The sequence below is a fragment of the Uloborus diversus genome, chromosome 1 (genome assembly GCF_026930045.1).
Source record: "Uloborus diversus isolate 005 chromosome 1, Udiv.v.3.1, whole genome shotgun sequence".
Lineage (NCBI taxonomy): Eukaryota > Metazoa > Arthropoda > Arachnida > Araneae > Uloboridae > Uloborus > Uloborus diversus.
The window spans coordinates 186484799-186628977 of NC_072731.1; the positions used below are offsets into that span (position 1 = coordinate 186484799).

At 33.5% G+C, this 144179-nt stretch overlaps 1 protein-coding gene across 1 annotated transcript; it reads right to left on the minus strand.

Moving 5' to 3' along the window:
* Positions 1 to 4268: 4268 nt before the first annotated feature.
* LOC129217716 (GATA zinc finger domain-containing protein 7-like) lies at positions 4269 to 60904 on the minus strand. Its single transcript, XM_054852055.1, has 6 exons — positions 59911 to 60904; positions 50117 to 51403; positions 20063 to 20250; positions 7197 to 7322; positions 5729 to 5837; positions 4269 to 4723 (listed from the first exon to the last, which is right to left on the minus strand). Exons 1-6 carry the CDS (start codon positions 60902 to 60904, stop codon positions 4269 to 4271), a joined length of 3159 nt encoding a protein of 1052 aa, XP_054708030.1.
* Between the last annotated feature and the right edge of the window lie 83275 nt (positions 60905 to 144179).

Here is a 144179-nt window from a genome sequence, read left to right on the forward strand (position 1 = left end):
CAAAAAACCACGAAACAGGGTTAAGTTTGAAAGGACACGCGTCACTGACGAATATAACGAGATTTTTCTGTACGATACGATGTTCTAATAAAGGTGAAACACACATACGTGACAAATGTCCTAAATCAATTGAAAGGTTGAGTGCGATTTAAATATAGAACGCAAAACAGCTGGGGTGAGGAGGTACGAACCGAAGCTCATGCACTAACCCTTCCATCACGAAGAAATGGGTCGGTGAGCATTGATGAACGAACAGATTTGCATGCCGACTAATGAGAGGTTCGTCGATAAAGGTTAAACCATGAAAATGAAGTTACAGTTACAGAAACGGTACAGAAAACATTGGTTGGCTCCGCAGTCATTGATTTCCTGCAGCAGTGCAATCCTGTCCTAGTTGTTGAACAAAGATAGGTTAAAAAGGAGGACAATGCATCGGGGAGATGTTTTTCAATAGTAATTGAGGTACGGATAGGTTAAGAATAGTTTGGTCACCGACAAGTAGGATCAACTTGCTAAAGCTGGATCACTGATGACACAACCAGATTCTGCGTAGCATTAAATAAATTGATTTTAGCAAACTGAAAAATAACTTGATTTCTTCATATAGTGACGCAGCTGCGGGTAAAAAGGGAAATTCCCTGCTCAATAAAAGTAATAGAATCCCCTAGTCATTGCCTCGGTCAGCAGGAGTTTCTTATTTTCGTGTAATCACCGGACAAGACTATTTGCAAAACCATCTGCATAAAATTGGAGTGAAGGAGTCGTCCTGTTGTCCTCTGTGTCGCCAGGGTGAAATCGACGGTGTTCATCTCAGGAACTGCCCCATTACATTAAAGTGTTTTTTAAAGTAGTGGAAGAAATGCCACAGACGGTTGTATCATTTAAAAGAAAAAAAAAAGTATAGAATTGTGACGTAAATGTGTATATTTTTAAAAGTATTCGATTACGAAATGATTTGTAGTACAGTTGATATGTATACAAACAAGTGAGCACATACTGATGGTAATTCGATTGTAATTCGAAGCTATTGAGCAATTTTCGAATGCAAAAAGGCATGATTTGGGGGAAGATCGGAGCTTAAATACACAAATACGACTTCAGACAACTTAATGATGTCCTAAGCAATGCCTAGTTTTTATGATTAAGATTAATCTTTGAAACTTGTGCTATCTGTTTTCCAGTTTTGATAAGAATTTCCAAAATATGCTAGCCCGTAGATTTCCAAACTTTTTCGATTCGTGGCACCCTTTATAGAATTCGCATTTTCTCATGGTAACCTATAGCTTATCTCTGTTACATTATACGCATTGATACCACGGACATTTCGCGGCAGCTCTCGTCTTTATCTGCGCCACACCAGGGTGCCACGGAACCCACTTTAGGAACCCTTTATTTTTCTGTGAAGTGACCCGAAATATTTCACTGAATTTTTAACAGTGCACAATGCTAAATGGTGCAAAATAGACCCCAAAATCACAAACATGCCATTTTTGAATGAATTTTGCATAGTTCTATCATCATTTGGGTTTGAGGAGCTTTCAACTAATGTTCGTTAATCTTCTCAAAGATTAATGTGTTTCAAAATAATGTTCACACTAAAACTTAAAATACTGTTCAAGAATTTTTTTTATTAAAATTAAAACAAATCTGAGCCCTGAGCTCATTTACATAGAATATTTAACAAGACAATAGTTTAGCTAATATGATACATTGCACAAAACGAAGTACTCACAAACTGTGCTCTACATTTATCATACACATAATATACGCATTTATGTACAAAAATTACACGGAAAATAAGGACAAGATCCATGCACGTGTCTCCCCATGATCTTTATACAAAGGATAGTATGGAATATGAATGGATGGGATGTGGAAAAAAAAATGATCATGAAGACCTAGAAATTTAATTATAGCAAATGGTAATACAGTTCATCTCCAGGTTTACGTATACATACATATACATAAATATGTGTATGTAGTATTTAAAAAAAATTCTTAACGAAATAGTATTTTTACTTTTTTCCAATATTAGTCACACTTATTAATTTTTTTGATAATAATAGCAATTGAAATAAAAACTACGAAAAAGAAAATGAAAAACATCCCACAACGTCATTTCAGTTTATTGCACTATTTAGTAAAAAATCGTTAATGATGATTAAAGAAGTTGTTGCCAATTTTATCAGGAGCAGTTATTATTCTTTTGATTGTTCGAATCTCAATTATATTCATTTTCATCTCGAGTTTCGACAGTAAAATGTACGTAATAAACCACACGTATGCGTAATAGTTCCACATTACCAAGGATTGAATATATATATATATATATATATATATATATATATATATATATATATATATATATATATATATATATCCTTGGTAATTTGTTCACCGAAGTATTGTCTATTTTTGAAGCTATTGTTTTTTTTTCTATGTTCAAGTCGTAGATGAGTCATTTGAGGCTTCCATTCCCGTAAACGTAACAATAAAATTGTATTTATTTATTTGTTTTCATCTTTGTTTAATTTTTATTTGACTAATTTGTAATGTTTTTTTTTAATTGTTATTATTATTTGTTTCGTTCTCATACTGAGGGGTTTTTCAATCATCTCACTATTATATTATCCTTTACGCCTGAAACTATATCTGAATAACCAATGACACCAATAGTTTAATCAAATGATCAACTTAAGTTAGTAACTGTTTTAGCAATTTCCTTTTCTTAGTGACGTTATTCGGATATATTCTTTGAAAAAAGTTAAAAGAATTTCATGACGTCGTTTCAACACAATTTGCTAGGGGAGATAAACCTGTATTTTTTTTTATCAAAGAATCACATGTAATTTTTGAATTTTCCTATAGCTTAAAAATTGAAAGCATTTTAGAGTGTTCAAAACTCAATGCCTGCCAGAGAAAGGGCAAGAATAATTGATGTATTAAAAAGCTGTATAATATGTGTTGCTTATAATGAAAAAATTAGAGAATTTGAGCAATAAATATGGCACGGGAAATTCATTTTCAGACCTCATATAACATATCCTCCAAATTGAAAATTCTCTTCTCTAACCAGTTTAGAAACTATGTACATGCAAGTATTATTTTAATTTCAAATGTCATAAATATTTTACTTCATAAGTTTAGGAAATAGAGTAACTTAAGTCAGCCTTTCTGATAACACCATTTCAAGTTTTATCCCTGATCCTTCATGGACATTACAATATGAAATGAGGCGTTAACTTCATTTAACTCACACATTTTTGCAATTGATATCAATAGCTAAATTAATTAAATTTTTTTAGTTACATAGGTTTGTCTACCCACTTAAGCTTATTCATTAAGGATATGATGCACAACAATAGTATGGTCTTTGCAAAATTCTTGAAAAAAATAAATAAATAACTTAATAAAAATTTACAAAATTTATAATTTTTTTAAAAATCAGTTTATAAAGAAAAAAAAAGACAAACATTTTAAGTTCTAATTCAAAAATTAATTTAACAATAGAAATAACATTTGTTTAAAAAATTAAACATTAAAATTTGAAAAAGAAAAAAAGGGAGGAGGGCAATTTTAGTAATGTGTAACAATTACTGAATAGTTTTACACTGACTGGTATTATATAATTGAAAGATGTTCAATTAATGACGCACAATGATTTAGTATTACTGCAAAAGTTCCAGTAATCGAAGTTAGCACTCGTTCCATATCATTTCATAAAAATATTTTAGATATTATTTTTTTAATTATTATTCTAACAGAATGGGAAAATATGTCTAGGATAGAACTAGTTCAACATAAACAAACACATACTATCCGTTTAAAATTGTAAAATGATAGCAACAAAAATTGATGAATCATTCATTCACTTTGATACAATAGAAAAACAGAGCACGTCCGCTGAACGTAATATTTTCTAATTTCTTCTTTGCAAGAAGAGGAACTTGAAAATAATATTTGAAGGAAAGCATTTTTTTTTTAATGAATCACATCGCATTGCAAGGAATAACCGTTTAGAAACCCTTTTTCTATCCGGCGGGTGAAGTTCTTCAAACAGAATTACATTCTGTTAATTCTTTTATGTGTCCCTCGTTGTGGTGTCTCACTTTCACTCACTTTCAAAAACGAATCTTAGCATTTCCAGGGCAGTTCCGCAAGGAATCAACCGATCAGAGAAGATATTCTACCAACGAATATCTAACAGTTAAATCTGTGAAACATAGGAAATAGATCTCGAGTAATATAAAGGTTTAGTTAACAAAGTTTTAAGGTTCGTGTTTGATGATTCCAAAAGGCGATGTCTGCATCCTGGATGACCCAGACGTGGTGTTGGAGGATGTCGTAGAAGCAATAACGGACGTTGTCCCATGATGTTGATGATGGTAAAAGGAATTCAATCCCTGAAGCGCATGCAGAGCAGACGACTGATGATGTTGCTGCCCTACATTGGTGTGGTCGGCAATACTGTGGTGATTGTTGTAGCTGTTGTGTTGGAGAGTGTGCCTTCCAGCTTCTTCAGTGACTGGATGCTGCTGAGAATGGTGATGGTGGCCACTACTGTTGTGCTGTTGGGGTTGCCTGTGGAGGGCAGATGTGTCACAGTTAGTTGGTGAACTAGCTGTAGTGGTTACGCTGTGGCTTGTTGAGTAGTTGCTTGAAGTGGTGGTTATTGCGTAATTTGTCGCACTGGTGGAACTGAGATCTCCAGGACTTTTTGTACCTAAAAACAATTGAATAACATTTAAAGTAAAGACAACAAAAAAATAAAAATATGTCTTTTTACAAAAATAATTTCGAGTGAGTTTTTTTTAGGTTGTTGAATTTATTGGAAAACTGAAAGAGTGAATTTCCACGTTGAGGTTTAGTTGAACGTATCGGACAAGATTCAATCTGTTTTTTAATTTTAAATATAGCTTGATTGTAAGAAGAAAAATCGGCGACGAAGTGCCATCTCACTCAAGTTCTTCAAATCGTATAAACTTATTCCGAGTTTCCACCTTCAAAAATCCTAACATTCGGGTGAAAGAAAAAAACCCTCAGCTTTATGACAGCATCATAAACAGTTTGGTCAGACAGCAGCTGTTCTGCTGTATTCTACCCCCTCCCCTCCCGCCGGCAGCCCCCATAACTTTTTCAGTCCAAGTAGTATCCTGTCATGTACGCGCACAGGAGAAGAACGACTTCTCGTAGAAATTCAGAAATAAAGACATAAACGCCCACGACTCATCGACAGAAACATTTTCGTCTGTATTCGAAAGACTAAACAAATGACATTTTCCTAAGACAAACTCTAAATACGAACTTACATCGGTCATCTTTCATAATTCCCGATCACAAGGCGAAAATTTTATAATAAACTAATTGTTACTTTTGACCAAATATATTTCCAGAAAAACTCTCTCTCTCTCTCTCTTTCTCATGCTGTTTTGTTACTTTTCCTCGAAAATTCGACACTTTTTGTTTGTTTTTTTATCTCAAAAGCGATCTGTTCAGGCGCTGCCTGCGCACAGTTTGATAGTAGTGAGTACTAGAGACCTATAACTGCTATGACTTCCACCTTAACCCCGAATATAATTTATTTACTTCTCTGCGCATTGTAAATCTTTCTTACAATGCGCTAGGTTCGCAGTCGACTAATGTATTTGAAACTGGTTAGCTCTTGTATATAGTTAGTATTTTACGTAACACATAAGAGTGACGATTGAGATTTATTTAAGATTTGTACCTGGTGTTGATGTTAAACTTTTTCTTTTTGAATCTGCTTGAGCTGCGTTTTTTGGCTTTCTTTTCCGCTTCTGAATTCCTTCTTTTTTCATTGCTGGGGGTCTGTTAACCTAATAAAACAGAAAAACGAAAGATTCATAAGCACATGCTTTCCATGTTGTTCGACTTCAGTAAAATTACATCATGGTCTGCTATGCTGTAAAAGGAGGGGCGTGGGGGGGGGGGGGGGTCTTAATATAAATAATGACAAGGATGTTTTTTTTTTAATAATAAATATAATCGTTCAAAAGTGTAACTTTGGTAAAAGACGTATAAAAGCATATTTAAGCTGTACTAACTGCAAGAGCTCTTTGCTAAATTTCAAAATACGGTGCACCTGCAAGTTAAAAAAAAAAAAAAAAATGCATTTCTTAAACACTTTGGCATTCTGAGTAGCAGAATATGTTTAAGTTTGATCATGAAAATTAAGGCTCAAGTACAAAACTTCATGAAAATAATCATTATATTTCTAGCAATTAAAGCATTTTTAATTTGAAGATCTTTTCTTTTCGATGAACCACGAAAACTCATTTTTTCAAGAAAATTTTTGCGCAAATATCAAACCAGAAATCTATCAAGTATTCAGCAATCAATGAGCTTAAAACAGAAATGAGTTTTCTCACGCACAAACAACCAACAATCATCAAATACTCAATAGTACTAAATCGGAAGACAAAGAGTAAGAAAACAGCTTCTCGTTTATCGTTTTTATTTCTATTTTTTAACTCTTCCACTCAACTGATGAATGAAGACAGGATGTTATGACCTGAAACTCAACTTATAGTTTGCGCAACGCATCAGCAACTACAACACTGTCCCGATGAAGAATATACACTATTGGTTATCAGATAACTGTATCAATGACTTGTATTCGTTAAACGATAACTGCACTTTGTTCGGTTAGAGATTTACTCATAAACATGCAGAATTCGAACATTTCTAAGATAAGAATGGAATTTCCTGTCTTAGAAGAGATCATTAGTTGAGCAGGTTGGAGCAATTAATTTTCTGTGTTTGATGAGATAGACCGATGGACGTTTTCCGTCTGTATGTTCACAAATCGAAGAGCAATTTAGAAATTCCGTCTGATGACGTTCTCCTCCAACAAGTTTTCTCAAAAAAAAAAAGAAAGAAAGAAAAAGAACGTGATTTTTCGAAGTTTTCTAAGAATACATCTTGACTGTTTGATATTCTCTACAATGCGCACTTGTATACATAAACAGTGAGGCAAGTGGTCAAATTTGAAATCATTCATGTCATGTGTAAAAGCAATTGCAACTTAACAAAGCTCAAAGACAATTATGAAAGACCTGTTCAATTTGAATTTATTTGTAAAAAAATTTTTTTTGTGCTCAAGGACAAAATGTCTGTCCTATTTTAAGAGCAAACTTTATTTGGAGAGAAAATTTGAATAAATAACGGGTACTTACCCCATGCAATTTGTAATAAAGACCACAAGCATTACAGACGGGTTCTCCGTGATTATTGCGCCGCCACAGGGTGGTTGTCGTGGTGCCACAATTCGTACAAATCTGTCCAGCCCGACGATTAGCAGTCTGGAAAAAAAAATACATTATTGTCAAGATTTGAAATTAAATATTGTCCGTTTTAGTTATCGCAAGGACATTATTAAAGAATTTGTAGTCACCTGATTGATTCTCATTATATTAATGGTATTATAACTACTATACCAATGCACTCATAAAAAAATTCTATCCGATAAGTTAAATACTTATGGATTTGCTAGAGTTCAGGTAAAATATTGTTTTTTTTTTCTCCTCTCACGATACTAACAGTAATTTGTTTCCGAAAAATGATGGTTCAGCCTCAACCTTCATAGAAATGTAATGAAAAATTGTTCCCTAACACAGCAATTAATTTAAGTATTTTTTAAAATGTTTTCTCTTAATAAAATAGTTTTTTATTTTTGAGCAATCACGATTGCTAATTGTTTTCACTTGACCGTCCTTGGCGTTGTGGTTCCTTTTTCCACCCCACCGACCTCTGCAGGCGCAGCTCCTCCGGTCCTAAACACTGTCCTTCGGTAGCCGCTTCTCTTGATCGGTGGCGTCTATGTCCTACACACACGCACGCCCATACACATACACACATGCGCCTTTACACACATACACACACGCCAATGTGCATACACACAGGTCTACGCACATATACAAGCCTACACATTCACAACTATACAGACGTAACCGCCCAAGAGGATGGGCAGGCTTGGAGGGACATAGCTGTTTTTAGAAACAAGCGAGTAGAATAGTAACCAACAAGACCCAATGAGTAGGGTCCTGTCGCAACTCGTGATTGCAAAAAACATAATTTGAATTAAAAATTTCAGAATTCAAATTATTATTATTATTATTATTATTATTTATGTAAAGGGATCAACGTTATGAAGTTCAGCGTCTAAAAATTTTCAAAAGCGACTATTAGCTCCTGTAAGTAGGACAACGAAGTTCAGCTATTCAATAAAGAGATGTCAGTTATAAAGACAGGTCAACGACGAAATACTGTTCATTAAAGGGGCGCGATGATTGTTTTGAAAAATGAGGGAAAATTGCTTTAAATAAAGAAGTTGAAGCAAACAGCCAAACTCCGGTTCAGTGTTTACTCCGATGACTGGAAATAATTCATTTCCTAAGGGTGATTTTGAATGAAGAGAAAGATTGCTGCCAGTTATCAGGGACTGACTACTGAAAAGGTTTGGAAAACGAGCTTCCCCTCAGAGCTTTCAAGGATCCCCAACCCAAAATTGACTGAAAAACTGGGATTAAAAAATCATTTTCCCCTTTTCAATTATATTTTTAAAAAGAATGCAAGCTTAATTCTGGTCCAATCAAAAAGTGTTTGAGAGAACTTTAAAAGGTGAAGACACATGATGACAAATTTTATAAAATGTAGTACACACAAGGTATTTTTAAGTGCGGAATTTATCTCAGCTTAGGGTTTGTTTTTTTCTTTTGTAGCATTTAATTAGTTATGGGAAGACTAACTAAAGGTTGCACTGCGAGACTAATAGAATTGCAATGCAACCATAAATAATGTATAAAATTATATGAAGGGCTAGAGGAATAAAATTGAATTTGAATTCTACAGAGCACCTTTTTGAAATTATATTGGAATAAATTTTGTTCCAATGTGTGTAAAATTTGGAAAAAAAAAAAAACTACCCACTCAAAAGGTTCTGAAATGAGACTAAGCTTCCCCTATTTTCAGAGGTTAATCGCGCCTTGCTAATTATAAAGACGAATCAACAACAAAGTAATGCTCAACCACGAAAGTTGTGAAAAATTAGCAACTATTAGTTCAAACAAATAGCCAAATTTCATGTCATTGTTTACTTGGCCATTGGAAATGATTCATTTCCTATGATAAAGGGTAATTTTTATTTTAATGGATTTCCAACCGTCGCAGCGAATAAAAGAATCGTAAAAGTGCATTGATTTCTTTCACTTTTTTTACGGTCATTTTACACGTGTCTCTGCGAGTGGGAAGACTTCAAGTCATTCCCCGAAGATTTATTGCCGACAAATACACTGCCATCGAAAATTCCCAGTCGTCTTTTCATGAACAACATCATTATAACACGCACAAGTCTCTCGGTGCGAAAATAAAAAAGCATAACTAAAAAATATAGGCACTTTTTTTGTTATTGTGTATTTTTTTAATGTTTGGCCATCAAACCAAGGCACCCAGTTGCCAGTCAAACCGGTTGCGGCGCATCACGTGACACACCCACCAGTCGTCTGCTGTGACATCTAATTTATGAGATTCATGGTGGTTGCACGCCTCAATCAATCGACCAGCAAAAGTTAAATAGAATGATGTGAGGGTAGAATACACAAAAGAAAGAGCCAGTCAGCGCTTTTCATCCGCAGACAGCTCAGTTGGCCGAAACAATTGAGTTATAACTTTATTTCTAACCTTTTTGGTCAAACCCTGAATGATTCATGATGTATATTAAAGATTTAAGAATGCCTTCTTTTTATCTTTAAAGTGATAACGGAAAGAAAGGCGTTCTGTTAATGACTAGGCTGGAGCAAATTCATCAAGATAGATTTTAGCTGTGCTTATCATATTACATTTCTTTTTTAAAAAAAAATAAAGAAAGAAAATACATGAATATGTTCATAATGCAAAATTAACCGTATGAAATGTTGTAAAAATGTACGACTAGATTGAAAACATAATGGAGATTCGTATAAAAGAAAAATTCTAATATAGAAGTATCCACGAATTTAGAAGTCGAAATTGATCCGAACTTTCAATGAAAAAGTTATAACAATATGCTCAGATTAAAAAATGTATGGATGCATTTTCTTTTAAAAGATTATCTCGGTGAATGCAAAAAGTTATTAGCAACGTTTCAAAAGTGTAACTTAAACAAGAATTACCATTAATATTACAGTCAATTGGTTTAAAGTACAGACTCTCACCAAACCTTTAGGCAGTAAAATCTAAAGCAGTGGTAGGTACCCGTCGATCGTGATCGACCGGTCGATCTCGAGCTTATTATGATTCGACCACGGCAATATTTTGAGTCCTGCTTTTTCTCTGACTAGAATTATTAAACATTAATTTACGGGGGGGAAAATTCTGTTTGACGTCTAAATCAAAAGTTATTTGAAAAATTTCCAGACATTTTATAGTCATTCGAACTTTTTTAGTCACAATTTTATTAATTTTAAAGCAAATATTATGCTTGTTTCTGAAAATATTCTGATATTGGTTAACAAAACATTATTTTTGCAATTTAAAACAACTGCTTAATAAGTATCAAAATATTTTTTTATAAGAGTTGACCGACAATTTGAACTCAGCATAGTCTCAACTTAATCCTGTATGCAAAACATTCGTTTTAGTCTCAAGTGTTTGCATCATGCCCCCCCCCCCTCACACAAGTCGATCTTGTGCTCACATTAAACTTGGAAAGTAGATCTTCAATCAATTTAGGTTGCAGACCGCTTATCTAGAGCTTTATTCTAAGTTTATATGTATAGTATTATTGTGTTTTTATTTACAAGATGATTTTTTGAGGAATTATGAAAGATAGAACTTAAACGCGATTAAAATATGGTATCTACAAACTTTCGCCGAAGATATTGATAACTGAATAAAATGTTATGGTCAAAATTTCGAAAAAAAAAAAAAAAAAAGGCTTTGAAATAGTAAAAATTATCAGTCTAAGTTTTGAAACTAAAAATCTACAGAAGAAGAAAATATGACACAAGCGTTTGGGAAGCCATGTTTTTTTAAAAGCTAAGACAAAAAATATCAAAACTAATGCAGAGATGATTACTATGCCAAGAACAAAAATGGATTTTATGTCTATTAAGGATGTCAGAATTTCCGCAATTGGCAAAATTGTTTTCATATTACCATAATTATTAAACTTCGTTTCAAGATCATTCTTCTTGAAGACTTATCTTTTGAAGACTAACACTAGTGCCACATACTTCTTTAAAACATTAAATCTTTCCCGCATCTTAAACACTATTTTCTAACACTGCTTTATTAAAACTTGATTTAAATAAAGATAAAGAAAACGCGCGAGAGGTAACCGAGCTTGCTTTCCCATGAAAACATTGATTTTCTGACGTCAACCCCCCCCCCCCCCCCCCCCCCCCTCTCTCGATTGTCTCGGGCTCCGAATTATTTAACACATTCATTTTTAATGGTTAAAATAATTTTTGAAAGCAAAATATGTTTCTAAACGTGAAAAGAAAACAATTAAGGTAGTATAAAATATAGGGTCACCCTGGGTAAAATGGGTATAAAAAACAGCATTTTTGATTTCAGTGACCCATAGCAGAAATATCATGATATATAATTGTGTTTTTGTTCAATATTCTATACATTGTGTATCTTAGGTCTAATTTGGACATTGTTTGTGTTAACTTTTTACTTTAAATTTAGTGTAAAGGGGTATACCTATTTTACCCCTGTGTATACCCATTTTACCCCGTGCTTCGGGGTAAAAATAGGTATACACCAGGGTAAAATGGGTATATGCTGTTTAAAGTTGAACTACACTAACTAATGGAGAATTTTTTTTTAAATTGAGTATAATTGCATTGGAGGATAAAAACTTTAATCCAAAACAACCACAAAAAATGTTTACAGATCCAGATTTATGAACAAAAAGCGCATTGGCAAAGACTTGTGGTTTGGCTAAGGTAGTATTTTTACAACTTTGTAATGCCTGCACAGCATCAATGTCTTCTCTCTTGGGGAGCAAGCACATAGGATAATTTGGCAGATGATTTTGTAGCAAACTTCTCAGTATATTCACCTTCAGCTGAGATTTCAGTGATTAAACCTTTGAATTCCACAAATTTAACAACGGCCCTGTCGCCAATTGCTGGGATGAACAACTAGGAGAACCACTAATTTTCACTCCTACTTCATTAGTTATTTTATCAATTATTGTTAATGTCTTTTTTTTAATTTATTTAATTTATGTGTATTTATTTATTTTTTCTGCTTTTGTTTGTCTCTTGCCTGTTTGTGTACAATCTTGCAGCCACCTGCTCTGTAATTAAAACTTCTCCCACCTTTGTTTGGACTATTACTTTTTTTTTTTTTTTGTAAATTTTTCATTTCCTTACCAGTGCTAAAGAATGGCTTTGAACCAAGAGGTATAGCAGGAGGATTTTGTTATTCAGTACAACTTTGCTATGAGACATAAGGATTCTGTTGTGATTGTGTGTGAGGTTGTACTTAGACTATGTTCTGAGCATGGGAGTTTGGTAGTTTTAAAAGGAAATTAAAAAGACAGCGTATTAGCTATCAATACTATGTTTTCTAATATGTAGCAATGAACCATATACATAATAAACTTACAGTAAATTACTAACGTACAGTAATCATGAACTATATCGATAATAATCGAAAAATGTAATACCTTTAAGTACTAATTGGCGTAAGTCATAGTAATTAAAATAAAACAAATAAATAGAGCAATTATTTAAAAAACTTTTTAAAAACATACTTTTAGTTTATAAGATGAATAATATCTAACATTTGTCTTGCAAAGATAATTTAAGTTTTTTAATCTTCATGCATTCAATGTCTTTAACTCAAAAATGTTGACTATACCCATTTTACCCCGTACAACTAAAAGTGCTATAAAGTTTTTGTAAATATTAAAATTTACTTATTTTTTGAGTTTTCTGTTAGAAAATTTCTTTTTCTATCAAATCCAAATAAAAAACTTCTAAAAATCTTCCTGTAAATTTTTTTAGAAAGCAGTTTATCACTCACTATAAAAGCATTGTTTTCTGTTCTGAAAATTAAAACTGTTGCTAAGCCTAGTAAATGAGTTGCAAGATTTTTTTTCCTCAAGTCAAAAAGTTGCCTGATATGTAAACATTTTCATCATATTTTTTTATTTTCAAAAAATGTTGTCCAGTAGAATAAAATTAAGAAAATTGCCACTATACCCATTTTACCCCGGCTACCCATTTTACCCCGGGTCCCCCTATTTCATATTCATTCTCTCAAATGGTAGGTACCACATTAAAGTAAATTTCAGTTAATCAAGTTTTTTTTTTCAACACATATTTTAAACTCAAGCCCTTTTATACCATTATGTAAGCGTATGAAAAAGCAGAAACTAATCATACAAATGAATTACAACAAAAAATTCCACCCAGAAAAATTTCAGATCTGAATAAATAAAACAATAATCAAATAAAGTAAGAACTTTTTTTTTTGCAATACTTGACAAATGCACCACCATATATTCAAAATTTTCTCGTAAAAATGTAATTTATTTTTTATCTAACGTGTACATAACGTTTATATTAGTGTACTGTCTCACGGAAGAACCACATTTCTCCTCGCTTCACCCACAGACAGCAATGGCAAAATGAAACTTAATACTATCTTTATCTGCAACTTATTTACAGTGAAATCATATGCAACATACGGTCGCTGAAATAGTTGAATGCAAAACAAAGTTTGCAATTTCCAAAGTCAAAGATTTCACATCATTTAAGATACATTTATTGTTCAATTCAACTCATTCGAAACTTTCTATTTCAACTGTGAAGGAATTTTGGGAAACATTGGTATTGAAAGCACATCTTTTTATTCTTCATAAATGTTTTAATCTGTGAATGCATGCTAGAGTGCTTTTGCATCTAAAATATAGCATCAATAACGATAAAAGCTTGTGAATTTTTACTTAGATCGAAGTTTTTTTTCGAAATGTTTAGACGGTTGTAGGAGGCGAAAACGAACCGTCCAGGTTAAGTTACACTTTGTTTTACAGATCAGTGTTTTTTTTTTTAATTAAAAAAAATCGTCTGCAGTTTTTCTTTTTTTTTTAATGGTTAAAGTGTTTTGAATTAATTTCACTTTGATTCTATCCATCAAATCACATACTATCGTCAAAGTTGAATCTACGTCTACGCAGAAATGCTTTTCAGTTTTCAATGAATAAATTTGTAGTTGGCTCAAAATTAGCCAACTTTTCCGACACCAAAATTGGTTTTCTAATTTACTCAATTGAATATAAAATGTATTTCCCTTTTACAAAAAAAAAAAAAAAAAAATATCTGAAAGCGGAACATGCTTAATTTATGTAAAAAGGGAAAACTATCAAACTTATTCCGTCAAACACTCAGACGTTATATTTCAGTATATTCCAAATATTGATGGATTTTTAAATAGAAATATGAACATTTTAAAAATTCAAGCACTTTTTTCACGGAATTTAAACATTCATGCACAGTAGAAACACATTATAGAATTGAATGCCAGCAAAAGTTTATCGCAACATAAAATTTCGGATCTGAATAAAGGGGGGGGGGGGATGAAAGAAATAATTAACAATGCAAAGACCGATTTGTTAGTCTACGAAGGCAACTGATTGTAAATTATTCAATGAGAAAATGTCTTACGTTTAACCGTTGCGAAATAATTATTTAAAAAAAAAAAAAAATACATACACACAGAGGACAGTTTGGAAAAATGAGACAGCTGCGTTTGTGCCAAAATAAAATATGAAAAGTCATTTCTAACTGGTCCAGTAGCTGTAGCAGATTAGAATCATACAAGATTTTCAAGCTGCTACATCTTTTGGACAAGCCAGAAATAATTTGTCGTATTTTATTTCAGCATAAATGCAGCTGTCTCTCCCGACGACGACGTTTCATTTCTCTCAGTTCTACCCTCCTCTATATACCTAAAGCATTTCAATAAACCTTCAACTAAAAGTAAAATCGTTTGCACCCCTTTTTTTGCATGAAAAGTAGAGCGCTTCGAGTGTTTGAATCAATCGATCAATCCTTTACCTACGTTTGAGTGTATAATCTGTAGTACTTTGGTTTCAATTATTTTCTTTCTTCCCGTTCACCAGAATAAAAAAGCAAAAACTATAACTTTGGTTAACAATAGTTTTTGGTATTGGTAATTTTTTAAATTAAAGAGGTTTGAATTTCTCACTGTAGGCCTAATTTTACGCATTAATAAATTTAAATACATAATATATATATATATATATATATATATATATATATATACATATATATATATATATATATATATATATATATATATATATATATATATATATATATATATATATATATATATATATATATATATATATATATATATATATATATATATATATATATATATATATATGACTTAATCTTTATTTTTACTAATAATAAAGCTGAAAGTCTGTGCGTCTGGATCTCTTGATCTTTATCTGGTACGCGCATAGCGCCTGCCTAGACCGTTCGACAGATTTTCATGAAATTTGGCACAAAATTAGTTCGTAGCATAAGGGTGGGCACCTCGAAGCGATTTTTCGAAAATTCGATTTTGTTCTTTCTCTATTCCACTTTTAAGAACATTTTACCGTGTAAATTATCATAACGTAGACGAACAAATTACCATAACGTGGAATAGCATATTACTATAACATGGAGGAGCAACCCACCATATGCGACCATGGGCGAGCAAATGAACATAACACATTGGCGAGAAATTCATCATCCATTATTTGCAAATATACAGGCGAACCAAATGACATTTTAATTTTCTACTACGGGCAAAGCTGTGCGGGTACCGCTGGTATATACATATGGGTAGTCTCAAACTTGTAAGTTTTGCAGTAATGACGGATGGGTCAACTTCGGAGGCTCGTTGATTTAGCGTGGAATGACCCTTACTTCTTTCTAAAATAATCGATTCAGTTTGTTAGAAGCAAATCTGCCTCTTAGTTCAGGATTTATGTGTGCGTCAAAGTTCCCCGTAAGAGCTGATGTTAATTTTTGAATTAATCAAAATTGAACAAAAAATGTTTCGGATCACAAATTTACACAAGGGAAAGAGGTGCTTTGTTCGAGATCTTACGTCAGCCAAAACCAAACTGTTTCCGCCCGCCACGCTGCGCCGTGGTCACACACAGTGGCTAAGGCATAGAAGTAGTGAAAATAATATTATTATTGAATGGGGAAAGGTTTTTCTTATGTTCAGTAAATTTCCCCATGAATTCCCCCCTCCTCAATTTTTCCTGGTGTTAAGTGCTCCGTTGTATTAGGTGCCTTTGATTGTAAGAATTATTAAAGAACTGCTCTTTTCTGTAGAACTGAAACGGTTTGCTATGAGAAGTAAGTAGTTTTATAAAATCAAAATATTGTAAAACGACAGTTTCTATTGGTAAAAATAAAATTAATGATTGTGCAGAGTTTTTCTTTTATATCATAGAAATTAAGAACTACGAAAAATCATATACTAGATTTTTTTTTAATTATTAACTGATACTTATATACTGTTTTGAAAGTATCTGATAAAATCAAACAACTTTAAGGATCAACATTTAACTGTCGCTTGCAAATATACAAAGTTAAAACCAAATTGTAACACAACGAGATTTGATGATGCTAAAATTTTTGAAAGACGAAAGATTTGAAGATTTCTTGTAACACTAAAACTAATTAAAAAAAAAAACGAAACTAAGGGCAACGGAAAACTTTTGTTAGTTAATGCTAGTTTAATTTAAGTTTATGGTTAGGAATACATAGTTCAAATAAAACCGAAACATCTTTACTGAGAGAAATCAAATTGAAATTACAAAATATGGTACACTGAATGAAAAGGGGAAGGGGGGGGGGGAGGAGGTGGACTAAAAAAATAACGACAGAAAATAAAAATGTTTTACTTTTAAATTTTAAAAAGGATTCTCACTATAAATAAGCAAACGAATTGAAGAATTTAACAGTGTATCGCACTAAAACCTGTAATAATTGTCAAACTAGCTTCTTTTCTATGCAACTTTGAGTGAAAAAGCGAGAAAAAAAACTTGAGTGAGAAATGTTATTATTATTTCGGAAAACTAGACTTTAAGATTTAAAATATGTCCCATTATAAGGAATTCCCCCCCCCCCCTCCCAAAAAAAAAAGGAACCAATCATCTTAATAGATTGGAGCAACAGAGAAAGAGAAAGAGGCAGGGCGAAAAGCTGTGAAAGACAATTTACCACCCAGTGGTGAAGAGTTTTGAAAACTAGTTGTAAAACTAACATTTATTTATAACTTTGTCTAGATAACAACTGAATCACACACACACACACACACGCACACACACTCACATCGGGCAGTAATATCATCCCCAAGAAATGCTCTAAATAAAAATTCGGAAATCATAACCGCAAGAGCTGTTACGTTTTTTCTTCCTCTTTTTTAAAATCTCTTTTTGAAATTATATCTAAGTTCTAGTAAACTGATAAGTTCTTGTGAAATTGACGATGCCAAAAACCTTTTGAGAAACAATTTAATAAACCAGCCAAACATTTCACTTGCATTCATACAGGAATGTGTTTTTAAATCTAACACAAAGTTACAAAAATGTCCTTTTAGTGATTCTCTTACAAAATTAAATTGTACGCGAACTATCATTCTTTTCACTTTTTTTTTTTTTTTAATTTCTTTCAATGAAAATACACCTTAGCTTTATTTTATTTTACCTCAAAGAAAAAACAAAAGTTGGAGCAAATCGAATTTGTCTTGGAATACTTGTCATGGAAGTAATAAAAATGTTTCCATACAAAATGCAATCGTATGTAGTACAGTAGCCCCTCGTTATATCGCGCCTCGTTATATCGCTCATTCGGATACATCGCTCTTTTCTTCTGTCTCCCGAAATATTAAAGCCTAAAATAAGAAAAAAAAACTTTGCTTTAAGTTTGAAACCATTTCTGAAAACATATGGTATTGCACAGAGAAGGTCTCTTTCTTCTCTGTTTTGTCAATGAACAAAAGGAAGCAATTCTTCTGAATTCGCTCGAAAAGCAGCAGCAATTCCTGTCATCGAAATGTACATACCCGCACAGTACATTTTAGTTTAAGATGGTCCGTAAACTACTTGACATCTTCTTTTGTATTGATACATTGCCTTTACAAGGAGTGAGAGACATCAAGCAAGTGTCATATAGTAGGCCATGTAAAAGAGAACATACGCCCTTCTTTTAGTACAGAAAAGTTTTGTACTTGGTTGCACAAACCAGGATTTGCATCAAAGAAGGGAATAATGATCTGGACGGGCGAAATAGTTTCCTGGAAACAATCTGGTTTCTTTTATACTTTTCACATCCATTCTACAGCAAGCAAAACGGATTAGAAAACCTACAGAAGGTAGCTCAAGAAGGATCGTCTTCATTCGCCATTTGATGATTTTAATTTTCTGACGGTGAAAATTTACTTAAATTTCAATCTTGTTTAAATTTCAATAGGTGTGATAGTACCCACATCGAAACCATTAGAAACTAATGTCAAAAAGAACGAATGCCAATTTACTTGTGTATAAGACATAACTATTTTTAATGCCCTCCGTTATATCGTGCTTTCGGATTTATCGCTCTTTTTCTTTGTCCCCCGAAAAGCGCGATATAACGAGGGGTTACTGTATCTATGTAATGTATAACGAGTCTTTTTGCGAACATAAAACAATATCTGAAACAAACATTGCCTATGCAACTGTAAAGTGTAGATGCAAAATAGTAACGCTCAAAACATTGCACAGGTGAGCGATATTTTTAAAACCAAGCTAAATGAAAATACAACTTGCAAACATTTTTCGGACATTGTCTACATAAAAAGAAACCTATTCTTTCCAAATTATTAGGGTTTTTCAAACTATAAAAAACGTTATCCAAGCACATGAAAGTTTTGCTTTATGCATACCTATTTATAGTGGTTAGATGTTAATCTTCTCCCTCAAAGCACTCAACATTGCGTACAATATACTTAAAAGATCACCCAAATCATATATACGACTAACTGAAAATCTTACTAATGTAACAAAATGAGTTAAACAAAAATAGAGCATTCATTTGAAAGTTTTGTTTAACGATATAAAGCGCGAGGCTATTACTAGTAAGCAAGAAAATGTGATCGAAAATACTAGTTCTCCTTTTCTGTGAAAAGGTTAAGTGGATAAACAAATGATACCATATGTTAATCAACTCTACATGCCGGGGATGCAAATCTTATTAATTAAAATTACCAAGATGAAAATGAGAAGTAACGCATTTTTGAAAATTTAGCGGCAACATTTTTATACATTTTCAATTAAACAAAAAACCTCTAGAAATCAGTAAAGAAGCATTAATATCCCTATTATCTACTCGTGTAACTCCGATTAAAATCCTATTTGCGATAGAATTGTAATATTTTAAAGTTGCCGAATGAACGGTCATTATATGTTAGAAGATAAACATGAAGCAACTTCTTAATTTTTTTTCTTTTCTTTTTTCAAGTTGCATTTTAAAACTTTTTTTTTAAAATTATTTTTATATGCAAGATATAATTTGACGGATGTTTTTATAATGTTGCATTTCAGCGTGATCTTAAAACCATTTTCACTCCTAATGATTTGAAGCTGGGATACCTACTCCTTCCCTTTCCAAAATGAAATATTTTTTAATGCTTTATAGATTACTTATGTTTCCGCCAGTGATACTTGATTATACAAAATTAAATGTAGAATATTTTTTTTTAAATGTTTAATTCGTGGTAGTCATCAAAATGGATTTAAAAAATGAAATTGAAGTGTCATACATGGTTTATGCTATTTTCGCAAGAATGACCCATATATATTGCTATATTTTTGCTGCTTTTATAACAATTATTTTTAAAAAATGATATTTAACTTTTTATTTTTCCTGTTACTTTTATATGGGCAAATGCAAAAATAGCTGAAGCAATCAAAGTTTTCTACTTTAAAAATAAATTCAAGTCACTGAGGGACATGGAAAAGCAAAGTACTGACCACTAGCGGGCCGACGAGTCGCTTTTGCGGTCGCATGAGGGGTCTGTTCATGCCGTTCATCTTGCTGTAGAGTCCGCAGGCGTTGCACAGATAGTGTCCCGTGCCGTCGCGTCGCCAGAGTGGGGTTGAGATGGCCCCGCAATTCACACACTCCCGCTCCTCTTGCAGGCCGAAATAGTCTCCACGGTCTGCAATAAAAAGAGAAACAATGAAGGGTTTGCCGATAAAGCGGTGTTCTTGTAAATACACATCACGGATATACGATAATGAGACGCAGCAGTGGTCTCGAACTAAACCTCAATTTTGAGATTTGGGGGAATGTGTGACAAAGGGCAAAGTGAAATAGTTAAGATAACTTACCTTTTCCAAAATGAACGAAACAGAAACTTGCTCTGAACATTACAGTGCACAAAGAAAGAATAATGCATTTTTATGTATTTTGTGATAAAACTTGCATTGACGCATTAATTTTCATTTTTGGCAGTGAATTTGTACTTTCAAAAAAAGGGGGGGGGGATTTTATTATTATTTTTTATGAGGCAAAATGAAAAAAAAAAACTGTTTTTCTAATGAACTATTTCCTATTCGATTAATAAAATATATTTTTGATGAAATGAATGGGTAAATAAAAGAACTTTTGAATAAATGAATCAATAAAAACAACAAACAAATACTAAATATATAAATGAGTAAATTAATATATGAGAATAAAATAAATGAGTGAATAAAATAGTGAATTAATAAATAAAGGAACGACTGAGTAATTAAGATAACTATATTAAACGGGGAGATGTAAAGGAATGAATTACTAAGTAAATGCGTAAATGATAGTAAATGATTGAAAGAGTAAACGATTTAAAATATTTTTCTTTGCTTTATCCATTAATTAATTGGTACAAAATATTTAAAATAGAAATAAGCTTCATATTAAATAAATAAATGTTGCTCCCCCCCCCCCCCCCCAAGTATTAGTAGATCTCTATCAATATTTAAAAAATTAATAACAAGAACTTTGTCATTTTACAACAACAAAAATAATTTTTTACATGTAACAAAGCATTACAATACGAGTATCAATTCTTGAAAATTCCTTGTATTATCATATGCTTTGGTAGTCAGAGTTAACTGTTTCCTGACTGGCATAGACGACGTGTGTAACTTCATAATTAAAATAATAATAAATAGATTGCGCTGACAACAGTGTAACTATTTCACCATTTTACTTTGCCCCGCATTCCCTTACTTTACAAAATGTAATACTATAGAGAGGATTACATGGGAAAGTTAGCATGAAACAATATAGAAAACTACCAATCTTCTCTCAGTAAAATTATGGGGAAAAAAAGTATTTTCTTCTGAATAAACTTCTTAAACAACTGAAATCTTTATCAAAATAAACTAATGAATTGTCAAGAATTTCATAAGATTCAGCAAAAAACTATAATTAAAAATTACTTCAAGTTAGAGTTGATCAAGAATTGTTTCACCGATATAAAGTTTTTATTTTTGAGGCAGCGACTAACTTCCTAATTTGGAGAAACTGCAACACAGTAATTGGTTGAAATAATTAAGAAGAGAAATTTTAAACTTTCTGATTTGGTTTTTTATATTTTTTATTTAATGTCGAGGAGAGTTGGAACAGCGTTGCATTTATGGCGAAATAAAATGTGAAAAATTATTTCTAGCTTGTCCAGTAAATGTAGCAGCAAGACTTTAAAATTACTACATCTACTGGACAAGCTGGAAATAATTTTTCATATTTTACTTCGTTATAAATGCTGATATGTCCCATTTCATTTTGTCCCATTCTTTCTATTGCGTTCATGTCAATGTCTCGAAGTCGATCACTCTCGATATTTGAGTATACTATTTTTCTTTTAAACTATTAAAATGTATTTTTATTTATAGTAGAAAATACTACATTTATGTAGTATTTTCTACACTAGGAATCAATTAATTACGTAATATCCTCATATATATAATAGCAAATGATCGAGTAATGCTGACGTCATCAACTATAAAACTCGCGCCACGGCATGATGATTTGATAATTGACATGCAGGGAAATGCTTTATTTTGACAGGGCTGGTCATTTTTGGAGAATGAAGAAACGTGAAAATGGTCCAACAATGAACGATATCTACTGGAGTTTAGGGTTAATCCACTGGAGTTAGGGTTTTCAACTATCAAAATATCATCAAACCTGCAATGACTTCGTTCAAATGTAAAAGCAATTTTCACCCGTCATACCTTGACGGGCGATTTTCTAGTTTTAAGATAAACAACAATGTTGAAACAAAGTAATAAATTATGCATTTAGAAGTTGAGTGAAAGATTTATAATGTTCAAGTATAAACCCATCCGCACCTTTTGAGTTTTGTTACAGTTGTGTCATTTTAAAATTCCTATTAAGTTATCCGATTTAGATAAATTTACTACAAAAAAAAACTGTCTTCTAGTCTCTAGGAAACTCTGATTCCAAAACTTTCTAGTAAGCGGTATCGGTTTCAAGAAAATTTAGCGGAATCCCAGTTTCCTAGGATTTTTGAATAGTTAATGAACTTTTTTTTACAGTGTAGAAACTAAAATTTGTAACAAATGCAATACAGTTTTTCTCATTTTGTTTTACACTAAAAAAATTGCAGTAACTACTAGAATGTCTCGAAAAAACTGGGATTCCATAAACATTTTTGGTAACATTACATCTCTTTAGTAACATTGTCAGGGTTACTTAAAAAGAAGCAGCCATGGGTAACTGACTGACATTTTTGAAGCAAAACAAAGCTTTAAAGCTTCTTCTTTAAATTAGCTTCTTTTTAAGCTAAATTTAAAGACGTAGTTAAATTTCCAAAACAACTTTTTCATTTAAAAAAATAATTAAAACATAGTAACTGACTGACATGCCGGTTATATTAATATCAGTCAGTTACCATGTTTTTAACTATTTTTCAAAAACCACGAAAAGAATATTTTGGGAATTCAATTACATCATTAATTTTAACTTAGAAAAAAAAAACAGGTGAAAAGATTTTGAAAATAATGAATATTTTGCTTGGAATGTGACCAAATGCATATGGTTTCGTTTCAAAAATGTCAGTCAGTTAACCGTGCTGTATTGTTACTTGTAAACTCTATGAACGTCCACTTTCCTAGAGAGTTCCCAGTAGTATTTCAATTGCGTGTTTTTTAGAGTGGACTAAAAAATATCAAGAAGTTTTGTGCTCATTTCTCACGTGATTAGTTCAGGTCATTAAACATAAAACTCTTTCGTTTCTTCAATTAGTTTCGGATTAATTATGTGCAAATATATTGATGCACATACATATTAGGAGGGTCAAAAACAACAAAAGCATTGAATAGATAAGAAACGTTATTAAATTCACAAAGAAGCAGTAAGTTGAACACGTGTTTCAGTATTGCATGGAATCCTTACATCAAAAAATCTGAAAATCATTTAATTTTACGTTCTAACATTTTTGGACAGAAGTACTTTTTACTTCACGCAAATACAGATTAAACACCAGTAATGTTGAGAATAAAGAAATCACTTGAAGCGTACAGGTTTTCTTGTGCATATAGTTTTTATATGGAAATTACTTTATAGAAGTATATCATTTTGTACGTAAAATGAGGTTCGTACTCGAAACATCTGAAAATCGCTGAGTGAATTTAATAACGTTGCTCTTCTATAGTTGCTGGGCTTGTATGTTTTTAATCCCTTATGCTTGAGCCGATTTAAGCATCAAAATTTCTTGTACAAAATAAATCAAAAGCTAATTTTGAGAACTAGCCTGAGCTGATCAGAAAAAAAAAGTGAGCGTTTAAAGTGAGCAGAATGTTGCTAATATATTTTAATAGAAAGCAGTGAGAAAATTGTATTACATTTGACATCGTTATCGATCGAAATATGTTTTCGATTCAACCCACTTTTCGACAATAACAAAGGAACAGAAAATGAGGATTCTTATGCATATTTATTGTTTTGCTACTTAGGAAGATTTTTTCTCTCTCTAAGTCGAACTTTTTCCATTGGAATTTTAAGTTTTGAATATAAAAAAAGGATTCGTAACCAAGGACATTCACGTCAGTTGAATAAAACATTTTCTGTTTAAGAATGAATATTTCGATTAGTTTTAAGCTTCTTTTAAATTATATTTTTAACATCTTACCTGTAAAATATCTCTTTCCGTTCTATAATTTTAGTAATTCTTAGAAGCATAACTTCCAAGAAGCATAGTTTTCTGCTCTCAATTAAAAAAGAAAAAATATTTATTATTATTATTATTATTATTATTTTTTACATTAACAGGGCAATGGAAATAAAATAATTGGGTTTCTTATCAAAATATGTAATACTTAATAAAAATTCAATAATAAACGTATTTTATAAAATGTTTAATCAAAAGACAGCTTAAAGCAAATTCGTTAACTTCTAAACTGTAATGAAATAAAAATCAAATAAAATAAATAATATAATATATGAGTTTTTATGATTTTTTTCACGAACCCTCTTTTTACGATTACTCGAATATAACGAGCAAATATTGCATACCATTCGCGTTCATTATAAGCGAATTCGACTATAGCTACAAAAGAGTTTGGTAATCTTACAAAGGGGGTGCAACTTGCAAATTGTGTTTGACAATGCTTAAGCTTAAAAACTACTTACTAGTTACTTTTTAATACGTTACGTGTCTAAAAGTCAACAAATTCCCTTTCAAATACTATGTACATCAAATAATTTCAACGTCAATTATGAACATCATCAGTTGTGTGCTTGATATCAGTAATAACCTTTTGCAAAAGGAAGTAAAGTATCAATCTTTCCTTCAAAAGTGTGGAAAATCAAAACTAATTATTTATATAAAAAGAAGAAGTTATAAATAGTAGTTTTCCTGAAATCTTTACTTGTCTTCCTCATATTTCTCTCAAAAGTTTTTCAAAAAAAAAAAAAAAAAAAAGAGTCATTTCATCGTGCTATAGCAGAAGTTAAAGTTGGATAATTCATCGTACGGGATCTTTATAACTTTTTTTGTTTTAATTCTAACAAAAAAAAAAGAAAAAAGAGCACAGTTATTTAAGGTAAACTTGGACAATGCCTGTTAATTTGCTCTTGCCAATGCCTCTTGACAAGGTCATGAAATAAGCTTTCAACTCTTTATTTTACCAAAAATAAATAACTAAATAAAAAAACTGGCAATATTGTGCACAGTTTATTGCATCTTCAATATGTCTAAAGTTACTATTTTGAAGCTAGTTTTGAAGTTGTTGAAATTTCTGTTCCTGTAACGTAATTTTCTATGTGATGTTTCAATGAATGACTTGCAATGCTGTGAAGCACAAAGGGAGAGTTTTTAAATATCTAGATAACAAAGGTGGTAAACCTTCTTGGGAAGTTTGCCACTTTCTGGAGAAAAGATGTTCTGCGTGCCACTTTCAATGTTTTAAACATACATTAAGAAAAAAAAAACCCATCGGGCCCGGGGGGGGGGGGTATATATGAGCTGATTGAGTAACTCTTACTCAAATAACATTTTTGTTCTATGCAAGTATGAGCAGTGGAGGAATTTAGCAATACAGGAAAAGTTCCCGGATTAAGAACTCTAACAAAATACGAGCTAGTTTCTTTTGTTAAGACAGCGTACTACAGGGTCAGCAACAGGAGACAAGTGCTTGGCACTAAGAATTTCTTGATGGATAATACAATTTTATTTAAAAACTTTTCTTCCCAAATAATTTTCAAGAAATGTAACAAAACCTTTTATGCTGCCAGCCACGCAAGGCGCTCACCTGTGTTCACAGTAATATATAATTTTGTCCACTCTAATAACATTCTTAAGCTCTTTGAAATGCTTTCTGTATTTGAAATTCTTCCCACCCCCTCCCAGAAGCTAACTTTTGGCAACACTAGTAATCGAAAGAATGCTACTAAAATACTATAAAATACACCTGAAACTTTCCAGATTACAAATAAAAACGCACGGAAATATACGAGTACCTATTCAGAATTAAAAGAAACCTAAAGATAAAGCATTCCATTTAAATACAAAAATGCTTCAAAATCGCAACTTATTATAACACGCTACTTATGCATGAATAATTAATGTATCTATCAAAGTAAAATTTTCGGACTACGGGAATATACCAAAAGCATAATAATTAAGAACCAGGTGTGCCAAAAAAGCATCTGCTTGTAAATAAACTATTAATTATTCATCAGATAACGAAATCAGTTGCAAAACTAATTATGGTGAAACAGAATGTGCCATAGCAATCTATGCTTGAATTTTCAAAAGCTTTGTGAAAATTCACAAACAAAAAAGTGGAGCGTTTTACAAAAAAAAAAAAAAAAATACCAAGCGAAAATTCTGGTTACGTTAATGGTGTTACTAAGGATGTGTGTCGCTTAGCTTCTCTTAAAAGAGAGAGAGAGAGTTTTTTAAGACAATTATGAGGTGAAAAAAAATCTTTTTAAAATAATTTTAAATTAGTGACTGATATCAAATAAAGTCTCTAAATCCTGTATTATTTGAAAATTTTCAAAATACCCCCATCCGCAATTCAGTGATTACAAAGTTCAGCATTGAAATTGTTTTCTTTTCGTTATTAACAGCTAACTTTCTAACTAGTATTAATCATTTTTGTTTTGACAACAATTAAAAAACTTGTCCCACCAACATAAGACAGTGCAAGAATGATAAAAGCTCATAAAAAGGAAAGACAAGAAAAAAAATTAGTAGTTTAATTACAATTAATTACTTTTTAATTTTAATTGTCACTGAGTTTGTTTTTTAATGAAGGCGAGACGCAACTGGCATAAAAAATACAAAAAAGGAAAACACTCTTTGGAAGCTCTTAGCAATTTCGTGCTCGGAGTTTTGAATTGTGGTTATGTTTTCAATAATAATTAATCCAGCTGTCATTGACAAGAGCTCATGTCAAACAGAGTTTCCCCCAACTGAATCGACATGCGACTGACAGGTTCCGTTTTTAAGTAATAGCTATAGATAGGAAAATGAATGATATAGAACCTTCTGATCCAAAGGAAGAAGAACTACGCTTTCCTATGTTCACGGCGAAATCCAAAGCAAAATGTCTATTTTAAAATAGATTTTGAAAAGTGCGCATGAATGTATTGGCGTTCCTAGAACGGATGTCACACATGGTGGTAGTTTATGGTGTCACTCCTTCCCCCTCTAAAAAAACTTTTAAAGTCTGTAAAGATGAAGTTTATACTATTCTCAGAATTTTTTTTTTTTAATTTATTTGGTGTGAAGAAAGTTTACATTCAAATATATGTATAAATTTTGAGGGTATTTTATGCAAAATTTGCCCTGGATGCATATGTAGACGCCTTCTTCCCATTATATTGTGCTCTATTTATATGTAATTTGATTGCTTAAATATAATTTAAGACTATTTTGGGGAACATTTTAAGAATTGAAGAATTTATTTATATTTTTCATTAGCTCAAAAATCCATTTTGGGATTGGCCACCGGGAGCATTACAGCTACTTACGGTAGTTTTGAGCCATAATTTCTTCAACTGCAACTGCCTTGCTCATATTTTAATAGTTTTATTGTATTTTTTGGTATAAAACAGATGAAGCACTCCGAAACTAAAGTTGGTGAAATTTTCAGTTTGAATATCTTTCATGACTTTTAATGTCTTCCATTATTTTCATATGAAAAATAAGAGAAAATTCAGCAAATATATGTATTTAAAAACAATGTGGTGCATTAAGACTTTTAATTTTTATCGCTTGCGGTACGTAATTAACTATGCCAGAACAAAACAAAAAAGAAAGAGACGAACAAAAAATCTCTGAGGCAGTTTGAAGGATTAAACTTTTATTAGTTATTTTCGTCTTCTTTTCTTTCTTTCTTTTTTTTTTAATTGATAGTTTGATCTATCAAGAGGTGTAAGGAATTTTAAAATTCAAAGTTTTAACATTTCGAGTCCACTTTACTATACATAATATTATGCAAGGTAATTCAAAACTTTCGAACAAAATATAAACGCTCCTGCCTTTATATTTTATGCTAGGAACCCCACTGAATAACATGCATCAACAATAATTTGTACAGCACCTTTCGGCAATGTAAGGAGTTGATTGTTAGTTTCTACTGAATCAAAAATTGCAGTTACAAAAGAGAGAACAGTTGAAACTTAGTTTGACTTAAAGAAACTTGATATTCTTGTTGACATCTGCATTCTGAACATGCAATTGTAAAAATTAAATGGAATGTGCATAAAAAACAAAAATTCAATAGAAAGTGCGGCAGAGATATGAACAGTTTAAATGTTTACACCCCCTAGTCTTTTCGAGGAAAGGCAGTTTTACACTGATTTACAAGAGAAGTTTCGTCACTCAAACATGGGCTTCATGAAAATCTCTTTAAAATTTTTAAACTGTCAGTGAGTTCGACGTGAGATTTTCGGTACCTGATTTGTCATCAACTGACTATACATCGCCTAGTGGTCGCCAATTTAGGAAATTATTTTTCAGTGAGCTTTGAAAGATACGTAGGGGAGGGTGGCTCAAAGCGGGTAGGCCTTCGTATGTCCCCCCCCCCCATGGTGAGTGAGCGGCGATGCATACGTATGTCGTGTTTACATGAACACCCCCGAGTTTTTATCAGTTCCAACGAAGCAGCAATGAAGCGGCATGGCGCGACCAGGCTTAAAATAAAGCAAGTGATGCAGTTCTAAAAAATAAATGAAGTTTTGTAACTTGTGATTAGTCGAAGACCAGCATATTTTTTTGATTGTCAATAATATTACATTATTCTGACACCATCCACCTACAAACTGCGATAGTCATTTCGTTTGTTTCTTTTTTATATTTGAGATTATAGTTATTGAAATAAAAAACGTGCCTTCGGGCAAAGCAGGTGTAGGATTTAATCATATATTTATTTATAATTTCTTGACTCGTGTGCTGACTTAGATTTTCTATTTCAATAGGATATGTATAACTTTAAAGAGTTAGGATGGCAATTAATTAGTCTATTAATTTAATCAGTTATTTCTTTATGTCTTATAAACAAATGTGCTGACTTTAAATTGGATAAGTACAACTGTTTTATGTATTTTTTATAATGGCAGGTAGCTAGTCAACTATTTTAATCATTTAAAACTTCATATTTGATTGGCAAATGTACAAACCACAATTAATTAAGCTTACCCGCTTTGGGCTCCCTGGTAGGGCAAAGCGGGTTTTTCAAATGTTTGTATAGTCTGATAATAAATAACTATTAGGTTTGAAATAATACGAAAATCACTTTTTATTTTGAAGTTCAAGAGAACCCTGCTAGGAAATAAAACCGAAATCGTTGCGATAAAAATCCAAAAACTACAATTTTCGAACGTTCTTCGAAAACCTACCCGCTTCGGGCCACCCTCCCCTACATAGACATCAATTAACTGTCTCTCCCTTCACGTTTAAAACGAGCTTCAAATTTAAAATTTCAATAAACGAAGACTTACGTTGACGCAACTCATTGTCGAAATCACATGAAATTTGTCCTACTTCCAGCAGTGAGAAAGTAACCACTAATAAAACTAACCAAAATGTAAAGAAAAAGCATTTCGCACAGAATTAATCTTGAAATATGACACGATAACTGAATATCTCTAGCAGGAGAAGTATTAGTATTTTCAAAAGCTACTTTTCATGTGAAAAAGCTTGAACTGATATCGATTTTTTTTTTTTTTTAAATCTTTCACGTTTATCAGAGAAAAGACTCGAAGTGACTAGTAGAAATATGGCTCAATACTGCGGTTCAGAATTACGAACAAAAGCAAGTTTTGCCAACAAAAGAACGTGCAAAATTTGATGCATTTCTTTGTGGCACCTGAAAGAATTCAATTCCTTTTCCGTCCTGATTGCCAATAGGAATTAACGTGAAGCGATATGATCAGTTCTTAATCATGTTCGGGATTGAGAAAATCGGCTCAAGAATCTGTACTCAACTTAGCCATACACATTAAGCACTTACACGCAGATAATCTTATTAAATGTCACATTTTCGATTTGGGAGCAATTTTTAATGTACACCAAAATATATTTACCTCATAATATGCGAAAAAATATTGTTGATCTATCCTGGATCAGTAATAGGATTAAAATTGATGCGACTAATGCATGTAACTTCTTGTTCAAATGTCTGGGCAAAGAACATTGATTTCTCTTAGCCACAGAATTCTTGACGTGAGTAAAAACGTTCATTTAAGGCGATTATCTTATTCTTTCCGAGTCCTTATTTTGTCATTCAAAGAATGTAACCAAATATATGGTGAAAAAAATGCTTTTAAATTTACGACTTGAATCGAGAGAGGCTCTAAAACTTGATTGCATATTCGAAATTTGTAATTCTATACTTGCTTAAGTTCTGCCTTGAAATTAATTTGCTAACTTTATTAGCGATTAACTAAATGATTACTATTATTCCTTTTTTTTTTTTTAGTATTGATTAAAATGCTTATCCTACCAAACCACTCACTCCAAGACAGCAAATGTAACAGAAGTGTTAAAACATATTTTTATTCGTTATACAAGTCGATACTCTTTTTTTCGGGGTAAAAAATGGAATTTCAATTGAATTTTTAAAAAAACTGGGCGGGGGGAATATGACTCAGAAATTTAGTTTGAACTGACTTGCATCATTCTTTATACATTGAGCAGATCCGTCATTTTCCCCAGCTGTGGGGAGGGTGTGAAATGCATACTCAATTCAAATTTATCGGAAAACAGCAAAAGCCAATCCCACTTATGTGTAAAAACATTATTTTTGCCAACATTCGCCCTTAATGACGGACTTGGTTATTGATGATTAATGGATATGGCTAAAAATTAAAACTGATGTATAAAAACTGAAAAGTTCCCGCCATTCAAAATTAGACACTTTTAGACTTGTAAATGATACACTATTTGTCCCTCGTATTTTCATTTCTTGGTGAATTTTCTAACTATTGCCTAATATTTTGTCTAAAAGCAAACACAAATCTCACCAAACTTTATCAACTATGACCTCATAGTATAGTTCATAAACCAGGGCTTAATTTGCAAGGCCCCTTAGCTACTGCAATTTTCTCTAATACAGTAGACCCTCAATATAGCCCTTGTCGGGAGACAATAAAGAAGCGCGATATATCCGAAAACGCGATATAACCGAGGTCGTTAAAACTAACCATAAACTAACATTCAAGCAATTGATATGTGCGTCTGTAATAAATATAGCTTATTCTTATGTTAGAACGAACATTTCAATAAAAGCAATATTTAAAGAAATGTCTTACAAATTGATTTTTTTTATTGCTATAATAAACAATTTGTAATATTACAATGATTTTTCGGTGAAATAAGAACTTAAACCATTGTTTCTAAAGATGCAGCGAATTCAGCAGAATGAAATATCCCCCTGTTTTATTTATGAGCTAAAAAGAGAAGTAAAGAATTTTCATGGGAAATACAATATTTTTACTACTTAAGTGATTTCAAATTTAGAACAAATTTTTATTACGCTTAATTTTTCAGGTGACAGAGGAAAAGCGCGATATATGCGAATGAGCAATATAGTAAGGCACGATATAACGAGGGGTTACTGTATCATGAGAATTTTTACACATTGAACAGAATTTAGACTATTAATGCATTAAAATAAGCTCTTAAGACTAAAGAGTTCCTGCACTTATTTTGTTAGAAAATATGTACTGTCATGGCACGAGATAATAATCAAGCGGGAGGGAGAGAAGAAAAAAGTGAAGGGGCGCAGACCCTTAAGCGCTCAATGCCCCCCCCCCCTTTCCTTATTTAATAAAGGAAAGACTTTAAAGCAGTAAAACTGCTTGCGGCAGGCATTGAATTCCAATTCTGATTGATCACAACTTAATGCATTGAACAGGAGGAAAAAAAGAACTCCTTGTAAACAGAAGCAGAACTTAATTTGCCAATTTATGTAAAAAAAATGTAAAATGTCCACTTAAGACATTACACCATTCTATGAAATCAAAAAAAAAAAAAAAAACATGGTCGTGGTTTCTTTTGATTGATAAAAAGATTTTAAGTTGAAGCAACTGGTTTTATTCGATGTCTGATCACATGCTAGATCAAGGCAATCAGATCAAAAAATCTGGATGTAACCTAGCCACAGATTTTTAAAGCGAATAATAGCGCTGTTATACACAGGTAACCTATTAAGTTTCGCACCTTAGTTTTGCCAAGCAAAGTATGTATCAAAGTAGATGTATTGCCCCATGTCACGCGATAGAGCTCATTTACTTTTCCTCTGGAGTTTTTATGATCCATACGTGCCGACACTAACCACCAACAATAGGGTGCGGCACGAAATTCTGTATTATTAGCTAGGAAAACTATGTTTCGACATGATATCACAACATGGCTAGAGAGCTGTAGAACAACATGTGTAAAAAAAAAGTTTTGTGACAATCAAAAATCGTTTTCATGTTAAGTTTGAAATTTTCATAGACAACTCGACAAATCACTTCAGTGCAGGGAATATAACTTACCAAGTTCAATCTTTTCCATTATCTTTGTAAGAATATGACTTACAAGTTCAATCTTTTCCTGTATCTTTGGAAGAATATGACTTATACAGATTTAATCTTTTTCTGATGTATCTTCGAAGGATTAGCCACTTTGGTACAGAATTAGTTTTGATTAAGGGATTATCAAATGACCGATCTGTTTTAGTATTATTAATTGAAATTTGCTTTCGTTTTGACTTTTCCATGAAATGCCGAAAAGACCACTTCTCGTGATTAATGAAAGTTCACGTTCAGAAGACTTCTTACGCATTTTCAAAACATTCGTGGGTTTCTCGTTCGTATTTGCTTTGACCTTTTTTAGGTTAATGCTCTTGCTGAATTTTCAAGAGACAATTAAAAAAAAAATCTGTTAAATAAAATTCATTTATGCTTAGATCGTTTCAATATTTTCTAGAAACAAGCTATTTTAACGTTGATACTGAGAATAATTTTCTTATTCACCGTACTAAAACATCTTTTTTCCCCCCGTTATTGACTTTTCTTTTTCTAGTATCTTTATAGGTTGTTGTTGGTTTTTTTTGCATCCCGATTAAATATTTTTGAAAGTCAATTTTGCCACCCTTCAAGAACTAAACACCAATTAATTTTGTTGCTGTTGAATTTCCTCCCTGTAATAAATATTGTCATATTTAAGTTTTAATGCAACAAAACTTTCTTGTAAAAAACACGCTGCTTTTGACGGCGGAATGAGGGGGAGGGGATAAGTGCTTGAAAACTATTTTCTTCAACTATATTTCGCATATTAAGTTAGATCATGAAGTAATTCACCCTTTCTAGGTTGATTCGCATTTACGTCATGTTCAGACAGCATGTTATAACTGCTTCGTCTCTTCGTTGAACCACGGATGGGACGAAATCGCATTCAATCCACCTGAAGGGATTTGTTTCAAATTAATTTCAAATTAAAGTCAATGACACTTGAATGAGTATCCATTTTTATTTACTTGTAATTTAGAGCGTCATAAAATTATCTTTTTCTATATTAAAATTGATTATGTGTATTCTTTTCAGTTTTAAAAAAAAGTAAGAAAATAAGGTAAGTACGTTCTTTTAAATAGAGAAAGATGACCTTATTCTAAAGTAAAAGGATATTTAGATAAAACTATATCAATTTGTAAAACTCCATGGTATGCTTGTGTTTGCACTTTTGGATTTTCTAGCTTCAATGCAGAATGGGACCAAACTATTCATACAACAAAACAAAACTGAAACAGAATAATGCTTGCGTCATCACATGTTATCTTAGAGGTATACAACGTATCCGGAAGAATACGTTGATAGGATAGAATGGAAGATACTCATTCATTTGTTCCTGAAAACAAATAATCAATCAAACTTTTGTGAACTCTTAAATTTTTCTTAAACGTTTAAAGCTATCTTTTTTTGTTGCATATTCTCTGAGCTGGAAACGTTTACAAAAAAAAAAAATCTTAAAACCTCTACCTTGCGTGAAATGACCATCACTAGCATTTTCAACCGCTATGAATCTATCTGCTGATGGTGGATGAATCTAAGACTTTTCCTAAATATTAAAATCTGCTGCTTTGATTCCGAACTCACTCGAAATTTCCGAATTCTTCATTGCATTTGGCATTTGGACATTTAGCATTTTACATTTTAAATTTCGAAGCTTTGTGTTTCTATTTCAGTTTTGGAATCGATAATAACTTAGGTCAGGTTTGCTCTTTTTTAAAGATTTCTAATGGTTCTGGGTTCGGTCTGGTATGGGTCTCAATTTGCAGAAGCTTTTTGGAACATTTGACACCACTGTGTCAGGCACTATACTTCAATGCAGTCATAGTCAAGTACCTATACTTGGGACAGTACGCTTGGGAACGTGGAAATACTACATTCAAAAGATTAAGAAGTTTGCAGAGACAGTCAATATTTTCAAGGGCAAGTATACATTCTGATATTCTGAAATATGTGAAAATTTACACGACTATATTACTTCTATCGTTTTTTCTTTATTTAGTTGCAAAATAAACTTCTTTCAAAATAAACTTCTTTAAAATGATGATTGGTGTCCCAAGCTATAATCTATTGCTGCGTACATAAAAGAAAAATCAAAATGTTAAATGTCCCAATTTAGGAAGGATTATTCCTTTGGGACAACATTTTTTTTTTTTTGTTTTATTTCTTGGGGGACATCAACACATCTGTACCCCGTCCAGAGGTAAAGTATTAAGGTTCTTCCTTAAACTAAGAATACTTTGTTGAAATTGAAAACAAATGATTAATATGCGACGAAAGGTAGAAATTCATAAGTGTATCATGTAAGAGCAATTAATTGACTGTACACTAAACATCCTCCTACTGTCGTTTCCTCGTATTCATCTATCTCTAAATCCTATTTTCCCCCCTTCCTTTATGTAAGAAAACAAGATGAAATGTAACCATAAAGCTTACCGATTTATTTTATTTTATTTTATTTTTCAAATAAAAGATGGAAGACGTCCATGAAACCCGCTGATTTCAACAAGAGCCCCCCATTCGTGCTTACAAGTCTTACTTGATTCCCGCAGCGGCCTCCAACTGAGCAAAAAGCACTTCTGAACAAGAAGAGATTGCATGCGGCATTCGAGTCTGGATGGCCAGATGGCACGTTTTATAGTGATGGATTGTCAGTTATTATTGGAATGGTGCATTTCTTTTCAGCTAAAGTGCTAACGGTTAGAAATGGTAAGCCTTCTTGCGAGTCCATAAAAATTGCCTTGCTAACAAATTTCTTATCATCGTTTTGATTTCAGAATAGTTAGTTCTTTCTGAGGAAAACTTTTGCTTTGTTCGAAATTTGAAACTTCGTATAAATATATAATTTGGCATTTTACATTTAAAACTTCGAAGCTTTATGTTCTTATTTCACGTTTTTACATCTATAATAACTTATCTTTTTGGTCAGATTTGTTCTTTTTTAAAGATTCTTAATGATATGGTTCTCGGTTCGGTCTGGTATGGGTCTCACTCTCAAACAACACTATAGATGCTGGCATCATTTTTGGGTTTTTAAACAATAGTATCCTCCGAAAACATAAACATGCAGCGCATAATCGATCAACATATGTATTCATAACTTTTTACTTTTCAAGGAAGCCAGAACTTGTTTCTACATTTCATTTCAATTTAATTCTATACTCCTGCTGTGAATCTTATACTCAGAAAATACTACATTACCTAAGAGTAGGGGAAGGTCTAGATAATTTCGACATTCCCCATAACTGAGTAAAAAGCTTTCATTTTTTTATGATTTAAATGAAATATAGCACCTGTTGTGTTACAACATATTGCTAAGTCTTCGTTAGATTGAAATAAAGATCAACCATGGATGCAAAGTCATAAATTAGAAATCATGACATTTTAGGAAATGATGACGTAAATTAGTTTGTAGAAATTTTTGAGGGAAAAAAGGAAAAAGGAAACTCTTGTGTTCTAAAGAAACTTCTGAGTACAATATTTCCAGAAGCAACAAATTATTCTTTTAAGCAATGGCTCTCATCCAGTGGTATGCTACCTCTTGAGGTATATACGCGAAAGTGTGTAAGTGGTACGGGAAAAGTACAAAATTATATTGTATAGAATTTAGTTATACTAAATTTTTGAGTAAAGTCGTTTGAACCTCATTAAACAATACTGTTGCGTTACTCTGTTAACTTCTAGAATGGTATTGAAATAGAATACGAAGAAATGACAGATATTACTGTGAAATACCTTCCAGGTTTTATCACAACTTACTTGCGAGAAAAATGGTCTCGAAGTTGAACTTTCTTGACATATATATATATATATATATATATATATATATATATATATATATATATATATATCCCAATAATTATTATCCAGACATTTTTAATTGTATGTCTGATTTTAAAATGAGTTTGCAATAACATGTCTAGTAAAATGAAATATCTTGGTATTAATTTCATTTATCTATTTTAATAAAACTAACGTTTTAACAGGTGAGACTTTAATTTACTCATTTTAGCAAAAATTATATGTTTTTTCTTTTTCTTTTTTTGTAGAGGGGGCGGTACGCATAGTTAATGATTCATAAAAATGGCACATGGGTTGAAAAAATTACCGTCTTTTAAAGGTCAATTGCATAGCTCACCAATGTTAATGTTTCTACGAAAAAGTCGTTTTATCAGCTAACTGCGTTTCTTGTGATAGAGCACTTCAGAAGTTACACATTAGCCATCAGACTCGTATTCTTCATATTTTAACCGAGCATAAACTTTCTGAACTTCAGGTACAACATTTAATGTAAATACTTTTTTGAAAAATAATGCAATATTACTAAAGAGAAAAAAAGAAATTTTCCAAATAGATGCTACACAAAGCCTCGAAGCTCTATAGAGTCCTAAAATACAAACAAATGACATCCTTTTTTTGTTTGTTTGTTTTTGTTTTTGATACATTTTCATTCATGCATAAATTCCCAAGTACAAAACGGACAAATTCTATATCGTCGCCTCAGAGCAATAGTAGGACATCTTAGTGTTATTCCTGGGATAAAATGTCTTACTGTTGCTCTGAGGCGACGATATATCGCTTAAGAGGATGCTTGCATCCTGTTAATGAATTAAGTAATTCAAAAGCTGATGCCAACAGTTTTAAAAGCCACGAAGATTAGTAACGATAAACAAATAAGTTATATTTACATAAATTCGACATTCATTTCATACTTTAATGGGACTTTAATCTTGAAGAGGACAGGAATTTCATACTAATTGACAAAGATTTCTTTTATTTATTTATTTATTTTTTTGAAATGAATTGCTATTTTGAAAGAAGAAAAATCTGTTACTTTATTTTTTTTCTCGTTTCTTTCTTTCCCATTCCATTATTACAATAAATGAGCATCAAGAAAAACCAAAATCAATGAGAAAAAGATCATATGAGGGAGATTATATTGGCATTTAAGTGCCAAAGGGGGGAAAAAATGAAGATAACCAGTACAAATGGAAAGTGAACCTCTCCTCTGTTTTGGAGCAAGTGATAGAACTAGTAACCCTGGTATATGCTATACTAAACAGCACGACTTAGGAAAAAAAATAACAAAAGCCTAGTTAGAGCCGCAAATGTAAGCGCGTTTTACTCAAAACTTGAAAATACCCACTTACATCTCTTTACTTCTCACTGCCTCATATTTAATAGGGAAAAAAGCATCTAATTCATCAGAAATGCAAATTTAAAATTTTCTTCTTTAAATAGCAATAAAAACTATTCAAAGCAAATAATAAAACTTCAATTTAATAATTAATTACACTTTTTCATTGAAGCTTTCATCTCCTATTATTCATAACAAATGTAGCTTTCCAAAATTCAAAAAATATATTACTCATCTTTTATCAACTGGCAATTGGTATAACGAAGCATTCAAATCTTTTAACCGTGCTTTTGTTGATAGCACGTTTATATTAAAGCACCGTTTATACGTTTTTGAAGGGACTGTATGAAAAAATCGAACTGAAAAGAACGCATAATAGGTACACATTAATGTGTATTAGACTGTGCAGGGACCAATTTAAAAAACGTATTTTTAATAAAAATGTATGAAAGAGAAACGTTAAATGGTGCTTCAGTGTCTTACTGAAAGCAAGAAAAACTTCATGTACTAGAAAATTTCATTCGTACCTTTACGAGAGTAGGTACTCAGGGCCTTATTTAGAGGTGCATCTCATTGCAAATGATTGTACCAATGCCACTTACCAAGCCTTATTTGATAAAGTACTTTTCAAAATTTTCCCAAGAAAAATAAAAATACAAGTGTTTAGCTACTACAGTGAAGACCGTTTATACGTTTTTGAAGAGACTGTATGAAAAAATCGTAAAACTAGAGAGAAAAAAGTATAATAGATACACATTAATGTGTATTACTCTGCAGGGACCAATTTAAAAAACGTATTACTAATAAAAACGTATAAAAGAGAAACGTAAAAATGGTGCTTCACTGTATTTGTCATTGGATATTTATCTTTGGAAAAGTGAGTTGCTTCACCTTTATAAACTAAAAGATGTAACTAAATTTTATACATTTAGCAAACAATACGCATTTATAGAATACGGAGGTGCACCACTTTTACAAATGAGCCACTCATATCTTAAAAGGATAAAATAAACTCAATTCAAATTAAATTAAATTCAATGATTTGAAAGTAAAACTTTACGGACTGATCTATTAGTCATCTGAAAATTTTAAATATGTTAGAACAGTTCTCCCCTCGTTACACAACTCCACCCATTTCTTCTCTCGCACGTCAACAACGCAGGTTGTTAATCGCTGTGAATTGAAGTTAAACGAAACGGAAACATCGCGTAAATAACCATGAACCGAGTAAAGCAGTATCTCCTACGCGTTCGCCAGTTAATTTTAGAATTGCCATAAATCGCTGGTAAACACCTTTGCGAAATTTGTGACACATTTCACTTAGTCTGGTAGTAAACGATATTATCCAAACGTCAACAAACTGTCTCATCTGGAAAAACAGAAAATTTTCAATGTGTTTAAAAGTTAGTTCTCCAGGAGTTTCGTCAGATTTGAAGTTAAAGAATTTGAATAAGTTGTTATCTTTTCGCATGCAGTGTGCTGCTTTTTCTATTTAAAATATTTTGCTCATTGAAGTGTTTTAGATGAAAATATTTGCATTATCTCTTGGGTTTTGGCCTTGGGATCCCACCAGGGGCGTGCACAGGGGCGCGGGAGAAGAAACACCTGTTGGCCCGGGCCCGAGCCTGAAGGGGGCCCAATATTTTTTAATATAGGGGTGAATTATAGGGGTACACAATATGGAGGAATGCCCGGAAAAGTCATTTGTGACGGGCCATAAAATTTTTGTGCACACCCTTGGCCTCCACTATTAGGGACTCCGAAATGGCAAAAATTGTTTTAGTATGTGGCTTAAATTGTTTTATCTAATGGCTAAAATTGTAAAGTTTGAATACAGGGGGTCTCAAGAATTTTTCGGTCTTGGGCCCCTAAATATCGTAACCGGGCTTTGGGACAACTCCTAGGCTTTTGGCAATATTGGCAATTTTACAATAGCAGGAGCGTTGTCGGAGGAAGTGGGAGGGTAGGGATAAAACCCCCTCCGAAGCTCAGAAAATTTCCTTTAATGATCATAGAAAGAGACTAAAACTAACCATATCCCCCTTTGAAATTATCCAGATAACAATACTGACTGAGCAAGTGATATTGATACTTATCAAGACGCAGTAATACTATAGCACGAAAATTCGAATGAAATGGCACAAGAAATATGCACAATTTAAAGAACTGACTCAGAAAATAACACGAGAAACATATACACTCGATCATTAGCTCGATCTATCCCGGGGGGGGGGGGTCACTATCGTATTTATATGCATGTATTTGACGCACTGGTGCAAGCCAGCAGCGTCGCAATGCTGTGATTAGGATCTGCTTAGCCTTCTCAATGCTGCCAGGTTGGGTTTGCTTCGACTATAGAGTTGTCATTGTGATCTAAAACAAAGGGTTATGAATCCCATCCCCGAAAAACAGACCCCTCACTTCTTCCCTGCACTCAATATGTAACTGACATTTATACATTTTTCGCTTCTAAGATCCTAAACCATTCTCTGGAATAGTTCAAAATCCTGTTGTCAAATCATAAGAAGTAAATGTTTTAGGCTCTTATCAAAAAGAAAAGAGAAAAAATCGAGAAAATTTTTGAAGACAGAATTTTTGATCATTAATAAATAATTTAGAAGAAAATATAAAAGAAAAAAAAATGACATTACAGTTTTGACATTTTTGATGAGGATATGAAATGTACTTTTAACAGGAGTGTCCACCTAGGAGGTGTCATGACGTTGACTGTGCAATTGACATTTTTAAGGGGGGGGGGGGTTGAGGGGTAATTTTTGCTTCGAGTGGCTTTTATTTTGGGGTTGTCTTCATAATATTTAGGACCCCCTAAATATTATGAAGACAACCCCCTCCCTTGCTTTTAGCGGGGTGGGCACCCCTGTTTTAACTACGTCATTCGATTAAATGCCTTTTATTTCTCCATTAAAAATATTTTCTATGAATTCAATAACAACCAGGCTTGTCGTTCGGGCGACCAGAGGAGTCAAATGGCTCCCTGGATTTTAAAAACATAATGCTAATTCAAATAAACATTACTCCATTCATTTTTATTTTATTATTTTTTCTGATAATATGTATTATGTTTTTACACCTTGCCTCCTCTCCGCCCCCCCCCCCTCTACCCTGGAAAATATTCAAATGACCGGTCTGATAATAAGTAGGTTTAAAGCCTGGAAAAGGACTTGGAGCAGTAAACAGGGAAATCTGCAAAATTTAAATTTTTTTCTTACTTAGAGTAACAGTTGGAGAGACGCCACACCTTCAGAAAATAAGTGTTTAAGAAAGAAATGGCTATATTTCTCACTATTTATTTTTACTTACTCATAGACGCTTCCTTCTTAACGTGTTAGTTCTTGTTCGATTGCGTTTGAGTGTGACGTGATGTGTATGACGAAAAGATTACTTTCGAGAGAGAATTTTTGACGAAAATTTTGAGTCGCAGCGGTTTTAATAAGTGTTAAATGTAAACAAAGATACTGTGAAGTAAGGACTGGTTTTAAATATTTGATTTATATATATATACCTTGTTATTAACTTATTTCAACTACATTTTGCAATATATGTTAATACTTACCTTTTTTATACCTATGTGGCATCTCTCCCACGTAATGAGGAGAGATTCTAAACTTTTCAAACGTGTCAATGAAGGGGTGTTTTGTTTGTTATTTTTCTGTCTTTAGATTGCTAAGAAAATACACGAGGAAGCATACGGAATCAGGAGGCAGTGGAGTGAAGATAACTTAATTCTGGCTATTGAAAAAGTAAAAAAAAAAAGAAGAAATATCGAAAAATGAAGTTTGAAAACCTTATGGAATGCTGTGGGAAATCCTACATCAGGTTTTAAAGCTTGTGGAATATTCTCAGTCAATCCTAATGCTATTCTAGATCATTTCTTTGCTATATCTGATTTAATTAAAGTAGCTATTCTTGACATTCCTCATGAAAGTCATGCCAGTCCAGCTTTATCTCCACAAAAACTATCAACTTCAAGACAAACATCCACTAGTAAAGAAACCCCCACAAAGATTCTTCATAAGTCTTATCGAGTTCCAAAACTACCTAGCTCGACAGTGAAGCGAAAACATGTTGCTTGTGTGCGCGGAATGTAGAGAAAATTATTATCTAAGAAAGAAACGGATTAAATGTTCCTTTTGCCGAAAATGGCTGCATGAGGCAATGTACGCTCCTCATTGTAATAATTGTAGTAGAGAAATAATCCGCAAAAAGTTCAAAAACATGGAATAATAACAAATATGGTATCTCTCCTACACTATGTGGCGTCTCCCACACGCTATGGGAGAGATGGCTTGTTGTCAACTTATAATTTTTTTTTCTTTAAGTCTAAAGCTCATTATTGGTAATTTTAATACTTAATAATAGAGTAACTTCAAAATGAAACATAAAGGGTTGATTTATATTGCATTTGAATTTTTTATCTAATTTCTACAAAAAGCATCGCGTAACTCCCATTTACCCTAAACAATCGCATATATATTTCTATTCCATCATGCTGGGAAAGGAGGCTAGCTAATAAGTGTAATTTTCCTTACTGATTGTCATAATCAATTTACCGAAGGAAAAAGTACTGTAAATACATTTTTAAACGTTCCCTTAATAATGAGAAAAAACTCGTTTTGGTAAATAATGTGATGGAGTAACATATTGTAAAGGGGTATGACAAAAGAAAGATTTTGAGTATAACAAGTGCTAAGTTCCAATGATCTGGGGGCCTTTCTTAAGACTAAATTTAAGTTTTTTTCTGAACAATGGGTGAAAAACAGCATCATAGGGAAACCACTATAACTGATCTTGGCACAAAACATATTGGGTGTTGCTCACAATTTTTGCAATGGTAACCTCCAAATTTATCATTAACTGCTTAACACCAGTGCATCATTTGCCCTTCATCCCCAACTCTAATTATAAACTCTTTCTTTAACTAGCGTTAATTTTAAAACCCTCCCATGGCTGTGGATGAAGTTTAAAAGAAGTTACCCTGCTATAACCATTGTCGCTGCATTCTTTTCCAGCGAAGAGAATGTATTTTTATTATTTACGAAGCATAAAGAAGTAAGTTCTAAAGCATTGTGTACAATGTTACATTAAAGCATAATGCATGATTAAATAACACTAATAAGTGTATTGGAAAAAAAAAATTAAAGTTTTACAAAATATTTAAAAAATTCATATTATATACTTTTATGTTATCTGTTGAAAGAATTTAAAAAATGGTATGAAATTTTTTTAATTTGATATTCTACAACGTATAAACTTGAACTTAAAATTAAAAGAAAAAAAAAACGAATTTGGTACCTTGTTTGATCCTCAAGTTTCGCCATCTTTCGAGAATCTAATATTCGATCAGAAAGTTTTCCCTCTTATTCCGACGACCCATTAAAGTTCAAATTTTCAACCAAAAAAAAAAAAAAAAAATTCTTAGTGTAGGCTTACGTTATATTTTTAAAAAATTAAGAAAAAAAATAATGGGCCAGTCAGCACAAACTATTTATAAGAATACATTAAAACAGATTTATTAATTTGCATTTTTTTTTTTTTTTTTTTTTGTACAACAATTTAAAATTTGTTCTTGCGCCCGTTCTCTTCTTTACTTTTTTGCATTATTATTATTATTAAATTTTGAATTTTACATGTACAACGCTAGTAAGATTAAAACAAGTTGCTCTCGTTACAAACTTCTGCTGTCATGTAACATACTGTTTTGCAACAATTTATTATCATTTCAGAAACAATGAAAGATGGAATTTCAGATACAAATACCAAGTCTTATGCTGTGTTTCGCTGTATGAAAAATAGTAACGACAAGTTTGCTTTCAACAATAAGCTGCTCCAAACTGTAATTTGATGCTACGTTTACTTTTCGGACCCGAGTTTATGAACAGGGTTGCAAGAGACAAAGAACTTTTAAAGGAGAAAGGCTGGAGCTCGAAAGTCCGCACGACGTCAATAAAAAAGTTTTCAAAGGAAGGCATTAATCAAATATATTGCGTAAATTGCGATTGAATGACAATATAAGACGTAAAAAATAAATACTGTTTTGATCAAAAAATCCCCTTCAGAAGGTATTTTTGATTAAAACAACCCTTCTAGAAGGTACTTCTGGCTGCGCTAGTGGTTTGCATAGATTATAATTTTCAAATTGAAGGGCTTGGGACAGAAATGTGACAAGCCACAAGGAGTGACTTTTCGATCAAAATTTTTGTTTCTCATTACTAAAATGGAAATAAATATGACAATGGATTATGTCATTTGGAGATATACATATCTGGATTTAGTATTGCAGAATATAGAAAGTATAATACCTTTGAAAAATTCTACATATATTTTATCTTAAGTTGAAAATAGGCTTACTAAAAATTCACATCATGCGGCATATCACATTTTTGCCCCGAGCCCTTCAATTTTAATAGCCAGAACGTTCTTTTAAGTAAGCCATTTATTCACTTTTTTTTGTCATATATTGGTGGAGAATCATCTCCGCTCCCCGTCCCCCAATCAAACGCCACTCGTATTTAAAACAGGAAATATTGGACTAATGCTTTGTTGAGAAATGATATAGAAAAGTATCTGAACACATTTTGTAATGTCCTGTAAGCAATTTTGAGTATGTTTGTACAGCAAAATATAGTTTTTTATTGTCATAAATGGGAATTTCACGTATTCAAGGATTTTGTAGGTTAACTATCCACATTATCAGGATGTTGTATTATGAAGATTGCAATTGGTCCCAGCTAGGCATTGATAAAGAAAAGGTTTAGAGAATGAATCTCCTCTTAGAATATCAAAGGGTTTTAGAGAGCAAGAGAGTGTTGACTAGGAATGCACTGATAAGTAAATTGGTCGATTACCGATTAATCGGCTCTGGCCGATTAATGATCATAATTATTATTTTTAATACTACCAATTCCACCGTCATTTTTTTTTTTTTTTTTTTTGTTTCTTTTTTTGACCTTAGGAATAGTAAACGGTTTATTTCTAAGAGACGATTTTTCTCCTCTTTCCTAATTTCTAAAAGAATTCATGCAATTTCTTTCAGTCAGTTTTCATATTAAAGTTAATAAAATCACATAATGTGTACCAGACATGAAAATTTTAAAATATTAGAGGCAGCCTATGGTCAGCATTAAAATTTAGGATCATGTTTTTAATTTAAATTTATTTTTAAATTATTAGTATCTATTTAATCCAAGTTTTTATGTATTATAAAAAATATAAGGTTATCTAAAAACATTATTAATATCGACTATAAGTCGATAAGTATCGACTCATGAAACATGCTGCAACATTGTACATATGTGCATATTTGTTCAAAATAAAAATAATATTACTTCAACCATCAATTTGTAAAAAACCAATAATAAAGTGTGTACATATTTTTTTGCATCTAACAATATTTTGAAAAAAAAAATTTTTTTTTTTGGAATCAAAAATTAAATTTAAATTGTTTGTTGTATGATGTAATCATATGCAAGGTTTTGAGAAACAAAATAATCGAAAAAATTATCAAGTAGTGTCAGCAAAAGCTGGGGTTAGAGTAAATTAGGAAATGATCCTGATTTTCTTTTAAAAAATACAAAAAAAAAAAAACATATGGGAGTTTTTTCTTTTTCGTTAGAGAGAGTTAAGGGAGATTTCAGTGGGATCATAAACACATTTATTTATTTCTGTTACATTTCTGTCCGTCAAAAGATAAATAGAAATAACATTAATAACATAAAATAAAAAGCAGCTGCAAAGCAGGTATTATGAAAAGTTGGGGGGGGGGGGGGTAAATATTTTTCGCACTCCAATTTAAAAGTCCTGTGTATTTCATTCAGTTTTGCTCACTTTCTAAACCATTTGATTTAATCGGTACACTTTCATACTGCTGTTCTAAAATAATGTTTGCAGCAAATTACGTTTATTTATCATTCATAAATGTGTTCAACATAGCTTCTTGTTAAAGGTATGCTTTAAAAAAGTTATTTTGAAAAATATTTTTTTCCACCGATTAATAGGCAAAATTTGGCCGATTATAAATAGTCGGCAAAGTGGCCGATTATAGCCATCGGTGCATCCCTAGTGTTGACGAATGAACATTGAACATCCATCGATCGTTTAAACCGTTAAAATCCCTGGTTCTAAGTTCATGGACTATGAAAGTAAAAATAATTGAACTTTAAGAGAAACAAAAACCTTAAATCAAAGATGAACAAATATTTCAGATATTGAGTCGGCTCTAGCATGAAGTCATGAAATCAACGTAATTAAGCATCATGTTTCAATGAAAGCAGCACGTATTTCGGCGTTCTTCAGTTCGTATAAAAATGTGATAGTATGGGACAAAAGCAGCGGCATACTCCCCACAAAAAATCTACATTTTTGTCTAAAAGTTTTGTTTTCGACGCCTCGAGTGGCATTCATCTGATGGTAATGACACCCAAAATGTATTAAAGAATTTCTAAAACATATATAAATACACTAATTAGGAAATTTTCGTTTAAAATATCTTGAATACTTGAATTTAAATCAAATTTCCATGGAAAGAGAGCACAATATTGCGGCGAGGGGCGGTTGCATCTGTTGTCTATAGGGCAAGCTCTACATAAAGTGCATTCGTAATTCATATACTTTATCTTTTAAACATTCGTTTTACCACAAAATTAAAATGAGTTGCCTCTGAAAATTGTACGAACTTCTTGTTAACATGAAACATTAAAATGTTTTTATTTTTATTTATCTTTTTCATTTTTAGCAGGCAGGAGGGGGGGTACCACAAATTATCGCTCCGGGGGACACTCCTGCTAACAACTCCCACTGCGCGCCCTAATTTTATCCAGTTATGTACAATGAATTGTTTGCATTTTGCCTGTAGTTTTTTTAACGTGCATCAATTCTAACAAATTAATTTCATTATTTCATTTTACATTCCTCTAAGTTTTCTCTTCTCTACCTCTCTCTAAAAATTTCTTTCTTTAAATTACGATGCACATTAATTTAAATCATGATTTCTAATTAATATCTACTAGAAGTTCAAAATGTATTTTCCCAATTTTCAAGTTAATCCACTCCACATCTCACAAGCTGATTAGAATGATGGGAAAGCACGAACACAAAGCATGTCTTATCACCAGTGATGTAGGATGGAAAACGGACAGCCAAAAGATAACAAACATGCTGAGATGGTGATAAGATTATATAACGTGTTACGAAGTGCAACAAAAAGCAAGAGCGTTGTTTAAATATACAAAATATAGTAAAATGTCTTGTTAGTCCCTGATTTCTTACGTAGTGGAGGGAAGATTGATGGGTCAAAGAAATACCTGAAGAGGGAATGCGGTACATAGTTCCTAATTACAGGGATGGGCTTATCTTTCTTTATTGACCGAATTTGAAGAATTTTGCTCCATGCAGGAAAATTTTAGCAAAACTCTGTGTTACAAGCTGTAAGTTACCGAGACTAAGGAAGGATTACAAGTATTGTGATGGGAGGCTTTCCCCAAATGATGTCACATTTTGAGGGGGAGAGGGGTTCATAAAATTGTGACAGTTTGTGTTAGGCGGGAGGAAGGGGGGTAACAATAAGTTTGACATCACGGATGAAAAAGAGCGTAATGTACGACGGGGGGGGGGGGGGGGGGGGGGGGTAAAACGTAGCAATTTGTGACACATGGGGAGGGGGACAAATTTGAAATAAAAAGTGACGTCACTTATGGACAGCCCTAGGTACAAAAAACTGTGATCTTCTCATTTAAGTTTTATAGAATTTTTTTGTTCTTAATATCTTTTAATTTTTTACTTTGAAACTAATTTAATATAATTCTGGTCTCATGAGTTAAACAACATTCTTTATTTATTAATGAGTTATTCCTAAGCATTCATTGTTCAAATTATAGTTTTAAAAAAAGCTTTTCTTTTGTTTAATCAGACACTAGACGTACAATGTTAATAATTCCAATGAAAAATTAATTTTAATTTTATGTTACACATAAAATTAAAGAACTTATATTTTCATTGAACTGCTTTTGCATATATTTCGTAAAAGTGTTGAATATCAGCATAATGGCACTGTACAAATAAAGAGTAGACTATTTAATAACAATACTAATGAAAAAGACAGTCACAAAATGTGTCATAAAATTGATGTTTCGCAAAGCAATTATTATAATTTTCACAAAATGTTTAAAAGTTTAAAATGTTTGAAAGTTTAAAATGTTTAATAGATTAAAATGTTTAAAATATATTCTGCTTGTCTCGTTTTGAAAAAACTTATACAAATTGCTTAAGTGCTAACTTTTTGGACTTTCAGCCTCTTTGACCGAATTTGACTGTATCAGGTTCAATCAATGATAAACGCAGAAGTTTTGACTTCCCTGTTTTAAATCAGAAAAATTGGTCCTCTTACTCAAGCAAAAAAAGCTTTTTCTAGAAAAATTTCTCAAACTTTGAGATTTTTAAACATTTGTAAAGATCCCAATGGTTTATTTAATAATGAAACTGGTCTTTTCAGAAAAAAAAGTCATTGATTTCATAAATCAATCTTGGTCTTTCCACGATTTTTCAAAAACACAGACGTGTTGATTTACATTAATACAAGCGTAATTCGATATTTGTAACAATACTTTCGTTTCGATGGTCTCTTCAACAGTTTACACTACACATGTAATATTTTACATCAAAAAGAAACCTTAAAATTTACATGCAGTCAAGAGCCTAGACTAGGGAAAATATGAAATGTTCAACATAATTGTTCACTCAAAACATTCGATTGATGTCATATTGTTAATAGTGTTCGCCATTCGTTATCATCACATTTTGGATTTAAAATAGAGTTTTTGGCAATGGAAACTTTGAAGAGGACAATGATGTTATAGGACACGAAACATGCGCAAAAACTATTTCAAGAAATAATTTCATTTTAACGATACATCCTCAAGAAATTTATGCGAAATAACTAAAGTGAAAATGTTTTATAACAACAATTGAAAATATATGTGAAAATAATATGTTCATCTCATTTCTAGTTGCGGTATAGCTCAATCACTTTTTGGTTGAAAATATTTTTTGCTATTACAATTCCAATGACAATTTTTACATTTGTTTAAATGTTTTCTACAGTATTTTATGCTATAAAACACACTTATAAAATGTTAAATTGTGCTATTTCACGTTTTGGAAAAACATTCAAATTTTGAAGCTCATATTTTTTATCTATTTATAAATGTCTGTGGAATCAGCGAAGACAATAATGTATATTGCCAAAAGACAATATATCTCACGGAAATACATTAGTAAATGAAATTTTCACCGCAAAGCAATATCTATTTTAATGCAGAATATGAATAAAAGTTATCTGTAAAATCAGGATTAAATTCACCCGGTCTTGATGAAAAGCGTCTTGTTATTGGTATTGATTATTCAACTGTCTATTTAAATCAATGTATTTAAAATGAAAAAGATTGTTAAGTATTACTACAAAAGTATATATCGATGCATCAAAGCAACAGCAGCTCTAAGCCGTAGCAGCAAGATATCCTACTGTTGCTCTGAGACGTCTATATGTAGGATATTATGAATTGTTAGTATATGTTTGTTTTTAAGTCATTCTCAAAAAAGCAGTTTTGATAAAAAATTACATTGCGTTGGTAATAAAAAGTGCCAGTTAATCTATTGAAACTGAAATTGAAACAGACGCTTTGCTACAGTAAACAATCGATGACGAGCTTGCTCTGAAATAATCATTGGAATCACTTTTTCGTTATGATATATTATTTTCTTCTTTGCTATTAACACAAATTAACCTTTAAAAAAAAAAACCGGTTACACTTTGGTTTATCAAAGGGTAACCAATGAAACAATGGAATAAAACGCAAGAGAAAGTTACCAAAGTGAGTAAAGAGTGACTGACAACAAAAATACTGCATCTCAGTGTTAGTATACAACATTATGAACGAATGTCGTAGTGATTTGTATTTGAACAATCTTGCATAAATGACTTCGTTTTATCCTGCTATACATAATTATTACTGCGATCAAAAAATAAACAAAGTGAGTAATATAAATTCTGATTCTAAAATAGAGATATTCTTTTACAATACGAAATAAATTAAGGATTAATTTCTTCTAAGAGTTATCATTTAATAAATAGAGTGGTTGGAAAAAAATTGAAAATATCAAAATTTTGGTCAAAATTAACATATAACATTATTCTATTTTAAAGCTTCTAAAAAGCACCTAAGAATATGCATCTTTTAACGAAATCTTTTTTTTTCTACAGGGTACAATTTTTTCAATAGTTTCAGAAAAAGGTTGCAAGTTAGAATGTATGTGATCTATCAAAAAAGGGGAAGTAAAATTTAAAATTTATTTAGCTTACCTTGTCCAAGGTGATGTGCCATTCCATCTGGACAGTATGTATGTTGTAACCCAGAGATGGCAGGATCTAAAAGTCCCCAGTGGCCCATGTCTGGTCGCAAGTAGCCGTGTCCTGAAGAAGAAAATGTCGAGAAGCCTGCTGATCTGTTCAAATCACTTTGATCACACCCACCGGCTTGTGAAGTGGAGGATAAATTTAAAGAGTTTTGTGCCAGATTGAGTCCAGAAGTCAGAGCTGAGATACCGTAACCAGCTGAACTTTGCTGGTGGTCGTGAACTTGCTGTGAACCGGCTGACCAGTGATGTCCACTCTGTGACACCATGGATTGGTGGTGGTTTCCCATGGACTGTCCAGCAGCCACATACGGCAGCATGGTAAGGCCACCAGTTGTTGATGCGTACAATGCTGCTGGAGACGAAGACGGATCCACTGTGTACCCTGAGGATGGTTTGCCCGGGTACATATCTCTACCCGTATATGAAGGAGGCGAGGAGTAATTCCCGGCCATGCTATAAGGAGCCATGCTGCCAAACGTACTGACCATGACGGTGTCACTAGGGCTGATTGTGCCGGCAGCGTCGTTCCCGTCCCTCTCGCCGTCAGGTGGCGCGGATGGTTGCGACAGAGCGACCCCAAAGTGGGCTGACCCTCGACTTTCGTCTTTGACGATGGGAGGAGTCACAGTGGACGATTGGCTATTTGCTTCTGAAACCGGGTGGAGTTTCGTGTCTTCGCACGATATTCCAATTGGTTGAGAATGGTCATTTCCATTGATGGATGGTTCGGCATGGTATGCCCATGGGTCACCGTCTGGAGCGAGGTGGGCGTGTTGCAGCATCCACGTTTCGGAAGTTTTATTTTTATTTTCGTCCCACATTGATTCCGTTTCAACAGAATTTGAATTTCCGAATTTTGATTTTGCCACTTTTGATTCCAATGGGACTTCTTTCATCAAAATATAAGCTTGTGACGGATTTTCGCTATTTTGTGGCCAAATCTTAGGATCATGTATCACGGTGTAAGTGTAAAGATTTTGCATGGAATTGTTCGAATTAGTTACGAATTCCTTTACCGAATTCTCATTTTCGACAATGGATTTTATGTCTTCAACATTTCCAACGTGTAAAATTTCATCATGATGCCAGGAGGATGCCATTTCACTCAGTTTTATCTCTCGACACTGCTGTTCCCAAGCTTGATGAGCATCAAGCTCTCGTTTCTTCTTCCAAAATTCAATATTTGAATCCAAGTGCTGTTGATCCACTTGAAACTTTTCATTGTGAGAATCTGTATTCATATTTTCATTATTCTTCACTGGATGATTCAACCACGAATCTACATCCGCATGGCAGTGGCGGATCACCGCATAGGCGCATGAGGCGATAGCTGGGGCCTCCATCAAAGCAGGGGGCCTCCGAGCAGCGAAGTGTTACATACTCAAAACCAAAATGTTTTGCTTTAGAATTTGCCATGGAAAGTCATAATTTTGAGCGCAAAATGCTCAAAACGCATGGAAATTGACAGTCATGGATTTTAGGCACGGGCTCATTGCTCCCAATAGGGCCACGTCTAAGGGGGCCCTGGGCTTCAGGTGCCTTTGTTTGGATTTTTCGATTTTTTCAGGGGGAAAAATTGTTCGTTTTGAGGATTTGTAATAGAAAGTCATAAATTTCAGTGGAAAATGCTCAAAACTCACGGAATCGACTGTAAGTCATGGATTTAAGGCGCGGGTTTGCTGCTCCCAATAGGGGCCCCTGCGTCTAAAGGGGCCCCAGGCTTCAAGTGCTCTTGTTTGGACTTTTACAGGAGAAAAAATTGCTTATTTTGAAGATTTGCCATAGAAAGTAATCATTTTGAGTGGAAAATGCTCAAAACTCATGGAAATTGACAGTTAGTCATGGATTTTAGGCGCGAGCTGATTGCTCCCAATAGGGCCCCCCAATAGGATTGCTCCCAATAGGGCAGCGTCTAAGAGGGGCCCCAGGCTTCAGGTGCCTTTGTTTGGATTTTTCCAGGAGAAAAAATTGTTTGTTTAGAAGATTTGCAATAGAATTAAAGTCATAATTTTGAGTGGAAAATGCTCAAAACACATGGAATTGTCAATTAGTCGTAGATTTCAAGCACGGACTGTCTGCTCCCAATAGTACCCCATGCGTTTGAAGGGGCCTCAAGCTTCAAGTGCGTTTGTTTGGATTTTTCCAGGAGAAAAAATTGCTTGTTTTGAGGTTTTGCCATGGAAAGTGATCATTTTCAGTGGAAAATGCTCAAAACTCATGGAAATTGACAGTTAGTCATGGATTTTCGGCGCGGGCTGATTGCTCCCAATAGGGCCCCCTAATAGGATTGCTCCCTATAGGGCCGCATCTAAGAGGGCCCCAGGTTTCAGGTGCCTTTGTTTGGATTTTCCCAGGAGAAAAAATTGTTTATTTAGAAGAGTTGCAATAGAATTAAAGTCATAATTTTGAGTGGAAAATACTCAAAACTCATGGAATTGTCAATTATTCGTGGATTTCAAGCACGGACTGTCTGCTCCCAATAGTACCCCATGCGTTTGAAGGGGCCTCAAGCTTCAAGTGCGTTTGTTGAGATTTTTTCAGGAGAAAAAATTGCTTGTTTTGAGGTTTTGCCATGGAAAGTAATCATTTTGAGTGGAAAATGCTCAAAACTCATGGAAATTGACAGTTAGTCATGGATTTTAGGCGCGGGCTGATTACTCCCAATAGGGCCCCCCTAATAGGATTGCTCCCTATAGGGCCGCATCTAAGAGGGCCCCAGGTTTCAGGTGCCTTTGTTTGGATTTTCCCAGGAGAAAAAATTGTTTACTTAGAAGAGTTGCAATAGAATTAAAGTCATAATTTTGAGTGGAAAATACTCAAAACTCATGAAATCGTCAATTAGTCGTGGATTTCAAGCACGGGCTGTCTGATCCCAATAGGGCCCCATGCGTCTGAGCGGGCCCCCAGGCGCCTTTTTTTGGATTTGTTTCAGGTGAAAAAATTGGAACATTAAAAAAAAGTATGTTTTTTCGTATGTACAAGGTGCAAAGTTTCAAAATATATTAGTTTCTTTCCTCCGTAATGCTTCATCAAAACATGCAGCATATTTCGTGTAGTTCCACCGCAGTCATCACTTTTTCTGAGATCGGAGAGTTTTCTTCAAGGTCGTGTGTCCCCTAAAGAAAGTGGGGTGTTAGATAAGGAGTAACAAAAGGATGGGCATTATATGGCTCAAGTTCCACGTTGGGAACAAGAACAGGGGGGTTGACCTTGGGAAAATGACCGGGAGCACCGTTCTTCTTCCCTGCAGTGTTATCTTGTCTTGCAACAGTGGTCAGAATTTTGTTAGTTTAATGAAAGAAAAAAGCCTTCTCCCTAATAAAACAGCCCTGGAAGTTAGGTGAGCAATCAAACTTTTTTTCTCTAATGCCTGAACTTACTTTTTAGTCCAAAGTTTACAAACCAAACTGTTTCAAAGAGTCGGCAAAGTAGTAAAATGTGGGGCAAAGTGAAATGTTTAAGATCACTTACTTTTTTCAATATGAACAAATTGGAATTTTGTTCTAAAATTTACGGCTCATAAACTAGGAACAATATATTTTATAATAAAACTTGCACTGAAACATTATTTTTAATTTTTGGCTATAACTTTGCATATTCAAAAGCAGGTCGACATTTTTACTTTTTTTTCTATGGGGCAAAGTGAAAATTGAAAATTTTTCGAATGAAGTTATTTTTATTAAAGATATCTTTGATCAAATTGAATAAGCAAATAAAAGAATGAATGAATAAAAAAAGAGAAAAGGAAAAAATATGCAAATAAAAAGTTAATTAGTTAATATACGAGAAAAATTAAATGAGTGAATAAAAAAAATTAATTTGAATTCTGAAATTTTGAATTCAAATTATGTGTTTCGCGCTATCACGAGTTGCGACACGACCTTACTCATTGGAGTTAGAAACGGCTCCTGTCCCCCCAAGGTCTCAAGCCTGCCCCTCCTCCTGGGAGATTACGCGTGCATACTTGTGTGTGTGTGTGTGTAAACGTGTGTGTATGCACGTAGGCGTGTGTAGGACATGGACGCCAGTGACCAGAAGAAGCAGATTCCTGGGAAAAGTGCTCAGGAACAGAGGAGCCGTGTCTGCAGAGGACGGTGGGAGGTAGTGCTGCGGAGGAAGGCCTGGGGGGGGGGGGGATAAAATCAGAGTAAGATCAAGGACAGTCAAATGAGAACAATAAGCAATCGTGATTGCTCAATAGTGAATGAATAAGAAAATAAATGAATGAATGGATAAATAAGGTAACTATTAAATGAAAGAATGTAAATGAAATAATTAATAAATAAGTACGCAAATGACTTTATGAAGTATTGAACAAGTCGACGAAATGAGCTATATCACTTTGCCGCATCTACTTTGCCCCGCATGCACTTTAATAATTGTACAAATTATTTTAAACAAAAAATACGCTTAATATTAAACAAATAAATACTTTGCCGAATATTAGTAGATCTCAATTAATATTTAAAACGTTAATAATAAGAACTTTATCATCTAATAATAACAAAAATAATTTTTGACTTACAGCAAAATATTATAATATGAGTATATCAATTTTTGAAATTTGCTTTCATCATATTCATATTCTTTGATTTTTAGGGGTAACTTTATCTGTACTGAAATAGACTACATGTGTTACTTCTATACAGTTAAAATATTACCAGATAGGTGGCGCAAAGAGCGGAGTAAATATTTCACCACTTCACTTTGCCCCACATTCCCCTACTTCTTTTTGACGCAATGCTCGTACGCATCATTTTTTTTTTTTTTTTTTTTTTTTTTTGCGCACCAAAGTAAATTTTTGTAGTTTGCTTTCAACTGTCGCGTCTCGCGTAGGGTGCTCAAGTAATTATATCATATTAAGCCAAAATTTGTGTTCCTTGAATAGAAAGGCACGAGTTTTCCTAACAGAAGTTTCTTATATTCGCAAATGTTTTTCCCCGTTTCTGAGTTAACTTAATGAGGTTGTTTTGGTCAAGTTGATACATCGTGCGCAGATCAAGTTGATACCGAGTAATACTTAGACTTAAAATTTTTAAGGGTTATTTCCTTTTATCAGAAATGCTTAGAAATGACCCCCCCCCCCCCAAAAAAAAGAGCATCTATCAGTCACATTTGAATTTCGACGGCTTGAATTCAAATTATGTTTTAGCAATCAGGAATTGCGATAAGACCCTACTTGTTAGGTTTCTTGTTTTTACAAATAAAATGGAATGGTCAAGAAATTTGCACCCGTCACCTTATAACTGGTGATTTTCTAGAATTGGTAACACGAGGCATATCCACAAAAAAGAAATGGTGATTAGGATGCAGTAATACAAATGAAGAATTTATAACCGATATCCACCAGTAAGTATACTTATCATAAAGATTATTTGCAGCGTATAACGTTAATATATTTTAATTTCTTATCAGTCTTAAATGATGTGATAGGTAGACAGAGTACCAAGTACGTACCGAGTACCCGATACCACACTAATTACTGCTATTCTTTAACCACTATTCTAGAAAAATTTATATAATTATTGTACATTACTAATTCTCGTGGGCATGTTCTACGTAATACATTGTTTTAAGCAGCTCCCCCCCTCCCCAAGGCCGTAGCGAGAGGAGGGGAGGTCAGGGTGTCAGACCCCCCCCCCTCAAAATTTTAAAAATCTTGCATGCTATAAAAAGCTGTCAAAAAATTTTCACACTTCAACTCGAAAAAATTAAAGATGTCCCCCCCCCCTCCCAATATTACCAAAGATCGTCTAAATTTCCGTTTTAAAGGCTTCAATTTCAAAAAAATCTCAGCTGAAGCGCCCCCGAAAATTAGCGAAGAAGCGCCCACAAACCCCTCACTATCATTACCGAAGATGTTCTAAAACATGCGTTTTAAAACTAACTTCAAAATTTTTTGCAGGAATATCTCACTGCCCCCCTTTTTGTTTCACCAAAATCATTAAACATTGTCTTTAATTTAGTTTTTATGGCTTACATTTCTAAAATTTTCCGGAGGAGGGCTTCCGAAAACTCCTCCCCCTAACAGCATTGAAAGTCAACCAAAATTACGTTTTCGGAGCTTCAATTGGGAAAGATTGCCAGTCCCCTTAACGTTACCAAAGATGATCTTACAATCGTATTCTGAAGATTTCAGTTTCAAAAAAATTCCCGAAGATTGACATCGAATCTCTCTCTTTCCTAACGTTACCAAAGATCGTTTAAAACTCCGTTTTTGCAACTATAATTTCGGAAATTTTCGGGGGAGAGCCGCCGAAACCCCTTTTTCGTAGCATAATAGGTGATAATTGACAATTACATTTTAAAGGATACAATTTCAAAAAGGACCAAGGGAGCGCCCCTGAACCTCTATTTACATTATCAAAAGTTGTCTAAAATGCATTTTTAAAACTACAAATAAAGAAAATTTTCGTTGTCGGGCCCTGGAATCTCTCTTCCCCATAACATCACCAAATATCTTCTGAAACTGCGTTTTTAGAGCTATAATTAAAAAAAAAATTCGGTTGGTGAGCCCCTGAACCGCCTTTTTATTAACATTAGAGATATAACAATATATATTGCGGTTTTACAATAATCTTCATACCTCTTATGCTTCTAATATTACCAAAGATCGTCAAAAATGCATTTTCAAGACTGCAAATCCTTAAACTTTCTGGGGCAGAAGCCGCTGTATTAAAAACACTTATGATATAAAAAAAAGAGGCCTTCAATTTCATACACATCCTATTTATTTTTTGACTTCAGAATCGCCCTGAGAGTCGGATCATGCCACGGCAGCAACTTCTAACACTTACCACTGGTCCAAAGGAGGGTTTTAATCCTTTTGACAAGATCAAAGCTAGACGAAAATTAGGTTTTTACGATCTTAATTTTGGAACATTTTCGAATCAGAGTCCCCACAATCCTGCTATCCTCCCAAAAATCACTTAAAAGTGCATTTTCAGAATTTTGATTTTGAAAATTTGCGGAAGGACAGCAGCTGCTTTACCACCCCTTATGCCGTTACCAAAGAGAACTTTGCAATGTGTTTTAAAAAGGGAAAACTCCTAACTTTCCATCTCCTTACCGTAAACTGACCCAAAGAAGATTTTGAATGATGTTTTTAGTCTTATTGTCAATAACTTGAAATCCCCTCGAACCTCTTCTCTTCTCCACCAGCATCATCAATCGTAGACCTTATAACTTCAAAAAATTTCCGAGTTAGAGCAACCACATCTACCTCTAACCATCTATGCCCCTAACATTTCAACATGCTTCTCAAAATTGCGTTTTTAAAACTTCAATAACAAAATTTCCCGGGGTCAGCCCCAAATGCGTTTTTAGGACTCAAAAATTTCCTGGGGAGCGTCCACAAACCAAACCCTTTTCCCTGTGTTTCTACCAAATATAGCCTGAAATTGCGTTTTAAAAAATGTCTTTTGAAATTGCGTCTAAAATGAGATATCAAACCCAATGTCAGTTTTACAAAATATCAAAAATACTTCTGGGTCTGCTTCTTTCTTATAAACAATAATTTAGGTGCTCCTGACCTTCAAAGCTCATGAGAAGTGATTGTTGGTTCATATTGTTATTTCATGTTCTAATTTGAGGGCCAATTAAAGTCCTCATGCCATTGGTATCTTTTTCACAATTGCGACATTTAAGATACCACACATCATTTTCTGTACCAACAAAACTTGTACATTATTGAATTTTGATTAAATGATATAATAATAATAAATTATTTGGAAAGTAAGAAAAAAAATCATCAAAAAAAAAAAGCCTTCAAGACGGCCGAGAAGATAACCAGCAGTAACAGTGCATTTTTTTAAATAGTATAAAATATTTAATATAGTTTGGAAATTTTTGGAATAATGAGTGATAATCATTACTAAGGATCGCATTAAAACTTTATATTTGATATCCTAAAGGTATAAATAAAGATTCTCGATCCTGTTGGGGAAAAAAAAAAATCAGGACTGTAATTGCTAAGGGGGCACCTAGGCATATCAAAATGACCGTTACGTAACGTGTCAGAAGTTATTTATCAAATTCGTACTCCAGTTACATTTCGTTCTCCAGCTGAGCTTTAATTAGGCTATGATGTGCGCAAAATTAGAAACGCTTGTATCTGTCTAATATTAATTGAGCAAATTGTAACGAACTTCATCTTCTACAGAAGAAATGCTCTTTTCGATGACGTAAAATATTAAGGAGTGCGTATGTCAATTTTAAAAAACCAATTTTTGATATTTATATGTAATTACACTAGTGGCGCAATCAGAGGGGGGGGGGGGGATCACAACGTCCCCCTCAGAGTGCTGAGTTGAATTTTTTAAAACTATTTTTTATTATTGAACTATTTTTTATTATTGAAGCGAAGAAAAGAACACGTCTTGGGAAAACACAGTGATTGTTAAAAGAAAAAAATAATGATGGGAAAAAATCTAAATTTCTCTTTAAAAGAAATCTTTGAATTAAAAAAATTCAACAGTATAGCTTACTGTTCTTATCTTTCCCTCTTAAGTTTTAAAACTGCCACTTTTCTGAAGCCCCTCCCCCCCTCACACACACACACACCGAAAGCATTATGGAGAGAAGAGCGAGCATCTAAGAAATTCCGTTTTTGAAAATCTTCAATTTCACTAAAATTCCAGGGGAAAGCCCCCTAACAACATTTAAAATCGCTTAAAACTCCGTTTTTGGAATTTTAATTTCGAAAAATTACTGGCCCTAATGTTGCAAAATATGGTTTTAAAAATCGCGTTTTTAAGACTTGAATTTCAGAAAATATTCGAGCAATGGTCGCTGAACCGCCTTCTTCCAATGTCATAAAAAAATAAGTTTTTAAAATTACACTTAGAAACAGTTTACGTGGAATAGCCCCTAAATATACATGATTAAGTTTTTAAGACTAATTTTGAAACAAATTTCCAGGGGGAGAGGCTCCAGAACCTCTTATCTGTAAAATTATTTAGCCCGTAACGTTTGTCTACAATTGCGTTTTTGAAACTTCAGTTAAAAAAATTGGGAAGGAGGGAGGAGTAATTGATTTCGATCTATTAAAAGAAAAAATCGATTGGAGGCAGTCCCTGAGCTCAATTCTTTACCCTAACGACAATAAATATGGGCTATAATCGCGTTTTTAAGGCATCTATTTCAACAGCTTTCCGCTGAGACCCCTGCACGTTTTGCCCCCTATCATCAGCAAAGTCTAAAATTGCGTTTTTAAAACTACAAGTTTCAGAATTTTCCCAGGGGTAGCTCCCGGACCCTCTCCATTTCTTTATCTTCCCTATCGGATCAGAGGTTTCCCCCCCCCTCTCTCTTTTTTTGCCAATCACACCCCCCCCCCCCCCCAAAAAAAAAAAACTTTTCTCTGGTTGCGCCACTGAATTACGCGCATTGGAAAACTGGGTAATGCTGGGATTTTGCTAGAAGATGCCAGAAATCGGGGTCGAATCTCACCCCCTGCACTAACTAAATTACGAAAAAATAGAGAAGACAAAATTTTTCGCTGTAAAGTTTTTTTTTTTTTTTTGACGGAAATGTCGTTTTTCTCCTTTTAAATAAGGATGTAACCCCCCCCCCCCCAAAGCTAGTTGATTCAAAAAATTTAAAAAGTTATGATTTTCTACATTGTTAATATTAGTAAACTATATCACTTTTGTCGTGTCAATTAGAGGGCCTCCGGATCAAGTTGCGCCTGGGGCCTCAAAATCGCATGATCCGCCACTGCCGCATGGTTTAAAGTACTTTGTTCTGCGCACCATTTTTCAACGGCAGTATGAGTATCATTTTGAATGTTCTTAGCATTTTCTAAACTCTTTTCTTCCTGCAACATTTTCTCACTCATGGAAGATTCCCACGGATTTGAATTAGACGCAATGTCAATCTTCGAATCGGATGTTTCAGATTCATTAGATGAACTTTGCTGAGGATCTATTGCTTCATTGTTTTCGTGTAGAGTATTTTCATACTTAACAACAGTAGTTCTGTCTTCATTTTCTCGATTGCAGGTGAAATGAGCATCCACCCAAGATTTAGTAGAAGAAGTAACGTTGCTATAATCGTCAATGAGTATTATATTATGATTTTCAAATCTACGTTTTGATGGAAAATTAGTTCTATTTTTCCACGCGTCTTGAACTGCAGTTTCATTTAAAATATTTCCTTTTTGAGAATCCCGCAATGACGTATTTTCCACACAAGCCTCATTATCCGAATTTTTGTCACTGGGCAAATTCGATTCTTGCTGCGGAACATATTTGGAATAATATTCGTGATCACTTCCAGCATGATGACGATCTTTATGTTCATCATAGGTGTCTCTCGAACATGGTTCTAACTTTGGAATTTCTCCATTTTGTTCATTATGAACGTTCTCTTGCTTTTTAAGATCTACGACTCCTTCACAGCTTACAGAGTTTTTTGAAAAAGAATTCAAATGCGCTGGCTCCAGCACTAAAGCTCCATCAATGGTTTTGAACGGATTCTTTGGAGGCGAATGCTGGTGTGCTTCGTGGTTATTTATAATTATTTTCTCTGGTAGACCTCCATTCATGTTTTTATCACAGTTTGGATAGTAATTTAAGGTAATAATGTCTTGATCATTAAATTCTTGAGCATAGTGCTTTTGGTCAACATGGTTAAGGTTATGAAGGGATTCGGGAAATTCTTTCATCGTGTTTTTATGACTTGAAAAATCTTCAATTTCTTCAGTTTGATCAGGCGGTTTGAAAATTGACATCCTTATCTCTGATTGATTGCTTTTGATGTTATCCTTTTCATTCGAACTGAAAAGAAAAGTGGACAATTAAGTAAACATTGAAGTAAATGTAATTCCCTCGTTGAAATATGAACTATTCAAAACAATTCAATCATAATCGGACTAACTATAAAGAAAATATCAACAGGTAGAGAATTTTTAAAAAAGAGGAATATTTTGTGTTGAAATAATATCGTTTAGATAGAAAATATAAAATCAGAATCAACGTATTAATGTCATTTACTTATAATAAAGACGAGTAGGGTAGTACGAAATATTAAGATGATTAAGTCTTTCTGACAGTGGCGCACACAAGGCGTCCAGGGGGTTTGGATCCCTCCCATAACTCCTGCATTTTTTTTCGATTGATTATGATTCTGTGTATTTTATACGCAAAATATTTCCGAATGATATATTCCGAGATAATCAATAACTAAATGCCGTAGTACTTTAATGTGCAGCGCGATTCCTGAAGTTATGTCGACATTGCTGATATAATGCAAATGCAAGATAAAGATACGTGGTATTTTTTTTTTTTTTTGGAATAAATATAAAGAAGCCCGTTCTTATAAGAACACCACCATTGTAGCAAATATCTCGTACGTAGCCAGAAAAATTTAGAAATGCCAAATCCTGTGCGTATCCTGTAATATACAATACATTTGATGCTTTAAAATTATTTCGGGGTGGAAAACATTAACAGGTAGGCTTTTTTTTTTTTATCCAAGGAACGGTTCTGGATCCAAATAGGATTTTTGACCATAGCCCAGTAAACAAGAACTGCGTACAATAATATAACAGAATTTATAGTGAAAATTTTCAACCAAAATAAAATAGAAGGGGAATGTGGGGAAAAATGAAATGGAGAAATATTTACTACTTTCTCGCCGATACCTATCTGGTAATATTTTAAACAGTCACACATGTAGTCTATTCCAGTCAGGAAAAAGTTATCCATGAAAATCAAAGCATATGATAATACAGATAAGTTTTAGAAATTGATGTTCATATTGTAATAGTAATTTGTTGTTAGTCAAAAATAATTTTTGTTTTTAGGAATTGATTAATTTCTTGTTATTAACATCTTAAACATAAATTAAGACCTAGTAATATTCTTTGCAGTATTTATTTATTTAACACCAAACTGTTTTTTATCTTAAATGTTGTACAATTAGTCAAGTGCATGTTTGTGTACGGGGCAAAGTTAAATTGTTTATTTCGTTTACTTATTAAATCATTTATTAAATGAGTTTCGTATTCATTTATAAATTAATTCAGTAGCATTCCTTCATTTAATAATTCGCTTCTTTTTTATTCATTCACATCATATTTTCTTATTAATTCACTATTACAGTTACTCTTTTTTTTCTCGTGTATGTATTTCATTCGTTCATTGTTTCACTATCGGCTCATTTATTCATTTGTTTACTCATTCGCTTGATTATTATTATTATTATTTGAAGACACCAATTTACTGCCTAAACTGGAAAAATAGTATTTCAATGCAAGTTTTACTATAAAATACATTGTTCCTTCATTATATACAGTAAGTTTTATAGTTTTAAATCCATTTCCAATTTGTTCAATTTGAAAAAAAAAAAGATTTTATTTCGAAAAAAGAACTTATCTGAAAAATTTCACTTTGCCCCAAATTCCTTTACTAAGTAACGAACATTTTGTACACATAAACTAAAAATTGAACTTGCTTCATAGGGTTGGTTGGGGTAAGTGGGACCCCTTTTGAGAACAGTTCGTTTTCCAAACCTTATACAACAGTTTTTAAACAAAAAAATAAAATAAACTTAATGTCTTATTTTATCTTGGACATTATTAATGAACAAAAGTTCATCATTATTTTCTAAAATAATGACTTAAAAAGTCTTAACGATTATATTTTTAAGAAAATCAGATGTGTGTCCCACTTACCCCATAATAAGGGGTAAGTAGAACCCCCCCCCCCCTTTTTATTTAAATTAAAATCAAGCATATTTAAAAAAGGGGTAAGTGGGTTTTACTTGATAAAGTATGTAAATTTTAATATGAATTATTTTTTTGTAAATGCATCTATTTATGAGACTTTTACTGTATTTTAAATCATATGAATTAAAATTTTAAAACAGAAAGCAAAACAATTACATCTGTGAAAATTATGGAAAACCTATAGGTACATATTTTACTTTTACATATAAAGATGTGTTGAATAAACGTAATGTTGCAGTTGATTAAAATCAATTTTAGTAAATTAGCCAAAACTATAGGGTGAAAAAGAAATTGAAAAAACTAATTGACTGCGTCTGTTTAAAGTGTGCTAAGGAAGAACTATCATCATACTGGATTTATCCTCAATAATAATTCCAACATCCTCTGCACCAGGCCAATAAAAAGTCACCATTCCTATTCGTTCTTGTAAATTCAGCAGTATTCTTTTATAATTTGTATCATCAACTTCCAACATTAGACCCACATAATACTTTATGATTTACTTTGATGTAAGTTTTACAAATACATAATCACCAGCTCTAGCAGCTTCTGTATATCTGAACTCAATTCCTACTAGGTCATCATAGTTGTCTTGTATTTCATTAATACAAATATTTAATCAGAGTTGCTTTTGATTTTAAAATCCTCACTATTACAAGGGGGGGGGGGACCTACCTCATAGTGAGGGGATCCACTTACCCCTTATACTAAAAATTTACGGTGTAAGTGGATCCCTCCTCTTAAACACTTTTTACGCAACATTTTTTGTTTCAGTATGAACTTGAAGTTAAACTATACATGAAAAATTGATGATCATAAAAAATAATAAAAAATAACCTTTAAACACTTTTTTGATAGCTCGAGCTCGCAGTTTTTTTTTTTTTTTTTTGACTAAGTGTTGTGGGCTAGAAAAAAATTCCACGAAGCCCAAATATGTGCAAAATCAATCACTGTGATGAAATTTAACATAATCTACGAAAAAAAAGTTTGAAAACTTTATTTATACTTCAGTTTTAGTGGGGGGTGACCCACTTCCCCCAACGCCCCAACCAACCCCAACGTAGACGCCGTGGTTCTCAAAGTGGTCCACAGGGGTCAAAGCATTGCGTCTGAATCAAAATATTACGTTTTTTCTCTTTAATTTTTCACGGAGGAATAAATCCTATCGAATTGAGTCGCATAGTCAGTTATCAAGAATGAGTTTGAAGTTATTTATTGTTTGAAAATTCAGTACAAAGAGAGCATTTCACATCATAAACTTTCACTGTTGGGCGAAATTTCTGATTTGTCCCGTGACATTTTCTTACCTTCTGCTTTCATCTTATGATTTTAGAGCACTTTGGTCAAAATATAGATTTCTGTTTCACCCTAGTTTCGAACGCTTGAATATAAATATTACACTGGCTAATTAATTTTAAAATTATCCCTTGGTAGCGGGTCTACGAAAAACAAAAAATATCGTCAAGGGAGTCCACGGAACAAAAAAAGTTTGGGAATCTCTGACGTGGAAGAAAAAATGATTATTTTTCTTGAATTTGTTCAAAATATCCATGCAGATCAACATTTCAATAGAATATTTCATTCTAGATCTACGGTCATGAAGTTCCCAAATTCATAGAAATTTCCTTATTGAATAATAAAATCGTAAATATAGTCAGCCTAAGATCATAAGTTCAGCTTTCCTCTTTCTTACAGAGTTCTCGTTCTAACGGTGGTACCAAAAGAATTCGTTAACAATTTAACAGCTCTTTTTTACATTTCGCAGATAAAACTCTCTGTATCGTCTAACTTCTCGTAAAAGTTAAGTAAATAAATAAATGAATACGAGGGGGAAAAAAGAAAGAAAGAAGAGAAAAGGAAGAAGGAAAGAAAAGAAAATAATGGAAAGAAATCAATAAGGGATATTTAATGACAAAACTCACTTAATAAATAAAATTTGATTCAATAAACCTTTAAAATAAAAATTCTAAAGTTGGGTTAAGAGACGTGATAAATTTGATTTGGGAGAAGCGTTTTCTGTTTGAAAAATCTCGGCAAAGGCACCTCGTTTCTTTGCTTCATTTTTTATCTTTTTGCCTTTTTTTATTTTATTTTATATAAAAACGTTCGATAATGCCCCCCCCCCTCCCCGGAAATATTATAAACTAATCAAAAGTAATCAACACCAGCTATCGGTGTATATTTGTATACAAATTAATTCGATGCCATGCACTTCTTTTAGATTTTTCAGTCAGAGCGGCCAAAATATCGAAATATCGAAAATTTTCACAAATCCAACGCAATAAGAATGAAAAAGAAAGTCAAAAAGGCTACTCTTCAGTGGGGAAGAAAAACGATCTCGCTTGAAAATGGGCCTTTTCTTCAAACGAAAGCAGTGTACATCAGTGAGATGATTGACACTTCAACGACCAATAGAACGAACGGTGACCGATGAAAGTGTGGATCATGTGACCTGTCACATTTTGCAGACCGGACGCTCCCCCTGCTGTGCAAGTCAAGGGAGGTATAGCTGTCGGCGAAATGAAACCGCAACTTTTTACAGACCCTTCCAAGGAAATTCTCTTCGCGCTAAAATCAATTTTGAAACGAAGATTTTTTCCCCCATTAATAGGGTTTCAGATCTCATCTAGGAAAAATTAACGAATGAATGAATATTTGCAATAAATAAATTCATAAATTCGTTTTATTTTTAGAAAAATGTTCGTTATTGAAAATTGATGATTTCAAAAAAGGAAGGAAAAAAAAAAAAGATAGCCTGCATGACCACACTGAATTTTAACGAAATGAACTCTAAATTCTAACCAAAAAATTTTCTTTAAAAATGGATGATCCTACTTAATATATTTGAAAAATCAAGTGCCGAATAAAAGTAGGGACTAAAAATACCAGTTATCGGTTGGCGAAATTGTTTCGCTTCCGCTGCCTGTTTGCCACTCTCCCCAACCCCATCCGAGTTGTCAGAAAACATTCTTCTTAAAAATGAAACTAGATCCTCTTTGCATAGTTAATACTTGATTGTACAATTAACATTAATGCCACTAATTAGTTACATTAACCTTTATTTGAACTGATAATATTTATATTTTAATGGTAAATTAAATGCTACTTTGTTGGTTAGTTACCTGTTTTACAAATGGAGGGCGACTACAAAAATTATGGCTACTATAATTGCCTTTACTCACCACTGGTGACCAGAAAATTCCCCCAATCTTTATCTTTGAATCCTTTTCTTTTTGAAAAAATATTTATTTATCTAATTACTATATGCAGATGAGAAGGCTACGATAGCATTTCTCAAGGGGTTGTTATAGTGAAAGTTCTTTCAAATTGAGCATAACGGCAAAGTCGCGGACGGCAACGGAGAAGGATTTCCTGAATTTGAAAAATTAAAGATTTTTCTGTGATCTTTGTTTGTATGCACAGGTGTGCTCACCCTGCTCCAAACTCAAAGGCACAAATCACCCCTTCACCCACTCTCAAGGTTTGTAAACTATCTTACGCTGAAATTTTGGAATAAAGCTAAACCTAGCACTTTTAGAGTCTCAAATTCTCAGTTACTAAATTCGGCAAAATACATGAGGTATTACGTACACTATTTGACCAAAAGTATTGGGACACTTTCAAAAATTCACAATTTTACGGATTTCTCGAGGAATAAAAGACCAATTGCTCTCTGCTCTGTAATTTTTTTCACATGAAAAGTATACTCCAGACGTCAAATCCAATAACAATTAAGTCTGCTATTCGTTTAGGGGACCAGCAACAAAATATACGTTCTTATCATGAATCACTCTGTAACGATGGCAGGAAAGTGTTGCCAGTTTGCGAACGACCCCTTACCATTCGTCGCATATCCTAGAATTATAGAAATTCGGCTCATTACATCGCTGATAACTTTTTAAATTTTAAAGAAATTGCGGTGGAATTTTTTTCATGGATTCTAGGAAGTATCTGAGCTTTGGATTATGAACGTTATAAATTGCTATCTTCCGTGCATGCGCAGTGAAAAATTATTTGCTTTAATTGTTCATATTTCATCAATTTTTCCACATTTTAACTTCAAATTTTATTATTATGTCTCTCTAAAATGCTGTCAAATATTCTAAAAGTTTAGTAACGTTCGACGAAATACTCCTCGTGATATGAAGCGAAAACCTTCAAAAAAAAATTTGCATTTTTGAAAGAAATGCTTATATTTCGATGGGCATAAGAGATACTTTCACATAAATATAAAATAAGTTTTTGATAGATTTTTAACTCATTTCTGAAAATTATAGCTTATTCCCAGCAATTTACAATGAAAAATGATCAAAAAACCTTTTTTTTTTTTTTAATTTCCTCAATTTGTTGTTGGTCCCTAAATGAATAGCAGACTTAATTTTTATTGGAAAATGACAACTAGAGTATACATTTTATGCGAAGCAAATTATAGAGCAATTTATCTATTATTTCTCGAGAAATCCCTAAAAATGTGAATTTTTGAAAGTGTCCCAATACTTTTGGTCATATAGTGTATATAGTGGTTCTGCTTCAACACATTGAGTTTTTATTAAAATTTTCTAATAAGTCTTGTGAGTATCTGATCCTTGTTAGTTGTCATGTAATAAATATTAAGGGTTGTCCTTTTTCTCAGGAGGTACGAAAATATTACCTAGATATATATCTGCCTGAAAAAAAAAAAATCTCGAAATACTTAGGTGAAAAAAATTTCAACGCCTCGCTCTGCCAGATTTTAAAGTTTTTTTCGCTCTGCCTCGTTTTCATGCATCTTGCATTTAATGAATCAATAATAAAAATTAAAAAAAAGGGCAAGAAACAGGTTTGCAGGAAATACATTAAGTTACGACAAAAATGGAAATGAACAGCTTACATTTAGGAAAGCAATTATAAGTACAAGTAAGGGTATTTCACAATTTAAAAGAAAAGAAAAGAAAAGAAAAACCAAGACAAACTTTTTTTTTAAGTTCTCTGTTACGCACTTCTGTGCCGAAAAATTATAGTATCGTGTCTTCAGTCACAGAATAAAATGAATGTTCTAATCAAATGATTATTAGTAATTTTATCATTCGTACTGAACAAAAATCTTTTTTGAGATCCCACATTTTCTATTCTATTGACTCCTAGTAATATGTAAATACAGCGAGAGAAAGGATTTAGCTTCTTGTTTAAGAGAGGGAACCATTTCTATATTTAATTAATATGATCTTTATCGTAAACATACTATTTACTCAGAAATACTCCCTATTTTTCCAAGCACTCTGTTTGGGGGCTATGCCTTTTAATTTTCTCGAAAATAAAATTTTCAAAATGCAGTTTTAAACGATCTCTGGTAGTATTTGGAAAATGGGAGTTCGGAAGCTTTCCCCGGAATTTTTCGAAATAGTCTAAAAACGCAGTCTTAGTGTGATGTTGGGGGGGGGGGGGGGAGGCAAAAATTTCAAAGTGTTATAAACATGATTGTAGGCCATCTTTAGTAACGTTCTGGGACATGCAGGTCATTGAGGGGAACTAATGAGAGGGTAATAAATCTTACACCCCATTAGCTCTCTCTCCTCAAAAAAGGGGGGTTTACTATGAGGGGCGGAGCGAATGCAAAAAGTGAACGTATTTTGAAATTTTTTTCAATAGTTAAAACCCGATATTTGTTTAAAAAATGGTCGCATTATTTCAAACAAGATCTCAAAAGAGAGCTGGAAATATTTTGCGTGTTATGGCGTTCTTAAAATTTCGATAGCACGAGTTCCAGATGTTTTACAGAGCGAAATGTCCAACAGTACCTCGTTTTCGAAGAAATTCATTTTTCCTCGAATTTTAAAAAATCGGAGAATGGACACATCAAAAAAGTAAAAACTAAAATACACAGACATGGTCTTGAAAAATACTCAGAAAAAAAAAATTGATCCGAAAACTTCACAGGAATTTGTAAAACAAGCTCCAACTTTCCTCCCCCCGTAGGTTAAAATTAGATCCGAATCTTTCAGACTTTCAGTGAAGAGCACCCTTAACAGTGTATCACAATACGGAAACAAGTGCTTAAAATTAAAAAAAGTAAAGGAAAATTTGAATGTTTCACATCTTGAACTCAAATTACGTATATTTCTTTCGCATGCACGCAATCACAAGTGTGTGTGCAAGTGTGTGTGTGTGTGTGTGTGTGTAGGGCATAGACGTCACCGCGCGCAGGAGGGGTCCGCTTGTGGAGACCGGTGGGACAGTGGAGTTCGCCAGGGTTACGTTTTATGCTTGAGTTAAGCCTTGAATGAACGCAAAGTATTGTAATCATGGTGACAAAGTTTGTCTTCTTAATAAATTTTAAAACAACGAGCTCAAATTATCCTCGTTGTCATGGTAATCTGAAAAATCAGAGCAAAACATCAGCTTTGGTCAAGTGAGGATAATGAGCAATTCGTGATTACTCAAAAAAAAAAGTATACGGGTAAATACTGATTTTGGATTATACTTTGTATGTCGTAGAAATTTTGTGCAGAAGTTTAGACTAATTTTCCTCACGGATGATAGCATGAGCGAAAACGACATGCCTTTCAATGGGATCGTCGGTGTCTTTGATCTGCAGAAGTCTATCTGTATCTGTATCTTCCGGCAGCTGTTATGCCCGAATTGATTTGTCTGCATTGCAAATACAGCAAAAAGACACGGCCGCGCGGTAAATCAAGAATTACGGCCCTTATTCTGCATAATTATTTATTGTACATTAAGAGCATCAGTGTTGGTGATATGTTGATTTTTTTTCTATTAACCTGCGTATTACTCGACATCCACTCTTCCATTTTTTTTTTCTTTAATCTCTCTTTATCTCTCTGTATTTTGTAAAAAGCTCTTCACCTATAAACGACAAGTATATAAACGGACACATTACCCAGAAACAGTGTGCGAAAATTTTTACTCTAACGCCGCTATTAAAGCTTTAAAACGATTATTTTTCAATAACATCTTTTTTTTTTCCAGTCGACTTCAGTTTAAATTTTAGTATGAATTGAGTTGATGTCTTTCTTTCTTTCTTTTTCTTTTTTTTTTTTTTTGATTATCTTTTGTTCGCTTTAATCTGGTTCTGCCCTTGGGGAATGCATAAAATTTGCAAATGACGATGAGTCAATACACTGTCCTATTCGAAGCAATACTTTTATGTTCACTAAATACCTTTGCTTGTTTTTAATTTACGGTATTTTTTTATTTAATTAAAAAGCACATGTGCACTGTACGTACTGCAGTTGTGCAGCGGCGAAAAACCACCGCTGCTAGTTAATGCATTAAACTATTTTTTTTAAATAAATATTTCATTATCACTGATTTTTGCTATACAGTTAAACGCTGAGAGATGGCAGTAGCTAATCTTATCTCAACTTTACAAATGTCGCTGCTCAGATAACATTTCTGCAAAGCAAAACAAATCTTGAGTAAGCGAGACCGTTATTTGCTTTTCTGGTTTCATTGAGAAAGTGGTGTTAGTGTTCTACCACATGCAAACGTGATTTACTCGTTACTAGTGGATTGGTGTCTACGGGGACGCACTTGGCACCCCAGACCTCACCAGTAACCTCCACAGCAAGCACCTGCCAATTTTAATTTGTTTTATCGATTTTAAATGCAGTGACACTGAGAACTCCAAAATTTCGACCCTTCTCTAACCTGCACTACGAGTAGTAGCAGAAATAGTTGACGTCACTCAATTCTAATGGAAACATTTAATATTGATTCCACAACTTCATATTTACAAAAATTAGGAGAGAAAAAGTCGGGACCTTCGCCCAGCAGGTTTTCGAAATTGAAACTCCAAAAATGAAACGGTATAAATATTTCTGAACTCGAGTGTAGGAATTTTAGTTTAAAACATGATGAAAACATTTTCGAAGGTTGAGAGATTTTTGTATTTTTTATGAATTTTTGAAAAAACTTTTATTTTGCAGTTTTTTCTGGTTTCAAATTTTTTCTAAACTTATCTAGTGAAAAGTACAGAAGCCTCTTTCTAAAATTTAAGTGTGTGATAAATAGTGTGTATAGTAAACATTTAATCCTCTTCAGGAAAAAAAAATAGTTTTCAAAAATATACATTTTTTTTAAAAATAATTTTTTTAACGTAGAGCACGACACGACATGTACAAGCATTAGTGAAAAGTTTTGCGATATTCATTTTTTACATGACGATGACGTCAGTTCCACGTGATTCAACTGCAGTCGTTTGTTTTTTCTTTTCATTTTGGGATTTCAATTCTTTGTCTTCTAACCTGCTCCCCCCCCCTCCTCCCAACGATTTTAAATGTATTTTACGTGAAATATTTGTGCGTATTTTAGTTCAATAAAAGCAGTGGGGTTTTTTTCATCTGCAAAAGCTATACTCTTGCATTCTTGCATACTACGGGGATAACAACAACAGCATTTTTCTTTTCTTCTTTTTTTTTTTTTTTTTTTTACAATTTTTGGCTTCCTTAACAGTTTTTCCATCTCCAGCTCAGTCACTTTCCTATGCCGGGCTGATGAGTGCTAATAAGCACGAAACTGCAGTCCTCGGCTGGAAATGACTGAGCTGGCGGTCTATTTAATGGATATGTATTTACAAATATATAGATAGCCAAATATAGAGATACATGTATAGATACAAAGATATGCAGATAGATATAGATTGAAAAATACAGTGACATTAGATAAATATAGAGATTGATTAAACAGATAGATAGATGCAGATCCTACATAATGGGAGAAATAGTTTTATACAACAGTCAATTTTTTTTTCGCCGCTAAAGGTGACGTTCTTGGCGTATAAAAGACGAATTGCGCAAAAAACGAGAACCATCTAGACGCCGAAGGCGGCTCGTAAATAATAAAGCTTTTGTCATGCATGGAAATGTTGCAGAATCTAAATTTTAAATCAAATTTCCAAAACATTAAGTTTGAAGCACATGTATATAACAAGGGGCAGGTAACTTTAAAAAGAATATTCTTACAAAGTAGCAGAAAATTTGAACGAATGAATAACACAAAATTTACGCAATTTTTCTTTGTTTTAATTAATAATTGTATAGATTTTTAATAAATTATGATAGATATCTTGATCTCATTAATTTCTCATTTGTTCGACAGTTACGACTTAAAACGTTCTTACTTTATTTTATTGTTCTTACTAAGTTTTTCACTTTCACTTTTCCCTCAGTTTATCTCTTTTAGTTCATCAGTTAAAAAATACATTTTCTATTACATAACATTATAAGTATTCTACAAATCTCGATTTACCATTTAGTAATTTCTTATCAAAATGGTAACAGCTGGTAACTGGTCGTAAAATAAATACATTTTAAAGAGCTGTATGTTTGAATATTATTACTCGTAAGTTTGAGTTATTGTCATTGAGATTGAGGAAGTAATACGTAATGCGCATGTTAGGGGGGAGGGGGGTCGTTCAACAGTGGCATTACATTCCATTACTAAAATTAGTAGTGAAAAGTCGCTTTCCTTTTTTTGCATGGAACAAGAAAGGAAATTCGGTAAAAGAAAATATCATTGAAAACATTTTTTTTTCCTTTGACGTCATACGCTCAAGGCAATACCACCACGTCACACAGATAAGCAGACAAGGGATAAGAAAGGGTTGCAGAAATGTAAAGGATTGTATGGAAGTTTTATTTCATTGCTTATAAACGTTTTATTGAAAGCAGTGAGTTCGTCTTTAATTATCATATAAATAGCAAAAATGGAAAAAATGAAACGACTGGGCCAAGGTGTACAATTGCATTTTGGAGGGTTTTTTTTTTTTTTTCATGGCACTTTTCTGCTTTGTCGAGTTACACACTCGAACTTTTATTGCACTCTGGCTCTTATAAGTTGACTTCTGATGTGCTGAGGCTAAAATAATACCGTATGTTAAAATAGGGGTGAGGAAAGGCGGTTTGCATCAGGGTTGCCATAAAAACCGGTTTTTAACCCCCCCCCCCAAAAAACGGGTTTTTTGGTTTAAACCGGGTTTATTTGGTTTTTAATACTTTTTGTAAGAAAAACAATTTTATTTTAAGAAAATTATGAAGATTTTATGAATTAATTGTTAAGGCACATTTAACATTCATATTTGAACCCAATTTCTTTGTAATTAATTAAATAATTAAGAGTAAAATCTTGTAATTTCATTTTCTCATACTTAGAGATTTCTATAGGAGAATATTGCTTGAAAACCTTTTACTATTATAAAAAAATACAATATGTAAATGGGTCTTGGTATAAATAATCAAAGAAATAATTTACTGTGATAGTTCAGACATTATTAATTACAAATAACCAAGAATAAATTCTTGCAAATTAATTTCTTCATAATCATAGCTATCTACTATAAATAAAAAAGTAAAATTTAAATCACGCATTCGTAAATATGGAAAGTATTTTGCAGTATCTACAAATGAATCATAATTCTGATGCACATTATGCAACTTTAAAAATCAAAAGATCAACGCACACATATTTTGTTTAAAGATTTAAAAAAAAAAGTTACGAATCATGGTTTTTATTTACCTAATGAACCAGTGACAACTATTATTGAAACAGGACAACTAGGTTTTGAGAAAATCATTATGTTTTCCATTGTAGACATTATTTCTCCTGGTTTAATGTATTTAGGAATACAATTTTTTTCGCAAAAAGAAAATAATAATAATAATAATAATAATTAAATGCCTCGTTACAAACTTAAATGAAAATACTCTTTTAATATATTTTAATAATGAAAACTTGTAACAAAAATTAATGTTTATTGATTCTCCCACCATTCATATATGAGACTTCTTTTGTTACATTGGGATCAAAAAAGTTCTTTGAAAGCTGAAAATTTAGCATTAAATTTTTTAGAAGAGCACAGAATTAGATGGATGTTTTCTGTTTTCATAATTTTATACATTTTCTTTTCTTGCTCTGACTGCAATGTCTATCGGGGATGCAAAAAGTGTGCAGGTATAAACGCAATTTTGTGCCTGTTCTAAGTGTTCTTGGACTTCTTGAGTTATTTTTTTTCTCTTGTAATTTAAATATCTATCGCTAGGATTTATATACACTATGCATCGCTTCAATGGTACTCAATAAACCTTAAGTAATCAAGCAAATTAGGTAGTATTTGAAGTTTTGGTTGAAATATGTTTTTTGAACGATTTTGAAATGCAAAAGACTGAAAAATAATGGTAATTAAAAAATTATAATAGAGCTACTTTGATTTTTTTCCATGTAATTTTAGATAAACTTAGTTGGTCTGCCTTGTATATTTATGTACCTAATACGAAAGCTGCATAGATTTAAAATGAGAAAAAATAAATAAATAAATAAAAACTATTTAGCCGACTTGTATTACCTTAAAAAATATAGGTTTCTAAATTTATTAAATATGTAATTTATCTATAAAGCTTTGTTACTTACTTTGCATTAACTAGATTTCACTCTTTGCAATAATATGCAAAATTTATGAAAACATTTGGAGAAAAACAATGAAATTTTTCAAAAAAGCTATTTTTGAAAAAAAAACCACATAGTTAAAAAAAAAAAAAAACTATGAGTGGGTGGTTTAAACCAAGGTTTAAACCAACGTGGTTTAAACGAAACAACCCAGTTTTGCGTAACCGATAAGGTTTATTTGGTCTTGTGCCAATCTAAGTATTTCTCTTCTTTTAACCAAACTTAATGAGCTAGTCCAATCTCAATCATCAAGTTACCAGAGCAGCAATAATGCTACTTCGCTATGAAGCAGTACCTTTCAGCAGTAAACGTTATTCTAGTGTTTTCCAAAATGGGGGGGGGGCATAAATTAGCTTTTTAATATGGTTAAACTCTGCAATGGTTGAGTGAAAATGTACATCACGCAAATTTAGAAGAAGAAAAAAAAACAACGATTTTCTCTCTTTTTTCTCTCTTTCTCTACTTGTACTGTGTAGTTGTGATGTAATTGTTTTGATCAGTGGTGCGTACAGGAATTTTTCAAGGAGTGAATCCAGAGTCAAAGTCGACCATTCTAGTATATCATACCTCTACATTACGCCACCAAACATGTCCTTTTGATTTTAACAAAACAAAACAAAACAAAACAAAAAAAAAGCAATAAATTATTGAATAAATATATTTAGCAACTATTAGCCAAATAAGTTATTGATGACAAATACTTTTATAAATTCAAAGAAAAAGCTACAATTTATGTTTCCACAACCAATTGGTTTTCACCTTCACGTAGGATTTTTCACAAAATACAGTAATGTGACTTGTTTTCTTTTATGATTATGATCACTCATTTTTACAATATAATTCAAAAATCATGTTTTGCAATTTCAAATCTAAACCAATTTACTCTTCACCGAATGTCCGCGTTGCATACTCATGTTGCATCATGAAGTACAAATAATGAAAGAATTTTTGATTTGGTTGTCACGTGGAATTGCCAGTGCACGTAGCGAGATAACGAATATATAAATATGATTATCAATCAAAAAATAAAATCGAAAGTGATGAAGGGGGAAGGCCCCTGGACAACACTTTTGCGTGCGCCACTGGCTTTCTACTTTTTCAGCGGCTAACCTGGGCTCGATCTCGGCATGGAGAGAATCTAGCTATATCGACCGTACGATGAGGCAACGCATGGTAATCTTAAACGCTCTCCGTTAAAAAGATACAACTGGCAAGAAAAATGTTTTAACTACAGTAAAATCCTTATTATAAACGGAATAGGGTGGCACGGTAACCGCGGGTAAGCGAAAACTGCGGATAATCAGAATAGTAGGTAAAAATCGATACTAGTGTATACAATAGCTAAAACATATTAAATGAAACTCACACATACATTTACATTAAAGCTAAAAGCGGTAACATTGTAAGTAAAAAATTTCTGAAAAGTTAAAAACGAACAATAACACAATCAGAAGTTCAAAAAACATCTAATGATTATAATATTAGTACATACCTTAAAAATAAAAAGAAAAAAAAGGAAAAGGACCTGCGGATAATACAAACCGAGCATAATCCGATCGCCGATTACCGAGAGTTTACTGCATTAATGTCTTAGAAAGTTAAAGTAATGAAAAATAATTAATGAGACAGTGAGAAGCAAAGGCATGTAAGTGGACTTTTTATATTTTCGAGTAAAACGCGTTTCGAGTAAAACGCGTTTAAAGTTCAGATCTAAGGTTCATTGATTTTATATATATTACTCAAAAATATAAAAAGTCCACTTACATGCCTTTGCTTCTCACTGCCTCATTAATTATTTTTCATTACTTTAACTTTCTAAGACATTAATGCAGTAAACTCTCGATTATCGGCGATCGGATTATGCTCGGTTCGTATTATCCGCAGGTCCTTTTCCTTTTTTTTTCTTTTTATTTTTAAGGTACGTACTAATATTGTAGTCATTAAATGTTTTTTGAACTTATGATTGTGTTATTGTTGCATTATAGCATGATTATAGCATGATTGTGCTATATAGCAGCACAATCATGCTATAATGCATACCAACTCTCTGTACCTGCGATATTTTTATATTATAAGAATTATAATTCAAAAAGTTTTGCTTTTTTTGTATTTTTGTTTGTTTTTTTACTTTAAAGATCTGCAATGCATATCACAATGGAAATGCGATTCTAACAGAGATACAATAGTCAGATAATTTTTGTGCACCACTGGTCTTTCATAAATAAATTACTAAACTATCTAACTCTTTTTGCAATAAATAACTTTTGGAGCATATAGCCTAAAATGATATTACGTAATATGAAAAGAACTATAGAGTAATGATGCAAGTTAATATTAATGTTATATCAGTTTTATTAAGTGTACTCTTAAATTATCGAAAAATTATGTAATTAATTTCATTATCGCCATTCATTAAAAACGTCTTCAGAGTAGCTAAAGTTTAATAAAAATAATTGTTACTCAGTTTTGTATAGCAAAATTTTAAAAGTTTAAGGCTAGAATTATAAAAATTTCAAATTGCTACCTGTTTTCATAATTTCGAATTTTTATCAGATTTTAAAAACTTATTTATTATTATTATTTTAGTTTTTAAGTAAGATAATGAACTTTTGTAATAGATTATGTGGAAAACCAATGTAATAGTTCTGTGATATACAAGGGGGCACCAACAAAGGCATTCTGATGGCTCCCAAACTTGTAAATCAATCACTCCCACACAGTCTTCGGGGGCCTCCAAATTATTGGGAGCCCTGGGCTACACTTGTAATTAGTCGGGCTTTGAATGTGTATTTATTTAGTGAGCAGACACCCAGATCACTGACTGCATCTAAAAATCTTTAGAACTGCAGTTGAAAACACTTAAAATGTCAAACCGTTCCAGTAAGCAGGGGCGTGCACGGGGATCATTGAGTTGGGTTTGAACATTGAGGAATGCATCAGGAAAGCAACTCTCAATTACTTCCTTAGTTAATAATAATAATAATAATAATAATAATAATAATAATAATAATAATAATAATAATAATAATAATAATAAATAATAATAATAAATATAATAATAATAATAATAATAATAATAATAAATTTAATAATAATAATTATTGTTGTAATAATAAACCTCCATGACGACACAAAAAAAGATGGAAAAGAAGAAGAAGAAAATAAGAAAATCTCTTTATTGTCGTTATTTTATGTTAAAAATTAAAGTCACAAAGTGTGTCTGGTGCCATGAAAAGATGTTAGCAATGAACCGTTTAACGCATTGAATCATTTTGTTTCAGGAACTTTAATGTGTGTCAGATTTTCCAGAAAAAAGAAAAATACTTTATCTGTGAAAAATTCCAAAATTTTCTTTTCAAAATTTTAGATCATTTGGTGAAATGAGTTTATAAAATTCTGAGGGCATTCTACAAAAAAAAAAAAAAGTTGCACTCACAATATATGGAAGATACTGTTTTTGTTTTTAAAGTGTTATTCAGGGTGTTTATAAAGTCATGGACTCAAAAAAAGAAAAAATATATATAACTTTAAAAAAAACTACTTCAGATTTTAACTTTTTTTTTTTTTTTTTTTTGCTTTAATCTTCATCTCAAAAAGGTTTTTACTAAATATGAAAACACATTTAAGTCAGCATCTTTCGGTGTTATGAGAAGATTGATGGCAATTTTAAACTTTGTGCCAGGCACGAGCGGGTCACTAGAAGTCTGAATTTACATTCGGGGGGTGGGGGCGGGCGGGGTTTAGGGTTAATGCATAAGTCTTTATACGGATAAAGACTAATATAAAAATTGACGAAAAAAGTTGAAACCAAAAGTTCTAGCGTGCAAATTGTTCTCCAAGTGTTGTTATAAACAAAAAAATCCTAAATGTTGTTATAAACAAAGAAAACTATCAATTTTCCATAATTAAAAAAGTATTAATAGATTTCTGAAAATAGAATAATGTTGATAAAAATTCTCAAAAACATAATTAAAAAAAAATTCTTAAAAATCACTAATAGTTTTTCCGAACAACAATTCCTCCATGTCTTTCCATAAAGTAGACTCCATTTTAAACTATCTCCATTTTTAAGCTATGTTTTTGAAGATAAGATCAACGCGAAAAATTCAGATAGCAGACCTCTGATTAAAGAAAAAAAAGCCTTACCTCAACGCAGCATGCAGCTTGGACGATATGGAACTACGGCGCGCTGTTCTAATCTAACTCTGCTGATACCACTATCAGCCCTCTACATTGCCCATATAACGTTATCCACGAGGGATTACTCCATAACCACCTTATAAAATCCACAGTTATAACAGAATTGTCGGCAGAGAGAGGATGGTCAATCAAAAACCACTGGTGTTAAAAGTCAGAAATCAAGATTTTATTGTAAATGTGCGAGGGAGATTTTTCTCTCACTTCAAGACAACGAGAGAAAAGTCGATTGTTGGCATTTCGTGAAAGAAACTTAGCGTGGCAGTGTATCAGCTAGAGAAGGGGACTTTGGTTTGTTTGTGCACACCTATATGGGGTAGATAATCGTGGACAAAGTCACTCTCGCTTGCGACAGAGGAGACACTTTGTCACTGAATGCCATGTGTTGTTTTGCAAGAACAGGCCTTAGCAATTTGTGCCTGCTTTCCTGGGAATTCACCAAGTGTGCGATGGGAAAGGATTTTGTGGCATCCTTCAGGCATTTGGTCTCAATGTGAAAAAAAATAATTAGTCTAATTTTTAAAGCTACATATATTGGAAATTTGAATAGTGCATTTGATTCAATTTTGAGTTTTGAACTTCTGTTCCAGTCAAACTTTGAATTTCATATTTAGTAAAATTTAAATTTTACATTAAATTGAACTTTGAGCGTCTGCTTCACTCAAACTTTGAATGCTTAATTTATTGCAAGTTTGAATTTTGCATTAATTCAATTTTGAGTTTTGAGCATTTGTTTCAGTCAAACTTTTAATGCTTATTTATTCCAAGTTTGAATTTGGCATTTAGTTCAATTTTAAGTTTTGAGCTTCTGTTTCAGTCAAACTCTGATTGCTAAATTTATTGAAATTTGAATTTTGCATTCAATTTAATTTTGAGCTTTTGTTTCAAACTTTGAATTTTATATTAAGTCCAATTTTGAACTTTGCATTTAACTCAACTTTTTAATTCGCGCATCTCTTTCATAAAAGTTTTGCATTTTATATTTAGTCAATTTTTGAATTTTACATTTATTCCAATTTTGAACTTAGAGCTTTTACTTCAGTCAAACGTGGAATTCTATATTTAGTCTAATTTTAAATTTTACAGTTAGTCGAATTTTTAATTTTGAGCTTCTATTTCAGCCTGGTTTAGAATTTAGAATTGAAAATCAAGAAGATTGTTTCCTGTTCCTTTTTTTTTTTAATACTTCGCTTTGAAAAGTGAAACACTATAAAACTTACGATACAAGACAAGAATTTAATTATAATGTTTTGCAAAAAATGGTCTCCTTTTCCACTGCCATATTGATGCAAAACTAGCAAGCAACGATGAAGAGTTTTGTAGCTTCCTTTAGACAGTTTTCGTGTAAAAAAACATTCAGTCGAATCTTCAAATTCCATTTAATATGATTATCAGTTTGGCTCTGAGCCTTATATTTTTAAATGAAAGGAAATTACTTTTGATTCTTCGATTTTTTTGCGGCTCTTATTATAAGGGTTCAGTCTTATTGCAAAAAAAAAAGAACATTAATCAAATTTCAATTTTAGCATTTAGTCTTTAACTATTTCATGAATTCTATTCTTGATTTACGAACTTGAATGAAATATCCCCCCCCCCCCAATGGTGGCTAAAAGATATTTTTGACATCAAAACAGTCAACTAACGAATAGAAAAACTAACTATAAAAAGACAGAAGAAAAAGTCTATAAACCCGTTTGGTCTCTAACAGAAACAAAGAAATTTATTTCTATATTTTAAGTAATGCTACCATATGTCTTTTTTAAACGAAATAATGACACTTTTAAAAGTTAAACTTAGACATACTGTGACAAAATTAGCTATTTTCGGGCGCGTTTAAGTGGTTTCGTTACACAATTAGGCTTTACTACAATTATCTTGCATTATAAGTTGATGTTTGCGTTATAAATCCGAAATCAATACAGTGCTGGCCAAATTATTTGACTAAGACTGTTTTAAAAGCAAATTCTTTATTGATTGCATAACTATAGACACATTAACGAACAGTGAAATAATTATCTAGAACTTAGTATGCATTCCCTTGTTCTTGATGAGCATTTTAAGTCTTTTTGGCATACTTTTCACAAGGTTTACACCATTTCTGAACTTTTTAAAAAAGGAGGTAAAAAATTGTTTATATTCACTATTATATATACTCAGATACATATAATCACTAATTACCTAAAACTAACTTTAAATATAACAGAATACACTAATAAAAAGAACTAGTGAACTGTTTAAGCTGATTGAGATTATGTTCCTGGTAAGTAGATAAACAAAGAACATGAACAAAGCAGACAGTACTGCCACCTGCAAACATTAAACTATGCTAAAATAACGTAATAATCAGTGTACAGTATGTAATGTACTTTAACAGTAAAAAAATAGTATTTTAGTACAAATAGTGTACAAAAAACAAAAAAAAAACTTTAGTCTAATAATTTGGCCAGCACTGTATGTTTAAATAAGTTACATCACAAAACGACGTGTCTACATTAATAATAAAAACTTAAAAAGACCAATCATGAGATATATTTAGAGGTGCCCATACCCTAAGAGCAAAGGCGCACCCCCCTAAATTTCGCAAAGAACCCCCCCCCCCAAGTGAAAAATACCCCTCAAAACAACCCTCTCACATAAAAATATTAATGGCGCAGTTTGTGCCATGACCCCCAATTCTAGATGGGCACACCTGATATAATTAGTGCATAAAAATCTATAACATCTCTCTGCAGTGCCACCATTTTTGGATTTCGTAATTTTAACTACCTTTGGTTATAATTCTAATAACCAGCAGCGTGACCAAGGAGGGATAGTGGAGGGGCTCATACCCCCCCCCCCTTCATGCTCAAAATTATATGTATGAACACACATGCAAGGGCCTAAAACTGCTTTTCGGTCTTTAATTTCGAAATATTTCACATGAACCTCCCCACATGAAAAATTTCTCACTACGCCACTGCCCTTATAATAATGCCCTTACATTTCACATTTCATATTTAACTCATAAGTAAATTAATGTTAAAAAATAGTAACGAAGGGAGGAAAAAAAGTCTGTTTGAAAAATCACCTAGCAATCTCGCAGATTGATTGAACCGATGAATCTTCATTGAAATCCTTTTCCTTCAAATCAAGTTGGGGTAAGGGAGGATAAGTCACTCTCTTTTTCTTCTGAAGAGGCTCTTGAACTTCGGCGGGAGTTGATAATCTTTGAAGCGGTTTCCTATTGAAAGTAAAGACGGAGAAATAAATGTCTTTCATTTGGACAATACATTCTAAAACAATCGAAAATTGGTTAAATAAAGAAATACAGTGGTTTTATTTTAACAAAGGCATCTATTTAAAACGACTTGTCCTTTTAAATACAGAGGCCTATAGTTAAAAAACAATAATAATAAATCAATCAATTATACGTTTTTTAATTTGGTTCCTGCAGAGTTTAATATATATTAACCTATAACGTACACCTATTATACGTTTTTTCTTTTGTTCCCTTTTTTCATACAGTCCCTTCAGAAACGTATAAACGACGCTTCACTTAAAACTAGGTTTAAAAGAATATTTCTAATCGACATCACTTAAAGTTTAAAGGTGTGCTACGTCAGATTCTGCAGATAGTGACTGATTGATAGCGATTTGTCAGAATCGCATAACTTCAAGAATATGCATTTCCACGTACTAATGGATCATATGGGACGCCATTTCTTCGAAAGCTTGAACTTCTTTTTTCATATAAGGCAACACAAAAAATACTAACATTACAAAAGGAGGAAATAACACCCAGGACAACAGTGGGAATCGAACCCATTACCTCCGGAATATGAAGCGAAGCCTCTACCTCATAGTAACGGAAACCCCGTAATGTTCAGTAAGTTATTTTAATAACTTATAGCCTATTCTCTGTGATTTAGTTTGAAAATAAGTGTAACCTCGATTTAACGATTTTCAAGGGACTGGAAAAAGTTATCGCAAAATCAAGGATTTCGTTAAACCGAGGAGTATAGACATTTAATGCAGTCAAATCCGGACCAGAGAAATGTATCATTAAATCAAGGAAATCGTTAAATCGGGTATTGTTAAATCGGGTATCGTTAAATTGTTAAGTTATAATGTAGGTGCAAGTTGCATTGCACTTATGCACTCATAAAAATATCAAGTCATGAATTGTTTAAAACGATGAAAAAAGTTTTCCAACAAAATTTTTAAGATGGTCGTTTGGAAATATATTAGAAACTAAAATATAAACGTAGCTTTTTAAAATATGTACGTATTTTTTTTTCTTACCTTTTGATTTCAATTGAGTCTTCCGAACTTGATGAACTTTCGTCGAAATCGTCCTCTGTCAACTGGAGTTGAGGTAAGGGAGGATAAATCAAGAAATTTTTCCTCTTCGGGCAGTATTTGACCACTGCAGCCTTCAAACATTTTCTGAAACAATTTAAGAATGAAAAACAAATCAAGTTTAAATGTTCCACCATTTATCTGTAACATTTTTTTTGTAAACCTTGAAAGTAAATCATTACCATAATAACTTTAATTTTTGAATTCTCGTCTAATTATTTTATGAGAACGCTTAGATGGAATGATACAATTGTAGATTGTTGCTATGTTTAATCACTACGGATTTGCCCGTAGTAGAAAATTAAAAAATCATTTGATTTGCCAGTATATTTACAAATAGTGAATGATGAATTTCTCGCCACTTTGCTATGTTAATTTGCTCACCCATGTTACGGTGACTTGCTCATCCACGTTATGATAACTTGCTCGTCCACGTTATGGTAGTTTTGCACGTCCATGTTATGATAATTTTCACGGTGAAATGCTCTTAAAATTGGAATAGAAAAAGAACAAAATCGAATTTTCGAAAAACCACTTCGAGGTGCACACCCCCCATGCTACAAACTATTTTTGTGCCTAATTTCATAAAAATCGGCCGAACGGTCTAGGCGCTATGCTCGTCACAGAGATCCAGACATTCAATTTTATTATTAGTAAAGATAAAAAATTTCTCGAGCTTAGGGAAAACGAAAATTGAGCGACACGAATGGTGTGATGTGTATTCGTTAGATTATTTGGACAAAATAAACAAATTCCTGTGTGTGAAACCAGTGTTTAAACTCTTATACAGAGAAATACCGATTGAATTCTAAAATGGCAACTCCTGAAACTTTATCAGTTATCTAGTGAAATAATGCTTAAAATTTTAAAGATTATCTAATGAATTACAAGTTACTCAGATGCAGGGGTTTATTGAGGCAGTGAGGAGCAAAGGGATGTGACAAAATTAAAAATTTGGAGCTAACCAGCAGTGGACCTCTTCTCTGTCTTGGGGCAAGAGATAGTACCAGTAGCCCTACTAGGTGCTGCTGTACAGCATGATTTATTTATTTATTTTTTTAAATGATAGCCTACCTAGGATCTGAACTTTAAACGTGATTTACTCGAAACTTTAAATAGTCCACTTACATCCCTTTGCTTCCCATCACTTGCTCAATTAACTCCAGAGCGCCATTCGAAATGCATTTCTTTAAAAATAAATTCCCTTTTCGCCGGGAACTCAGCTTTACTTCAATTATTTATACATTATTTTGAAATTTGTATCATTAATTTTTACTAATCCATATGGGTTAAATGCTGCTTCTTTTATTGTATATAGCTTAATATAGGGGTTGCGATTTATATGTTGATCTAAATTGTATATACATTTAAAAAAAAACAAAAAGAAACTGAATAACTTAAAATGCACTCGTCTCACCAGAAGAACAGTCGCCAGTGGCGAGCAACCCATGCAATACCCCCGCCCCCTGTTCATTGATGTTATTTTTGTATGACGTTTAGAACTAGTGAAAAATCTGAAGAATGCAAAATTACTTTTTTTTCAAAAACGAATTCAAGCCCCCCCCCCCTTTTACAAGGAAAAACATAAGAATATCACAATGGTAAATTACAAAAGAGAGTTGATCCAAAGGTTAACTCTCATAGTCAAGTTTTGATATTTTTCATAATTTAATTTTCTGGTCGGGTGCACTTCGCTGAAATGTTTTAAGCTAAATTTCACACTATTTGTAACACATATGGGAGTAATCTTTTTTGTAAGATAAAGTTCAACTATTTTTATAATACAGTGTCAAAATTGTAGTTTGTGGGCCACCTTTGGAGTATAGCACCCCAAAGCTAGCGCATGTATTGAAATCACTGTTAGGATGGGAAAATAATTGGCGTCAAACATTTTTTACTTCTGAATAATGCAGTGTTCTGTTGAATGAAAAAAAGTGCAAAAGAATTTACAAGGGAAAAAATGCTGTAAACATTTTTTCGATTCAGCTCTAAGATGACTTTACTTGATATGGGATTTAAAAAAAAAGCGGTAGCAGAACAATGAGGAATGTTAAGAAATAACACAATACTGTGGAGCATCGAAAATTACCTAACTACATTAGTTTACTTATTTTTTTTCCTTTGTAAGGTGGGTACTCGAAGACATATGTTCTCTATTTGCACAATGTAAAATGAATCTATTAAATTTATTAGAGTTAAAGGGAATGGCTAAGAAGAAAGAAATAATCTTTCGGAAAACGTACCTTAACTCGAAATTCTAAGAAGCTTAACACACGTAAGTTAAAATTTATTCTTACGCGGAAAGTGGAATTACCTCTCCTCAAAAAATGAAAACACTGCATAAAATACCGACCGATCCGGGTACTCCAAAAATTCAGACTGTTGTATGACAGATATACGTTCTTTTATGCAATACCACCTGTTCTAGATAATAAATAAAATTAATTCTACTTTTTGAGGGTGGACTACTTTAGGACTGGGCACCCTCGGCTCCCCAACCTTATTAGTACTCATTATTAGCACTGTAAGTATTCTTTTTTTAATAGTTAAATTTCTTATTATTAACACACCTGTAAATAAAAAGTGCTAAACAATTTAAGTTAGATTTTCTAATTCTCTTTTCAAATTAATAGAAATTATACAAATATTGTTTGTCATAAATCGAGCCGGATTATATGCACAGTGAAATCTTCAAAATATGCATGCACATATGCACTAAAAATCATAAAAAATTTGCAATAAAGTTTTTTTAAATATGCATTATAATGTTTTTATTCAGGCAAATAAGTTTTCATATCTGAATAAAAACAATTATTGTCTTTCTATTCTATTTTTGCAATTTTTAAAAAATAGTTTTGTCGATAATATGCTCAAAAAATAGTATGCGCATCAATAGTGAGCACAAGAAATCGGGAGACTCAAGAAAAACATACTGGTCACTCGATTTTCTGTTATTTGCTGTTTTTATGAAGATGTATGCATTAACTTCAAATGAAACACACATGCAATTGCATATGCAGACATAAATGTACATATGCAATCGCATATGCATTTGCATATAATCTGGGCTCTAGTCATAAAAAATATAGTATTCGCATAAAAGTTGTTAAAACTGTGTAAGATTATCACTTTTCATACCGCGAAGATCAGTGAACTATTAAACATCATTAAAAATAATATAAAATTGAATATATTTTACTTACATTTCTACACGAGTCCCCGGACGATGTTTAGAACCAGCTTGGCTCGTGAAAACGCCAGGCGCTGCTCCAACCAAGGATATCATATTCAACTAATTTCAGCTGTTACGTTATTGAATCACACAAAATCAAATTCAAGAAAATCGCATAACTTATAACGCGCTCACTTAATATACTAGTCCGATTGCTTCTATCTTGTTCAAAAATTAGCGATATTACTTAACATTGCTTAAGAACCGTATATAATTACTTTCTAAAACTTCCAGAATCTTGAATTTGGCTACTGAAATTGAATTCCACGGTTAAGAAGTATAAACTTCAACAGAACCTATTCCAACGAACACATGTAATGGCATGACATTTGAAACTTCTCTGTATCTTTGCAGACTTTTTCTCACGGTAGCAACAGGACAGGACAGTTTTAAACGTGACTCATTCTGAGTTGACCGTGCTCCTATGATTCATAGACGTCACAGGGAAACCCTTTACACCTGTTATCCAATCACTTCCAACGACTCCCCTTCGCAGTGGGTGGATATGTACCTCAACTTTTTGAGAAGAAAGGGTAGAAAATGGACAATGAGGTTTTTCAGGTTTTTGCCGGCAGTTTAGAGTTAAGTTTCTGCAAGTTAAAATGCATTGCAATCTTTTTCTATTTATAGTCCTATACATATAATTCCCTCCCCCCACTTCTTAATTGTCAATTGTATCATTAATTATTAATCGATCGTGCAGTTCGATATCGTCTTTGTTCTTCGTGCTTTTTATCATCAAGAAGCACGAAGATATAACAAACGAACACGAAGATATATCATCAAAAAGCAAGAAGATAGAAAACACGCATCAATTTGTTGACCCATTCCAATATTTTTAGCTTGACAAATTTTGATAAAATATTTAAAATCACAACGTTTGATCTAAAAAACAGTTCTGATTATTTCTCGGCTAAGAACATTATTTTGAATCTTTCAAGCGTGTTTACCATTTTTAACAGATTACAAAGAGAAAAAAAACCCAGGTTGTTTGTAGTATGAGAATGGAATATTAACGCAGTTTGATTATTTAGAAATACCCATATTTTCTAGCATTCTGATTTTTAAAGCACATATAAAAAGGATATATCGACCTGAAAAGACTTATGTGCTTTATCTACAAATAGTAATGACGTAACCAAACACTTGAGGCTTTTAGGGAAAAATGCAGCTCAATCCACAATTTTTTTAAGGTTTTTTTCCCTTCGTAATTTGATACTTCTTTGTCTATACTATCATGTCACAAAGTGAGTTGGAACGAATCCCTCTCAATCAGGTTGAAAACCACTGCCGAAAAGGTATTTTGCTTCAAAAAATTAGTTCAATCAATGCCTTCCCCACAGATAATATCGCCACTGAAAAATGGCTTAAAACAAAGAGCTCTGGAGGAATAGATCCCACTCCCCCCTCCCTCGCGTCGCCACCGCCCGTGTTGTGCGTTAATCAGGTCGTGCAAATAAGGTTTTTACTCTCTTCGTAAATCAATTTTAAAACTTTCGTATCAGTCAAAAAGTGTGGAAGTACAAATTATTTATGGCATTTTCTACTCAACTAACAAACAATATATTATTAGTTCTGATAATAAAGAAATAAAAAATAAAAATGTTAGTAAGCGTAAATGTGTACTGACGTGCAAAATTCAGGTAAAAATAAGCTCTTTTCCCATGCTCAAAACTAAGGTATAATTTGGACTGAAAATCTGTGTGTATGTGGCGGAGGAAGGGGGGATAGAAGTAAAAATTTAATCAATTTCATAGATAAAATTGATCTATCCCTGGATACATATGTTTTCAAATCTGATCCAGAAGGCTAAAAAATAATTTAGCTTTTTTTTTTTTTGGAAATGTAACACAAAGTTATTTAACTATTAAATTACAACACTCTACACATTCTAGACAGAAAAATGTATTTGGGTTTTCAATTTTTTTGAATTTTGCCGGATTTAAATTTTTAAGGGCTTAGATATGTGTGCTTATAGGGTGCTGAACACATTTTGACTATTTTTGGAGAAGGAAAATGGCTGCTTTGTCAATAATAGCTGTGATGCAGAACGCCCCGAGGCGCTGATTTGAAATAGGAATTTGGAGGACTTCGCGACCACGGCAGATTTAACGTGCACCAGTCACCATAACCGCACACGCAAGGTCTCTTGATCAGCCAGTATCGAACCGGCGGCCCTTCGACCATGAGCCTGGCGCCTAATCTCTATCGTATTTATATTCTCTATTTCCAAATTTAGAACTTTTTAGTTTTAGGGTAGGTGTACAACTAACAGAAAATTCAGTAATCAATAACTGAAACGGAAAATATTAGTTCTAATTTCATGTTTCACTGATTGAAAAAGAAAATGATATCTTGTTGAAAGAAGACTGAAGCTGCCTAAAATTTCACCGAGTGACAACTTGGTATCATTTGGTAAGTTGTCAGCGTTTCAAAGGCGCCAGCTGTTATTAAGGAAGAGATCAAACGTCCCGTTTGAATGATAAAAACGTCCCGTTTGAAAATAGGGTTGTGATCTAACGTCCCGTTTAATCACAACCCTATTTTCAGCTATCCGTTCCCGTTCAAGTTCGTCATTTAAAATTTTTTCCAAAAGGGGGGATGGGGCAAATCGTACGTTCAACACTTTTTTTCGGAACAAGCAACAAAATATGTTAAATGAGCTGTCGTGTGTCTCACATGACTTCCTTTTACTCCAATTTAATGTCATTTTCCCATAATTGATAATTTTAATGTGATTCAATAGTTTACTTTCTAAATATCACCAACAGTGACCAAATTGAAACCAGATTTTAAAATTAAAAAAAAATCGCCAAGTTTGTCACCAAGTTGGCAACAAAACTTGGCGACCAAAAGACTGGAGATATTGTGCCCAGTGTCCGCCAAATTGTAACATAACTTGAGTTTACATCGAAATTAACAATGATTTTCCCACAAAAAGGGGCAAAAGACCCCCTTAAAAACAATCGAATGTAACCAAAAGAGGAGATGCTCAACTAGACCCCACTAGGAATCTGCGCACCAAATTTCAACTTTCTAGGACATACCGTTCTTGAGTTATGCGACATACATACGCACATACTCACATACATACATACGTACATACAGACGTCACGAGAAAACTCGTTGTAACTAACTCGGGAATTGTCAAAATAGATATTTCGCGTGTCTATACGTTCTTAAGCACTTATCCTCGTGTCGTCGAGTCAAAAAAAAAAAAAAAAAAAAACCTCAACATTCATTCGGGGGTGAGCAAAATGGAAATTAAAATCGATTTTTGAGTGAAAACTTTTTCGCGAATACAATACTGCCTTTTTTTTAAAGGAAGTAAAAATACTTAACTTCCTTATTTTTCTTATGTTTCTAAAATCCGGGGGGGGGGGAGAGGTCAGTTGACTCCCCTGATCGCCCTTATGACTTGTATAACATCGTCGCTAATGCTGTGTATACTAGGGTGGGCCGAAATAAGCCGAAATTTTTTTTTTTTTCGAAATTAATTTTTGGATAGCGCGCAAAAGTTGCGTAGTGAGCTAGTTAGCACTCACAAGAAATTTCTTGGATATTAAAAAATATCTAGCCGGCGCTATTTGACACTGAAAAACCGAAAAAAAAGAGAAAAATGAATTTTTGTCGAAATTTTTTTTAAAAAACTAAATTTCAAATATTTTGCTGGAATGCACCGAAAATGTTATATAATGAGCCAGTTTGAACCCATAAAATGTTTCATTGATTTTATTGAGCATTTAACCGCTTCTTTCCGACATCAAAAATTGGAGAAAAATGAAAAAATATTGAATTTTTTTAAAAACCAATGTGAAAATTATTTTTCAAAATTAAATCATAGATAGCGCCATTAATCATAGTAATTATTATCACGCAATAGTATCATACATTTTCGAGAACTACATATATAGATAATAAAATTTTAAAAAAGAAATCTTCAAATTTGATTTATAATACCGCATGCATAACGAATATTATATTTTGGAATAATATTGTCCCTTGTTATCAAATGATGGAAGTTCTTTCCTAGCTTGAAGTTTAGCACGAATGTATCCATCTCGTGCACTTTCACCACGAACTTTTTTTGCAGCTTCGGTTATTAGTTTCACACAACGTTTCACAGCTTGCGTGTGACAGGGAAATTTCTCGAAAGTAAACTCTGTCGAATGTTCTTTGCACATTTCTTTCCATTGTTGGTCTTTTAGATGCATTGTAAGAGGTGACTCTGTTACAACACAGTTTGCCCAATCAACTAAATCAACGGCTTCAAAATTGAGTTTAGGACGCTCAAAAAATCGTACACCATCCGAGCTCTTCTTCTTCTTATTTCTAGAGTTCAGAATGCGCCTAACAGCTAATTCCCGAATGTATTTTCTTGAGTCAAACAACATTGTCAACAGTAGCTGTTCAGGATGAGCGAAATATGCATTACTTGAGAGAACTTTGAAAATTATCTCCTTAACGTTGTCTGGAAACTGCCTTGCAAGAGAAATCATTTTCCAAAAATGTTGGGCGCGGTACTGGCAGTTCGGTTTCATTTTTATTTCAAACCCCATTGGAGCATAAACTAAAATTACATAATTTACAAGCATTGTAAGGTTTTCTGATGGAGTTGGAGTGTCTATATACAAGCGTAACAAACGGTTTGTAGTTGTCAGCCATCGCGCATGACTGAGTGTGTTTGCCTGGGCTACTGTCAGCCACGCTTGAAGGACAACTACCATCTTTTACGGCAAGACAGATTCTATACAAATATTGTTGTTCAGTACTTAAATTTTTTATATCTTCCATTTCCAAAACCAGAAGATTGCAGTCAATTTTATCAAATTTGACCACCGGATTTTTTTTACAATCTCTAAGAAGTTGTTCGATAGCTCCAGAATATGAATGTGGCCACTTTGTGCAACCGTCCAATTCCAGTATAAGATGCCTCAGTGGCAACTCATTGTGGACATTGGACACAAGAGAGGACCCCTTTAATTGCTTAATTCCCAGCTGTGGAGGTGTAGAATTACAGCATTTCTTGTCGGGAGGTTTTGTCTCTTAAGTGGGTCATAAAGTCGAGAAGAAGAAATGGCTTGAGAAAAAGAAGAATACTTGCGTTCAATTCCTTAATCAGTTAAAAGGACTTCAGAAGATTCACATTTTTTAATACTCAAGGGCTCTATTTGTCAAATATATATAAAATAGTTATAAAATAATCTTAGGAATAATAGAAGTAGTTGAGCGCCGTTTATTATCCAGGAGAAACAATTGGAACCGAAGATTAAAAAATTAGCATCTTATGTAACTATTTTTTATTTAAGTGTGTGCATTTTTTAAAATTGGAGCACAAATGTCGCATAAAATTGATTGAATTTTCACTGTTTTTTCTAAGTAACGTATTGCGTAACATTTCAGTACTTACTTATTTCGAAACTACTCTTTTTTTTTTTTTTCATTTTTCCAATGTTTCAGTCATAAAGGAGCGTAGCTAAATATTCTACGAAATGTATAAAAGTCTTTGAGGATTTCAACTAATTCACTGACAGATACTTCTAATGTTTGCTGAAACTAGCTTCAAACTTTTATTTTCGACCCCCCCCCCCCTTTTTTTTTTGAAAAAAGTGCATTTTTGCCCTTTTTTTCAGTTTTTCAAGGTCAAATAGCGCCGGCTAAATATTAAACAAATTTAGCGAAATTTTTTATGGGTAATAACGGGCCCATATAGCAACTTTTCCGCACTATCCAAAAACAGATTTCCAAAAAAAGTTTTTTCAACCCACCCTAGTGTATACGCCGCACATACTGAAGTGTCCTGTTTTCTGAAGTGACAAAACAGAAGACTGACCAAAAGTCACTCGGTGAAGCTGCTTAAGTATTTTCATGCAAATAAATTAAATCATGCATAAATATTTAGCATATTTTATATTTACCCGGACCTATTGCATTCACAGATCATGTGTTTTCCCTGGTGACTAATTTGAGGAATAGCGGAAAAGCAGTAGCAAGTCACAGTTCAAGCAATGTTGATTTAAAAAGTGAATTGTACGAATTTCTGCCAAGAATTTCATTTATGCTTAAAATCAGCACCAAATGCATTGAAGCAAATTTTACATAATTTACACAAAAAATACATCAATTCATCTTTCTTAATTGTTATATATTTTTTTCTGTCATATACTATTATTTAAAAATAAAAAATTTTGTTTTTATGTACACACGTTCTAGGCCTAAAACTGGCAAATGTCCCATTTTGAGCTAAGTATAAATGGTTACCTTAGTTATTACAACTTACTAGAATTTAATGAAGTGTTAAAAAGTTCTTATTGCTTAAAATATTGTTGCAAGTAAAAATAATAACAAAAAAAAACAGCAACATTTTGGGTACTACATTTTGTAGTGCCCTTGTTCCTAATTTCGCTCACACCTTTCAACAACGTCATACTTCAAAAAACGTGATTTTTCAGTAGGGCGATTTATAAAATTAAAAGTGATGTATTATGTAGTAAAACTATATTTCAAGCCACTGATTGAACATTTGCTTACGCATAAGCTCTTTTTCAAGAAAATCTCATGTTTCTTCTCTGTATCATGAAAAAGTAGTATGTAGCAAGTAAAAGTTTTAAAAAGTTGCGTTTTATTTATGCCGTTCTTGCACTAAATTTTAAAGATACTCTTTGAAATATCTTAAAATTATTGTTACTAATCGTTCTCCTTCCTTACAATACCGACATAAATGTAAGTAGCGCATTCTTGATTTAAAAAATAAAAATGAAAAATGCTCTTTTTTTTGTGTGCAATACTGTTTTCGGAATAAATAGTCACCTTTCACTAAACGATACAGATGTTTCATACCAAAATGATCAAGCACAACCTAAGATGAGGCATTCTTGAAAAGAACATTCCAAATATGATGATGCAAATATGACACTTTTGCTCTCTAAGGGCGAAATATTAAGTTTTAGAAATGCAGGTCTTGCAGAGATATGCTAATCATTCATGGCAGTTAAAAAAAAAAAAAAAAAAAAAATCGAATTTTCAAAATTTTTTGAATTTTGAAGTTTTGAATTCAAATTATGTTTTTTTTTGCAGTCACGAGTCGCAACAGGACCCTATTCAATGGAGCTATTGTTTCTAGAAACGACTTCTGTCCCCCCCCCCCCAAAACTGCCCCTTTTCTTGGGCGGTTACGTGTGTATACAGTGTATGTGTACGATTGTATGTGTAGTAGACCTGTGTGTATGCACGTTGGCGTGTGTGTATGTGTGTAAAGGCGCGGGTGTGTATGTGTGTGAGTGTCTAGGACATGGACGCCACCGACCAGGAGAATCGGCTACCGAAAAGTCGCGCCTGCAAAGGACAGTGGGGTTGAAAAAGGAACCACAACATCACGGACGGTCAAATGAAAACAATTAGCAATCGTGATTGCTCAATAAAAAGGCATAACTCAAAATCGCTACGAGAGAAATTAAGAATTACTATAATGGCACGACAATGTGTAAACAGTCTTGGTTTCATTTGTCGGAGTGATTATTTAATTTCGATAAATTCATTAATTAACCATTTAGTTGATAGAAATAACTTTTCTGACGAAGCGAATTTCCCCTGGAAGGAGATTTCTGTCGGTGCTACATACGGATGCAGAAAAGACAGTTTTACAGATTGCAAACTCGCCAACTGGCGCTGACTTTGGTATCTCATTATCAGCTCCAAATTTGGCGACAAGATGGCGATGTAGCAAAAGGGTCACTAACTTATGACGTCATTTCCAATTGCCTAGCGCGTTTCCTTTCTGAATTTAAATTTTACCTCCATCGACCCAAAAGAAGAAAAATTAAAAAAAAAAAAAGTTAGTTTTATACGTGTTTTGACCAAGATTTTGTAATTATCCACAAATGCCTTTTTGTCTTTTTGACCTTCATTTTTGCTTCAATAAAAAATTAAATACCTCGAGAATGAGCAAGGGAGGGCAAATGGTTCATAAACCTGACCTTATTTTTTTTATTTTCTTTAATTGTTTCAACACTGTGTTTTAATTCACACACGTACACATTGACTCAAACATTCACTCTCTCCCTCTCCTTCTCATTCTCTCTTTATCACACACACCACACACATATATACATACACAAACACAAGCACATATATGCAATCTAGATACAGGGACCTTCCTCTGTGACTTTGAGAAAATATTGTATTTGCAAATTATATAGTGGATTTGGTTTTTGTATTTTGTCGATGTAATATGCAAAGTATTGTACCATTTAACCTCCCTCCGAGGAAAAATTTTAAATAACGTGGCTTGGGGATACGCATGGGCGCTCTCGCAAGTCAAGAATCCTCCTTTCCTTTTTTGCCCCGTGGTTAAAAAATAATAAATAAATAAATCTGAGTTCTGAAATTTTTAATTCAAATTATGTTTTCCGCGATCACGAGTTTCAGCAGGACTCTACTCATCGGAGTTTTTCTTGAAACGGCTCCTGTCCCTCCTCCTGGACGGTTACGCGTGTATAGTAGTGTGTGTGTAGGCGTGCGTCCGTGCATGTGTAGGCTAAGCTTGTGTGTGTGCGTAGAATTGCGTGTATGCACTTAGGCGTGAGTGTATGTGTGTAAAAGCGGGTGTGTGTGTGTCAGCCTGTATGTGTGTAAAAGCACACGTGCGTGTATGAGACTGTGCATGAGCGCGTGTGTGACATGGCACGCCACCGGATTACGAGGGACAGTGATCAGGACCGGAGGAGGCGCGCCTGCAGAGGCCGACGGGCGGCGGTGGTGCTGCAGAGGCCCCTGGTCCAAGCTGAAAAAGGAACCACAACATCAAGGGCGGTCAAATGAAAACAATTAGCAATCGTGATTGCTCAAAAAATAAAAGCCTATTCAACGTGTTTCTTTGAACATATGATATCATGTAAGAGCGAGCATTAATGAATAAATTAGAAAATTAAAAGCATAATTTTCAGTCAGTGTGTATAATAATCAAATTATGAAATCTGCATGAGTAGCTAGATTTTTCTGAGATTTAAGTGATTTTGCTAGTTTTTAAAACTTTTAAAAAACTAGAACAGTCGCCTATATTGCCGCACATATCTCTCTCTGTCCCCGTCTATATAATATACAGTCGCACCCGTTTATAGTGAAGTTATATAAAGCGAATTTATAACGACATTAAACTACCGTTTATTATCACTCGACTGATGCATTGGCCAGGCCGATTAATCGGCGCCGATGGTTCAAAAATGCAGCCATTGGCATCGGCGGCCGATGCTAACATGGAGAAAACATCGGCTTATCGGCCTTAAAAGGCATTTAAATGCCGATGTAAGGACGATGTTCTTTTTTAGAAAAGAAGGGGAATAAACCTAACTTTTATTTATCTAATTTTTACTGCATAGTTAAAAATATGTACAACATAGGGCTCGAAGTCAGGCAGCAACGGGAAAAACACCAGTTCTGGATTTCGGAGCATGCCGAATTTTTGGTCACTACCGAAATTTTCACAACATGCATGGTAGACACTTATCAAACAATCACTTTGTTGAGAGTTTTAAGAATTTTACGCTCTGGAATTGAAATAATTACCGCATATGTTAACGTGTTAATCGAGCAATTTTGTACAAAAACTGAGGTTCAAATTTTGACGGGTCATCCTATGCCGAAGGATAAAATGTACAAAATTTTTCTTCCCGAAAAAAAATCGATGATCTCATTATTTTCCCCATTTTTAACTTAACTTAGTTGACTTAACACTAAAGAAATAAATATCCTCATGTTCTGACACATAATCTGTCACTTAATTGAGGGTTTTAACTACAGCAAAAGCTCCTTCGTTGCGAGAAATGCCGTGTTCAAGGTTTTGTATGGTAATTAAAATCCTTTATAAGTCCATAGGTTTCTTTTTCCATTTTAAGGTCAAAAAAGAAGACTAGTTTTTTTTTTACTGAAATCTGCATTTATAATTTTTCAGTTAATTAAATTTCTTTTTTTTTTTTTTTTTTGGAGGGGGAGCGGGGATGAAAAATTAGAAAAAAGTACATTTCCTTCAATTTTATATTCAACTTTCCACTCGATTATATTGTGATAAAAAAATTAGTATAATTTCTCTGCAGCTATTAAGAGGAGCGGTAAAAGTAAACGAAATAACGAAATTTAAATATTATTGAATTCTTTCTAATACTATTGAGTGTTTAAAAACATTCAAAAAATACATAAACGCTTTCATTCTTTCAAGCCAATAATATCTTTCAGATAACTAAAGTATATTTAAATCAGATTCTTCTTAACAGGAGCTTTAAATCTTCACGAACCAAATAAGATTGCAAAGCAATCTTCGAGGGTTTGTGAGCAGCAGCGAGCAGGGGCGGTGCCCCCTAGTTGTTGCAAATTACTTATCTAAACACGTACTGTTTGTGACAATTCTTTAACACCATGAAAAGTTTTTTTTTTTTTTTTTTTTTTCAGTTTTTTCATTCATTTTTGCTTAAAAAAACCTCGCCGGTCCAAAATCTTTTTTGACCTGTTTTTAATGGTATTCGATTTGTTTTTTTTTTTTCTTTTTTTCTGCTAAGAATCGAAAGAAACTAAAAATCCCTTACAGGTTTTTTTTTTTTTTTCTTAAATTTCTAAAGGTGAATGCCTAGAAAGTAAAAAGAAAAAAAAAAGCTCACCGGTTCGCGAACATGTTTCAAAAGTTTTTGGCGGACGGCGGCTCACAAAAGGTTGAGAAACACTGTTTTAAAGAACGGTGCTCGGTAATCTTTTTTTTTAATCAATTTTGCTAATTTTCTGACGCCAAGTCAAAAATTATTTATTTATTTATGTTTTTTAGAATAAAATTTATTTATTTTAATTTGTTCCAAACAGGAATCAATAAACGACTTTTGGAATGGAAAAACAGATACCTTACCAATTGTCTGCCGATAAGTATCTTACAAAATGAACAATAATTGCTTTATGAATCTAAACCTAAATAAAATATTTGTTGATGAAATTTTTACCGGCATATTTTCTTACTGTGTAGCTAATTTTAGCTGATTTTCTTCAAAAGAATACTTATGATAGTTTGAAACATTTTCAATTTACGGGAGTAGATCTAGATATTAGTCGATACATTTTCAAATGAACAAATCCAACGAACAGGTAAAAAAAAAGAACACTCCTCTGATGAGTGCCAGGCCCGCGCCAAGCCTGATCAACGCCGCCGTGCAAATGTTTTTTGAGCGCCTTTATGTGGTGGGGCTTAGAGAAAATAAAGTTTGCACCTGGGGTGAGGTTTTGTAGACAAATACAATATGGAAAGAGATACGAATCTCATTAAATTTATGGGGAAAAAAATGTGTAAATAGTTAATTTTGGAATCGAGTTCAGTAGCTCCTCTATTTTGAAAAATACGTTTTGGAAAAAGAAAATATTTTAGACGTCAAAGTCAACGCCTCTCTCATCTGTAATTGATGAATGATGAACCAAACTTTTATGCCTGTCATAACATGACAACAGAGTACTGATTATATTTCTAAATTGAAGTATAGGGTCTGGTGGAGGAAAGTGGTCAATGGGGTAAAGTGGTCATACGTCAAATAAATGGCTATGGCGTGGAAATAAATGTTCGAATGAATGTGAAAATTTTATTTTAGAGTAGGACAGTTAGAAACTACATTTTGAATACAAAATTTTACAACTGGCAAAATTTTATTTAGTAAAAAAAAATATTTTGCGTGAATATGAAAAACTTTAAAATATAAACACCTCTTTTAACTTCCTTGGGAAATTTTGTTTGTTAGAATTATGAACAGATTGACTGCACAGGAAGCTTCCTACATGTCTCAAGAACTCTTACTCATTAGCAGTTAGCTGAATCTATTTTAGATAATTTTTTAGAACAATTTATGTAAGATGGGGTAAAGTGGTCATAATATTAGGCTTAACGAATATTGTTCTTCCAATGTTACTTAATCTTTACGAATAAGGCAGATACACATTAAATATTAATTTTACTTAATATGTATTGTTTTTACAGTAAACGGGATTAAATAAACGAGTGTATGCGTATATATACGCATATATACTTGTGTAGGCACGTACGTAGACATATTACATAAATGCACCAATAAATACGTATATGGGTATCTGTAAGTAATTTTTATCCATACAGCTATGCATTCTACTATAAACCTATAAACGTATATGCTCGCTTATACTCATATATACACACACTTATATACTCAGGTAGATACGTATATACGCATACGTACTTGAGTAAACAATACATACAAGCATAAGAAATGCAGGTATACAGGGTGAGTTTAAACTCTAGAGCAAATTATTAAAAGGGGTTCGAGGGGAGGATAAAAAGCAAAAATCATAAAGAACATATGGTAACAAACACAATGTTGACGCGCTACATGCACGCAATGCCAGAAACTGATGGATGCAAAAACGGTCACAAATTTATTGCTCAAACACAATTCTACACATCAGTTTAGGTCTTAAGAAAGTTTTAAAGTGATTGATGAAATTTGCTGCCTGCAGCTGTAATACATGCGCCGCATTCACAGATCACTCTCTGTTGCAATAATGAGACTTTTGAAAAACTTTCATCAGCCGCTGCGCCTTTGTTCCGATGCGTGTATTAGAGCTACTACAGGCCGTAACTTTTAACAACTGCTCTAAATAGTTCTTAAAAACTAAAATGTTAGGGAAAATTATCTTTGTGCAACAAATTTGTGCCCTGTTTTGCATCCATCAGCTTCTGGCTTTGTGTGCATGTAGCGCGTCAATGATTATAACTTCCTTATGATTCTTTGCTTCTTATCCTCCTCTCACACACTCCTTTGATTTTTTCCCAAGAGCTTCGATTCACTCTGTAGGCCAACATGTATATAAGCTTATATTCTCATGTATACATATTGGTGTATACACGTAAATGTACGTATATACATCTATACAGGTATATAATCGTATTTACACGTATACATGCGTATATACTCGTCCTTCCATATTATATATACGTAGTAGACACTACAAAGACGCACTGAATGTATCCACGAATTAACTCGTGTATACACCCGTATACATACCTGCCAACATCTACTGGGAAAAAATCCAGTAGATCATTAAAAAATCCAGTTTATGTTAACCACCGATTTTTCATTGTTAGTTGGGAAAGAAAGGATTTTTTATTATCCTTCTTAGTACAACCAAACGTTCCTTACATCTTATACACAATCAAGAGAAATGATTGAAATCGAGGAATCTCCCGGAAAAAAACAGTAGAGTTGGCAGGTATGCGTATATGTATGTATGTACACATATATATATATATATATGCGTATATACGTCTACTATACACGTATATAACTCAGGCATGCACGTATTGTCTCGTGATACAAGTGCATACGCGCATAAGATGTTCGTTTATACGCGTATATACTCGTATATATACGTTACAAGTATATACACGTGAAACGTATATACACGTGACAGGTATGTACTCGTGTAGACACGTATACACTCCTGTAGGTAATTACGTATACATACTTATATACTCGTATATACACGTATATGCTTGAGTGGGCACGCGCGTGCATGTATCTGAGGTATACATGTATCTATTCATAGAACGTGTTTACTCGTGTAGAACACGACACGTATATCTTCGTGTATGCACGCATTTATTCGTGAATACACTTGTAACTACAAAAACAACCAAAATATACAAGTATTAGGGTTATTATGGTTTTGCATCTAATTTTAACTATGACCACTTTACCCCATGCTATGACCACTTTCCCCCACCCCATGGGGTAAAGTGGTCACAAAAATATAGGGAAAAGAAAGTTCTATAAAACTACTAAAAACAATATTTTTCTTCCAAAAAATCAATCTACCGTGTTCTTTACTATTGCAATGTAAAAGAACAATAGAAAAAGTTGAAGTGTTTAAAGAATTTATTGTATTTATTATCCACCTAAGTCGAAAACCTATGATTTTATGACCACTTTACCCCACCAGACCCTAATATTTCTAATTGAAGTAGTAAGAGCTGATCCAGGAATTCTTCAAAAGAAGAGAAATTGCGTGCTTTTAACTTCTATTTTGGAAAAACTACAAAGGAGAGTTTCCGAAAAATCTCCCTCTAACATCATCGAACATCATTTAAAGTTGTATTTCTGGAGCTGCAGTTTCGAAAAAATGGCAAAGGGAAGTGCTAACCTAATTTCCTTCCCCTAACGTTACCAAAGACGTTTTAAAGTCACGTTTTTAAGGTTCGATTTTGTAAAATGTTGCAAACCCCCGAATCTTTTCTATCTCTAACACTCCCATGATGAAATTCCGTTTTTAGAGCCCCACTTTGAAAAATTTGAGAGTGGAGAATTCCGAACCTCATCCTTAACGTCACCAAAGATTGGCCCGCAACAGCTCTTTTAGGACTTCAATTCCGAAACATTTCTGGTTTAGAGTTCCTTTAAATTCATCGAAAATTGTCTCGAAACTATTTTGGCACTTCAGTGACGAAAAGTTTCCAGTAGAGTACCTCATGGGATCGCTCCTCTATCTTACCCAAGAGTATAATAATGAAGCGATATTCCACCCTCTGACACTGCAATCCTTTTCGGACAAACCAATTATTCTGAGATAGGGAAACGTTAAAAAGGCATTGAATTTAATATCTAAAACAAATACATTGTCCAAAGCTCTTTTAAATTTAATACACAAAATGTTAAAGAAAATGGGGGGGGGGGGGGTGGGAGAGCGAGTAATCATGGTCAAGCAGATTACTTTTCGAATCAAAAAAGTTAATATAATTTATTGTCTGCAGTGTCTAAGAATTATATGCACATGCAAATGTGCTTGGCTTTTTTTTCCTAATGTTTGATAACATGAAGCAGTCGAATTACCACGGAAGATAATTAAAAGTCACAAAAAGACATTGCACAAATTATAATACAACATATTCGCCGCAAGAACCAAAATGGGGAGTAGCAAATTTCTTGCGCCTGGTATGCTCATGCTCAACCTTGTGTACTGTAATAGACATACCGAAATAGCATTCACGGCTCCACATGAGGAAGAAAAATGCGAAAGTATGCATTAATTAGCATCATGTGTTTTCAGTGTAAAATATTGCGATTTTGAATAGCATGCTTAGACACAACGAGGCAATAATTGTTTCTTTTAGATTGGCAGTCCGGATTGCTTGTTTCAATTCGCCATCATTAGATAAATGAAAATTTCAATAATATTTTTTAAGTTAGAATTTTCTCCCCGTTTGGATAATTTTTGATTTGTAGATTTGTAGAGCTGGGCGCCTATTTGACTCTGGCGCCGTCGTGCGCCGCACGTCCTTGCACATAGGAACGGCGCGGCCCTGATGAGTGCTCATTTCTTCTAAAAATAGCTCTGCACTTGGTGCAGTGCAAAAGCTATTGTGTTATAGTGTGTACATAGAACTGGTCTTTGTTCTGTAATGTGTTACTGAGATATTCATAAGTGAATACTTTCATTAAACCTTTGATTTAATTCTGTTATCCGGTTTGTCTTTAAAACATGATTGCAAACCATCTTTGGTAGTGTTAGGGGGAGAAATACAGTTTAGAGACTCTTCTGCGGCAGTTTTTCAAAATTAAAATTCCAAAAACGCAATTTTACGCGACATTTGATGGTGTTAGGGGAGGGGACGAGTTAAGAGAGCCTTCAGCTAAGATTTAAAAACATTGAAGTCCTAAAAAGAAAATTAAGAAGACCTTCAGTAGCGTTTGTGACGGGAGAAATTCAAAGGTTGCTCCTCCACAAAAAATCATCCGAAATCGTCTTAAATATATGATTGTAGGTCCCAGAATTGGTAGCGAAAGCAGAGGAGTGGGGTTCACGGACTCGTGTGCAGCAATTTTCGGAAATTGAAGTTCTATAAACGCAGTTTTAGAGAATCTTCGAAGATGTTAGTAGGGCTCTCTCTCCACAAGAAGTTTTTCAAAATAGAAGTCTTAAAAACGCGAATGAAAGCAATTGTGGCAACGCTAAAAGAAGGGGTTGGGTTCAATGACTTTTCCGGGCAATTTCTCAAAATGGAAGCTTCACAATTTTAGACGGTTTTCAGAGATATTAGAGGAAGGGCGGGGAGGGGGGGGGACTCTTCGGCAGCAATTTTTCAAAATTGAACTTCTAAAATATTTTTTAAATAACTTTAATGATGTTGGGAGGGGTCGTTTGGAAACACTCCCGGGAATTATTTTGAAATGGAAAGCATATAATCGCGATTGTATACCACCTTTTGGTAGCGTTAGGCGAAAAGATACAGTTCGGAGACTCTCCATGTCAGTTTTTCGAATTTGAAATTCTAAAAACGCAATTAAAGACAATTTTCGGAAGTGTTCGTAGAGAGGCCTATGCGCTTTCCTCCGGATATTTTTTTAAATTACAGGCTTGAAAACGCGATTGCAGCCCATCGTTTGTAACTTCAGAGATTTTTAAAAACTAAAGTTCCGAAAATGCAATTACAGGCTCCGTTTGGTGCCACTAAGGAAAGAAATGATTTCAAGTACAGCTTCTCTTGACTTTTTTTTTTTTTTTCCAAAAACATTTAAAGGTTATATTTTTCAGATTTCTCTCTTTATATTTTTAATTATTTAAAAACAATAAATTTCTTGGTAAAGTTTTGTTTTACTTCCAATTTTACCTTTGAATATCAAACTACTAATGTACTAGTGTGACTTTTCATTATTCTTTAAATACCTCTATCTTTCTCTTTTATCTTTTCTTCTGTTAGAAACATATTCCTACGGCATATGTGTTTTTCTCTACTTTCCTGTGATTGTCGATATAATATTTTCATTAAAAAAGAGAGAGAGAGCGCGATAAATGTGCCAGAAGCTCCTATTTAGCCATCAAAATCATTCATCCGTCCATTTTTTAAAAAATTATATGACTTGCCATCGGTTTCTACATCGTACTGAATGCTTTAAAAACGTTTGAAACTTAAATTTCGGCCATTTTTAGTAAAGTGTTTCCATCGGTCATCGTCCTTTTGAAACAAAAAATAATCGGCCGACTTTGAACAATCGGCATAGGCCCATCGGCCAAAAATTGCCATCGGTCGAGCCCTACCGTTTATCGGCGGTTGAATTATCCGCGGTTCGGATTAACCGTTGGCCTTTTCATATTTTTTTTTTATTTTTTAACTTTGATTATGTTGTTGTTTGCTTTTAGATTCTACATATATTTTCTATATTCAATGTAAGAAGATGCAATGTAGCAATGTTTTTAGTTATAATTTAAATGCATGTGAGAGTGTAATTAATATTTTTTAGCTATTGTATGAACTAAATATCGTTTTTTACCTATTATTCGGATAATCCGGAGTTTTCGCTTATTCGTGATTACCGCGCCAATTCCGTGTTATAACGAAACTTTCATTTGGCCCTTTCAACCTCGCTGTAAACGGGTGCTGCTATGTGCGTTTCTCCCTCATATATTCTGAAAAACACGAATTTAAGATGTTTAAGGAGGTTTACTGCCCATACTTCTCTATGAGCAACACTGAAACAAGTAAACCTATTTTTTCATAATAAGTCCTTCAAAACACCAAAACGTTTGAGCATCATAACAGCTCATTTGTACTCCTTCGCTCTTTGAAGGCAAACTTCGCTCTTCTAAATAAATCGCCGGAGGAACCCGGCGCCACCATAAATAAAGTCAACCATCCCATAAAATCGCGACTTTAAGCCTTCTACACGCAATAAAATCGCTATAAATACAATTAAAAAACACCTCATTTTCGAAGAAAAGAAAAACCGCTCGCTCCCGACTGTCAGTTTTCGGGGGAAGTCTCGGCCTGCAAGGCGAAGGCGCCACCAAGGCACGGGCAATCCGCATCTGGTGAATATCTTCTTTTGACAACCACTTGAAGAGCCCTGGAAAGGAACGCCCGTGCATAAACAACAATAACTTTTGCCCCGTCTGGCGGCCCGAAAGAAGGATGGAAAATAGTGGGAAATCTGAACATGGGACTTCATGTCACGCATTTAAGTGGATGAGATTTGTGACGAAGGCTCAATAACTGCTATGCCGATGAGGATTAGCGTTTTCGGAAGTTTTCTTCTCTGACAGTGATAAATGAGACAGCATATGCTTCGACGACTTAAAAGGTGTTCCTTTAAATCAGTGGTTTCTAACCTGGGGGTAATTACCGCCAAAGAGATAAAATGGGATTTCCAAAGGGGTGAACATAAGTACAAGGATTGAGTCTTTGTTCGATCACAAAACAAAGTTACAAAAAACTTATATATCAAATCTAACTACCAAATCGGTACTCATTAGTGATTTATAAGGAAAGACTATAAACTTGAAGCTCGACTTCCGATGTATGGCCAAAACAACAATTAATCAACAATATTGAAAACTAAACAGTATCAACTGTCTCACTGTCTACTTCTTGATTTAATAACAAATTACTAAAAAAAGACATGTATTTTCTTTGTCTGAATTATTAAAAATTTTTGAAATAATTTTTTTATTTTTCATAGATTGAAGGAAAAAATATATAATAGCTAATTTATTTTTAAGCTGAATTTTCTTTTTTTTTCGGGGGGGGGGGGGGGAGCTAGTTGCTAATATTATGCCCACTCTTTGGATAATAATCCTTAAACGGTTGGGAACCGCTGCTTTAAATGCATTGCAATGGAAAAAACTTTCTAAAATAGTCTAAAAATTTGCTGCGAGTTATTCTAAGCTTGGTTCCCAACCAGGGGGTGATACTCAAAGGCCATTTTGGTTCCACAAAAGGACGATAAGTTCTTGAGGGGGATAGGGGCGATGATGATTCAAAAGATAAAATAATATTAATAATAATAAACAGGCGAATCATGAAATTTAAAACTCATACGAAACCGATTGTTCCCAGAGTTCGATGTTGACCAGAGTTCAGGAGCTTCCTCCTTACACACTGGTTGAACCGTGAGGAAGTATTTCATCATTCATCGTCTACTTTTCGAATTTTCATTTTTTTTTAACTTTAAGTTTTAGTGCTGTTAATTCCATATATTCCAATTTAAAATATAAAATAATTTCATAAAAAATACATTTCTTTTTCACAAAAGGACGTCAATGATCTTTGTTAAGTATTTCCCTTTGAATACCCATCAGTTCGTTTTGTGAAAGAAAGAAGAAATAAAAAAATTTAAAAATATATATGTAACAAAAAAAGTAAAAAGTCTACTTTTATTTTAAGGCATTTATATTTTCAATAATATCGATGTTTACTAGCCAGTTTAAGCCTTTTTTCTCTGGTGATATTTGTGTCCACAACTTCTGTAATGTCATTAGTGCTTGTCTTTGTGAGTATAATCTTCAGGTATTTAAACAGAAATTGGAATGCTTTGATCTTACTTCAATGAAAATTTAGAATGAAATCACCGATATCGGTACACCTAAATGTGACTAAACAGTGGCGTACCTAGCACGGGTAGTACCACTGTGCACAACATTTTCTGTGTGAACAATTGTTTTAGTACCACCTTAATAACAAAATGTAGAAATAGAATATCCAAATATTACTTATTCAGAGGTGACAACTTCGATCAATAAGAAAATTCAAAAATACGTATCCGAGCATAATTTCATGCTTATTATCGTGATTTTTTAGTGCATATAAATCCAGGCACTAGTTATTGGGATACAGCAAAAAACAAAAGACAAGATGTCCTTACTAATTTTTTCCTATTTAACGACGCACGCTCATTCAACTAGAGTGTATTAGTCACTATAAGTAATTTTTTCAGGTTTAAGATAAGTTCTCTACTGTGAAATGAATTCGTTACGTTACCGATTCCTTTTCCCGCCTTAAACGAGAAAAAATGCTTTGCCCACTCATGAATACATAAACACGGATAAACACACCTCACCATTCCAGATGTTCGAAAAGGCTATATAGAAATGATAAAAAACAAATCAAGTATTACCGTGTTTTCTGGTCTTATATTAAATTTTGCAGCAAAAGATGTGCTAGGGCTTCCTTTCAGTGGATGTCTTTTTTCTCCCCCTGCACGATAATGAATCTTTGTTCATGCGCAAGTATTCTTGAATATTAGCTTTCAAAACAACCAATAACATTTCTCTTAAGTGATCAATCCATTGACAAATCATTATCTGTTCCAGTTCAGAAAAAAAAAGTATGTTTCTTTTTGCGCTTTTTTTATCTCAGGATCAAAATTTATAATTAAAAAATATATATATTGTACTAAATAAAATGCTACAGGAAGCAAAAGTTTCGAAAAACACCTAAGATTGTGAGCTGTAGCAAGAGTGATGAACCTGCTTCAAATAAATAAAAGATATAATTTTTCATAGATTTAAATATTCAGAATTTATTATTACTATTATTTATTTATTTTACATTTTAAAATATTCGGAAATAATTTTATAATTGAAGTATGTATATTGATATATTTTTTCAACTCTTTAATCTATTTGGATAATACTCCCTGGAAGGGAGTCTCTCTGCACAAATGCTCCCCAGTACCGCCGAGAGCAAAGGTGGGTCTCTTGTCAGTTTGCACATCCATCGCCCCCCTCCCCCCCCCCCCGCCACAATGCTAAAACTGGTTAAACTTACATTATTTATATTTCGATCCAGCCCCCGTCAAAGGACGGGACCCTTAGTTTCCTAGCTCTCATGACCTCTCGTCGGCTCTGGTGCTCCCCCCCTCCCCCATCTTCAGTGGTGGTACTGAGTTTCAGAGATTATGTACACATTTTAAAGGGTTGGTGGAATATTATTACGAAACGAAATATGTATATATATTTTTATGAACTCTTAAATTCATTTTGGGTATTGAGTGTCAACCCTTGCAAGGGTCTCACCCAGTGCAAATACCGCCTTTCCACCCTTAGTGATGCTAATGGCTTTAATCATTAAAAAAATAAATAAAAATAATTAAATATTGGGGGGGGGACTGGTTTTGATAGATTGTGTAAAGTTAAAATATTGGATGAAAATTTGGCGCTGGGTCGGACCGCCTCCATCCCTCCCCTCGTAGTGACGCTACTACCTATAAAGATCATATTAAGATTGTGACTTTTAACCATTGTAAAGATTAGCAAGAAAACGATTTTCGTTGTGGCATTCCTTATTTTCTGCTGCGACATCCCATTGTCAAAAAACTAAGAAAACAATTTGATAATGTTAAAGAAATACTTGAAACATTTTCTCTTAATCTGCGCCAACGACTCCAAAGGTTTTTATTCCAAACGTTCTGGGTAGGAAATGATGAAACACCTTTATGCAGAAATGTAAAAGGAAAATATAACAATGTTAAATCGCACAACTTTGCAGAGAACTGCAAACACGTGTTTCGCTGTTTCAAGGAAACCTTTTTTTTTTTTTTTTTTTGACCCAGAAAAACAAGCGCTTGGATGTACATTTGGATGACAACGATAGATTTGGATGTTACGATAAAAGCCAAAATTGGATGTCTTCCCAGCCAAAAGCTGTATTGAAAGAAAGGGTTCCTTGAAACCCCAAAACACGTGTCTGAAACTTTGTAAAATTTAACGTTGTTATATTTTCTTTTACATTTCTGGAAGTTCAACAAAACAGCAACCTCATCGATTCTTCCGAAGATGTTAAAAAATAAAAATAAAACCCAAACTTTTTATTTTACGTCTTAAAACATTTTGTACAAATATGCATATATATATATATATATATATATATATATATATATATATATATATATATATATATGCATATTTGTACAAAAGTTGTATATATATATATATATATATATATATATATATATATATATATAAATCATATGAATTTCCATTTCCTTTCCACTACAGATCGTTAATTATTTCTCCTCAAATCCCAAAACAAAGGTTCGATGCCTTTCACTTTCAAAACGTGATTTGCATGTCAAATATCCAGCACTGAGAAAATGACAAATCACGTGACCATTATTCCTTGCATGATTTGCTCGATTGATGTTAAGATTAAATCTGTTTATAACAACCATGAATATGTATGAAAGGCGTTTCACATTACGACCGTCACTTAATGGTTGAGTAGTGTCGCTGGCATGTCACTTCACAACATTTGTTTGTATTAAAGAGCTAAGTAGTTCGTCAAGAAAGAAGGGTAAAAAGGACTCGGTCAGATAAGACACTTGAGAAAATGAAAGTTCATTCCTCATAAAACAAATGACTCTGATTATAGTTTTCGGAACTATCGTTGATTCAGAACAATGGATTGTTTTCTTTATCTAAAATATTCCAACAATTATTGAGGGGGGGGGGGGGAGAGAACGTTTTCTGAGATTAGAAATTTGCTCTTTCTGTTATTCACTTCTTTGAAAATTTGAAACAAAAAATATTCATCTCTTTGGAAAATAAAATGAATTCCGTCAATTTTTGTTGTATACATTCCTTATTCGCAGCTCCAATAAACTATAGGGGGCGCTGGAGCTATTGTCTAACGGCGGATGAAAAAGGTAAAACAAACAAATGCCGTAACTTACAACTTGCTTTGACGCTTAGTGAATGACAGTATTTTTTCATCGTGTTTGTGGGAAGTTTTTTTTTCTATTCTTCTGAAATTACATTTCACCACAAACTGTCTGAAGCCTGTAATTTACCCCAAAGAAAACACATGGAATGGAATGTTTTACCTTTTTCGGCAATAGTGTTTATCACCGCAAGGTAGCGTATTCGAGCTCTGGAGTTGCGAATTGATTTCACTCCGACCAAATCCTTGACGTCGGCCAATTTCTTGTCTTGGTAACCACTTTATGACTAGTATTAAATAGTCCGGTGATCCTTTTTAATTTTGTTGAGCCAGGGGTATCCACCTGGGGGGGGGGGAGGGGATCAAGGCTCAGAATGCGCTATTTAAATTTTTAGGGGGGAGGTTGTTTTAGAGGGATATTTTTTCCTTTGGGGGGAGGGTTCTTGCTCTTGGGAGGGGGAGTCTTAGCGATATTTAGGGGGGTGAGCCTTGCTCAAAACGGGGGGGGGGCAGCCCTGCGTTGGCTCCTGCGCTCTTTTCAATTAAATTTTGTTTTATAAATACTACAAAAAGAATCACAAAACGTTGATTTTTCATGCTAAAATTCATTGAAAATTCAGCAATGTAATTTGACCTAAAGAATTTAAAATGATTCTGAATCTTCAATGATTGATTCAATGATTCTTCACTGATTCTGAAAAATTTACCAATTTATGTTGACACAAAAAATACTCTACAGCTACAAGACAGTTGAAGCGAAAGGGTGTTTTTCGTCTATAATATCTTCTCATCATACAACCATTCTAATGGTCATATGGTGATTGGTCTGTGTGGCAAGTATGAATAAGAAATCTAAAAAGGCAAACTGATATTTATGCAAAATTATTATTTTTTGAAACACAGAGTTAACACTTGACACCTGGCTGCATTTCTTGATTTTTAAAATTTTAATTTGTTACAAACGAATTCAGTTTTATTTTTTTCGCCTTTCTTCTTCTTTTCATTTTAATTTTTACTTTTATGAAAAAGTTGACTGAAAATGAACATGACCGATTCTGATCGGTTTAGGAGACAAGTATACCGTAAAAGTGGGCTACTTTGGCCCAAATGGAAAAAAAAAAAGGTATAACGTTCTCTGTCAACCTCCAGGGAGCAATTTTTTCAACGTACAGTGTAGCCCCGATTTAACGATTGTCAGGGGACTGACAATCGTTGAATCAAGGATATTGTTATATCGAGGAGCATAGACATTCAATGCAGTCAAATCCGGACCAGTAAAATGTATCATTAAATTGAGGAAATCGTTAAATCGGGTATCGTTAAACCGAAGTTATACTGTATTTGAACAGATTTCATTCGAGAGCAATCCCAAGCACTCTGTAATGTATACCAAGCAGATCGATAGCTCTGCTCAAGAAGCAACACTAGTGGTTCTGCGTTCCTTGTGTTAACATGTGTTTTTATTACCCCTCAAACTTTTATATGTAGAAACAGTTCTACATAAGCTAAGAGTTTGTTAAGTACCTATTTATGAACACTTTTACTTTATGAAGTAGTATAATTGTACTTCTCATTTCTGTTAGGGTTTTTAGTTAAAAATTTTACAATAACAACATATCTCCTTTAACTAAAAATTATGATCCACTTTGGCCCAGCATAAAATCTTGAAAAAATCCCTCAGATAGATTTGGAAAAGGAAAGAAAAGCTAAAGAGCGATTACAGACTCAATTCATCAGGGTTCAGTTGCATGGCTTTTATTATGGAAGATGGAGTGGAACTAAAAGTTGTAACAAGTTTAAAAAACGTTGACCCAGTTGCATCTATTTCTTTCAAATTTTGTTAAATTTGTTGAAAAGTTACCGAATTTCGTTGTTGTAGAATGGAATGGGCTCAGGTTTCTATTGATATCAATTGATGTGTTAGAGAAAGGAGCTGATGTTAAGAGCATGGGACGCACTAGCAAGTTTTGGTAGTGGCCAACAATTTAGAATCCTTTGTTTTACAAATGGTGTTCTGTTAATAAAATTATTCAACCTCCAAAACTAATGAAAAGATTACTGCTCTCCGTTGCGAATTTCCGAGTCGATAACTAGGTAAGCACTCACATTTTTTAAAGATTTTTAATTTTCCTTTAATCAGTTATGTATATGTGACTCAAATTTCTTGTAAAATGTATTTTTCTTCCAATTAAATACATTTTTCTATAAACATGCTTCTTGCTATGACTCTAGTTAGTTATACAATGATTTTAAATTGGGGAAACTACTTTGGGAAAAAGTCACCCAAACGTAAGGGTAACCTTGCTCCAAATAAAAAATAATTAAAAACGGTAACTTAGAAACAAAACGATCACTTCAAAAGTTAAATTAAGAAAACTTTAGATGCGTAAATTAAGTTTCCTTAACTTGAAATATGACTAGTTACAAAATTATTGAGAAAAGAACGAGAAAAATCCCTTAATTAAGGGACAAAGTAGCCCACGTTTACGGTAGGGAAGAGTGATGTACCTTGGGACTCAGCTAATTTCTAAAAATCTATTTTTAGCAACCATGTTTTTGTAATCTCTAATAGTAACCTTCACCACTAAATGGTACCATAGTAAAAATCAGCATCAAGTGAGTAAAATTGACGATTTTGTAAGATAAAGAAAATTATATGACTCCGAAGTAAATATTTTCTTCATTTTTAATTCATTTTTTGTATTTGTAAATTTAATCAGCTGATTTTTATTTTGCTATAAAAGAGTAGTACTTTAAATATTTCGCTTATGAGAAAATAATGATAGTGCATCCTGACTGACCATCATTTTGGTTTTTCTTAAACAATGTGGTAATTGTACCTTGGAGCAGCCAAACATTTTGTAACTTAGGACACGTTCCAAGGTACAACATATGCATGGTTCGTAATAATTAAGATATGTTTATGTTTAGGGACATGGAACAATGTAGTACACGGAACAATCTTATGTAGTATTTTAAACACATTTAATGTAAGATAATAATTCATAATTCATTATTCATAATTCATAACTAATTATTCATGATTTAATTCACTACCATGGTTTTTTTTTTTTTTTTTTTTTTTTCTAGTGCAAAATTGGTTCAAGTATATGGTTGTTTTCTGAATCATGAAGACTTTCCCATAGTACAACAGGATGTGTTCCAAGGTACAACATCCTGTTGTACCTTGGAAGCAGGAACTTGACAGCTTGGAACTTATACTTTAAATGACTGGCAATATTTTATTTTCAAACTGTCTGAATTTAAAATTGGTTCAAATAATTGACATTAACAATTAAAATATGAAAAGTGCCCCAAGGTACAACACTCTCCCCTATTGGAGGACTTTTAGTGTTTCGGCTGCATCGCTCACTCCTTGTTAAGACTAAACGGACAATATTGCAACATCAATGCAAACTTATTATTTTGTTGCTTTAAAGCGATTTTCCATACTTATTGAATTATTTATTTTCTGGATGAAAAAATAATCTTACAATGATACTACGTAATGAACAGATCCGCTCTGACAGGCAACGTCAATCTTGTTCCTTTTGCATAGTTTATTTGAACGATAAAAAGTGGAGCTTTTACAGTGTTTCCTTCACACTGTAAACAGTCGTGACGCCATAGTGGACATACCCAGACGTTTTTGCAACATAATTCCATCTAGTAAACAAAAATAGTTAGCAGTAAACAGTAACTGACAGAAAGGGGAAAAAAAAAAAAAAAAAAACCCGGAGCCTAAATAAAACAGTCGTCAAATGTTTCGCCTGAGATCTGCAGTAGCCCAGGCACCCCTTCGAAAACAACCCCCGTAGTTGACAGATGAAGTATGGCCGGACGCAGGGGTGTCGCCACTCCGGCCGACCCACGTGGGCGGTCACGTGCTTCCCCAATGTACAACAACCGTTTGCGTCCGTCTGCTGATCTAACGATTGCTATGTGAGATCAAAGGATTACGTCTTGAAATTTGACTTCGGGGGGGGGGGGGGGGTCACGTGAAAGAATGAGTTCTTGTTAACAGTCAAAATTGAACATACAAATTCCAATTTAAGTAAAAAACTATAAGGGATTTAAACATGAGATAACCAAAATCTGTTCATAATTATATATGCAGCTCCAGTTTGTATAATTTTTTTGTTACAATAGAACCTCGTTTATCCGAATTAAGGGGACCAAAGACAGTCCGGATGATCGGAAGTCCGGATAATGCGGGTAGTATGGGAAATAAGCTAAATCCTTAAATAAACAGACTTCCTGTTCATTAGGGGCCATTCATTAACTACGTAAAGGTCCCGACGGGAAGGGGGGTTGGAAAAATCTCTATACCCTTACTTGGGGGCAGGGGCGGATCCAGAACTTTTTGTAAGGGGGTCAAGTTTCAAAATTTTCAAAGTTGCAACCTGCGTCATGGATCATTTTACCTCAAATTTTCGTCAAAATTCATATTTCTTCAGGCAAACAGGCTGGTCACAGTAAAGCTTACAGTAAGCTTTGAATACATGAGATTACAGCTATAAAATAGTCGGAAAAAGCACACACAACGCATACACACGACATATGGTTTGAGGTAGAGTGCTCTGAAAAAAAAAAAAAACTTAAAGCTTATTATTAGAGATTATTGTTCATTTGAAAATGAACAAAAGAACTCTAAGTAGCAAAAGCCTAGTAAACAAACTCAGTCAATGCTTTGAATTATTACTTGTTGAGGGGAAATACCTCACAGAACCTTGCAAAGTAGGTAATTTGGTGTAATAGTACATTGATTCCATGCAACATTTTTTCAGACCTAAAAAATTTAAGTTTATTAATAATCATAACAAAATTATTGTCACAGGGGGGTCAGCTGACCCTTTGACTCTCCCCTGAATCCGCCCTTGCTTGGGGGGGGGGGGGGAAACGTAATATTTTCGAAGTCGGTATTTTAAATCAGAAATCGCGTGGGTCTAGAGATTTGGCAGGGATCATATTTCATTTGCGTCTGGCAAGTAAAAAACGTATTAGGATGAGCTATTTTTTATTTGTTTTACTAAGAATGAATAGTGTAAAATATAATAAAAGAACCGCACTATGTATGGCATGTTTTATTTTTAATTAGTATCGTATCATATACAAAAAATTGTTGAAAAAACATTCAGGCTCGATTCCAACTTTTTATAAATATTTCTTTACACAAAAAGGTTTAATTTAATAATAGGGAATTTAGTAATGATTCCAGCGATGTAAGATTCGTTATTTTATTATGTCGAAAAACCAAAAGGAATCTTACGTAAGAATAGAGGGGAGGGGTTTGAAAAATCTTACGTACCCTTTCATGGAAGGAGGGGGAGTCAAAAATTGCCAAAATCTTCCTTACGTTGTTAATGAATGGCCCCTTATGATAAAAAACCATATCTTACCACGAATACTACACATAATTGTTTACGAGACATAAAAAATATTAAAATCTTTCTCATCATTTCTTGATACAAAACTGGTCAGTCACGCGTGGACAGGGCTCGATTAAGATATCGGAAGGCTCTATAGTCCCAACACGTTTTTGGGACCTCTTGTAATCCAATCGAAAAATTTTAGCCATTAGATGAAACAATGCACAAATACACCTCAAAACAACCCCCCCTAAAAATTTCAATGCCGCAGTCTGCGCCATGACCCCTCCCCCCTCCCAGGTGTGAACCACTGGAAAAATGTTCAAACTGACTTAATCCCCTTCCAAAATTTAACCATCTGAAATTTTTTTACATGGCTAGGTCATTGCGTACCACTTATCCCAGGCGTGAATACATGGAAGGGGTGATAGTAGCGGTTGTCTCTTCCTTAAGAAACTCAGAAGCGATAATTTTTCGATATTGAAGTTTAAAAAAAAATGCAATTTTAAACAGGGGTGCTCACTCCCCCTAAGAGCAAGGACACCCCCCCCCCCTAAATAATGCAACCCCCAAAAGCAAGAGCACACCTAAAAAGTGCAAAATACCCCTCAAAACAACTCCCCTAAAAGTTTCAATGTCGCAGTCTGCGCCTTGACCCCCCCCCCTAGGTGGGCACCCCTGTTTTAAACCATCTTCGATGATGTTAGCGGAAAGGAGGCTTGTGGCTCTCTCCCGGAAAATTTCACGGTTAAAGTCTAAAATATTTGTGACCAAAATACGTAGCAAAAAGAAAGTAATAAAAATCAAGAGCTTCTTCCTGGAAGAATTTTTAGATCCGACCTTGTTTTTCCCGCGTTATTATTTGGCAATCCTAAAGCTTTACGATATAAAAGGTAACTATAAGCTCTTTGAAGAAAGGGAACCTCATTGCGAAATTTCAATATTTGATCGACACAATCTCTCATTCAATTTTGAGCCACAAAAAAAAAAAAAAAAAAAAAAACTCTAGCGCCTACGGGAGGAATTTTAACGGGCACTCAAATCGGGTGAGGGGGGATTATATGGCACAAATTGTGTCATTGAAGTATTCAAGGGGTGTTTTTAGAAGCGTTTTTCTCTTGCGTTCCAGAGCAAAGCTCTGGCTCTAGAGGGTCTTCGTGGCTTTGGAGGAAAGAGGGAGTGCCTCCTGCTCTTGGTGGCAGGGGTGCACACCCCCCTAAATATCACGAAGATCCCCCAAATCAAAAGCCGCCCCTCCCCACAAAAAAGGGAAAAATACCCCTCAAAGAAAAAATAAATAAATAAAAATAAAAAAACCCTAAAAATTTTAATGACGCAGTCTGCACCATGATCCCCCTCCCCTTAGGTGGGAACCCCCCCCCCTGCTTGGTAGGACATTTGTCCCTGGCCAGCTCTTGCTGTGAGGCATATACAAATCCCAAATCGAAAAGCAGATTTTCTTCGAACAGGATTCATGGGAAAATTCTAACTCAAAGCATGTGCCGAAAAAAAAAAAAAAAAGAACTTAATGAATTCAAAAATTCTTCTTCTAATGTAGTGATCAGCTTTCGCTTTCTTCCTTCAGAAAAATTCGGAATTGTCAAGGGACGTTTTAGTTTCAGAGATGGCCAACAGATGACGCTACAATCATTCGATTCTCGACGCAAATCTTTTTAATGCACTGTTCTTTTTAAACAGTAAAAATTTGAAAAAATCTTGCAAACTGGTGAAGGCTTTTTTTTTTTTTTTTTGCAAAAAAAAAAAAAAAAAAACTTTGTTAGAGACTGCAGCATTGTACATTTGTTAAGTCTGTTTTTATTGAGAAAAACTTGCAATAAAATTTCAATGTAAAGATTAGTAATACAGTAAAACCTGTGAAGTTTACCACCCGTGTAAGTTCACCACCTGTCTAAGTTGACCGCTTTTTTCAGGAACAGAATTAGCCCTTATTATATAAATCAACCTTTGTAAGTTGACCACCTGTTTAAGTTGACCACTAAAGTAGTGGACCGCAAGTGTTCAACTTACATAGGTTTCACTGTATTAAGTAAATGAACCTTTAATAGACTTTTAATATGAATACGAGAAGTTTTTAACGGAAGTAAGAAGAACCGTCGAAGACCGGTCAATGTTTTTCGCCGAACGCAACAGTTCGTCTAACCAGTGGTTGAGAATCTCGGGAGCACAATACCAAGGTTCAAAGAATTTTCCGAAATTATGCTTTCCAAACATCAATCTCATACCAAAAACAGAACATCAAAAGGACAATAATAAAAATGATTCAAATGAACATTTTGCATTCGAATTTCTAATCTTATAGTGTCATTGCTTCATTTTTTACAAATACGTACTTCTTTACAAAATATATCGCGGTTTTTCTGTTTCGTGTATTTGTTGTTACAACTACTTTTATATTTTTATTAAATGATTTTTAAAATATTTACTTTTTGAGGGCTCAGTACAGTATACTCTCGATTATCCGCGGAATTGGGTGGCACAAGTGCAGCGGATAATAAAAATCGCAGATAAACCGCAAAAAGGCTTAAGTGAGACCCAAATAAGGAAAAATTGTCCTTCCTCAAAAACTTAGCTGTATTGATGCATTCAGTGGCGCACACAGGAATTTTGCAAGGGGAGGGTCCAAGATCGAAAACCTCATTTTCATATTATGACCCAATACGTCGTTAAACATATTGACTTGATTTTGTCGATTCGCGAGAACGGAAAACAGTAAAAAATAAATTATTGAATAAATAATTAGCGTTTTGTAATGAAACATACTGAAACAAATTACGAGAAAGCAAAATAATTTTACGCTTTTACTTTTCTTATAGTTAAGAAATGGATTCAGCAAAGCAAATTCATCGTTGTAGAAGCACCATATGGTTATAGAAGTTCATAGATTTTCATTTTAATCTATAAATACAAAACTAAAAACATCGTTATTATAGTGTGTTCATTTATAATTACCATTTTACTTCTTTTAGGTCATTTGTTGTAGGAAAAGTGCACAATATTTTTGAAAATCTTTTAGCATAACGATTTTATTTTTTCATTTATTAGAACTGAAATTATTGTTATCTTTGTTTGGAAATATTTTACGTACAAAATACATAGAATCGTAATCAATCGGGGAAAAAGATAAGACCTATGGGAGGGGTCCGGACCCCCTGGACCCCTCCCTTGTGTGCGCTACTGGATGCATTATACTTTCTTCAAGTACGGAAACTTTTTTGTATTTTTGCACAACAGAACCTTATATCAATAAAGAGCAAGTGTATATACTTGTACAAGGAAGGAAGCGAAAATAATAATAATAATAATAATAAAAATAATTAATAAATAAATAAATAAAATAGAAACAACTGAGATTAAATTTACAATTTTTCGACAAAAAAAAAAAAAAAAACAGCAATTGGTATTTGCTTTTTACTGCTAAAGTATGTGTTCCGGATAATCCGCTCGCGGATAATCGGGAGTTTGATGTATAGGAAATTAATGGATGTGTGATTTTCATGTTTCTAATTTCGTCCAAAGGTCAACTTAGATAGTTCACAGGTTTCGCGAGAGATACCTTTCAAGTGAGTTAGAGAGCTCCACTGATATGGGAAGGTAAAGCGCACAATAGCTGCTTTTGTTATTATTATTTTATTTTTATTATTTTTTATTTTATTATATTTTACTTTTAAAAAATGTAATAAAATAAAAAATTACCCCCTCCCCCCTTTCCCTTCGTTAAAAAAAAAAGAGAAAAAACCAAGTCCCTAAAGACTTTTGCGAGACTAACCCGAAAATTCTGAAACAACATCCTGAAAATATGTAGTGGAGCTTGCGTCTTGCGCCAAGAACACCCCCCCCCCCTTCGTAGGCACCCGTTTAAAAGAGGAAAAAAATAGTCTAAATAACTTATTTACTGCAAGGGTGCCCAATGCTCATCTAACCTAAGGCAATGGCTTACCTCCTCAAATGCTGCAAAGTACCCCCCCCCCCTCCAGAATGATACCCTCGCATTCCCCCCCCCCCCTTAATTAAAATTAAAATTACAATGTCACGATCTTTGCCGGTTTTATAATACTGCAATAGGGGGATATGGGGCAAAGTGAAATGGTAAAATATTTTCAGTTTGCAGCACCACCCAACTAACAATATTTCAACTAATTTCTTTAAGATATTAGATAGTTGATTCCAGTCGAAAAATAAATAGCTCTAAAGATAAAGAAAAAGAAAAATTCTAGCCATTTTCAAAATTTGTAATATTTTATGGTTTATCAAAAATAGTTTTTGTTATTTTAAAATGATAAAGTTTTTGAATTGACATTTTGGGCATTAATTGAGGTCTACTGCTATCCAGTGTTATGGAAAAAATTATAAGGGTAAGCAAAAAGTCACCAGTTTTAGGCAACACTTGGTTAGAAAAGTATGAAAATATTTTAAGGATAAAAATATATGAAACAAAACATTTTCAAACAAACTTTGCTTTAAAAAAATTGTGAAAATCATTAATATTCATAAATTTTTAAGGTTTCAATAGTTTGCCACTTGGAAAAAATTATAAGGACAACATTTCTTTTGAAACCGCGAACAAAAATTTGCATACTTAGTCTTATCATATGATTAGTCACAATAAAGTAAAACTGTTACGCAGTAAGATTGTTCACTTCATCTCGCTCTTCATCATGCCTAACAGCACACAATTTTGAATGTGAAAAGTGAAAAATGATTTCTCACAAAAAATGTGGTATGAGTGGACGTGGACGTGAAATTGCAAGGTGAATAGATCCAAAATAGTAATTTATAATTTTTTGAAGAATCTAAAAGAATAAGGCAATAAAAAGCGCACAAACAAACTTCCCACTCTTACTAAGCGCCAACAACGAGAAATTGTTCTTGGTGCTTGCTTACAAAATTTGAGTTCTACTCAAATTAAAAGATAAACGAATGTTTCTTGCCTTGCACTAGCCGAACAGTACGTAATATTTTGCAAAAAAATCTCAATGTCACATATGCTAAACTACGGTCACATTCACCATTTACAAAGCTTCAAAAGAAGCTTAGATTGGATGTCGCTAAGAAACACGTTTCTTTTTGGTCTCGATAGAAATATGTCGTATTTTCTGGTGGAAAAAAAAACTTTAATTTGGACGAACCAGATGATTTTCACATCACGGATCACATGATTTATGAATTGAAACCTTTTTTTTTTTCCAAACGACAATTCGGGGGCGGTTTTGTGATGGATCTGGGCAGGTGTTGCAGCTAATGGAGCACCACCAATTGTGTTTATTCGAGATCTCTTAAACTCAGAATCATATGGTGATATCTTAGCTGAAAATGCATTACATGAAGCACCCCTTGTTACAGGGGGTGATTTCTTGTTTCAACAAGACAATGCAAGTTCCCATGCGTCCCATGTGTCCATGTGTCTTGTCAAAAGTTTTGGGTCAATTCTGTGAAAATTCTGGATTGGTAATCAAGAAGTCCTTATTTAAACCCCATAGAGAATCTGTGGATCATTTTAACTTGAAAAGTGTCTAAGGATGGCACATAATATGCAAATAAAGACAAACGGACGTCATCCATTGATTTGGCGAGTAAATACACTTCTAAATAAACTTTAATTGAACTTTCTGAGTCAACGACTGAACGATTGACTAGGATAAGTGAAAAAACAAATATTTTGTAGAATATTAATTTTTTCGGGACATATTTGTTAGTGTCCTTGTAATTTTTGCCATATTTCACTGAATACATTTGTGTTAATACATGGTTTAACAATTATATTGTAACCTAATTTCTTACTAGCAAGTTTCTAATGCTTCCTATTTGCAAGTAGTAAATTATGTTCGATTTTGTTTGCAATTAATGATTATTTTCATACATAACACTCATTTTTCAGTGTGTCTTTGTAACTATTTCCATGGCTGTATTTAGCTAAAAATAGGCATGTTTGAATTTTAAATGTTTGATAGTTTGTCAAGTGCATGCGGAGCAAAGTGCAATATAGTTCATTTTGTTAACTTATTCACTCATCTATTAAATCACGAACTATTCCTTCACTGATTGATTCATTTACATTCCTTCGTTTTCATTAATTCATATATTTATTTATTTATTACTTATTTTTTTACTAATTCACTCATTCTTTTGTTCACCAATTTCTTTTTCTCATATGTTAATTAATTTATTTATTTATTCGTTTGTTGTTGCAATTTTTTTTAGATACTACAATGTTTTTTCCTTATATTCCGTCACAATTTTCAATAGAAATTTCCAATTTCTTAATTTATTTCACTTTGCTTCACGTTTAATCGACATTCATTACTAGCATGTGGCGCCATCTACCAGAGAAGCATTAATACAGAAGGTTATTTCAAAAAAGTACTCACCTCCTTTCGTCCCTGTCATGCTGTATCACGATAATATTTCGCTATAAAAATGCTATTATTTCAAACCAACGGTACCCACACGGCTTTGCTCTTAATAGAAAATTAAAAGGTCATTTTGTTCTTGGTTCACCTGTATATTTAAAAATAATGGATGATGAATTTTTCGCCAATTTGCTATGTTCATTTGATCGTCCATGTTATGGTAATTTGCTCGACCACGTTATGGTAATTTACTCGTCCATGTTATGATAATTTTCTCGGTAAAATGGGCTTAAAATTGGAATAGAAAAAGAACAAAATCGAATTTTCGAAAAATCATTTCAAGGTTCTCACCCCTATGCTACGAACTGATTTTCTGCCAAATTCATGAAAATCGGCCGAACGGGCTATGCGCTATGCGCGTAACAGACATCCAGGGATCCAGACATACAGACTTTCAACTTTATTATTAGTAAAGATAAAGTGGGTCATGTGCAGGGATGTTCCGAACTTAAGTTTTTGGAGAGAGGAAATTTTCTATTTGCCGAGTCGTGGAACTTCAAATCTTGCCGAATGGAGCTCCAAAGTCGCCGAACGATACTTTTGACGAATTGAATTCCAAATTTTGCCGAAGGATGATAATTTTGCCGTATTGTCAGTCAAAATTTGCCGAATAAGGAAATTTGTGCAGTTCGCGGTGAACCCCCTCCCCCATTGCCCCGGGTTAAATGACACGTCTTGGTACACCCTCCCTCCCTCTTGTCACAAAATGTCACAACTTCGCGAAACCTCATCATCCTTAAAGTACGTCATCATTTGTAGATGATACTAGCACCTCAAACACCATAAATATTATTAATTTCATTCAATACTCAAAAAAACAAAAAAGGAGGGGAGAAGGGGGAGTTGGACCTTGAGATACCTGTAGTATTGTAGATAAATAATCCTTTCACTTCTGACACACATCGTATTGCTAATAAATAAGGGTTCGTATATAATATGATATAGCTACGCCACGGAGAGATGGCGGAGGAACTGGAAGCGGAAACAGAACAATTCATTTTGCAATAGGTAGGATTAGCGAGAACGAGCGAGCAGTGAAAACTTTACTGCTTGCTTGTTCTTGCTAATCCTACATATTACAAAACGAAGTGTTCTGCTTCAAGCTCATCCGCAATCTATCCATGGAAATGCCGACCTTAGATCAATTGGAGCAAAAGGACCCAATCGGGCCCTGCGCTAGCAGGGCCCCGCGCCAAAAGAAAAAAAAAAATTTTTTCCTTTCAAATTTTTAAAAGTTCAAATTTAATATTTAACTGATGTTTAATCTGGGAGTGTGGAGCTACTTTTAGTTCAATCAGTAGAGTTAAAAAGGTTCCTGAAGCTTTCAGCTAATTTTAAATTTGCCACAAGTATCAGGAGTTATAGTTAGCAAAATATATTTCCAAAAATACTTTGGCGAAATAAATTTCCATAAAAAAAGTTAAAGTATCTGTTCAATTGAGCATTTGAAATCGATGGCCACACCGACTCAGGAGAAAGAGAAATAGGTAATGGGGCCTCAAAGAAAATAAATTTTTAATGATTATCGTCGATTAGCATAGTGAGTAATAAAATAAAGCCCCCCCCCCCCCCCCAGATCTTAACTGCCGCGTGGGCAAAGCAAAAAATGACCCCAGACGCTCAAAATTTAGGGGCCCCAAAGCTGCCTTTTAAATTTAGTTCATTTATTTATTTTGTTTTATTTATTTATTTTTGGTGGGAAATATGCGATTTAAAAGTAAAACAGAAAATAAAGAATGCGTATTTTAATGACATTCGCATTTTGAAATAAATACTGCCGGAAAGAAGGTTAGTGGGGATCCCAGTTCAGCAATCCTGATTTAAGTTACAAATCAATAATTTTATTGCATTGATTATTTTCATCTATTAATTATTTGTTATGTTTATTCATTTTTATTTCATTTTCAATTATATATTTTGTTAAACAATTAGTTAAGTTACCGAATCAGTTCAAGGTTTAGATCAACCAGAATTCAAACTATTGAAATCCAGATCACTGTTTTCCTTTTAAAAATTTAAACACTGTCGTAGAATTCTCCTTTGAATATTTTTAGCCATTTTCACCGAACTAATTGAGAAATTTAGTAGAATAAAGCGGTTACATTTCATTTTTCTTGATAGAATCTTATTGTTCCGGCTCAAAACTCCCATTTATCAATCTGAATAAAACGTATGTCACAAAAAATTGAAAGTTAAAAAACATTTTGCGCTATTGAGTAATGGGGTCGTTAACGAAATTTTAAAAGTATTTTTTTCAAAAAGAGCATGCTTAAAAACATAGGATTTGACCATTTTTTAAATAATTTGACAAAATTTACTATTTTTAAAAAAAATATTTAAATCGGTGGGCAGACTCAATTTCATTTTTTACGCTTCTGCGCATGACATCATAAATGATGAACTGCCATTCACTGCTGCCATTAGCAAAGAGCGCAGTATTTAATTCACTTCCTTATTCTCGTGTACTGGGAACGATAATGTTGATAGCAAGCGTAGAGCGCAATATTTAATTCGCTTCGGAATTATCATAACATGGAAACGCGGTAGACAGCAAACGTAAGCCTTCAGCACACCAGTGGAATACGCAACTAAGTTCATCATTTGTGACGTCATAAAGACCACGCCTTGTTTGAAAAATTGGACAGTTTAAAATATTAATTAAAAGATAACTGTTGGGAAAATAAAAGTATCTTCTGGGTCCATGTTTTTTTTTTTTTTTTTGCTCATTCTATAAATTTTAGTAACTAAAAGTAGTACTTTTGACTGAAGGAAACAACCCCATTGTGACGTATCCAAGGATATTTTTTCTCTGGAAATTTCAATTATTCTTATTTTTGTATAAATGGTGTTTTTTATATTCCTTTTCTCCCCTTTCTTTATTTTCTGTTTTTATTTCATTTTCTTTCCCGTTTTTTGAATAAATAATAAGTCGACGCTCGATATAACGACCATATCCGTCCCAGAGAAAAAGGTCTTTATAACGAGTGGTCGTTATAAGAGGTATAAATTTAAAAAATGTACATCGTCATCATGCATGACCAAATGTTTTTTATCATAGGAATTTTTAGAAAAGTAGTGTGCAAAATATTATGACAGAATATTAAACAAGTTTTAAAGTAGAAAATATAGGGAGGAAAATGTTACACACTTTCAGATCTACTACTACTACTACTACCACAACAATTTCTGAAGATAAAACCAGAAACAGAGGTCTGCCTTTTTAGCAGACGTGATTTTTGCAAAACATTATTTTCTGTTTCAGATATAGGTGATAAATTTTGTTTCTCTTGCTTTCCAAAGAAACATTTAAAAATCCCTCGAGAACCTCAAATCTTTAAAAATACTAGATTTAAACACCAAACTACCAATACATCTGTCAACTCCCTTTTCTTAGGAATCTGGAATTTTCTCGATTTTTCTTCCCATTATTTTTTCTGTGCTAGCTGTGGTGAATGGTAATCTCCCCTCCCACCCCCTCTTATAGTTGGATTTGACATTGAAAACTTCAGGCAGATATCCGTAAACAATAATCAATGTCATTTTAAGCTACAAATTTGTTTTATTGGAAAGAACACAAGAAATAGCGTCCGCTGATTCGGTCGCTGTATTGGATTAGACGATACAGAACCGTCGTCATAACGAAGGCAAATTAACGTAGAGTTCATAGGAACAAAGTTGGGACTTTTACCACTGGTCGTTATAATGGGACGGTCTTTATAATGTGTGGTCGTTATAATGAGCGTCGACTGTAGTTATTCTATTTTTTAATGATAAGACTCATCTTATCGATTTCTTTTTATGTTTATTGTTTTTTTTTGGGGGGGGGGATCCCATCCGTATTAGATATTTGCGTGTTATTATTTCATTATTTAGATTTAAACACTTAGAAACGGCAATTATGATGGATGTTTCTTTCATTTGGATGTTCATTTATATATATATATATATATATATATATATATATATATATATATATTACGCAGTTGCATTTATTGCTGCTAATCTTTGATTATTATTTCATGTGTATAATTTTATAGCTTTTAGACAATTACTAGAATTGTCAGTGTTCTTTTTGTGCAATTTTGAGTATGTATAAAAAATCTGAAAAGACAAACGAAAATTTTTCCAAAAAATTAATTTTTAGGAACACGAGGTAATTACCTGATTGCAATCTTTAATTGTGAAAACCTTAATTTGTCAGCCGCGCATACAAGTTTTTTTTTTTTTAAATTTAAATTTCCGCTGACCTCAAGTTTCTCAGAGCACAATGGCCAAATGTCAGAAACCTAACGTTTTGGCAACAGTTTCCTTGGTTGCGATTGAGCTCGAAAAGTTATAAATTTAAATCATGCAGTAGCAATCGCACTCGAGTTCCGTTAAACGTTATCTAAAGTTTTGTAGATGTGAAGTGATTCGTGTTTTTGTTGCTTCAAGATGTATCCATTTCTTTGCGATAGAGTACGTATAAAGTAAATCTTATTTCGATTAAATGTAATGATTTCTTGTTGATTATTGAATCAGTACGTTAATTTCAATAAAATTGTTCTTTTGGTCTCTGCGCCCGTTCTGATTTTTTTACATTTCCAAATATTCTGTGTAACTAGTTAAGTGTTTGGTATCGTAACTTGAATATCAAATTTTGAAATTTTAACTAATAATGACTGAAACTACTTCATATCTTCAAAAAGCAAATGTTTGATAGCCAAATTTACATTTACTACTATTTCGTAAAATCAAATGTAATCAGTACGATAAAATAATGCTTTAGTCAACATCTGTAATTTACTGACAAAACTTGGTAGTCGAATAATTGTTGATAGTGCTCCATTTTGTTACTGTCGAATTCTCTTATAACGAATGGACCGCGAAATTTTCTCGTTACTACGGAGTGCTTGTAAAAAAAGAGTTCGTGTGAAGAATCATAAAAATTCAGATACTTGCTCTTTTTTCTGTACTATACCAAAGGAGTGAGTTAATTTGCTCTGAACGTTGTTGTCTGTTTCTTTATGTTATTGATTTTGAAGAACACTTATAGTCAGTGATGTTCCCATCGATTTTTCTGAGGGTATAGTCCCAGTAATCCATTACGCACAAAATGTGTATGCGATCTTGTACATAATATAAGGCAGTTAGAAGCAAAGGGATGTAAGTGGCAAAACTAAAAATTTGGAGATAACCAGTACGAATAGTAGGGGAACCTCTCCTCTGCCTTGGTGCAAGAGATACTATTAGTAGCCGTGGTAGGTTCTGCTGTACAGCCTGATTGAGGAAAAAAAAAATAATAATTTGAATTTTGACATCTTGAATTCAAATTATGTCTTTCGCAATCACGAGTGTGTCTGTGCATGTATGCGTGTGTGTTTGTGTCTGTGTGCAGGCTTGAGTGTATAGATATGTGTGTATGTCTGTGTGTGTGTGTATACGTGTGTGTGTAGGCGTGTGTGTGTGTATACGTGTGTGCGTAGGATATGGACGCAACCTGGAGACTGTTTTCGCAAGAGAAGCAGCATCGTGAGGCCCGCCGATGGTGGTGCTGCAGAGGAAGGCTGGGGGAGGGAGGGGGGAATTATAGGACGACAAAAACAGTCAAATGAGAACAATAAGCAATGTGATTGCTCAACAATGAAAGCCTACCTAGGACGTTATCTTTAAACGCGTTTTACTCAAAACTTGAAAATGTCCACTTGCATCCCTTTGCTTCTCACTGCCTCATATGTCATAATATGAAAAATTTGGAAGCTTGTGAGTATACGCTATACGTCTAAAAAATGTTTGAGAGTATACGGCGTATACGGAGTTATACCCTATGGGAACACCACTGCTTATAGTCCAAAAAACATAATCTGCACTCTTGTCTTCGAAAAAGCTTTTCTACGCATCAAAAGCTATTGAGTATGTTATGAGTGGTTTTTAAACTTCAAATTCTTCATGCATGTCGTGATCTTTCTTGCTTTCATTATTTTTGCATTTACATTAGCTTGAACTTTGGGCTATAATATTTCGACCAACTTCAGAATGCTAAGGAATTTTTTCCGAAAATGGATAACCTGAGTTGGAAGTCGATAGAAATTTTAGGTACCACAAAGAATATTGCTCGCTTTTAGCGAGATTTGCTCGCTAAAAAAGAGTTGTGCGCTCTTAGACTTAACATTGTACCAACCAAATCTGACTTCCTCGCTAAATCTGGGTTCTCGTTACATCAGTGCTCGCTATAAGCGAGTTCGGAGGTGTAATGAAGCATTTACTCTTAAGCAGAAAAATCGTCCAGAATCGCCTCCTTGAATAGACATTGTAATCTATTTATATTACCGTAATTGAGGACCTCTGTGAAAGAAAAGGATAGCTCCATTAAAAGCTTTCAGGAGTAGCAAATTCGAAAATTATATTTAAAAATTAGTTTTTAAAGATTGTCTTAATATTTAATATTGTGTTAAAATGTGTCTCTGCTCGGAATTGTGGCTAGACTTGTACTCGAAGTTTTTCAAAATGTTAGGATGTTGGGTTGATTTCAAGTATCTAGAAGGCCCTCGGATTCAGTAATAATGAGTAGAATATGATTAATTGACATTATCAAGCTGTCAGTTGTGATATTCTAAGTTCATTTATAGTAGATTAAAAATACTTGGAGTTTATTTCATAATTTATTCAGAAGCAGAGATAATTGGAACTGTTTATACTTTTTAGAAAAAAAGATATTAAAGAAGATATTAAGCTGAATATTTGCTCGAGAATGCTTGCTTGGGAGCATTCCATGTTGGAGTATAAGCTTGATTATTTCAAACTATTGCAAATTGTTTTCAAAAACGAATGGTTTGTAAGTACTTTAATTTCTGCACTGATTTTTCATGCCTTCGTACAAAAATCTTCATTCTAACTTTATGAATAAAAATGGGTTACGCAATGTTTTGCCCATTGTAATGGTTTTCAATCTTAGAAATCCATAGCAATTAAATGAAGGTAATAAAATGTTTGAGTAATGTTTGGGTCAGCTTTTATTGCTTTTTATAAATTGAATTGCATCAAGTTTTCTGCTTGCAAATGTTTCTCAGCTGAGAAGGGGCTTATTGTTTAGCCCTATTTCTAAAGACAAGCATGGTTTAAACCAGTGGTTCCCAACCTTTTTGAGCCCATCGCTCCCTCAGAGGTTGACTGATCCTTATCGCCTCCCCCTTTCCCAAAAAAAATGAAGTTGGTGCTACTGAACATTGATATCATTGAAAACATAAAAACCTAATTTTAATTTAAAGCAAAGTGTATATACTATAGGCGATTTCATCACATTGCTCTTAAACTAAAAAACAATTAAAAATACCTTTTTACGGGTTCCCTCCCCCCTCAATTTTCCAGAACGAACTTATTGTATAAAGTCAACTTTATCTAAATTACTCTTGATTCGGACAGCCATTCAAATGTACATACTGTACAAATAAAAGGCGAAATAGCACAAATTTGAGACATTTCAGTCACTTAATTTTCAAGAAATGACCAACCACTAAAGACGACAAAAAATCAGCAGTTTCTTCCAACCAGTAAGCGTATCAAGTGTGGCTAGGGAAGATGAGCTTGGATAGTTTTCCGTCTGATGTTTATTGAAAGTAAAATAATACATCTACAATGTACATACTATAGTTGATTTTCTCTTACGCACTTTTATATTTCACTCTTACATTTAAAATTGAAGTTTTATTGCGCATAGTAGTTTATGTAGCTTAAACCTTGGTTTCAATTTATAGGTTATTTTGTTTAATCCGTCTTGTTCTTGTCATTAGTTCGAACGACCTGGTTCCCCTTTTAGTCCGGATTGAGAAGGTTCTACTGTACTGTGTTGTAATATCTATTAATTCATAATTATGTATTACATTAATCATGTCTGCTATTTCGTGCGCAAAATATTTACCACAGACTGATTAATTCTCAACTCACTCCGCATGCAAGAATTTACGAATAATTTCTGAACAATTTTATTTAATTTGTTCTATAATTTTGTGGAATGTATTTACGTTGTGTTTATTACGTAACCCGAAGGAAAAAAATAGATCACCCCTATATCCACAATAGTTTACAGAAGCACGGTTCGGGAATCAAATTTAGAGTGATGGCAATCCTTGGACGGGCCCCACCCGTTTTTTCAGGACCCTTATATACATATCGCACATAACGCACTCATTTTTCTGAAACTTCTCTTGGAACTGAAAGCACCAAGCCCACTTATAAATCTTTAATGAATCATTTTGAGAAAGCACTGCCGGCAGGTGTTTGTTAATCAAATCCCTTGTGTCTGTTTACCTCCCCCATTTCGGCGAGTAACTATTTTTCGACGAGGTTCCTCTTAAAGGGTTCCCACGCTACCTATGGTCTGGATTTCCAAGGAATCTTGTGTCTGCAAAATGACTGCAGGTGAAGCGCTTTGATTTTTGCCGAAGAGTGGCGCCTGAGCTCTTCAGTAAAAAGTACAAAGTGTCAGTGCAACAAAGGATCATATTGGAGAAAACTGCATTAGCGCTTGACTGCTAATAAAAGCAAGATTTCGAGTCTTGAAGTTACCGTCAGTCATCTATTGAAGAGTCAAAAAGAAAGTGCACAATGGTGTCTTGTCAGTGCCGGATCATCGATTTTTCCGAGCCGGGGCAATTCTTGAAAGTAGCGTCCCTTTATACGCCCTATACTTACACGCTACTTGAAAGTACCGCCCTTGCTCATCTTGCTTCAAGTTTTTATGTCGAGTGTCAACCATTGAACTTCTAGTTCAATGGTGCCAACGTAAAAACAGATGTTAGACGAATTTGCCGCCCCCATGAATTTGGCGCCTGGTGCAAAGGTCCCGGTTTTTGCAAGGGTCCGACACTGTCTTATGCACAAAGTGGTATTCACACGCTACAAGCAACGATGCAATTATCTCCCGACCAGATGAACACGTTGGTTGGTTCAATTTCTTTGAAATCGTGTTTTGCGAGACTACAAAAAACGGGATTCTGCTTAAGTGTGAAAATAAAAAGTTATAATTTCGCCTTGGATCGCAACTCTATTTCATCAAACAAATGTCTATTCAGAAAGTTTATATCAAATATGTGTTCTTTATTCTTTTTCATACTAATTACTTGAACATCCTATAATTTGAAACAAGCTAGTGACTTAAACGATGAGGGGAGGGGAGCTTGACTCCCCCCTCCCACCCTCCCTGCACTTTAGAAACCTATGCATTTTTGTATGTATTTTGTAGTTTTTCTTATAAAATGCATTGAATACAAACCCTAGAACCCCACCTGAAAATTTTTGAAAGGATGGGCCTGGTTTGAAACTGCGTAATTCGGGTAAAGTACCAGCGTTCAATGCCATTCTTCCGGGTTTTACCTGTACTATTTTTCGTAAAATAGACCAAATGCTTAAAATGACCACTTTGACATGTGATTGGTGTTGAAGTTGAGCACTATTCCTCGAAATATGCTTTGTGGCCAAAATAATGCAAATTTCAAGTAAATCGGTTTCAGACCTCCTTTTAAAAATTAAATAAATGACTGCTTTTTGATTTAAAACAGGCATAAGTATTCCAACTTGACTTTTTTGGCCTAAAAAAATAAATAAAACATGACATCTACCCTGTAAAAAGATGCGTTCCCCTGAATAGTATAGTTTTTTTTTCTTCATAACTGCAGCACTGTATGTGGTGTACTAAAGTGAAGCGTAGTTTTCAACCAGTTGCGGTCCTTATAATAGTAGGGTCTTGTATTATTGCTAATAAATTATGTTCTCGTATTATGCAGTCTGAATCAGTCTTTTCGCGGGGGAAAAACTTTTCTTAGAAAAGTCATTCTTATTTCCTAGGCACAGAATGAATTTTAAATGAAATGCTATATTTGAGGAGTTTACTTTCAAAACGGATTTTATCCACTTTTGGAAAAAATATTTTTTTTTATATTTCAGTATGTATCTCTAATATTAGCCCCATCGACCCATGAATTTCTTTCTTCTCGAAGTGGTTTTTTTATATCTACTATTAAAAAATACTTAAACATTGATTTGACTACCTAAACGATGTATATCCATCCCCTTTTTCCTCGCCAGGTCTTTTACAGCGAAGTGGAACTTATTCCTTATTTGTCAGTACCCACTCAGTCCGTATTAAGAGATCGCAGCACCTTGGCCTTGTGAAAGTCTGTTATTTATGCAAGCGCGACCTCAAATTGTGATTACTAAATTAATATTAAATAATATTACTATTAAATTATGATTAATTAATAATTAAAATGTGATTAAAAAATTGCGATCAACTGTGATAAAAATTGTGATCTATTAATACCTACATACAACTTTGTTATTTGAATCGGCTAGGGTGGTTTTATTGTTCATACTTAATTGGATCGATTTTTTTTTTTTTGCAAAAAGGGAAAATATCCACTGTTCTACACGAAAAAGGAATATATCCGAAATAAAATTGGCAATTTAAATTTGGTAAAATTGAGGAAAAATTAAGACTTATGCCAATAGTCACTTGTTATTCTACCAAAAAAATGCGAGATATTCGAAATTCTTACAGTTAGTGTTTGTGCGTAAAGCGTTTGTTGATTGAGGTTTTCCTAAAACGAAAGAACATCATTTCATGAAATTCTTAGTTCCTGGATTGCAAACATAATTGTTTTTTAATAGATGGTAAATAAGTTAGACTAAAAAAGGAACAATAGAGGAACCATGTTTTGCACCCAATAAGAGAATTACAAAGATAAGTTCACATTTTTAAATAACTCAAATCATGGTATCAGCGATACATCGTCAGAAAAAACTTTATTTCAAAATGTCATGTATAACGTGATCAACCAAATCGATTCATATTTTGAAAGTTCAGTTTTCAGATGTAATAATGATCCTTTTCAACATGGGCGATGATGCATTCGGCCTAAAAGGCCACGGAGCACCATCCCCCTCCCCCCCCTCAAAAAAAAGGTTAAAAAACACTAACATTAACTAAAAACTGAAATGTCCCTTTAATCATCTCGGAAGCGTACGTTGTCACTGCGGTTTTTGAATTAAAACTAAAATTTGGCCAGCTAAAAATGGAAAAAAAATGCAGAAAAAAGAACAACATACTACTTTGGAACACTTGTGAGCGGAAATATTTAGGCCAGTAGCAAAATAAAAAAAAAAAAAACTTTAATTTCTCTTGAGAGTTTTAACCTGTGCCTTGTGCTGTACTCTATTTTAAATATCAGACTTATTTCGTTTAGGAGTAAGTTAAACCGAAAAATAGTTACTACTCACCTGGAAATTAAATGTATTACTTTTGTAACAAAACAAAACACTTAACTTTAATTACAGCAACTTTTTTTTTTAGCTCTACCGACCACAGACAATTGTAATTTCCTTTTTTAACGAGCCATTTCCATTTCTTCACACTAACATTAGTTTGTGACGTAAAAACGATCCCAAGTTATCGCATAGTACTCCACACGCCGATAGAAAAGAAAATCATAGGTTCTATTTTTATTTTTCAAAAATTGATATTCTTAAATTACCATTATTTTATTTTTAAAAATAAATCTTCATATAACGTTGCAGTTAGGTCTCACGCAAGAGCGCCCATATGCAAAATTGTAATTTCAGGACAGTCATTAAAATATTTCATTTTTAATAACTTATTCATTAATGGCTGGAGAATAAATGTTTTTACATTTTTGCAAAGAAAAAAGTACCAAAAGCAAGAAAGTTCTAATTTCAAGGGAGGGGGGATCGAGCCCTCCCCCTTGCCCCCCTATATGGGCGCCCTTGGTCTCACGCTTTTGGGTTCATTTAAAAAAATCCCTGATAATGTATCTACTATTTTTTTTTTAGTGGCTACTTAACTGCATATCGGTCACTGGCGACTAAATAAAAAATTTGATTTTTCCGCTATAATGTAAGTACAGTTTGCAGATGGAAATACAATAGGAAAACACAATGTAGTTTTTAAAACCGCGTAATACTTCATTCTTAAGTGCATCAAACGGAAGCATTTAATTAAAAAAATTATTATTATTTTTTAAATTTCTTTAAATCCATATATAGGGAATGGGGAGCAAAGTGAAATGGTGAAATGTGCTCTGCTTTTCGCGCCACCTACCTAGTAAAAGTTTAACTATGTAGTAACACATGTAGTCCATTTTAGTCAAGAAAATATTACCTCTGAAATTCATTGAAAGTGATACTACAAGCAATTTTCAAAAATTGATAATCATATTGTAATATTTTATTAAGTAAAAACTTATTTTTGGTTTTATTGAATGATCAAGTTCTTGTAATTAACATTTGAAATATTCATTGAGACCTTCTAATATTCGGTGCAGTATTTGTTTAGTTAATATTAAGATTGAACTTATTTGTATTGTATATATTTTGTATAATTAGACAAGTACGTGCGAGACAAAGTGGATGGGGCAAAAGTGGAAATAGTTAATTTCGTTTAATTATTCAATCATTTATTAAATCTCTTACGTATTTTTTGTTAATTACTTGATCAACATACCTTAATTTATTAATTCACTTATTTATTTCATTCACTTATTTTCTTATTCATTCATATTTTTACTTGTTCATTCATTTTTCTTCATGAATTAACATTTATTTGTCCTCATACATCAATTAATTTAATTGTTAGTTTATTTTCATTTATTCATGCAACCTTTTATTTACTGATTCATTTGATCAAAAATATTTTTTTATAATCGAGCAAAAAATATTTCTTTACAAAATTCTTAATTTTTCCACTTTTCCCCCATGAAAAAAAAATTTTTTTTCCCTTTGTATTTTAAAACGAAAATTAACTACCAAAAATAAAAACACACTTTCATTGCAAAATACATTGTTCTTTCTTTATGTGCTGTAGTTTTCAAAATTTTCAATTTGTTCATTTTGAAAAAAACTCGGTCATAACTATTTCACTTTGTCCCACATTCCCCTACTCTTTACTGGTATAAATTTCAAAAAACAAGTTTCTTAGTATGGAATCTATTAAAGTCTGAAACAATAGTTGTAAAACTACTCATGCCTAATTATAATATTATATGCATAGAATTACTGTTTTACTGTACTACATGATATATTACATGGATTTGGAACAGTGTTTCAGCTGCATATCAAGACTCTGAGTTCATTTCGTACATAAAGTAAAATTTTACTTTAAAACTGAACTTTGTTTTAATAGGTACCAAGTGGTATGGCTGAAGAATATAGATGGAAGATGAAGCACAATTTTAAGAAATACATTTACTTGGGATTGAAATCTGGTAGGTGGGAGCAGAAGAAAGTATTGACGGAAATCTGGAGAATGGCAGGTTATGTCGCCCACAAGATCATAAAGTACAGCAGTCTCTGGAGTCATATCTACATAAAGTTCGAAACTAACGACTTGGCACTTAACGCAGTGGATTATTTCAGATGTCTGGTGCGTATATTTTCAATGTTTAATATAAAACTTCACGGGACAGACTGCCTCTTCAGTCTCTGCTGCTTGACAATCTCACGTGAAGTTTTTTCAAGGTGGTGCAAAGAGTGTATACTGTATTGTATATAGGGTGTTCCGTTTTAACCTGCAAGACCTTTATTTCAGCAACCGTTAATCCTACATGTATACTTCAATTGCAAAAATGTTCAAAATCAGTTGCAGAGTTAAGATATAGAAAATTTGAAGTGAAAATAAAAGTAAGTCAAAAAATACAAAATTCAACTTTTTATACGGACCCCAGGCTACCTAACTAATGGAGAAATAATCTCCATTGGAAACTGTTACTGACACAAAAAAACTTGACATTTGTGAAACCGAAACTTAATTAGATATTCCAGTTCAAAGTTTTAAGGGACCATACAGAAGATTGGAACTTATCGCCATTTCATAGGAGTGACAGGTCGTCAAAGTAAGAAAAACAAGGTATTAATATTTTTTATTGCTGTTCAAAAATGTATGCAAATGGTATGCCGTATAATACGCAAAAACACTCTACAAAGCCTCGAACAATTTGAAAAACCACACTATGCACACATACAATTTTAATCACTTGTTAACCGCTATAGTTTCCCCAAAAAGTGTTATTGACGGCGAGTGAAAAGTGTAAGTCACAAAACGTTGCGTTTCATATCTTAATGAATATTTGTCGTACTAATTTCAAACTTTTTGTGTTGGAATTATTTTTCAATGGAGATTATTTCCCTGAATATAAGTTAGGGGACCTAGGACCCGTATAAAATGTTAAATTTTATATTTTGTGACTTATTTTTATTTTCACTTCAAACTTTCGATATCTTAACTCTGCAACTGATTTTGAACATTTTTGCAATTAGAAGTATACATGTAGGACTAACGGCTGCGAAAATAACGGTCTTGCAGGTTAAAACGGAACACCTTGTATACTCATTGAGAATTATACCAAGAAAAGCAGCAATAACCACACCCATTTAAATGTAAATATATTGATTTCTCATACGACTCCCTGACCTCACTAAATGATAGACCTGATTTTAGTGTTGCATTTGCTCTAAATCTCTTGTAACGCTGTCAGTCACTCTTGAAATCTAAATTTATAATGAATTTTACTTCATGTAAGGCTTAGTTTGTTAGAGGTGCCCTCCGGGGGGGGGGGGGGTCAGGGGGGTTCCAACTCGTAGACAGAGCCATTGAAATTTTCAGGAAGGTAATTTGAGAAGGGTTTTTTCATATTGGGGATCTTGTTTTGTAGGATGTCTCATAGTATTTAATAGAGAACCATGTGGGGGGGGGGGCGGGAGTACACCCAGGAATAAGTCTAAATCGTTATGCTAAAAATACATAGCTTTAGTATATTTTTGCATGGGCGGAGTGTTATATAGACCTTCAAGTGCGTAACTACAGTACTTTCCTTAAGACGAAATTGCTTGGTTCCAGTAAAAAATAAATCTGCAATAAGGGAAATTTTGAACAGATTTGATATTTTTCATTTACTTCTGTAAATGATAAATTTTTTTGTTGGCGCCACAAATTAAATGTATTTAATACTTGGGGCCAACTACTATAAGTTTTCAAAATCATTGTGATTGTTATTGGCTACAACCAGGGCTACGGAGCCAGAGTCGGGCTGATTAGGAAGTGAAGAATTTAAGCTCCCAAGTAGTCGAAATCTGGGCTTTTCCCTCAGAGTCCGCAACTTTACCAGTGCTGTGGAATCGGTGGGAGTAGAACTGATTTTGGGATAAATGAGTCGAAGGCTTTAAAATTTCAGGAGGCGGAGCCGGAGTCTCATTTTCCCTCCGACTCCACTGCCCTGGTGCCCTGGCCACAACATTTTTAGGATGTACGAAAATATTATGTTGTACATCATAATGAGCTTATTAATCAGCAGCACGTTTAACACTTAATAAACGTGCTGCCATTTCATTTGTCTTTAACCTAGTATTTGCCTAGAGAATTGCTACATTTTTAACATCGAAGTTAAAATGGCCAATAACTCGACCGTTTATTATCCTTATTTTTTTTCTGTTGAAGGGTATTGATTGCATGTGTTAACTTTATAAGAAGCTTTCCAATTCATATGTGCACGTTTGCAATATTAGTACAACCGACAATTTAATAGGTATAGGTGAACTCGCTTATAATCGGGACATATTTTTTAGAACCACAATTAGTGAAGCAAAGTCTGAAAACCTGAGGGTTTCTCCGAAACAATCTTCCAGGTACTTTTTTAACAAGCTTTTATTAGCTTCACTTGTGTGTTTGCGAGTAACTCTCCTTTGAACTATGAGCTAGTGGCTTATTACTGTTAGTACATTCCACCACTTTTATGAGCGTTCGTGGCCGAGCGGTCTAAAGCTCTGGTTTCCTAGAAGCGAGATCAGCGAGCTTTGGCGTCGCTTCTCGGCGTGACGCTGAAATCAAAGTCAAGTGATTCCGACGTGGCCACTCACGACGTCGATTTAGCTCGGGCGCGCATGCGCAGAGGAATCAAGTTTTCCTCTCAGCGATAAGCGACGCCGAAGGTCGGCGATTCGCTCCTAGGAAACCAATGCTTAGGGCGCGGGTCTACGCTGACGTTCACCTCCGGGAATCATTGGGCGTGCGTTCTAATCCCGTCTACACCGAAATTAAATTTATAATCTTGCAACTCAATTTTCACAAACTTTTTGTGATCGGATTCCATTAAAACTTAGAATGAAACCTCAGACCCGATGACAATGCAATATTCTATAATCAAATTAATTTATTAACGATAAGTTATTAGTTTATTCTAATTAACAAGCTTTTATTAGCTTAACTTGTACGCTTGTGGGTCCAACGTTCCTTTGGACAAATAGCCTGTGGCTTATTAGAATTACTTACAACGCTTTAGTAGCAAAATGAACTAAAAAGTTAATAATCTTTAGATGACAAGTATATAAAGTAATTGACCAAACACTCTATTTTACTGTAATAGAAAAAAGCGTGGGGGGCTTCTTATTGTCTTAAATTTCTTCCACTTATCCATGCAAAAATGTAAATAGGCAGCCCCCCCCCCCCCCCCCCCCCCCGCTTTTTTATTACAGTAAAATTAAGTGTTTGGTCAATTACTTTATATACTTGTCATCCAAAGATTATTTAACTTTTTAGTTCATTTTGCTACTAAAGCGTGTGGTTTTTTTTTTTTAACTATTTTTTATTTTTTACTAACAGAGGCGAATTGCTTAAAAACAGGCAGCATAAATTTTAGAACTAACTATTCCACCAGTTTTCCTTGCCTCAAAGAGCTTTCTTGAATATTGATTCAACTGCTGAAGGTGTTTTCCGCAACTAAAATGTTGCTTCTGTGGTTTGACTCTGCATTTAATCTGCAGTTTCATTACTTTGGGACTTGTTCAGCTCCTAAATATATTGTAAACTTGAACTACAACCTAACACTGCTTTTACGCATCTGCCGCTTAATATTATGTATTAACCTTGCAGCTTAATATTCTATACAGATAAATATGTAACTTAATGTTGCTAATTTTATTCCAGGACTGCAACTTAAACGCGGAATTAGTGGACAATCTCTTATGTTCATGGTACATCTACGAAAACACAGTCGGGTATGTTGGCCAAGGAACGATGGTATTAGTTGACACAGTTGGTATCGCCCCTTACGGCATGAATCCTATGATGGAGCACGTTCTCATTGCCGTACTGAACGATTTCGGAGAAGCTCAAGTTTTAGCTGTTGGAGATGAAGCTGCGCAAGTTACGTTCGACTCAATGGCAGAAGCTCTAGCAGCCTCCATTGCTCATGGTAAATGGGAAACAACTGAACAATCATGCTGTCCGTTTTACTTTCGAGTTAAAATAATTGGAGCTAACAAAGAAGCCGCTCTTATTGGCAAGTGTTTGTCCCACGAAGAAACGAACCCAGCTGTTCAGGAAGCGTTCAAGCTCGATTATTTTGTGGATTCTGTTGATGCAGGGTGGAATACGGTAGAAAAACACTTTGGCGATGTTGAAGAGTTGAAAAATGTTGCACTTTATTCCTCAAGTCTTTTATTGGGGGATAAAACTCCCCAACATGGTCGTAAAATCATAGGTCGTTCGGAACTTTCAACAAGTCCATCTCTTTTTGAAAAAACTCCATCGTTTTCTCATAGTCTCGCCTACCAAACGTTCATCTATCCAACACCAACTGCCGTGGGATTCGTGGCATACACCGACTATGGTAAGCCATTAGGAACTATAATGGTTAATTACGGAACCGGTTTAGCAACTGGAAACACAAATTATGCTCCAACCATTTTGCAAGAGATGCGATTCGGCAATAGTAATGTTTCAACAAATGTACCTGTAAGTAATGAAGATTATGTTGGAAATTCTAGACACTCCTCAGCCACTTTACCTACTTGCAGTCAACATAGCTTTATTGAAAACTCCATTCCCAAAATCAGAGAAAGATGTTCCGAACAGAGTGCGTGTAATTCGAAAGAATCTTCCAAAATAAACCATTTGCAGACCGAAATTTCGAGCTTAAATCGATCAAAAATCTTGAACAGACAGACAACCAAAAGTATTAATCCGACATCATCTACGGAATCGAGCTTGTTTCCCATCGCTAAAGATTCTACCTTGCCTTCGGAAAAATTTAGAGACTATGAAGTATATCAACGAACGAAACCTTTTCGCCCCTTGGAGTTCAGGAGTAGCAAGTTCAAAAATACTTTTTCCCAAAGTATAAATAATCAAAAAACATGAGAGATTGAACAATCACCGTAATCGAATTCTTGTGGAATATCAACAAGCATTGCGTGAGCTGTTAGCCTCAAAAGGCTGTAGACGAAGACTATGGAAAGTTTAATGGTAAGAAACATTACACGTAAAGTGAACGATTGTGTTCGAAAGATTTGCAAGTATCACATGCTTTTAACGATGAGTTTTTTGATGTAAACATCTGTTCTCTATTTTGTTGACTATTCGTTGAATAAACTATTTTAAAATAAGATTTTGTTTTCAGTCTTATTAATTAGATCAAAACTCCCCAATTCTTCCTTCCTATGCATGTAACTTTAAAACAGTGTAGCTGAATTGATGAACTTAAAGCAGAGAAATATGTAACTGCTACATTAAATTTGAAAAGTACAAAGAAAAACTCTTAATGTGAATACCTTGTGAGTTCTAGTTTCATAAGTATCCTCAATTAGAGCTCCATTATTAAGAGAAAATATCTTCAAGCTGATAACGCGTTACGATTTGTAATGTAACTTGAAATGCAGTAATGATAGATTTTTGAAAATACAGTAAACTCCCGACTATCCGGTTAGCAATTATCCGGTATCCGTACTGTCCGACTGGTAAAAAATGAGATGTTAGAAGTGGTTGAGTGCTAAGTGCCTCGTACTCGAAAGTTTTGCATTTAGTAGCACACGTAGTTACCAAAATGAGAATTTCTGGCGTAAAATGTAGTTTTATTGATGTAAAATCAGTAGGACTCTACCGATGCATCAGCGCCGATGGTTCAACAATTTAGGTATCGGCATCGGCGGCCGATGCTAACTTGGAGGAAACATCGGCCCATCGGCCTTAAAAAACATCAAAAAGCCGATGGAATTGGCCGATGTTTTCGAAAGAAAAGGATTATCGCTGTTTTACTTTTTAATACAAATTAAAAGGAGTTATTTGGTTTTCATATAAAATGTTTTACTTGAATTTCAGTATGAACTTCCATTTTAGTCACCCCTGAAAGAATTTTTAGTACTGCATTCAGGAACAAACAAGTAAATTATTGCGTTTTTTGCGGCTGGATGTACGTATATACCTCTCGTTAGTCATAACTCTAAAATGGTAAGTTGTAGAAAGGTTGAAATTTCGTATGTAGGACCTGTGTACGTTCCAGTTGTTCACTTCCTTTTTGTTTTCAATCGGGTGTTCTGTAAGGCCTATTAATTTTTTTTGTGGCTATCAATTACTTATTTCAATGCAAAACTAATGTAGCGTCGATTATTTGTTGATATATTGCCGAATTGGAGACCAACTTGGAAACATATGAGATAGCGAAACCGGTTTTTGTGACATTTTGTTCGATTCCTGTTGAACCGACGGTAATTTTTAATCTTTCGATATTTGTAATACAAATCACAGTAATGCAGTCTTTTCGGTATCGCTTCGACCGAGTTACAAGTGTGGGGCCCTCTTCTACTATCATGGAACTTGTAAAACATTTATCATAAGCATTTTTGCAACTCCTACGGGGCGCCTATGGTCATGGGGCCTCTCGCGCAATTGCAACATTTGCGGTATTTTAAATCCTCCACTGGCACGTCAAAACAAACTCGGGTGCAAGTTTTAAAAGGGTTTTTCTGCTTGCTGTAAGGCACGGGTTCTCAAACTGAGGCGGAACACAAATAAATGAAAACAAGTAAGTCAGTAATGTAGAATGTTCAGCAGTCTAATAATTTGCAAAGGGAGGGAGAAGCGAGGGAGGTGAAACGATGACGCATTGTCACTTGCTCACATCGATTTTCGATGTAATTAGTTTTTGATCATCCCTTCAACCCACTGACAAACACAACACTGAATTAACTAAAAATTGATCAAGATTTAAGAAATGCATAAAATGCTTTAAAAGAAATAGTGGAAATATTTAGAAAATAGGTTATGGGAAAGTAATACCCCAACCATTCAAACAGTTCATACTTTATACACTTGATAAGAAATAAAATTGAAGCACTTTTCAAGCAGTTTCAGAAACTGTTTAAATTATTTTGAAGGTCTTTAGAACAATTCAAATTATTCAAAGCACTTCATTTGTATTTTCCAATCTCTGATATGTTAATGCGTGATTTCATAGTTTTACATAATTGTTCTAACTTAGTAAGAAACACCTATTGTTTTGCAATGCTTGTATTTTTTAATAACAAGTAGAGCAGAAAACGAAAAGGAATAGACGGTAATAACAAAAGAACATCCAAAATACAAAATTGGTGTTTAAAATAAATAGCAAAATGTGAACATGCGAGTCACAAAAATACAATACAAGCAATGTGTTACAGACACGAGATAACCACGCTTTTTACATTTTTGATGCAAAATGTAGCAAGAAGCTAAATTCGGCCCACTTTTGTACCCCCCCCCCCCCCCCCCCCATCCTTCTCGCATTTGTAGAAGTTTAAAATTTTCAAGGTTTTCACAAGCACGTGAAAATGAAATCTATTCTTTAAAGTACAACTTTTTTCCTTTTTAGGATCGAATCATGACATTTTTCGAGAGTTGGGTCAAAAGCCCCAAAGAAGCGGGGCCCTAAGCTATAGCTTGTTTAGCTTATGGGTAAATCCAACACTGATTCTAATTAATGTAGTGACAAAACAGTGCTCCTTTTAGACATGAAAGGACGCTACACTTTGATAAGGAATGCTTCTTTCAAAATGTTCCCCATTGGGCCATAATTTTTATTCTTAGAAACAACACTAGAATTAGTTTGAGTTTGTATCACTGAACTTAAAACTCAAATCAATGCACATTTTAAAATATTTTCTTAGAACTGCTCCATTTGCTTATGTTTTGAGTTCCGAACGCTGAAAATACAAGCGCTTATTTTTAGTCTTTTTCTTTTTTTTTTTGTCTCTTGTTCATTTCCCGAAAGTTCTGCTTAACTTTCAAAAAGAAGCAATTTTTTTTTTAGACTTGGAATTCACGCCAAAAAAAAATAAAAACATCTAATTACTTTTTGGTTGGCGGCGTCGATAGGAGGCTATGAAAATAAGGACAAATAGAATTTCTCTTTTCGAACTTGATCACTTTCACTGAATTCGCTTCTATTGAGAACACGTAATCTTAACTCTAGGAGAAAGAGTTCTTTCTAAAAGTTTTCAAAAAAAAAAAAAAGGAGGGTGGAGGGAATTTTTTTTTTCCCTCAGGCCCGCTTCGTGGACCCCTATGCAATGCATAGGCATGAGCCCCCTTCTCGACGGTCCTGAGGACACGACAGTTCAATGCAATGCAAATACAATTACAAACACAATACAGTACAAGACAATACAAAATCATGTCAAAACATAACTTTATGATCCTTGGTTGTACAAGAAAACAAGAGCAGTTTTGAGTTGCACTCGGTAGCTTGGAAAGCTTTGCCGAAATACATTAGTAGGAAATATCTGGGAGTGATATTTTTTAGCTAATCTGTCCCTACTTGTGGTTACCGGAAAAAGTGGGGAAGAAATACATTGAAATTCTATTAGGTAGTTTACATTGAAAATTTTCAAGTTAACTCAACAAAAAACACTTGAATTAGACTTTTAATGCGTAACTTTTCACTACAGGAAAGAAAGGGGGCGTTTAAACAAGACAAGTTCAATTTTGTCATGGGCAAGCACCTTGTCGGTAGAAAACAACTATGACTCACCGTTTGGGAAAAGTTCTCACTTGACCACTTCTAGCGGGGACTTTTCCAGTTGGGGAAGGGTTCTGAGTCATACCTGGCCATTCTTCCACCATGCTGCAGACAAATCTTTATCTGTTAAGTAACTGTAGGCAGAGTCTCATCATCCAAATGACGCATTGAGATGCTGCTGCGAGTTCCACACATTCTTTAAAGTTATTAGCAATTTTTGTAACTTTTTTCTTCTTTCCATTTTGATATTTAAATATATTTTCTTAAAAGTGCATTTCCAAAACGCAATGCTACCATTGTTTCATGTTATCTTTATAATTTATAATTAGCTAAACGAAACTCTTTTTTTTTTTTTGGTATAGCTCCGATTATACACTTACTTCCAAAAGTTAACCAAGAATTGGTTATTTCGTCACTGACTGAACTGCTGCAGCGAATCGCATTCTAAAGTTCAGATTTGCTTCCGGATATCAACAATTTTTTTTTCCGTGCTTAACTTCTGATAGTGGGTGAAATATGTAACTATAAAAGACCGAAATTGGAGAATGTCGACTATCACCGATGAATAACCGGAAAATTCGGTCTTTCGCTGATGTCTTTGATATGTGAATGCTGATATTCACCAGCTTACTGTCGAGATTTTCCAGATTTCGGACCTTCACAGAACATATGTGGGTAATTTCTTGTCCCAGGCTCATGGCTACCTTAGAAGATCGTTTTTCCTTTCTTTCTTCATTTTTTAAAAATTGTTGTTATTAATCTGTCAATTTTAGAAGAGAAAAAAATTTACAGGCATTTAGCAGTGCTAAATAACATTTATTCATATGGGGCTTAATACTAGTACTAAAATGTCATTACCATCCATTGTCCCTAGTCAGAATTTCTGTCTTCTTCTGTTTATAGAAAAAATCTTTAAAAAAGATTTTTTTTTCTGTTTCACAGTGCTTCAAGTATCTTACTTTGTGTTCCTTTTTTGCTCAGTTGCATAATGCATACGTTGATATGTTTCTTGTTTTTGCATAGTTAAAATTAGTCTCCAGCATTTTACGTTTTAAACATCTAACAGTTTTTACACTGTTAAAAATTTTCCGGAAAATTTACGGTAATTGTTACTGGCATCCATGTTGCCAGTAACTATTACCGTAAAAATCAAATGTTACTGTAAAATTTTACGGTTTCCTCGGTAGCCCACAGCAACTAATTGGCGCTGGAATCGCTTATTTCTCCGGTAGAAATTGCCGTAGAAATCAGCGATGCGTTAAGTCCGCCATTTTACAGTAACAATTACCAGAAAATCTTCCTGAATTTTTGACAGTGTACAGGCTTTCACGGCAACTAGGTGCAACTACTGGCTCAAACAACCTTCAGTTTTAGTGACAGTCGTCATAACTTTGCTAATAAAATAAGAATCTTGTGTGTATAAATTTATATGCTTTCTGATTAGTTGTATTCGTGCATTTAACTAAAGTAGAGCCATATTCTATCTCTTGTGAGGACAAATACGTTAAAATGCCATTATTATCCAGCGCAAAAGTTATAAACAAGTAGTTGGCTCTAGTAAATTGAGGATAAAGTGATAATTAGATCAATATTTCGAATATTTTAATGACTGATTTCTTAACTTTGCATAATTTATTAAATGAGTTTAATCAAAACTCATTAGAAGAATTTGTTGATGAATATTTCAAAATTTCTTCAAAACATTAGCATTTTTATTTTAGTTGATAGTTTTAATGAAGTACTAACTGATTCATTAATCAAAACTCAGAAAAAAAAGCATACTGACACTTTGGGCCAAATAATAAAAAAATTAACCCTCAATATCTCAAAAATAAAAAAAATTAAGATGCTTAATGAAGCAGTACTTTAAAAAATTAATTTAAAATTATTATGTGGAACTCAAATGTCATGGATGTTTCGCACTTTTTTTTTTTTTTTTTTCAGCAAGATTCATTAAAGACGATCAAATACTCGCATCAAGG

Bases quoted from the DNA above. Each gene is read 5' to 3' on its own strand.
- LOC129217716 (XM_054852055.1), bottom strand. From the start codon at position 60,904: ATGTCAATTTTCAAACCGCCTGATCAAACTGAAGAAATTGAAGATTTT. The intron at 51,404-59,910 runs GTACTTTAAACC...ATATGAATACAG, and splicing joins AAAATGGTGCGCAGAACAAA to ATTCTCACAATGAAAAGTTT. The intron at 20,251-50,116 runs GTAAGCTAAATA...TTTTTATTGCAG, and splicing joins GGCACATCACCTTGGACAAG to ACCGTGGAGACTATTTCGGC.